Source organism: Corvus cornix, chromosome Z (genome assembly GCF_000738735.6).
Source record: "Corvus cornix cornix isolate S_Up_H32 chromosome Z, ASM73873v5, whole genome shotgun sequence".
NCBI classification, from domain to species: Eukaryota; Metazoa; Chordata; class Aves; order Passeriformes; family Corvidae; genus Corvus; species Corvus cornix.
In genome coordinates this window covers 63215418-63355517 of record NC_046357.1, presented here as the reverse complement: position 1 = coordinate 63355517, position 140100 = coordinate 63215418, and the positions used below count along the sequence as shown (strand labels likewise).

Here is a 140100-nt window from a genome sequence, read left to right as displayed (position 1 = left end):
AGTAGAATCCTAGTTCACAATTTGATGTTATTCTAGTGTGTGTAGGTGACTAAAAAAGCTGAGGCTTAGACACAGACCATGCTAAAGCTCCAAATCCTGTGATAAAATTTTTGAGAACAAAATGGGAATACAATGATTGTTTAGTTCCGCTTAGAAAGGATGCCAAGGGGACTGAGCATTTTCAAGCTCTTGAAATAGCCCAGAAGGTCAGATCATATGCCTATAACTCATTTTTGAATTGCATAGCCAATAATTCTGAATGCTTTTCTCAACTTCACTCTTCAGATCTTTGGCTATCTAAGTTAACATATTTCCTCAAACTTGCTGAACATCTTCTAAATTAGTATTCACCCACTCATTCATTTCAATGTGCTACCAAGACATTTGGGATCCAAAATAAATTTGTCATTTGCTATCATTATCTTCGATCAAGAAAACGTTCTGCTTCATTATGTCTTCATTAAAATAAATCTCCAAATGGCGTGTGGGTGAACAGTGCCCTTCAGTTTCATTTATGTCATTTGTGAAGAGTGGTAAAGAGCCACTGTCTGCAAGAATCAATAATTTTATAATTACATACTTATTAGTGTGGCTACTTGTATGATATATCACATAATGAGGCATCCTGAGGAGTTGCTGGAGCAGCAGTAGAATGTTATCCTATAATTTTTGCTTTGTTCACCACCACCTTGTATTAATACATATGCACTTTGTGCAGAATGGAGGTTAACCAATGTTACTCCAACATGGCAAGAAAATACTATCATCTTCATTTGGAGAACAAATTATTACTATTATGCTAATAAAATGGTACTAGTTTAACATATTTTTACCTCTTAATTTTTCCAAGATGATAAGACATGATTGCCAGTACAGTGAGGATCCAGTCTTTTCACATAGTCCTAGAGGTCAGATGCTGGTGTTACTGTGAAGTAACTCTTGCTCTGAGGTGGAATTGCCATGTAGCTATTAGTGCATCAAAGAGCAATATTAAATTCTTTCCTTCCGTGCAACACCCAATATCAAGTCACATCTGGAAACAATAATTCCTGATCCACAGCTCAAAAATCTTGGAAATATACATCAGGTCTAGTTCAAATACCTCTTAGTCATTTGCCTTAAGCAGTGTCCATTTCTGAGTCAGCAGGTGGAAAGATATTACAGAAATCAGAAGTAAAAAAGTAAGCCTCCACTCTGGATTGTATATGTATTTATCTTCTCTATGAGCATTTAAAGATTAGTTACTGAATACAATTTTGCTCATGAAGACATCATCCTTCAACACAAACCTCATCCCTGCTATGCTGATGTTCTCTGACAGACATTTTTAAATGCTTCGCAGAAACTCAGACATTTTTAGTCTTTGTGCAAATTTAATTCATTTTTTATTACGATCAGAACTCCTTCTCATATGAGGCTAAAGAAGGGTGCTGTAAGAAATATATGTTGTTCATACTTATCCTTGACATTTTGTGTAATTAGGAAGGAAAACTGTTAGCAGTCATACTGGTCTAGCTTTTTTCATGGACTCCTAATTGGTTGAATATTCAAGAAAAGGAAGAACCATTTTTAAAATCATTACCACGCCATGCACCTGGATTTATACAGCTGCTGGCTCATGATTGTACTAGTTTGAAAACAAACTAGTGGGAGGCACCAAGTCAGAATAACAATGTAATAGGGAAATCTAAAAAAAATAAAGGCAGAAAACACTGGGTTAAACTGACAGAGTCAGGATACAACCTGACTCCCTGTTAGGCAGGGTGGTGGTAACAGTCCGATAAGATGGTGGCTGCAGTCCTCCTGAAGTGGTGGATGTGGTTCTGTTGGAGCAGTGATCCTGTAGAAAGGGTCTGCTCTTCCTCAGAAGGTCCAGTGGTGGTTATGTAGCTCTTGTCCTCTGGGAATCCAGTGGAAAGGGTGTCTGTGGTGTTCAGAATCTCAGATTATATCCAGGATGGAATGCTTGGTACCTCCTTCTGGGTGGAGCATCTCACAACGGGATGATGAGTCATGAGGCCATGTGTTGATGGGCCCATTAACAGAAAGATAGTCTGGAGGGAGGAGGCAAGGAAACACTGCCCCACCTGGTTTCAACAGCTCATGAGGATGGTAATAGAATACACTGCAACCCAGGACAGTGATCGTTTCACAGACATGCCATCGTACTTTCTAGGCAAATGAGAAATTCTGGAAAAATTTTTTTTAAAATGTATCTGCCTGTGATGATTTTCAGAGCTTGGCTTTCCTTCAGCCTTCTGTGAGTAGTACATAACGACCAGTTAAATCTCAATTTGTGAAACACATTTTCTGCCACCTTCCCACTCTGCTTGCCTACCTTCTTACAACATAAAATATCTGCAGCCAGAAAAATGTGCAATCCTAGTATGAAATATTTACACTACTTAAAACAAGAAAAAATAATCAAATACTTTCTCATTGATAGAAATTCCTCCAAGTAGGATGAGGACACAACATCTTCCAAGGTTCATTAAAATAAGCGACAATATATGCATTATTTTTACTGGGGCCAGGAACACGATTTAGAAAAAAATCTAGAACATAGAGTTCTACATCCAAGGTTTTAAATGCATAAAAGGTAAACTATTATCAAGGATTTCTGATACGTTTTCATAATTATTTTTTTATGTTAATTTGACACAGATGAGTTCTGATATCAACAGTGAAAAATGGCTGATAAAGCAACATTTACTTGAGGTGGAAAAAAACTGGGTTTTGGTAGAAAAAAATGTTATGCAGCATTAGAGGGCTATAAGCTAGGAAACAAAATCCCATCTGCATCTGTTGTCTTCCTCCCAGGTGTGGTCCCACTTACTCCAACAAAGATAAAAATCCCATTGATTTGGCACAGGATTTCATTTCATTAAGAAAAAAACAAACCAAAACAAAACCCCAACAGCCACCGACACCCTCCCAAAACAAACAAACAAAAAAACCAAAACCCAAACAAACAACCCCCCCAAATGTCCTCTCTTTGTTAATTTTAGACCAAATCCAGACCATTTTATCTACAGTTAATGTATTTTAACCCATAATTCAACAATTCTAAAAAGGCTCAGTTGAAGGACACATGGAGAGGAATGACTGATTTGATAAGGTTTAGGATGTCTTTGGTAAGACTGTAGAAAAACCTGGGCAAACAGAAGATAAAGCATCTACTGGCAATATTCTGGGAATTCTAAGTAGTTAAGATGGATCCCTCTGTGCATTCGGAACCAGCTACTGGAATAGAGCTAGATATGACTTTAAAGTTGTAAGAGTGGGTTGGATTAATTAAATATACCAATGAGGATTCTGGTAGTTTAAATCTACACTGGATTAAACAGCATCTCTGAAAGAAAAGACATTAATGCTATTAAACCAGTATCATGGCCCCAGATATAAAATCAGCACCCATCAGCTCTGCCCTTGAGGACAATCAGTGCTTTTGTCAAGTCTGGCTCAGTGGAGGAATTTTTTTGCATATCATATATTTTTTCTTAGCATATATGCTACTTTATATAGCACATATAGAAGTTAAACTTTGAGGTCAGATGTCTGGAGGCACATGTTCCAGGCTATAAGGAAAACTTCTGTGATTTTGGGTGCTTGGTAACAGTAAAGTATTTACAGAAATAAGACACAGCTTTGTGCATTTTCTTCCACATGCTTTGTCACTTCACTGAACTTAGAAAGGCTACAATTTTTATTTGATTATTTTCTCATTAAGACAAGAGATATTAGACTGGAACAGATTAGTTTGTGTTTTCAAACTTTGTATGTACTCATGGCTTTATGTTATTAAAAAACTATTGCAAAGTTTCTGTCTGGTGGACTGGCCTCAAATAAAAAAAAAATTTAAAACCTCAATTATTCTACCTGTATTTTATGTAGATTATTAGCACACATTTTTTGAAATCTTTTTAAAATACTGTTGTTTTATCAAAACATTTAAAAAGTACAATACTCAAAATTTCATTAATTCCCTGTGATGCAGTTTCTTTTCTATGTTCACCATAAACTGTGAGAAAAAAGCACTTCATTAGTTTTCTGTGGATCAAATCAACTGTCACCAAAGCTTATACAAATGATATTAATAAGCTGGCCTAGGCAGAAAAAGATCTAAATAAGTAAAACTGAAGTTAATTTTTCCTCTTTTAACTAGAATCATCGAAGATGTTTTTAAGAAGTAGGAAAGGGCAAGCTTCCACTTGCTACACTGTGCACTGCACTGTACTGTACATGTTCCAGTAGGACTTCTCTGCCTCTCCCATCACTGAAACACTCAAATGCCTCAAAATGTTGAAAATATTCCTAGCCTGGTCTTAAGTAATTCACTTAAAATGTGGTTAAGACAATTCTACAGATTGGAAATTGTTGTTGAGACATGGCTATGTAAGTATCAGGTCATCCTGTGGTAAAAATTTGTCAATAGAATAGTTATTTTTGTATTTATGTACGATCCTAATTCTACAACAAAGTAATCCAAATTATTTTAGCCTTCAGGAAAAAAAAACCAAACGTGATCAATGTATACCATTGTTTCCCAGGATAGTGTTCACATTTTCAAGACTGAGGTGTTCGTATGTTTAATGGACATTAAAAAAAAACTAAACACAAAAAATCAAAGTATTTTTTCATGCATACAATCTTAACCATGATCTTCTCTGAGAACTCTGTAACACTGATCAATATAGCTAAAGAATGTGTTTGTATCATCTTTACAGATAAATTGTATCAACATTTTTTCACAAATACATTCTATTCATTTATTTCATAATGAATCCAGGATGTCTCAAAATCAGACAAAGATAAAAATGTTTTAAATAGAATTTAGATTTATGTTTGCTCAGTAGCTGTGCTTAGTAGGTGTACACGCAGGTAGTCTTTCAAAGTATTATGTCTTTTAGTCCTTTTCTATAGCTGAATTAAGTTTTAGAATAATTTCAGCATTTCAAGAGTGATCCATGGGCTTGGGCTACATTTCTTTTCCATTTTATTAGGATACTCTTTTTATGATGTTGGGGTTTTTTATATACAGCTCCCTGTACAGAAACTGCCAGCTTGACTCTACATCCAGGATCAAAGCCAATGTCCATCATTTTACAATAGGAAAATGAAATTAAAAAGAGCTTGCTCATCAGGATGTTTAAAACATTCCTATTTCACTTGCCTAAATATTTTTTTTAGAACACTTCTTTAATTTTCTATAGGTGTTGTGTTATGAACTTCTTGTTTATTTGTTTGTTGGGTTTTTTTTTTTCTTTTGAGGTCATGGCCATGGAATTACATTTGTTGAAGTTAGAAAAACAAAGACTAATTATTAAGGAAAAAAGCCTAGAACTTTGGCATGCTTTTCTTCCTAAGTATTTTTAGGGACAAAACACTAGCGGAAAAGAACAGTAACATTGTACTGTAACAGAAAGAAAAGGTATATAGAGGTCTTCAATATTATGATATATTTTCTTGGTGTTTCAGGACACAAAAATGAGATCTGTATCCAGCCTTCATAAGTTGTAAAGCATAATTGTATCATGTTTTTTCTAAGGTTGTGCAACTCCTTTAAGGTATTGCAACCTCCAGGAAGAAACATATCAGCTACAATCACATTGTTTTATACCTGCAGAATGGCATTTTTCTCTCCTAAGAGTGCTGCAGATAATTCTAGATCTACCAAGAAAGTACTATGAAATCCTTAAAGTGAAAAAAAAGGATACTTAATACTTTAGTACTAAGAGAAATACTTCATAGAGAAAGAAGTAAACTCTAACCTAATTTTAGCTAGTCTTCAGGAGCCAGTGAATTGGAATTATTTCCCCTAGTTCACCAAAACAGCTCAAAAAAGAAGCAGAGTAAGTTGTAACAAGGAGTACATGAGAAGGTGAATAGAGAGATAATTAAAGGAAGGCCTACATTCTGAAGATGTCTTGCAAATAACTTTGTTCCTACTGTCTAGAGAGGCACCACTTCACCACCTCCTAGGGCAGATCAGACATTTAACTTACTGAAAGCAACATCTGAGACTCCAAGTATGTGAGAGGAAATGAAAAAAAAACAAAACAACACTCTGTGGCAATGGGATCCCGAGTCAGAGCTCTTCTGCACAAGGTATGCCTGACCTTGCCCACCCTGAAGCATGGTGTGCCTTTTTCTTTGTGTATCTCTTTAGTGCCAGTCACACTTTGTGACATTTCCATACCAAAGTCTAGGCATAGTCATGGTATTTCTTACCATTTATTTGCATTAATTATTTTTGCTTTGCTTTGCTGTGGCTTGTAACATGGTAGTATGCCAGCCTTCCTTTTAAGTGGTCTGAAACCTTTTATGACTTAATTAAACTAAGAGGTTACTTACTCATCTGCTTCCTTTCACCACTAGCTTTCCTCTTATTTTTTAAATTAAATTCTCCTGATGGTAACAGATGCAGACAAATTACTGCAGTTGCTCTACACATCTGAAAAATGGACACTTTTTAGGTGTCTCTGTATGAATTTATGCAGCTAGGCCCAGGTTTTAACACTCGATATTGATGACAGCTCTTGATTCTCATCCAGGTGGATTTCAGCGCTCTTCCCTGACTCAGCAAGGTACATATTTATCTCTTTCTCCAAGCTGTCACACAGCACAGCCTGATTCATGCGAACAGCAAAAGTGACAAGGTTTCAATTGCAGTTTTTGCTGATCTCCTCCCGGCCATAGTTACCCAGTTGTTATAGACAGAAGTCAGGCAAACCTCGCTAGTGTACATTTTGAAAGGAAGGATATCAAGTGCAATTAAATAAGAGAAATTAAACTTTCATTCTGCTCTCTCCTTCATGTCATTCAGCAAGATAGTCATTCAATGGCAGATAGTCATTCAATGGCAGATAGTGGTTGGGCTTGGTTGTTTTTTGCATTTACCATTGAGCTACAGATTTCAAAATCAAAATCAACACGTTTATAGACATATTGAAAACCATAGCCCCACAGGGAATTGAGTCAAAATATTATATATAATATGAGCTTAATCAAGCTAATGGTGGGGAGGGAGAAGGAGACCATTTACAGGGAGCTGCACAGAGAAATAGACGCTTCTTCGCTGTTTTGGTATTTAAGCCTACCAGGATCAAAACCAGGGGGGAAATCTTACAAGATATGTAGCTGCTGCCCCTGATATTCTCAGCAGGAGCTGGGGTGTGCTGGGCGGCAGGTGGGCCGGCCGAGCGAGGGGCGGGCGGGGGCCGGGCTCTCCGGTTGCCAGGTGAAGCGCAACGTCTCCGCCTCCCCGCGGTGAGCGCGCAGCCCCGCGGAGCGCACGCAGGCGGCTCGGCTCGGCCCGGCCCGGCCCGACCCTGCCCGGCTCGGCTCGGCTCGGCTCTGCGCGGCGCGCATCGCCCCAGCCTTCGCCATGGCGAAGGCGGTCAAGAAGGGATTGTTCTGCCCGAGCTTCGTGAGGAAGAACTGGCTGCTGCTGAGCACGGTGGTCGCCGTGGTGGCGGGTGAGCGCGGGGACAGGCAGGGAGCGCGGCGCCGCCGCCCCCCGCCCGGCCTTGCCGGCACGGTACGGCCTTGCCGGGCGCAAGGGTGGCGCGGCGCCGGACCGGCGCCCGCGGCGGGGCGAGGGGTGCTGCGGGGCCGGGCCGGGCGGCGCGGGGCGATGCTAGCGACCCACCCGAAAGGCGGGCCAGGGCGCTCTTCCCCGGCATCGCCGCGGCTGCGGAGAGCAGCCCCGCAGTGTCACGGTGCCGCGGCGGCAGGGCGAGAGCGGGGCAGGGCGAGGGGGACACGGCGCTCGCAGCCCCGGGCGGCCGGGTCGGCAGCGGGGGCTCCGGGGCCCTCCTGGCCGGGCCGGCCCCTGCGCGCGTCCCGCCGGCCCGTGTGGCAAAGGTCGGTGATCGGCGGGGTGAGACCGCCGAGTGGAGAAGGAGCGCGGGCGCCGGGAGCTGTGTGCTCTCCGTATTGCGGGTCCCCCGGCGGGCTGTGCCCCGGGCGGCCTCTGCCCCGGGCGGCCTCTGCAGCTCCTGGGGGGAACGCGGCGCCTGCCTACTGCGGGTCTGCCAGTGGCAGCCCCGCCGAGGGAGGCTGCAGGGCCGGGAAGCGGTGGAGGTGGCTTTGTGGAGCTTCTGATGGCCCAAACGAGTGGTGCGGCTGGAAGAGTTTGGCAGTGTCGCCCAGCTTTCGGAGGGGTTTTTATGGGTGAAAAGTCTGGCAGTGCCACCCGGCTTTCAGGGAGATTTTAAGGGCCATCACTGTAAAGATAGGAGGATTTCTCCCCTGTACGTCAACTAGTTTTTGAAGTGGAAACGAGCTGAACACCATCTTACTAAGGACAGCTGGGCAAAGAAAATGCATCAAGTTACTTAGATGAAGAGGCTTTTCCATAGGGCATAATTTTGGCACACCTTATTACATTTTCTCCTGGTTATTATTTGGAGAGCCTCATTCGCATTGTTTCTCCTGTGGAGAAGTGCTGCTATAAATGCTTCATTAACTTGCTGTCTGATGGGTCTCTTTCAGATGACTTTTCTGCTAACTTCAAGTTTGGCTGGACCATGCCTATTTCATTGCAAATTTGTTCAGAAGAGAGTTATTATCTTGGAATTCCACCCAGTTATTTATAAGCTGTGATCAGAACTGTGCTTACATATACATGTGTGTTTTTATCAATGCATGCAGTATTTGAAAGATCTCTGGATTTTTCTCACCTCGTTCAAAACCAAAATATTTTTGTGAGTTTTGCATACCAAGTGCTAAGGGCCTTGCTTTGAAAATCTGACTATACAACTGGAGGAGTGTGTATATCTGTCTGTGTTTTTGTGTGTACAATTGCTTTTTCGCTTTGTCCTGTCAGGTACTCTTCTATGAGTTGACATACTGACTTCAGATTTACAGAAGTGGTTAAGAAATATTCCCCTCTCATTATCTTCAATGACTGTAGTTAGAATTGAAGAAAGAGTGTGATGTGATTCTACAGGTGAAACATTCTGAAATTAAATTTCTCTGAGAGCCACAGAGTATGACAGTGCGGGAGCTGTGGGGACAATTGACCCCAATTCCCCTAATAGGAATTCCCAGTGAGAGAGGGACGGGCTCCCAACACCTCCTGTGTCCTTGGCCTTCTCTGTTTGCTACACTGTAATTAACAGTCCTAAACTCAGGGGAGCTCTATAATATCGTCAGAGAGACTCTTCGTAGTAATTCCAAAAGCCTTGGACCAAATTACATTTTGCGAGTAAGTATGTATCTGCAGTGTTTTCAGTATTTCTCAAAGGTGAAGTAAGGAACAGTGAAACCCTTGTAAAGATGGAGTTGAATGATATATTATTGTTTTACTACAGCTTGAGGAAGGTTTGTAATATACCTAGAGTCCTCAAACCCTTCATAATTAAATTTACATATTTATTCTTTTTTAATATGCCCTGGGAAATTGGTCTGAGGTTTGTTAATCTAGTTTGTTTGGAAGAACAATTTAGCATTTATGAGCAGAACAGTAGCACATCATATTGAAAGAAGAAAATAGGCTTTTCAGAAATGTATGATGAGGGAGGAGTGGAAGTAATAAATGCAGCAAGCTGTGAAAATGTGCTGTGAAAGCTGTCCAGCTGTGCTGCAAAGTACCTGATATTCCTACACTATCATATGGAGTTGTGATTTTTGCTCATCATTATCAGAGTCATATTCAGAATCCAATTGAAATATGCTTATCTTTACTAGTACTCTTACTAAGCTGAAAAGTTTTCCCGATTATTTGTGTGTGTCTCTGACAAGAGACAGAAACAGACAGAAACCCCTCAGAATTCCAAACACTTCTTCTTTCAAGAGTAATTATTTTAGGCTATATTTTAAGCATTCAACCCTTTGCCCGTCCTTTCCATTTTCAAAAATACTGGAATTTCTTTTATAGCAGTGTGTGTGGGGTTATAATTTAAAATCTGTACACAAACCATCTTAAGTGTCATGTCTTTTGGGTGAAAACACCTGAATGTATATTCAAAGAAAACAAAATTTGAGGCTCAAGTAGTTATTTTCCTTGCCTTAGAAGAGAGTTGATCTCAGACCCCCAAGGTGATGTGGAGAGATCTGTAACCAGGAGAGCAGCAGCCTCACGCAAATACCTGCAAAGGAAAGTGTGTCTTGCGTCTTTTTACTCTGCTAGCCTAACAGTTGCCCAAAGCAACTGAGCTAACAAAGGCATTTTAAAAGTCAACTTGCTTCAAGTGCTTCTTCAGCCCTTTATATGGAAGGTTACATTGTTTCCAGATTGTACAATCAAGGCAAAATAAAACAGAAATATCCCTGAAAATTACTCACCCTGAAACAGATGTGCAAAGGGCAATTGCATATGGAGAGTTTAAGTCACACTTCACAGGTTTCTCATAGAGCATTTCTTTTTGGTCATCACTTTGTTTCCAAAAGGTCACTGCTGCAACGCAGACAGACCGGTCATGAAAGTAAAAGGCTGATTATGTGTAAATACTTGCTCATTAGTCTGCATGTTATAGCCTAATAGCTTGTAGTACTGTGCAGTTCTTCAGCAGAACAGCCTTTTTCTTACAGTGGAAATAAAAGTTTAGGTGATTTGTGTACATATGGTCCAAGGCACTGAGTTGCAGTAGCATGCTATACTAGAGCCAAGATTGTTTTACGTTCTCAGAAATTATACACAAATAAGTTGGAATTTTTTTTATACTTGTAATTTTGAAGTCTATTAGCACTTTTTTTTTTTTTTTAGCAGCTTCAGGTCTGGGAGGCATTATTTTGAAAGATTCAGTTCACCTAAATTTGTAGGTTACGAGTACTTTTTTAAATCGCTGAATGAACTCTGTCACTTCCTAAACAGATTCAGAACTTCAGATACCTCTGAGCCTGTCTGTCATTTGAAGGCGGGCTTTTCTCCACAGCACACGTGTGGGACACTGAAATTGTTCAGGTATTCATGAGGAAATGTGAGAAATTCAATATTTAGATTGATACAGAAGGAGGAAGCTAGTGGAGACTGTGAATGGCAGGTGTCCTTTCTTCAGCCCACCACAGATCACGTTCATCAGGGCTGTGCCAGTGCAGTCTCGGTGTGAGGCAGCGATAAACACTTTTGTGCTTGTGCTCTGTCATTACCTTCCTCCATCGTTCTCCTCTTCACATATGTGCGTGGTCCTCACGCTGTACACCTCAGACACCACGAGAAAGGGAGCTTGTTGCCGGCCCGGGAGCCGGGCTGGGCGGCGCAGGGGCGGCGGGAGCTGTCCGAGGTGGCGCAGGGAGAGCCGGGACCAGGCGGCCAGAGAACGTGCAAAAACTCGAGCTGCAGCAAGCGGTGGCGTAAGGCAGGGATGGAGTGACTGAGAGAGGGCGGGGACCACGTATTGATGCTCGAGCACGCTAAATAACTGACTTTTCCACCTCTGAAGTGAATTTATTCAGTCTCTGCAGGATCAGACGCTTTGCTTGTGCAATTCCATTGTTGAAAGATTTGGGCTGGCAGCAGACCTCCTTTTCTCCCCGTATTTGAGAGTGAGATTAAAGTATGCATAGTTCCTGTTGTAACACCAGCAGTGCAGAAACTTTGAGTATTGTGGCTATAATTATTTGTCAGGATTTGATAAGCGCAACAGCCACTGAAGCTTCTGTTTTGTGTTTTATGATATCCTCCTAGCAGTTTATATGCCAAAAATTTGTTATCTTTAATGTTAATGGAAGTTATTATTTTACATTATAATATTAAGTAGTAATATCTCACTATAGGACTATTTCTTTGTTTCTAGACAAGTCAGGTGCATTCACACCTGCTAAATGAAAGGCTATGCTCCCTCTGTAATCAGACACAAGGGGATTCGACAGCTGGTTTTAAGACACAAGGGGATTTGACAGCTGTTTTTAAAAGCAATACCTCTGCATTACTGGAAGTCCACCAGTGCATTCTTACAAGAATGAATGTCTCATAGGGTGAAGACAACAACAGAGCAATTAGTAACCTCTCAGTCTAATGATGGCCTTTCCCTATGCAGAAGGCCACCCTGAATCCAGGGATCTCACCATATTCCAAAAAGTTTCTTTTGCAAATGTAGCCTGCAGCCTCTAAACCGCATAGACCTATAAAGTCTCTCTCACAGTAAGTTCCTTCTGTCTCTGGCAAATGTAATTTAAAAATCAAAAGCCCACTCTTGATACGAAGTAAGGTTTCACCATTTTCCATTTCTCCCTCCTTGTACTCTTATCAAAAAGTGGCCTGTTAGCATAGTTCAGGTTGTCTTCAGTACCATTTCTTGTTCCTTACACAATTCAGTAGTAAGGTTCCAAACAATGAAGCTGATTCATAGTCTCTTGAAATATAGTAGCAAAAACATAGGGAAAGAAGTTAAGGGGAATATAATGAAACAAAAGAATTATTACTTTTTTTCTGACAAGTATAGCTGTAAACCAAGCATTCGATTCCTTTCTTGAATTCTGAAGCATAGCATTTTATTAATTTGGAATTTATAACAAATGAAGGCCAGACACCTTGAATCAACTGTGGTAGCATGGAAATTTAACAGAAGACTCTTTTCTTCCTGGTGTGCCTCAGAAGAGCATAGATGATACTTGTGACGTTTTATGCCTCTCTAGACAGTGATGATTTTTACATCTGTGTTTCTCTGCAACACTTGCCTACAGTTTGATATAGGGTGGGATGTCATCAGAAATATATGAAATATAGCAATTCTGACAAAATGTCTGAATTTAATTTTAAAAATGGGAAGTAAAATGCAGAATGACTAATAATTTAGTCTGAGAGGTTCACATACTACTGAGGATCAAAAATGCTCTGAGCCAGGAAGTCAGCCAGTGAAAGAATGCAAAGGTAATTGAAGTTATTGCATGATGCCTCTTTTGGCCTTGAACTGCTTTGAGGCAAAGAAAATTCATCTTTTACTTCTTCTTCTGGCATGTAAAGTTTTCCTGTTTTATTATTTGTTTTAACACAAACTCTGGGTTTCACTTTATGTGAGTGAAGTGAAACTATCACTAGAGCTGAATTTTTTAATCTTTGGAAAGGGTGAGCCTAATGTCAATTTACACTCTACAAAGTCCCCAAACTACCAAAGTCTACCAGTATTTTTTTACATTTGAACCAAGAACACGAATACTAATACCAGCAAAATATTTACTCTGTCCAATTTCCCAATATTATTTAGGGGAAAATAAAACAATGTAATTACATTTTTTTTCTTTTATATATACATGTTAGGAAATGTCTATATTTTTATTTATATATATTATTTATATATTTTATATATTTATTATTTTTCACTTTAGAAACTTTCATCTCCTATACCCCAACAAAAAAGATAATGTTCAGGTTGAGACTATTCATTAATAACAGTTGCACTGTTCAGAAATCTTTATTTTTTTTTTCCACAAAGGCCTCATAGGATTTGTGCAAGGCATTTGTACTTATAGTCCCACAACATTATCTTGTGCTGTAAGATCACATCTGTATCACAGCTGTATCACATCTGAAGATCAGGGCAGTATTGGAGTTAGCTTTTGAAATTTAGTGGTCCTTTCATGTTTTTGGAATGGCAAACGACCTGGTGTTTCTTAATCTGAGCTAATTTTCTAGGTCATGTATCTGATTTCTCAATGCTTTGATGGCTTCATTAGTTTCAGAATAACAATGTTTCTGCATGTTACTATCTGTCTATCTTTAGTGTCCACTAAATGGCCTGTCCAGCTGCTTATCTCAATTGCAATCGCTCTTCCAACAAGGGGAGAGCTAGAACAGAATGTCCTGTTTACTGTCCTCTTCTCTCATCAAAGAAGCAATAACAAGGGTCAAAATCTGGCAGTTATTTCCAGTTAATAGCCTTTCACCTTTCTTATACCATTGCCAACTATTTAGTTTCTTGTGTGTTTTAGGGGTCTTAAATGAAGATGCATTTTTCCTGATGTGTTCTACTGAGCTAATATCTCTTGAGCTATCCATGTACAAAGGTGCTTATATAGCTTTGGCACAGCAAGCAAATGTGGAAAGAGAACAGAAGACCAGTGGGCTTTTACAAAGACGAGTGAGAAATTCCTAAATTTTTGTGTGTGGCATTGTGATGGTGCCAATGGTGCTGCAGTGTGTTAGGCCACATGAGCAAAACATTAGATGCTACAACCGAGGGACATGAATTTCTGAAATTACTGAGAAAAGGGGTCCAAACAAAAACACTGCTTTATAAAATGTAGTGGATGTGGAGACATGAAGGAAGCAGTAAGACCTATACATGTCTGGATGACTGCATAATTAAAGAAGGCTCACACGTCATAGATGAATGAGATGAAGGAGAAGGGTAATGGTTTTAGAGGTGATATCTGAAAGGGGTCACAAGGAAGGTCTGCAAAAGAAGAAAGACAGGTTACTGTTGTCAGGTTATCTTTCAATTTTACTGTAAAACACAGGAATATGAGATAGAAGGATATCCCCTGGGTTATCAAATCTGGCCTCTGCTGCTTCAGGTTACACCGTTGTAGATAAAATTCTGTTACATATCATATTCCATCTTAAAGCTGGATAGGCTATTTGGTGTTGTATATCCTCCTGGAAAGGTATATTCTTCAATCTGATGGTTGAAAGCCTTACAATTTCCACTATAAATGTATTCAGTTTGGCTATGCATCAGATAATTAAAATATTGCTCCATCGCTAGTATTCAACCATTTTCTGTATTTCTACCACTCTCATCCCTGAACAAACCAAGCTCTTTCATATTCATTCAAAAGGTAGGCTCTTCATTCTTTTAATTACCCTGTGGTCCTCCTTTTTGTGTGTTTGACACTGAATTAGCTTTTCCTGAAACCTTAACACTATTTCCCAACAGAACAGGTGCTTTCACCATGATACATCCAAATTCATGAAGAAATGGAGGTTGCATAGCTGCTGGGAAAGAATTGTCATTTTCCCCAGATTGTTTAATTTATGACATAATCTTGTTTATAAAAGAAATGAATTTGTTATGTTAAGGTTGTAAGCACAGTCCTTCACAAAGATAAGTCAACAAGTTTGTTAAAAAACTGTGAAAGAAACAAATGTATAATCTGGTACAATTTAGCTTATTTTTACAGTGGTAGATTCTGTACAAGAGTTCTAGCTAGATGAAGCACAATTGTAAGGTTTTTCTTCTTCCTTCAGATGTATATTTTTTCTTGGCTTTCTCTGAAAGAAGTTGCATCTGCACATGGAAAATATTTGGAAGATATGTACAGGTGAAACTCATCTACAGTCTGTTTGGATAAATGACAGGAAAGCCAGAGTCCAATAGGAGACATTGTTAAATAGTCAAACTGGTTAGCCCTCTGTATGTTCAGAGGGAGCACTGATTCAGCATTCAGCAGAACTGTGGTCACACAGTCACAGGAGAATAGCCACTATTTTCCCTTTTCCTGTCTGAGTGAGCTAACTGCCCTGGGTTTGATAGGTGTGCCTTGTGCAGGGCTGCGTAGCAAAGAGGCTGCTGTGCTATGCTCTACTGGTGACTGCTACAGGCTACCCGATGTTATTAGCCCTGTTCCAGGCTCCCGCAGCACAAAAAGTAGCAGGAGTTATGTGGGTTTGCTGTTTGCAGTAGCCTTCAAACCTACTGTGAGTAAAGGGAGTACACCCACACTGGAGAAGCTGGTTTTTCCCCCTCTGGCCAGCACTCCACCTTGCCTTCATTCCTGAAGGTCCATCACAGGGAGTCACTGTCTACCTGAACTTTCCTCACACTGCAGTCAGATGACAGTGTATTACTTGTGTGAAGGAATTTACAACCACTGCACCCTCAGCAGGGTAATCAGAGAGCGTCAGGGGGTCTCACCATGGCAGAGCACAAGCGCATCTTCTCTTACAAATTGCTACTAAATATTCTTCCGTAAACCAAGAGTTGATACGGGAACTTCTTTCTGGAAGATTTCTGAGAACTTTTCTTCACATGTCTTTGTAAGCAATCAGGTAGTCTGGCTAACATAAGCAACCAGAAAGTTAAGACCAGTTGCCATGTAATTATACCCCTGAGACTCTATACCTTAGTGGTTGCCTACAGTTTTCTAAGAACCTTCTTTTTTCAATCAACATCAGTATGTTTGTTGGAAGGTACATTGTCAAGTACAGTGTAAAGCAGTAAAATGTGTAACGTTAGAAAGTATTAAAAATAGTTCAATGAAAGCTGAAATAATATGTTTATAAGCATTAGTAATATATTCTTCTACACCCTCTCTTTTAGTGTTTTATAGTTGGCACTGTATTTTCTTGCAGCTGAGAGACAGCCAGTGATAACAAAACCTCTATGGAGAGAGCAGAGACAAAATTGATTTATAAAATATTACTAAAGGACTGAGAATGTATCAGACTGCACAAATCTTGCCTGCCTGTGCTGCAATTTGACATGTTTATATTGAATATTTTGTATTGTGCTTGAAATCAAGTCAGTGAAGTTTGTTTGCTGGCCTTTTCAGTTCCATCAATCATCTGCTGTGAAGTTAATCCAGTTAAGACCCACCAATATGATAGAAGTAATTGTGTTTTAGTCTGTCACGTGTGTGCAGCATATTATGTGAAATTATGAAGAGCTTAATCACTTAGTTAATAACTTAATAGATATTGCTACAGTACAATTAAATAATACCAGGTTTGAACCATGTGACTTTTTTTTCTTCTTTCAGTGCTGTCAAAGCAAAATTCCTGTCATTCCCACACTGTCTATCAGCATCTGCCAGGGTCACTGACTCTGCTTCAGTGAAAAGGAGTTTCCATGCCATGAAATTTTAAGAAAATAGGAAAAATAAATATTTTCTTATTTATTTTTCAGATCACTACATATACTTCAGAACAGATCATTTTACAAAACAGATTATTAATTCTACAAAAATATACGCTGGATTCTTTTTCTCATTGTCTTTATGGTTCATTCCTAAGGATCATTCACATAATGAAATCAGTGGGAGTTGAGGGTGATTTGCTGTTTCTTCAGTGTCATGGCACTGATGGAGAATTCCCTGTTAATTAGTACTGTGCATCCCAAATCAGTGTTCTCATCCATGAGTACAAATAACATTATGGAGTCCTAACTATTAGATGCCAATTTTATCTGGTTTATATTCTCTTTCAGTGAGAAATAGAAGCAGGGATGTCTGTGTGTGTAATTGTATAAAAAAGGGCTTCAGGGTTTAGCTATCACTTCCTGAAAAATTGTAAATGGTCTCCATGTTGAGTTGCTTAGGCGGCTGTGGAATGGCCAGCACATTTTTACAAGTTTACTATAGCTGTAGTACAGTTTGTGACACACCCCATGTGTGCTAGTATAACTGAGCCTAGAGATTATGCAGATTTTTTGAACCGAGTGTGTGGAGGTTATTTTACTCATTTTCAAATTTGTCGTGAACTTCAGCGAGGTACTTGAAGAAAAATGTAGTAGCCCTATAATTGTTTCCATACAAATAATTTACCTTTTTCCTTAGGCAACATTTCAGAAAGAATAGCAATATATAAAGAGACGCTCCAGATCAAGGTCAGATTGCAATAAATTACTGTTCACCAGATACTTAGACACAAAAGTTGTTTTGCAGATAGACAGAAACCTCAACAGAATTGTCTCCCAAGACACATTTTACCTAATTTCTGTGGTGGACTCACTGCACATACATACACAGGCCAGACTGCTTCTGCACCTTATTACACACAGCCATCATCTGCTAGGTCCTGTAAAGCCTCAGGCTTGGCAGATGTGATGGATCTAGTGCTATATACAGTGGAGCCAATTGCGGGTGCTAGCTAACCCCTTGCAGCATTTTTTGCTCCCCTTTCTTTGGGTAACACAACAAGAAATGGCTCCTGTACAGAGAAAACATGTATTCCCTCTAGTTTTTTAAGGTGAGACTCCCTGAAAGATGGGTGCCAATGGATTTCACTTGGTGTGCTTATATTCAATGATTCTCTTCTGCTCTGTTTTTCTTCTCTTGTTCTTCTCATCCTCACCCCTCACTTCACTTCATCTGTATTTATCCCCTTTCTTTGAAGGATTTTCTGTCTGTTACCAAGCTTATTAAAAGCCTTATATGCTACGTGGGAGAACAGTAACAAGGAGTTAGGGCATGTGCTCTTTCATATGGGTTCAGACAAGAGAATTTTCTTTTGGCCTTCATGGTGCATTGCAATCCCAGGGACCCAGACTGCATCTTTCACTTGCTGTGTTGGTGGCTGCTGGGAGAGGAAATGTAGACACCATGCTATACAGCATGTGCTGTACTATGCACAGTTACAAAGATATATTTTACTTAAAAAATTAAAGACATGAGGTTGTACAGTTTATTCCACTATCACTCTTCACATCTGCCCAATATTGCAGAAATCTGGAGGTTAAGCAGTATATGTCATTGAGCGGTAAGTAAAGGATTGCACTTGTGGTAAAAATCATAACCTAACTTAGGCATGTAGACAAGAAGTAAAAGCCAGGAGAAGAGATGGAAAAAAAATAAAACCAGTTTATCATGGCTGAGAAGGAAGGTGGAGTGATTGAAACAGGAAAGATGAAGAGGGCAAGCAGGAAAAGTGATGTTTTGCTCTTCAAAAAGTAGAAGCAAATTATTCCATAAATTAAAAAAAAAATAAAAAAAATAAAAAGAAAGGAGGAATCCTAATATATAGAAGCGGCTTTGCAGACTATAATGTATTTTATGGTTGATGAAAGTAATTGTGCATTTTAATTTCAGAAATAATGGAGTTATCAATAGCATTCATCTAGAAAAATTAAGATTTTTATAAGACTTTCTCTCTTCTTACTTAGGGCTGCTATAATCAATGTGATGTTAAAAGCGGTGGTTACCATGTGAAATATGTTTATGCTGGACCACACTTCTTTCTGTGTGTTATAATTCCCAGAAGAAATTTCCAAGTTGAACTTGGTTATTGAGATGAGGATCAAAAAGCTTCATATATGTCAATTTCCAGTACAAAAGCAAGTTTATTCTGCTAAATTTCTAACCTTCTCTTGTTACTGCTACAAAATACGATTTCTTATATTCCTGTGATATATTCAAGCAACATATGCTAGATGCTAACTGCAGTTAAAAGGTAGCTGCATTATACTGTAATTCAGCATACTACACAAGTTAATATGGATATAATGCTCTATCTGGTAAAGAAATTGCATGAATAAGGAATTGAGAGCAATAATGTAATTTCAGGAGATTGTTAGAATGAGGAACTCTATTCTCAGCTATTGTCATTAGATAAATAATATCCTCACCAAAAAAAAAAAAAATCAAACAAAGTAGGTATAAATATAAAGATGGAAAATCTTAAGGAAACCCTGCTATAATTTTGAGACCATGTGGGAAGTTTTTGTAGTGAAATCTAAAGAAGTGGAAAACAGAACCCTCAAGAATGAAAACAGGGGTGAATCTTTCTACCTGCTAGCAATCCTGCTGAATATACAATGATCAGAATTCCATCTGGTCAAATATGACAATCACCATGTAGAATGAAAGGCAGATGGTTAGAACATGTCCTAGTCATACCTGCTCAACATGAAGTGGCATTACACAACTTGCCAAAACATGCAGTTCAGTGTTGCCACAATTTAAGCAAATGTCTGCTGTAAATTGTGTGAATTGTCTGAAGACATGGAGCTTACCTGTTTGGTTAGATTCAGCTATTTTCTCTTGTGCTTTCAGGATCAAAATTTTAGCAACTAACTTCAATCCATGTAACTATTTTACAAATGGAATTTTATCTTGCTTGGGCTTATCTAAAAGTGCAAAGTATTTTCAACCTGCCTAATTCAGTCACTAGATTAGAAATAGAGATCATTGTGTCTTATCATTCACTAATCAAGGTTATTTGCATAATATTGCAAATATCTTCAAGGCTATTAAGATTCAAGATTGCTCCAAGGAATTTAAACTGTCCATGTTCTCTGGCAGAAATGACACCTTGATCAGAAATCTTAATAGTTGATTAGAGCAGCTCATTTTCTTGGAAGGTTACCTTGTTCATTTTTCATCTCTATTAACAGGAAAGACTTTTAATCTGCCTTAATTTTCGTTTAGCTTGATTTTGATGATTAAGAGTTCTGACTTGTTCTTTCATTGGATCCAGTTAGAAATTGGATTTCTTGATGTTCAGTTTATTCAGGACTGAAGCATTACAAAGCTCCAATGTGAAACAACAGTTCTAGTGCTTTTTAGACACTGATGAACACATTTCCTATAACAGTCATTTTAATTTGAAAATCATATTGGAATGGAAAATAAAGGTAGTGCCTGTCAAACTGAAGAATTTTGTCTTTTGTCCTATGATTTTTTTTCTTTTGGTGGAACTCTTATCCATTGTTTGTCTCAGAAGTGAGAACTATCTGATAATTCATGTAATCCAAAGATAAGAGGACATATAAAAGTGCCTTGCGTTGTGGCTCAATCACTGAATTTATGTCTGGTATTTGTAGGTCAGATATGTGGTGGAATGAGTGTGAAATATGTGGAGTGTATTTTTGTTGATCAGTTTCCTGGAAGTTATTAAATTAATTTAGTGATTACAGTCACGCTCTTTCCTAATTATGTAGAGCAGCAATTACTGAAAGTGTTGCTACTGGGTAGGCTTATTTTCACCAATAGAAATCATCTCAAGTATTTATGTCACCATCTCTCTTTAGTGTTTGGTAGTGTTTATATAGCATATTGATTTTTTAAATGCCAGTTATGGGTCTTCTAGAACTAGTGAAGGCAGGTAAAAAGTCAGTACCAGACTAAACTGATAATCAGAGCACCTAATCAGATTTTCCCAAAGACTTACCTAAAGACATCCTGCAACTTCAGAATTATATGTGTTATTACTTTGCTTATCATCAGAAAAGGAAATATCTTACGTTTGATTTGCTTTACAAGTTCTACCATAGCTGTGTAAATGTGTTTATTGCTTGCTCTATTTGTTCTTCTGCTATTTTTTCACCTTGTCCCACATGTCTCTACTATAAATTACATCTAATTTGTGCCACATTTTTATGTCCCTTTTAGGTATTGGAATTGGAGTTCTGGTACGGGAATATGGAAAACTGTCTAACTTGGATAAGTTCTACTTTTCCTTTCCTGGGGAACTGCTGATGAGAATGCTCAAACTCATCATTCTGCCATTAATCATATCAAGTATGATCACAGGTATGACTGGAAATGTACTGTTAGCTTATGGGATTGTCATTGTGCTTTCTTTCTAAAGGAAATAACCCCTGAAAACAACTTGATGAAACTCTATGAAACTGAGAAATACAGATTTCATACCTTTAGATTAAATTTTTCTTTATATAATGAGAATAGATTTGGAAGGATTAGCACTATTATCTATGACATTATAAAGAGCTATGAGCTAATAACTTTGCAAGTTTATAGATTTTTGTATCTCTCTCTCCCTGTTTCCAGGAGGGGGTTAAGCAGTTGCAAATTGCAGGCCCAAAGCTGCAGCTGCATATTCTGAGGTACAGAGTTAACTGTTGTAAGTAGTCTCATGTTGCCATTTCACAAGCAAGGGAGGGCTGATCTCATAGCCTACTGTCACAAAAAGAGGACATTCCTGACCTACACTTATTTGGTCTGAACAAATTTCCCTGAGGTACCTTGCATGAGCTCTAGTATTCACTGAATCCATCTATGAGTCCATTCAATTCATTGACCTGGCAGAAATAAATTAGGGGAAAATAAATCCACTTGTATTTCCCCAAAACTGAAAACTCCTTTGAACCTAGTGAGTGCGAAGGGAGATTGTGGGCCAGGAAGGGGTAATGGAAACAAAAGCGAAGTTTCATCTTCTGGGAAAAGCAAGCAAGCTGTTGGCTGGAGCCCTGCCATGCCTGCTAGAATTTGCTAACAGCTCACCTAGTGGGAAAACTTTGGAAAGATTTGGTGGAGAAAGCCCAAAGCAAAGAGACAGAACTGAATGTCAAATAGCTTTTCTTTAGTGAACTTCTCTTTATTCTTTAAGTCTTTGCTGACGGTACAAGGATTGTGACTCTTTTCTTTTAGTTTCTTGCAGTGAATCGAGACACACTGGTCAGTATACTGTCCCTTTTCATCTCCACAAAACTGCTGTTTTGACAACATGTTGTGTTTGTCACAACGTGTCCAGGTGTTTGTTGATTGGTTAGAGGTTAATGAAAATGCATCAGATATTTGACTAAAGAAAGGGAGAGAGCATGTTGTTATCAGAAAATGAAAGGGGAATTTTGATCATGTTGCAAAAGTGCTTTCAAGAATAGGATATTAAATACAAACTTCCAAGCTCCCCAAAATTTGTAGCCAAGAATATCACTAATTGCACAGCAGCACACGGCAAAATGAGTCTATAACAAAGTTCTTAAGGGAAGCTGTTAAGGCCTTTTGAGCACATCTGTAATGTAGAGTGAGAGGAACCCAGTGTTAGAATTGAAATGGAGACTGTCAAGAGCTGCAAGATCAAGAATGGAAAGCTGCCAAGGGTGGAGTGAGAAATGAGGACACAAAATAGTAAAGGGTTGGGTCCAAAGGAATGAAGGGAGATTAAACAGTTGGTGTGTAAAGGAGAGGAGAACCTTAGTCCATGACAGGAGATCCAGGAAAAGCTGACGAGATAAGACTCAAGATAAGACATTTCTTTTTTTGAACGAGCTTTTATTTGTGAGCGAAGTTGGGCCTATGTCTTCAGAAATAAATTAGAACATTAGAATAATCATGAAATGAATTATTTATTAAATGTATCCATGTCCATCCATATCCATCCAGCACTTGCAAGGGGAAACAAGAATTAGCCTGTTAAAAAATATTGTGCTTACTTAATGTGTAATTTTCCAATATGAGCAAATAGCATTTGTAACTACTAACACAAGCTTGGACTTTACAGATTGCAGATTACAGCCATATACAGAGATGACTGTATAAATGGATCAGCCAAGGTCAGAATCAGAGCATCTCATGATGAGAATGAGATGCTCTGATTCTGACCTTGGCATATCCAATTTCCATAGAAAATAAGGGTGTACTTTTTCTACACTTTTATATTGGGTTTTTAGGCAAGGAAAAGGAAACAAGATAGATAAACAGAAGCTGCTTGATAGAGTATGATGGCTTTGCAAAGGAACCATGAATGTCTGTGCATGATGGTTTTCACTACTCACTTGCATCTGTCCTCAGGATGTTGATGAGATGACCTCTTTTAAAATAGTTATGTTAACCTTCCAAGCATCAGAAATGCACATTTGAAATGAATAAATAAACCTGTGAATGATCACACAGCATACTAGTCATTTTTCTTCTTTTACACAGTCATATAGAATGACTGAGGTTGGAAGGGATCTCTTGAAACCATCTAGTCCAATGGCCCCGCTCATGCAGGGTCAGCTAGAGCAGTGTCTTCCTGTTCAGATTAAATTTCACCGTTTTTTAAATTTTTTGCTATTGTCTCATGTCTTGTCTCTGGGCACCGCTGCTAAGAGCCTGGCTCTGTAATCTTTCCCACCCATCAGCAATTTATACACATGAATAAGATCCCTCTGAGCATTCTCTTCTCCAGACTGAACAGTCCCTCCTCTCCCAGCTGTCCTCATGTGAGAGATGCTCCAATACCCTCATCAGAGTTGTGGCCCTTCACTGGACTCAGCCCAGTAAGTCCATCCCTTTCTTGTACTGGGGAATCCAGAACTAGACCCAGTACTCTAGGTGTGGCCTCATAGATGTTGTGTTTAGAGAGATCACCTCCCTCCACATGCTGACAGAGCTTGTCACAGTGCTGCCTAGGAGGCTACTGGCCTTTGCTATGAGATCTTACTGTCTCAGGGTCAGCTTGTTGTTTACCAGGACTCTCAGATCCTTCTCTGCAGAGCTGTTCTCCAGCCAGTTAACCTCCAGCATGTACTGTTGCCTTGCATTATTCCTGCCCAGATGTAGAGCTCTGCTTGTTGAACTTCATGAGATTTCTCTCAGACAAATTCTCCAGCCCATCCAGGTGCTGTTGAGTGACTGTATAACCATCTCATACCTCAGCCACTCCTTCCAATTTTGTCTTGGTGGTTCTTGCACAAACTGTCACCTGTAACCAAAATCTAGTATTTTGACATAATATACATTTACAAAAGGCATCAAAACTTCCTAGATGCCTTTGGACTCAGCACCACAATCTGATTACAGTTATGTACCAAGTGAGCCATTGTAATTCTCTCTGGTGCACACACTTAACCTGCAGCAAAGGCACAATAACAGAACAACATTTTTCTGTCATGGTGAGCTAATTGCATCGCCTTAACTTGTAAACTAAAAAGACGTTTACTCTGGACCAGCTGAAGTGTCATTGCTACTTCTACTGCAATAACTTTGTATATATTGCAGCCCCAAGTGTCTGCCACAGAGCATGTGAACACATACACAGGTCTGACAGCTGTGATCATCAGATACAGGCCCTATAGGGGTCTGTTTAATACATATATTCCAAGGAGGTGGACATCCTCAAAACACATCTGGTCCCACCAAAGACAACCAGCCAGTATGCAGATTATGGTGCTTTCCTTGCACATCCTACATTTAATCAATAAAGACGAAGTTTCTTTGGAGGAAAATACTTTTGGGTCTTATTCTAGAAAAGGTACCGCCAAATGCAGAAATATGTGGCTTTGCCACTAACAGTAAGCAAACAGTGAGCTGTCTTGTTTACAATCATAGCTGAAGACACATCCTGGATCTTCCTTGAATTTCCATCCCCTTCTTTGTTTGCTTCTTTACAGTAATTTTTGAAAGTGTGAATTTTGCTTTTGATATGAAAATTAGGAATTACAAAGAGGTCATGTGGTCTAACTTGACTTTAGTAAAATTTTTGACACTGTCTCCCATAACATCGATCCTGTGTTCTATCAGTTCTGTGGGGATAACTGCACAGTGAGACAAACTGAAACCTGTCTGAATGGGCAGACACAAAAGGTTGCAATCACCAGCACAAATCTCGTTGGAGACAAGTCAGTAGTGATGTACCTCAGGGTTCAATTCTGCGGCCAATAGTGTTTAACGTTTTATCCATGACGATGGTGGAGCTGACTGCTCCCTCAGCAAGTTCACAGGCTTGTTCAGTCTGCAGAAGAGAAGGTTACAGGGGGACCTTGTTCCAGCTTTCCAGCGCCTGAAGTGGCGTACAAGAGAGCTGGAGGGGGTCTTTTTACATGGGCACCTAGTGCTAAGACAAGGGGGCATGGCTTTAAACTGAAAAAAAGTAGGTTTATATTAGATAGCGAAAAGAAATTCTTTACTGTGAGGGTTGTGAGGCACTGGAACAGGTTATTCCATGAAGATGTGTTTGCCCTGTCCCCAGAAATGTCCAGAGTCATGTTGGATGGGCTCTGAGCAACCTGTCTGGTGGAAGGTGTCCCTGCCTTTGGCAGATGGGTTGGAACTAGATGATCTTTAAGTTCCCTTCCAACCCAAACCATTCTATGATTCTATGATACAAAATATGTCACCAAGACATTTTTGAAAATGCAGTCTGTAGTTTTCTTTTTTAGGATCAGAATGTTTTAAAAGCTAATGTCACATCCTGAAAAGAATCAGCTTATGCTTTAGAGATGGGAGCTGTGCACAAGTGCATGTCCCATGACCAGATTCCAATCTGTTTGGGCATAATGATGTAAATCAAGCCCACAGCAAAGAGAGTGGAGGTTGCAATAGCTCCTTGAGATTTCAGGATTTTCTGGAAAATTAAAGTCTTAGTAGTTTTAACTTGTTGGAATAAATTCCATATTAGTGAAAAAACTCTCACAGATTTCCTCAATTAAATCAGGAATATGCTTCTTGCTTCTCCTTGGAGCTCTAATTAGAGCAGGAACACCCTTACCTCTGTCTATTTTCAGATTCAGAAGGCAAAATTCTCCCTCTGGTTAAATGGAGGGCTTTGTAGAATATGGTTTTCATTCACAAACCCAGTTCCTCTGAGTGTAAGAGAGGAACAGTATTGTTAACACACTTATGTAGTGTACAAGTTGCAATTTGTGGAATTTTTCCACTAACCTGCCTGGCAGCATAACTGTAGCCTAGTAAAAAACTGACATAAGCACTAAGCATATATTTGTTTTGAAAAAATTGGAAATTTTTGTTAGTAGGACCTTGCTTTAGGTATGGAATAGTCTGTGTAGTACTCTGCCTCAGAGCCAAATTTTAATTGTTCTCTTCTTCTCATAATCATTTTAATGGATTCAGGCGTAAACTTATTTACTCTGACCCAAAAGTCCACCATTGATGATTCAGTTCAAAATATAGAGCTCTTTTGGCTACCCATGAGATTTCTATCCCTCAAATTAGTTAATAGCACACTAATGCATCATTCATGTCAAGAAATGATTTGTATTTTCTGTCACCTGCTGTAGTGTTACTCAAGATCATTGTTATGATATCAGAACTACAGCTGTACTGAGTGTAAGATTCCACACCCCAAATCCACTTATTTTGAAATAATGCTCTAATAGAAGAAATATTAGATAAATACAAAGAAAATGTTTTTTTAGTTGCCCTGTAGGGAAAAGGAATGAGAGGAATCTCTTGTATGCTTCAGAGCAGTTTTGAGACTTAAATCTAATCATTTTGGGAGTACTTAAAACATATAAAATATGTTTGAAAGTCTTGGAAGTTCACAACTCTAATTTCATTCTGAGAATGGAAATTCTCTGGAGTTGTGCAGTTTCATCAAGAATGCATACTGAGCAGACTAGTCCCCTTTAATCACTTAAAGCTTTCTTTTTCATTAAGTGAGATTCACACAGTGTGCAACGGCAGTAAATGTTTGCAAATCTGTTTTCTGTCAGGATCACAGCAGAACTTAGGTTGGAGACAACTGTCAAGTTTCCTGAACTTTTGTTCCCTTGTACTTGGGTACAAGCTGAGGAAACTTACATGCCCAGTCTGAAGATAACTAATCCACATAAAGTGTCTGGCCTTAAGTCCTGCACCTCAGTTCCCTGTTAATAGCTAATATCAGGAGATCTGGTTCTCAACGCAACACCCCCAGACATCCGGACACTATGAGAATACAATGGCTCTGCTTCCCATCTCTCTTCAATCAGTCCTTCTCACATGGGGTTATTTCATGCTGCCTGAATTTTCAAGCTACAAGCCATGGATCTTGACGTGGAGGTCTTTCTTCAGGGCTAGAATGTGTTCTGTCAAAAAATTTATATCACATATCTGATAAATGACCTTTCTTTGATGATGCTTCCAGAGTTACCCATAAATGCCAGAAATGTTAGCTTTGTGTTAAAAGATGTTATATATAGCATAGCAGGTCCATGTCTCAGGTCTCAGTATTAATGGCATTATTTTTTCACCTATTCAATGTCTGTTTCAAGTTCTGTAATAATCTCTCCCTCATGTCTTATATTTCCTCCCTGACAAAATATTAATACAGCTTTTTCTTATGTTTCTGACCTTCCCTGCACTTTCATCCTTCACAGACAACTTCAAAGAAACTAGAACAGATGCATGGGAGTTTCCTGTAGTGTGAATTTGTGCAGGCTCAGCTGTGGGGAACACCAAAATTTCCTAAAGCAATTGATAAGGCATTTGCAGGGACCCACAGCATACTTCAGGAACAGTGGAAAAAAAGACAGTATCAATTACCTCTCTCAGGGCAGCTGTATGTGAGCTATAAATACAATGTGTCCTGAGCTGTGAGTCTGGCAATATCAAGTTTTCATGACTATAGGAATAAACTCTTGCTTTACTCCAGAACTTGCTTTGACTACTGGTCCACTGCAGTCTGAAGCATCATGCCAGGACCATTTTTCCCAATGCCAAATATACCCTCTTACTTGCACTTGTTACCGATAGTACAAAGATAATGATTCCACCACAAATCTGTTCTGACAACTGCTTGAGAGAGAAAAATATCCCAGTGGATTACCTGGGCCATGTGACTTTTCCCATTTGCAGAGTCTCCTGTTTTCCCTGTGTAAAGAGTATGTTAGATTGTGACTGACAAATAGATGTGTTGACTAGGTTATTTGTCCTTTTCAGTTGTTCAAAATTGAAGTGTGAGTTTCCTGCCTTGGGTCTGTGTTGGGTCTGTGTCTGGAAAGCTATTAATTTGTTTTATCACAGTGCCAAAGGATTTGGAGAATGAAAACAAAACATACAAAATGGGATACAAAAGAGCTAGAATGAATGAGAAAAAAAATTGAATTAGAGTATTAATCAGATTATTCCTATTTCTCATGTTTATCTTTGAAAATCAGAACAGTTCAGATTTAAACAACTACTTGTGTTTTTATTTTGCCCACTCTATTTATAATTTAAGTTAGAACACACTAAGACTGTGCTGATGCAATGCTAGTTGCATTTTATATATACATTATATGTACGTATATTTACAGTACTGTAAAGGACTACAGATAAGGTAATGGCAGGAGGACAAATCTGGGGTTTTTTCCTATAATGCAGGACTCCAAATCCATTTTTCTCTGGTATCATCAATCCTGGCATGGCAGCTGCCTCAGCAGTTTCCATTTCTACAAGATCAAGAAGGGCAGCTGTTGGGAGATGCTCCATTACTGAGGCATCCTTAACAGGCCCTGTGCATCATCAGCACAGTCCTTGGGAAAGTACTGGTCTAGCTTAAGATACTCAGGGACTGTCTTCTGAAATACCTGCATGTTCTTTGCATGCTTTGCTGTTTCTTAAGACAAAGGAACTCCCAAGAAAATCAGATCCATTGTATAGTATTAGTAAACTAGTTACCTGGGCTCAGATGGGAGACTCATCTCTTCCCTCTGTATCATTAATTGTGTGAAGGTCAGAAAATGTTACAGCACTGTTAACGAGCTTTGCCTTTGGTTGTACTGAGGGATGCTGGAAGTTCTGTCCCTGCTGTCCATGTGCAGTCATTGAGGCAGGCAGGACAGCAGAGTCATGGGCTATTAATGGACAAGGCTTTGTGCCCATGTTCTTCAGATTACTTCTGTCACAGTCATCTACTCCTTTCCCATCAATATCAGTTGACCTTATACAACTGAGACAGCCCCTAGATTATTTAAAGTTTTAAATTGTAGTAATAAAACTTTGAAGTGCACTTCTGGTTCATGGAGCATGATTACCACCAGCTCTCAAGGGCAAAGAGCCCCAACACAACAGCCATTTTGTGGCGCCAGCTGTCACTGCCTCCTGTCCTAGCTGTATCACTGAGGGCACGGCTGGTGGCACCACTGTGGATGGGTCAAAAGCCAGTTGGTGTCTTCTGCTCTTCTCTTGTGGAGCTCAGGACATAAACAACTGTTCTACTATATAAACCAGATTGCATTCACCTTTTTCACTCCATTTCCCTGTGTGTAGATATCACATAGATTAAAAATGCAATGTCATGTTAAAGGGCTTTTTTAATAGCTTGGAAGCTAAACCTTGTCAACTTTTACATTTTTATACTTACACATTTTGCCGCCAATAATTTTGAGGGAATTCAAGTCCTTTCAATACTACAGGTTTTCTGTATTCACTTCATACATGTTTCACCAGCAACAGTGCATGGGCTATATTTCTGCTCCATCCTTGAACTGAATCTGATTTCTGTAATGAATCTTGTTAGCCTGTCCATCTTGGCAGATTGATGTGTCATCTTCCTTTCTTATAAGTTTTTATTATATTCCAACCAAGGAACATCATCCCTTCTGAAAAGGCATTCACTTCAGATGATATAACCTCTAGGAGCTTTCTAGAGGAAAAATTAAAATGTTCCTAGAAGTTTGGAAATAACATGAATAGAAGGCAGTATTAATACCCTCTTTCTCGGCATGTCTCCAATAAGCTCTGTAGGGAAAGATCATAATAAAATGGTTGTGCCTACTGCCAAGAAGACAACACAATAGTCTCTTAGCAAACTGATATCCAGGGTCAGACATTTTTCTTTAAATCTTACCTGAAATTCCTTCTGGTTTATAATGATTTTAACCTTTTCATTGCCATAAACTGTTAATCTCCCATTCCATTCGTTCTACCTGGCATTTAGAAAGGTTCATTACAACTGTATTTTCAACCACATCCTAAATGATCCAAGACATCTCTCAGTATTTGGACTGTTGTAACTATTGTTGCATTCCATACCTTAGTCTGCTTGTTGGGTTTTTTTCAAATAACCTTTTTCCAATGCCTCTCCAAAGTTAAAAGACCAATATTTGACATGCTAATCCATGATCTAATTGAAGTCTCATTAGATCATGTAAGTAGAAACTGAGAACTTCCTGATTTTAATTTTTTGGCGATATTTAAATAGCATGAACAGATGCTTATGCATTACCTGCATGCATCTATCTCTCTTTCCCACTCTCTCTCTCCCACTGCCCCCCTGCCATGTGCTAGTTTTTTTCATTTCATTTGTAAGACATTCTTCTGTTGCATTTACACAATATACTAGTAGAATAACAATAATTTGTTCCAAAGAAGAGCAATTAATTAAATTTCTATCAAGTCTGTTGAAAAGGTACTTGCTACAAGCTGCCATAGAAATCCTTTTCCTTTACAGTAAGTAGCAATGCCATTTGATTAGAAGGGATAACTGCTGTTATAGAAGAATTGACAGAATAGGAACAGAAGACTTCTAGTAAAAATATTAAAGACCGTACATCATGAAAAATCTCATTTGAGAGACTGCATATCACTGTGTTTGGGGCTTCCATTTGCCATAGCTTTTTCATTATCTGATCTTCTCAGCCGACATCTGACTTGGAACTGTCCTCCTAATAACACTTAGCTATAGAGGTCCTTCAGTTAGCTGGGGAAAGACCAGTTGCAAAAAGTCCTTCTGAGCCCCCTGACACAGTACACCTGAGGAAAAAATAAAATTATGAGATGCATGTCAAGGGAAAGATGTTTGAGAATGATCTACAGGTAATCTGAGTCCTTTGTCTCAGATGAGCAGTGGATTCGTGGATAACATCATGCTGTGTGAAGTCCAGCGTGTGGGTGGTATTTCAGTAGACAGTTGTGAATTACTTATTTGGTCCTGATAATCTTGTTCATACACAAGGAATGTGGTATTGCGTTTCCCAGAGAGTTCCACAGAGCATCAGAGGAAAAAAAAGGAAATATTCACTGTTCAGCTTTTGGAAGAAGCAACAGAAATTGCTGTTGAACCTAGTTTGGAAACTAAAATTTCAGGGAGAATATGAAGAAAATGAGCTTTCAGGAGATTCATGACAGTCAGGGCAAATTTGTACTACAAAATCATGCAAATAAAAGGGCAAAATGGGAGATAAAGGGCTCAGAGTCTGAAATGGGAAGAGGAAAAAATCACAGATGACTCAAAAATGGCTTCAGTAAAACATAGGCTCTGAATTCACCTGTGTTACAGTGCTTCCCCCACCGCAGTTTTTGTCTGAATTGTATACAGAAGGACTTTCCCTTCAAAAGTGAGCACAGACTAAGGACAAAAGGAAATACTGGGCCAAGGACAAAAGGATGGAGGGCAACTGGCTTAGGAATCCTTTCTTTTGAGAAGCCCTGAGAAGAACATTCTTCTGAATTTATGTTAGAACTTAAACCCAAGTTTATAGGACAGCAGAAAGGACCTTTCTCTGTAGTGAAAAAGAAACTCTCTTGTTTGTGTCTACCACCCAACTATTAAATAATGACAAAATTTACATGGAAATATGGTGAAATCTAGTCTTACATGTATGAGATATCTTCCTTTCCTAGCAGTAGCTGATTAGAGTTGGTATAGCTCATGGAACAAGAATGCAATTTTGGATTCTCTTAGATACATAGAGGAATAAGAAAATAAGCAATAAGCTTGCTACACACTGCTTGTGCAAGCAGTAAGCTTGCTCAGCCCTGGAGCTAGAATTTGGTGTTCACTCCTCAGATAAAAAGCATGTCTGTCTTCTGAAGGTACAGGCCAAATACTGATTTAGTATTGGTAGTGTTTCTCATTGCAAGTAGAAGAAAAGTATGGCAACTAATTAAAATTTTTCACTTGTGTCTGAGAAGGATTGTTTTTATAGCCTGACCACCAGCTCTGTGATGACCAGTGGATTAAATGAGAACTCTCAGTACTAGGTAAATGACATTCCAAAACCACTTTGGAACAGAGGTCATACCACAGTCAGATGCAGCTGAAATTTTGATACTGCTCATGTCTTAAATTAGAAAAGATCCCAGCTCCATCTTTTAAAGCCAAGAGACTTCATGCATTTCAGGCAGCTGTCCATTTATCAAAAACACTGTTTCAGTACTGGTTTGGGTTTTTCTTCCCTAGTATTTTTTAAAGAATAAATATTACCTTTTTGCAACGACACATAACATAGTGCATCCCAGCAATAAAGTAACTTTTCTATTTTTATATAAAACATTGTAGTCCCCTTAGAAGGATTGCCTATTGAAATTTTCTATAGGCATGTTAAGAGTCTCCTATGGTATTCTATTTTCATGTGTCTTATGCAACATTCTGTAAAAAAGTTTTGATCTCATGGATGTTCATCAATCATATAATTGCTATGATGTAGTGACTGCATACTTCAGCCAGAAGATCCGAAACGGACATGAAGAAATAAAGCGTGAAAGAAATATCTAGTGACCAGAGAAATTCCTCCATTAAAGCAATACGGTTGCTGGCAGTTCGGAGGAGTTTCAGAACTGCATTTTGCCTTTGAATCAGCATCATGGTCATAGCTGAGAAGGTGTAAAAGCCGTACAGGTCTGCTCTTCAGGAACTTCTGTTGTTATATTTTTGTTACAATAGGAAATTAGATAGGGAATTAGATATCAGAAGCCTGAGAGTACTGTGTACAGTTGATGTGCACCATACTTAAGGTGTTTTTCCTCAGAAATCAATTAGCTTCTAAAACTAACAGAGAAATTCACCATGTGGCTGACAGTAGTGTGAACTTGGAAGAACCTTTAGCCAGACTCATCCTTCTGGCCCTGGGTCACTTAAGGAGAACAACTTGCCGTCAGTGCTAGGAGCTGGCTAAGTGGCATTGAGGAAACTCACATCTTGATCCTCAAGTGTAGATGTGTTGCAAAAGGAGTTAAACAGCCTAGCCTTTTATGGATTATATGTAATGATCAATGTGTCGTGCAGATAAACTGATGATCCTGCCAGCTTCCACCAATCTTCAGAAGTTTGAGAACAGCTAAGAAGTACTGCAGGAGATGCACTTGATGATGACACTGTAATTTGTAGAGCAGCGTTAAAAAATGCCAGGGAGTTGAGGTATGACTGTTGCTGTTGAACGGAGTCAACCACTGCACCAAATTGTAGACGAAATCTCTCATAATGTACTGAAAAAGAGCACCTGGAAACACAAACCTGTGTGCACAGTTGCATGTATTCCACTCTGTAGAATAGTATGACAAATTCTAAGGATGTAGGTGTTATCCCCTAGGGAACTAACAAGATGATAAGCACTGGAAGTTAGAAGACCCCTGTGATTGTTTCCAGTCCTTCATGGAACACTTTTCACTCCCAGATCTCACAGGACCACAGGACTGGTCTCACAAGAGCATAGTGAGCAACTCTGAAATTACAGTGTTATACCTTCAGCCAGCGCCATTTGGCCGTTTGTACATATGCATCCTTACAGGCCTCTAAAGTGAACACATTTTATGTTCAGTGGCTACTGGTAAAAAATTCTGTAACACCATATTTCATATTTAAGCTTAGTTTTGTTTAAATCAGACTATTTCCTTAGGTAAAGTAGCTTTATACAGTAGTACTTCAGGGAAGTAGTTTTAAATATGTACAATAAAAAAAAAAATTGCTGCAGTGCAGTATTACACTTTATAGGGTTTTGAGGTCCTTGTATGAGAAAGAGTAGAAGAGTTGATTTCTCTGATTGTTTGGATTTTATTATTTTTCCAAGTGTATGTGATGCAAAATGGAGAAAACTGGGCAAAAAAAGAGAGGAGTACTAAGTCCTTCAAGCTGGAGACTGTAACACAGAAAACATGGAAGGTGAATTGCAGAAGACTAGATAATTGATTCCAAAATTTTACTTCAGTTATTAAAACCTTAACTCTGTTCTTCTAGAATGATATGGGCAGAGAGGTAGATAGATTAACGGATTTTAATATCAGTTGGTGTTTTTTGTGATGATCTCACATAAGCCTTTTTGTATCATAGCCACAGAATTGCAGTCTATGCTTCAGTGGCTATAGCTGAATTAGGCAATATTTTTTAGGAAAATTTAAGGGACTAATCAGAAATACTGTAGTTTTGAAACACCCAGGGATGGAAGCAAATCCATCATTGTGTCTGTTCAAACTCTGCACAGTAATTATATTACCAGTTTATCTGTTCAAACATGTTTAAACTTAGAGATTGAGGGAAGAAAGAACAATTAAGTTAGTTGTAAAAGTTTAATGGTAATCCAAATTAGATAACCAAACTTAATTACACTGCTTTTGTGATCTAAATTTGAATGACACTACAGGCTTTCCTTTTGGAACAGTGTATGTGCCATCTTTCTTTGAGAAATAAGTTTACTTCGGAACTGAAATTACTGAAAGTTAGTACTACTAACTTTGTAGTTAGTAGTTGTATTAGTGCTTTGTTCAACACATCTTCCATTAACTCTTTTAGTTACGTCCAAAAAAATTGTAAAGCCATGGTGTAACTACAAAGGGAATCTTAATTTTCAGTTGTCTTGAGAAAAAGTCTAGTAGCTATCAATTATGTTATCAATTGCTCAGTCATGACAATAGGATATGTCTGGACGTAAGTCTATTATTATATATGATATTTTCCTATGTGTAACAAGCTTACATAAAAAAAAAAAAGGGGCTTAACAGCATACATCACCCAGTGCAAACCTGTGTCTGTGGCACTTGTGGTGAATGCTACTTCAGTCTCTAAATAGAAGCATCATTCTGAATAGAGGTCTCAGAGTACAGCAGCTTTCAAAAAGATGCAAACCCCACACCCATCATCCTTAGACATATTTTTACTTATTCCGCCATGTCTGCCTGAATTGTTTGTGTGTTTTTGTGGTTACCAGCAAAGCAGCACCAACGTGACAATGGAAGGACTGGCTGGATCCTAGCACAGCTTGCTCACTAACAGGATCATTATCCAGTTTAAAAAGGCCAGAGCAAAGTTTACCCTTTATACCTCTATAACTCTACTGCACATAACAGTTTGCAAAGGGACTTCATTTGGGGCCAGAAGAATGCCTGTCACAGGAATCTCATTTCATATTAACTGTAGGATCTTTTTAACTGACTACTCCATGGAAATAACCTTGCATGATTATTAGGCTCTTAACTAAGTCAACAAGACTGTCAGGCAAAAAAAAAAAGCTACCAACAAATATGAAGGCCCAAGTTTTAGAATAAAATTCCATTATTTCCAGGTTTTATGAACTTTTCCTTAGAAGATATGGAATGGTGGCAATACCTGTTTGCTCTGTTTTAAAAACATGATGTGAATTCTTCCAAGTTAATTTATCGGATGCAGAAGTTTCAACATTGACAGCCTTTGAAAACAGGGCTGTCCACAGAAAGCATTATTTATTACTATCAGTGTGAATTGACACAATCAGGTAACCAAGAGAATGGCCAAGTGACAGCTGAAATGCAAAGAGTAGATTTATTTTGTTACCTCACCAACCGTGCCAGGTGGCAGAGGCATGTGGGGACAGAGGCTCCCTTAGGCTCAGCTCACCCCAGCAGCCAGCTCAGGGGAGAGCTCTCAGCCTGCTTTGCTATAACAGAAGGCTTCCTGCCTCTCTGTGAGAGCATGTTATCTCTCCACAGGAATTCCACTTCTCAAAACAGCCACAGGATGAACCACACTAGGCATAATAAATTGAGTTTTCCCACACTGACATTTTTAGCATTCCCAGCTGCAAGGTCACTTTGGTCTAAACTATGCCCTTCTCCTTGCCAAATCTTCCAGTTTTAGCCCTTCCCTCCCAAAACTATCCATTCTCAGGAGTTCTTGCTGCCATGATTTCCACAGCTGAGCCCACAGCAATGGAAAAGTCCTTTTTTCTTCCTTTTTTTTTCCATAGTTCCGAAGGTGAGAAATAGAAATCTTGGCCCAGATTCTGTGTCCATTCTGTTATTCATGCCTCAAAAAATATCCTTATTGCTGACAGCTTCCTGTAATAGCTGTGGCATTGTTTTTCTGTGCATTGATCTGTATTCCTCTGCCATATGAATAGTTCATTAATCATCCTTATTTGCTCTACAAGTGGGAGAATCTTTACATCATGATTTCAGTATATATGTGTAGTTCTTCTGTACTCCATCTGATGATACACTCTCCCATGGAAGATCCAAGATAATCAGATTCTGAAATAAAATAACCTTCATTCTCCCCTCCGAGTATTGTTTGCATTTTGAATAACAATTAACAGAACTAGTAAGACATTATATGAGTACTCTAGGCACAAGGTGTCAGTGCTGTTAATATACCTTCTGAAAGAGACATCAACACATGGTTAAACTGTGCTTGCTAAGATCCTTTTTGAGCTCAAAGATCAGTAAGTTACATGTATGTCAGATCTCTTGATTTTTCTTCCTTCACTTTTGAAACTATTCTTTTCCTACAAAATCACGCTTCTCTGAGGCTAAATATCCTCCTGGTTGCTTTTGTATACAAAGGAACCTAGCCAGTCTTTGATAAACTAACTCAATAAACATACAAATATAAAGGGATCACAAATGTATAATAAAGAGATAGCAGTGAATTATTAACTAATGTTGTTATAAACAGACAAGTTTTGGAGTCACAATGCTCATTTTGCCCTGATTACTGAGTTGTATGTGTACACATATAACTTTTATAAATCTTTTAAACAATTAAAAAATACTTCACAAGAAGCGTCATTGAATATTGTTGCCAGAAGTTAAGTTGACCTCAGTATAACATCTGTCTCAGCACTTTCCCTACCTTCATTAGTAAATCTACCATTGTTCTTGAGAATGACATATACAGGTGGAGAAGTGTGAACACCCAAGCTTCAGAAAAAGCTTTAGTCAAAGATTTTAAGAAAGTAAACCTGTTAATGAAGACAAACTGACCAGAAATGATCCTTACTTGTCTGATGTGCCTTTGAGCAACCTGGAGTAACAGACCTGAGCAACTCCCTTCACATGGCTTTTAGCTTTAAAGCCAAAATGTTACAGAGCTGGAAAAAGTGAAGCTATTCTTTAAGTGAAGAAGGAAATAAATAATGACATACTCTTATAAACCAAAGAACTCTAATTGATCACAAACATCAGGGAATCAAGAAAGCTCAATTGTCTTTGTCCTACAAAAATCCAGGGAGAACAGATTTTTGCAAAGAAGCAGAAGCAAATATGTTGGTCAGCTACAGATATTTTTCAGAAGTGCAGATGTCAATTAGGTATTTAGAAACATCTTGAATAAGGAAAAATTTCCTGCATAGAAATAAGAGACAATAATTACTTCTCTCTACAAAAGGAACAACATTCTTGTAAGACTGATTTTTATTGTTTTGTTTCTGTGGCTGTTTTTTGCAGGTGTTGCTGCTTTGGATTCCAGTGTATCTGGGAAGATTGGTTTGCGAGCAGTTGTATATTATCTCTGCACTACAATCATTGCTGTAATACTAGGTACTCTGTGATTCTGTAACTTTATAAATCATCAGCATTGCCTAATTACAAATATACTGCCCTGTGACATTACTAATTTCCCAACACAGGATGTGGAGACAAAACAGGGAATCATACCAGACAACCTGACATTACTTGTAGCCAGATAGAGAGAGAAGTTAGTCCTGCTGTCCACGGCTGGGCTCTGTTCCTATCCAGTGTGAAGCCACAGGCAATTTCATCATATATCTCAGCTCAGGAAGATTAGGAGCCATCTGCTGAGGTAAACAGTGACCGGCAGTGAGAAAGCTGAATGAACATTAAAGGCTAACCTTAACTACAAAGTGAATTTCCTGAATAGCAAAGTGGTAGCTTGTTCCTGATTCTCAGATGTGAAAATATGTAGTGTGTTACACCTGCAAGAATGACAGAAAATACTGGTTCCCTTGTCATCTTTTTTCCTTCCTTAAAGGTTTTTTCCCCCTCTGTCACTGCCAGGCTCCAATCTTACCCCTCTGAAATCTACATCTCCTCTTACAGGAAGTTAATTCCTGACAAGCATCATTGACATGTTCCATATTTGCTTAAAGAAACATCTTCAGCCAGCCTTCTTAAGTAAGAAACAAAATAAAATAGTCTATCTCATATGCTTGCGAAATTTCTGTGAATATATAAGGAGGAATATTATTAAAGACTAACATTATCTAACTTTGAAATTGTCCCAACTCAGGGTGAGGTGTTAATCCAGACAATCTCCCAAGGTCCTTGCTATTCTAAGTTGTTCCATGGTGTTATGATATTACTTGTTTCATAATGCAGAGCTATGCAAATGTGGTACTGCTTTTATTCACAGATGTCATTAGGAAGACTTATTCCTGCCTGGTTGAAGGGTCATCCAAACACTTCTTTCTCCCTTCACTGAAATTTTGTAGTTTTATCTGTTTTGGATTTCTTCGGACTTTTTTAAGGGAAGGAAAAAAGAAAAGAATATGCATTTGGAAAATAGTAATAGTAAAAATTCCTAAAATTAAGCCACTAAAGTAAATTAAAAATTTGTCATTGATTTCAGTATTTACAAGGTCAAATCTAGTATTTCTTAACCCACAATTTTTAATTTCTGTCTTTTTCTGAAGCCCTTCTCTTACATAACCCTATTGCTACCTAACTTAAGTAAAACACCCTGTGACTTTGGGGTCACAGTACAGCGCACACTTGTATTCATATCTGAAAGCTAGTAACAAGAAGAGCTACATAAAGGAAAAGGTAATATCAATTAAATATATTCACTCTGTAAAAGTTGCACTACACTCATCTGAAGCCCAGCTAAAATAATTTACCCTCCTGGTGAGCAGTAGTGATGTGGTACAATACACACAAAAACAAAGCTAAAGTGATGAAGTCTAAGGGCAAGTAGCAAGTAGCTCCTGTGGTAGGGGAACCCACACATTTAAGGACACCAGCTGCAGACTTTTCTTTTCTGAACATACCAGCATGAGCACCCAGGGAAAGTGTGTGTTGAGTTGAGCTCACAAAGAGTTTGGCTTCACAGGATACACTGAGGAAGAATACACCAATGCCTCCGCTTGCATTGTGAGCTCTCTGCTTCTCCTTCTGCAGGGATTGTCCTAGTTGTGACCATTAAACCTGGAGTGACTCAAAGAGCAAGTGAGATTGACAGAGTGGGCAGTACCCCAGAAGTCAGTACTGTTGATGCCATGCTGGATCTGATCAGGTGAGGTTTTCATTTTTAGTTTCCATATCCCCTTTGCAGAAGTCCAAACAAACACAAATGAAGTTGTGAGATGTAATACAATAAAATGCTTTCTGATACTGTTTGGATTAATAAGGGGAGAACAACTTGTATTTCAACAGATTAGACATTTTAAAATACGCTCAAAGCAGTCTGTTTAAAAAAATTCTCTTTACACCATAGACTTTGGTTAATAAACCAGTGATGAAAAATCCCTCCTTCACAGAAATTGACATGCAAGATTTATCTATTATGAGGAAAAGATCCATAAAGGATTGGTGGATTACTGACTGGCAGGTTCTGTGTCATCCAGCATAGACAACCACCTGAAATTTCAGTGCCATGGTTCTGCTCCTCAAGGCAGGATGCAGAGTAACAGATGCAGTATCTAAAGATTTCCAAGGGTTCCACAGTCAAGAAGTTTGCTGCATCACCAGTATCTAAGGCAACCTTATACTGTGTCTTTCCTCATTAGCATCATGGACAATGATGGATACTTTAAAGTGGTTAGAAGAAGGAAGCCCCTAGAAAAGGCTGCAGAAGATATGTGCAGGTTTTCAGAGCTACTGTGTTTAAAGAATTCTAAGAAAAATAACACAAAAAAGGCTGCATTTCCAATAAAGGTTAGGTCATTCCTTCAAAAATATTCTGTTGATTTATTTTTTCTTCTGGTGTATTTAGTCTCTATTCTGGGTCACTATTCCTGCCCACCATTTTGTTTTTGTAGAATTTTTACTTAATCTATCATGTACAAATGAACTGCCACATATCTAGTAGTTTGGGGGTTTGCTATAGATTATAGCTCAACATCTTGCAAACAAGATTAAGACTGTAAATTAGGAGTTAAAAGATCTGAAATTCTTTTTTGAAGGAATTAGAATTAATTTTCCTACATATTTGTATTCAAAAATAGAGATAAAAATAATGGATTTAAGATTCAGATCCAGACAGTCTTATAAAGATGAAGGAAAAACCCACACTTATACAAATTAGTATTGCTTTTGAATAGATTTTGCTTTAAAAACTTGAAAACTAAAGGGAGGAGTTTGTGTCAGATCTGCAAGGGAGATAAAAAATTTCTGCTTCAGTATATAAAATGCATTTTTCTGCCCTGGATTGGATATTTACCAAATACCTAATTAATGCTTTTGCAATTGTTTGAATCTGAAATTGTCATTTGGAAAGGAGTCACACAACTGTGTTGCACTAAATCTCCTAATTTTTCGGTGTGTGAAAATGGTCCTTGACACCGGAATAACACAGGAGCATTTATCATTAGCCAAGATTAATTTCTGAATTCAAAACCTATAATAGAGCACACCAAATATCTGATTCTTACAGCACAGCCTGTGTAAGAGGTTTTTTATTTTTCTCATCTGCCTAAATTTGACACATCCTGTAAAGGCAGTGTGTCCTGCATTCCTTTTGCAAGTCATGGAGATAATGTAACCGGGAAAAAAAATATACTGGGTTTAGTAGCTTACCAATAGAAATGTCAAATACTAAAAAATAAGCCCAAAAGTTCAACAAGTTCAAATAGGGAAACAGTCATTGGGACTCTTAAACCCTTAATTTCTTTGGACTCTGTATCTGCTGATGCTAAATATACTCCTTTCTGCTAAAAGAAACACAATATGATCTGGTTTTTAAGCATCAAATTTTATCATTTTGTTTATAGCAAACAACTTTTTCTTAGTATGCTGTAATATTGAAATGCTTCTATGCTTGTTAACAGGAATATGTTCCCAGAGAACCTTGTTCAAGCCTGTTTTCAACAGGTAAGTTTGAACATTCCTCTTTACTTCTGTAGTTTTCATTGTTAGCCACAAATTATTTCTTACGTCACAAAAAACTTGTCAGGCAAGACTTATTTCTGAGAAGTCCAGGAATATCTTAATCTTGTATAAAAACGTGGGGGTTTAAGACATCTTGGTTTCATTTCCATTATGATAAACCCTCTGATATCAACTATTAAGTCCCAAAAAGACACTATTTAAGAGCTGGATGCAGAAACCAAGTAATGTATAAGACAAGATTTTCCCTTTTGTGACAACAAGAGTTAGAAGAACCATTTTATGAGGATCTGTTTCCTTGTTCTTAAGGTCCCTCAGTGTCTGATTAAGTCTGTGTAAGTTAGCCCTCACCCGAAAGTGTCTCACATCTAATGTCCATTGCCAGAACAAATCCTTTGAAGGAAAAGGCTGATAACTAGTAGTCTATTTGAGGCATCTTTCAGTAAAAGTCAGTGTTGGAAGATGAAAGAGGAAACTGCTGTCTATACATTAGACTTACCAGTTAACCTTTCTCAGAAATTTATATCCAATATGCTGCTGTGCACAACTCACTTTATAAAACTTCTCCATGCAGTTTTTCTCATCATTACTGGTCACCCAACACTAAGGGGACAGTCAGGCTCTTTTAGGGATCCTTGACAGAATGATGGTGGCACTAAACTGTAGTTACTATTAAAGTTTTATTTGCTTAATGGAATATTATGATTAGTATAGCACAGAACTTACAATCAGAATAGCACAGGATTTCTATGAGCAGAATCAGTGTAGTACAATTTTATAATAGCACCATTTAACTTACACTTTCTAATCATCTGGAACCACTGCAGATTTGGTCAAATCTTACTACTTGGTTTGCTGTATCAACGTAACAATCATACTCTAGGCTTGAAAGACATATGAAAGAGTGCAGGTTGGTCACTCAGTCCTCAGAGGAAGCAGACAATGATGGAGGCATCCCTGACCACCAGGTCTCACTGTCCTGCAGCAGCTTTGGTCCGAGTACTCATTAGGACTTGTATCTGCTTGGTTTTATGGACAGTGTACTTGATGCTGTTACATTTCCCTGTTCTGCCACTGCATCATCAACACCACTTGTCTGGCTGGGTGCCTGGAACATTTAAGACAAATAAACAGAGGAGTAGTGAGCCTAGTGCCCAGGAATCTGGAGGCCAGTAGGGAGAGGAAGGGTAAGTCTGTTTGGTTTGTCTGCTTGGTGCACAGGACCTTGAAGACCTGGCAATGAGGGGAAAGGGAAATATGTAACTCATTTGACCACAAAGAATGGCTGTTTGCCTTACATAATGGCATTAGTTATGCTGACCACGTCACCAAGGGCCTGGTTGTATCAGGTGCATCTGCTTTACAGACCTCTCCTGGCATGGCTGTCAGCAATTCTCTCCAGACTGTTTGTTCCAGCAAAAAATTCTTGCCATAATCAGGGCTCTAGCTCATGCCCCATGAGACTGCAGCATGTCCACAGGGTATCCAAGAGCCTGGGGAGCAGAATTCATAGCATATTATTTGTGAATCTTTTGTTTGATCTACAGCTTCTGAGGTACAGAGCCCTGATGGCTCACATGAATTGGGAAATAAAGTCTTTGTCTATGTTTGCTACCTTCAAGTCAGATTGGTTAATTTATCTCTTCTTTTTACTGGGCAAAGACTATTCTTTGTCTGTTCTTCAGTTTTCTCATGTTTCTAAATAAGTTCTTCTGGTTTCTTTTTTAACTTTTCCAGTATAAAACTAGACGTGAAAAAGTTGAAGCTACAACTGCTGTGAATAAAAATAGCTCCATATTTCCAGAAGAGCTCACTACAACTGCTACGACAGCAAAGCCCTCAGAGGTGCGACCTTTATCCTTGTATTTCTTCATAATATATGAAGGAGGGAGAAAGAACATAGACTAAATTTGGTTTAGTTCATGTGGTTAGTGATGAAGAAATGAAAGGAAATAGCACATAGACGGATTTTAGCAAGAGCACAAAAGTTAATAAGTAAATGCTTAGAGGTCATTGCAAGTATCTTCCAGTAAGTTCATGAACATCAGAGGAGCCCACGGGTAACTGACCAGTCCAAAGATAATAGATGAAGATTGATTAAATTTATCTGCTTTATGAATTGTCAATTTTCTGAGAAATTAAACAGTCACTGTGGAAAGACTAGATGTACATCACCATGAAATGTTTGAGTAGCAACTACTGTAACTGTAAGCACTAGAGAAGAAAATTAGTTGAAAATAATAAATCTTTTTAAATGGAAAACAAAACAATATAAAGCATTTGTTAATTAATAGTTTGTTACTCTGAAAAAAAATGTACAGAAACAAAAGTGAAGAAGAGATTTAACAAGCTTTTCATTAGAGGTGTAGAAAGTTTATGGGCCTTAATGGTGTATAAAGCCTAGACTTACTCTGGAGGAGAGGGAGAAAGGAATTCAAGAGAATGTGAACACAGAACGACAGACAGTACCAAATCAATATACATTTTATTATACTCCTTCCAAATTTCATCTCAAAGTAACAATAGCATGAGCTATATTAAGAGACATTAATACAGGATTGCAGTGAAGAATTGCACCCTTTCCTTCATGTGTTCATTCGGCACAGAAGAATGCATGAATACCTCTTTAGTAAGATTATAATGTTATGTGCATACAATTCTCCTATAAACTATGCAATTTCACTGATGTCCCAGTTGTTATGCAGTGGTGAATTTATCTCAAATCCAGATACAAACCCTTGAGTTGCTCAGAAACAAACACAAGGATTCTACATCTGTGTTTTGTTCTCCACAGTGGGGAGTAAATCTTGAGTGTAGGGGAGTAAATCTTGAAAGCATGACTGTGGATACCTAGACCTTGCCATACCTCATGTCAGAAGTCTATGGAAAGGATAACACAAATTAAGGGGTGCTTTACTCCCTGCTAGGGTTTGGTCAGATCCTTGCATAGCTTTAAAATGCAAAGTGTTCAAGTTCAGTTTTGTGCATTCCTGAACTTGCCCACTTGGCACTTTCAGAAAGCCAGCAGAGTGGCTGGGAAAGAGCTTCATGTCTTTCAAACAAAATCTAAATGTATTTTTATTTTAGAACTCTAAAGTAAATTCATTGTTTTCAGATAGTACTTTTTTTCTCTTGATTCCGATCTATAGAACAAAACCCAAGAATATAAAATCGTGGGCATGTATTCCAACGGCATCAATGCGCTGGGGTTGATTGTCTTTTGTCTTGTTTTTGGAATGGTGATTGGGAAAATGGGAGAGAAGGGACAAGTGCTGTTGGATTTCTTCAATGCGCTGAATGAAGCTACAATGAGAATAGTTCAGATAATTATGTGGTAAGTCCAAGGATATACTGGCATTTCCTAACAACTTCTTTAAGTGGATTTTGTCACTGAAGAGATAGGAGTGGACTCAGACTTCATGTTTGCTTTTGCGTAGTGCTTTACAGAAATCAAGTTTCAAAGAAAGGTTGGTAAAAATTTTCCTTTCTACAGAATTTGATTCTTTTGAGGAAACTGGAGACAGGGCGTCCACTTAATATATACTAAAGAAACAGTCCTATTGGTGTACAAGAAACTTGAGTTTTTTAGACATTCTTGCCAGATGTTTATAAAAACTAGTGCACTAGTGACTTGAGGACTCTTTTGGGGATAAGTATTACCACCCATATGCCCTTCTGAGTCTTGAACATTATTCCCTGACAGACATTATGTTCACAGAATAGCTGTCCTTGGATCTAAGTTCCTTTAGAAATATGAATTAGTATGTAAGCCACAGCACAGAGCAAAATTCAAAATGGTATGCAAAATACAATTTAGCATCATTTACCTCCTGCTAATAGGTTTTGTGAGACTACATTCTCATAATATTCTCAGACAAGAAAAACAAATTTAAAATACAGAAACTCATCTGATAGTGTTTGGTGTGACTTCACAGCTATTCACAGATCTTTTGTCTGTGCAAATCACAATTACAGGATCAGGACTATTAAGTGCACATACTTCCTTCCAGAGTTTGATCCTACATGTGGAGTGCCTTGTGCCGTTTACTACAGTACTCTACTCATATGCACGTTTCACACCAGTACCTTGTCAGATCTGACCCTTCCGTGGATTTTTCTTACATCCCAGCACACTGAGATGTCTGTTAAACTGTAAACCTGTCCAGGGTTTAGCTGTACTTCTTGCTTCCTTAAAGAAAGGTAAATTAATTTCTGCAACTGGTCCTATGCTAAGCAGCTAATTTAGTCCCAGGCTAAGTTAAAGCCTCGCTGCAGAAAATTACCAACAGCAAAACCCCAGACTTAGCACATGCCATACAAGAATTTACTTATAAATTGATTATCTATTTTCTTGCATGTGCCAGAAGCTGTGGCTACAGGCTCCCTGAGTTTCTACAGATGTAGAAACTGTTGTTTGAAACAAGATAGAGCTTTTTGCCAAAAGGATGAGGAATTAATTCTGTTTTCATCAAATTCAGTGCTTAGAGGAACTAGGTATGCCTGCTTTCTACAGGGATAAGGTACTATTTTGTTTATGAGATAGCACACATACATTTTATAAATTTATAATTTCTATTTTAAAATGGATATATTTTATACATTCAATTTCTAGATTAATTTATATTGCTCAAAGCTCTGAAGTAGTAACTTGTCTCTGTGACAGCCTGCTCTCTGGAACCAAAAAGAATGCAGTGGAGCTGATGCTAATATAATTCCTGATCTTTCCCTTGAATTTTCTATAGGCAGTAGCCTATGCAGCTGTTCAGGTCCATAAGGCATGGCCTTATGCAGGTTACCTTCTTCTGTGCAGGTGACACAGATATAGCCCCCAGTGCTGCAGGGCAGCTCCTGTAGCTCCAGGAGACTTTTCCCATCTATGTGGGATTGCAGAATACACAGATACTGGTCTCAACACTGCCAACTCCCACCCCCAGGGAAGCCTGTGGCTATACATAAACACTGGCGGTGACAGGGTATATGCCCATACCCCTTCCCAAATTCTGTGTATTCTGTGACACCAAGTTGTACAATACTAGCTAGACTACATGTAGAGTTACATTTACTTTGATTTTCCAGTCTTTATTCATCACCTCTGTTGTAACCTTGCTGCAAATTAATAAAGTCCATTGTATAACATAATATTAAAAAAAATCTGTTGTTGTGAAATAGGATATCAAAACATATTTTCTATCTGTTTTAAAAAATTACTCTGGGAGAGAAATTACTTCATGGTGAGCATGCAATATTTCTGAGAATAAATTTTTTATAGCTTTATTTTTGCTTTCTAGGTATATGCCAATTGGTATCGTGTTTTTAATTGCTGGGAAGATAATAGAAGTTGAGGACTGGGAAATCTTTCGTAAATTGGGTCTTTATATGGCTACAGTAATAAGTGGGTATGTAATTTCTTAAAGATGGAATTGTATGTATGCAGTTTTGGAGATCAGTTGGTTACCACTCAATTATCCACCACATCCAGTCTTTAGGTCAGAGACAAAAATTCTCATCAGTGAAAATTATGTGAGGATGTGTGAGGGTGGTTTGAATCCACATTTTGCTGGATGCATGTTTTGTTTTAAAAAGTCACTGCCTTGCATTCTAAAAAAAAACAAAATGCAAATGCAAATGCTTTTCTTGTATTCATTGTTTCATCTTCACAGCCTGTGCTGAAGCAGAAAATATTGTTGTATAAAGGGCAAGGTTATGAATTATGTCTTCCTGGGGCTTGCCAGCCTATCAAACATACACAAATACATGGATTATGCTGGGAACCTCTACGGCATTTTTGAGCCCAAGGTGCAGCAGCATAGACCAAACTTTCCCTGATGAATACAAATGCATAGTAAGAGCAGTGCACAATAAATGATGCCAAAGAGACTGATCCCTTGCCTACCCAGTACTGAGCAGACAGCTGACATCAAGAGAAGCCCTGGGGATTGCACGATTTGTTAATTCCTCCTTCAAGGTTAGGTGAGGGTGAGGCTGCAAAAGGAGAAGTTGCAATCTGAATAACAGCCAAGCATCAGAACTTTCTTCTATTCTTTTTCTTAGCCGTTGTCTATGTAGAATAGTCTGGGTGGAGGAGGTTACATCTGCACAACGTGGAGCTTTCAGCATAGGAACTTTAGAATAGCTAAACTGCTCCAAATGATAGGTTATTATAACAGATTATTATATATCTCTGAAGACTATCCTACAAAGGACCCTTTTGTCAGATAAATGGATATTACAGTCTCAATAAGTTAAATGCCTTTAAATTTCTATTTCCAATTCAGTGAAGCATAGCCTTCTAGGCTGTCTTGGTCCATTACACTAGCATCCAGTCCTATAATTCCTTCAATATACTAAGGATTTATATATGTTTTGTCTAGAGGCTAGATCCAAAGTTGTTCAAGAGCTTTTCCCCACACTTTCTGCATTTGCATGCTGTTCTTCAATCATTATTCACACACTTTCTGACAGCCAAGCAAAGAGAATGGTAATATATTAGTCTTAAATGCAAACTACTTTATGAATAGTCAAGAAGGATCTCTGGGGTTTTTGCATTAATCTGTGCTAGATAAGCACATTTACTTCAAGGTTGTTTTGTTTTATTCATAAGCTAGTATGTTTGGACTAGCTGTTTGAAAATCAGAGATAAAATTTCTTTCTAAATAAGAATTACCGCTCCAGAAATAGCACTGATGCATGACTTTTCCAAAATGCTACAGAGATGAGTGCAAGTTATGTTCATCTAATGCATTATTCAGTTTTTTGTGAGTATTTGTTTGCACTCGGAAAATAAGTCAGATTTTTAAAGGTTTCAAAAGTTGATATTTACCAAGAGATGGTAAATCAAGACTCTAATATTTTCTATACTAATTAAAAATGACACCCCAACCACAAGCTAGATAGAAGTCATTGACAGAATGACAGTATCACTCCTGCAGGTATTCTGTTATTAACTCCAATTAACTCAGAGGAGGAGTATGTTGGATGGATTTCTACAGGCTTTTGACTTCAATTTTACATCAGATAGCAAGTTTTACAGTTTTAGATGTGATAGCAAGTTTTATGACTATTTACCTATCAGTTACTGGTTACAGGTTACTGTTTGTACTGTGACAAGGCAAGTCTTCCTTATGATGTCTGTGAAGACACAGTGCCTTCTCCAAAGTACTTTGCAAAGTAAACTGCCATTACATAGTCTCCTGTTTAGCTGATAACCATGGGTTTGACAGGTGCAACAATTTTAAGTAGATTCCCAGGTGCCATCAAAAACATTATATGTAGTGAGCACCTTTGCATCCTTGGAGAGAAGAAGTCTCTGTTCTGCCAAACATGACACCATTTTCCTTGATGGGTGCTCAGGTAGATCCCTGCAGCATTTCTGCCTCCTGCAGAGTAGCCTCCTGTGGGTGCTGCTCAAGGCGTTGTGGGTCAGGGCCAACAGCAGCACATTCTCTGCAAAACTGACCATCAGGGAGAGCGTGTTGTAATCAGATCACAGGAGCAGATATGGACATGTACATGCAAGGCTTTAGGCTGCAGGGAAAAGGTGGTTGTTGTGCATTTTTCAGGCTGCAAGAATACCATTTTTCCTTACCTCTCAGGAAAAAGGAGAAAAGTTGCTCTTTGTTTAGGTTTCTTTAAAACTGCTGTTCCCACCATCACTTTGGTTTTCATTCTTATGTGTTTAACTTTGTCTGTTTGCAGTGTATTCTGTTCACTGGCGTCTTCTGTAACAGCTTATCATCCTCTCTTTCAGCTTGAACCTGAAAATAGCAGGTTATCTTAAACATTTCTTGTATTCCTTATCAAGATAATTGTGCAAGAGCATGAGTACTGGTGTATCTTTATCCTCTGCTTTCTTTCCTTTAACTTCCCTATCCAGCTCACCTTCTTCCCAGCTTTATTATTCATGATCTTTCACAGCCTCAGCCCTACCAGCACTCATCCACCATTGTCTGCAGATCATCTCAGTCTCTATGTTTCATTCCGGTCACCATGAGGGAGGAGACTTCCCCCAGTGTTTTTGGTCCAATTTTCCACTAAGTATCTCAAGATATCTCTCACCATTAATGGTTGCAGAGTCTGGATGAGGACATATTAGAAGTTACAGCAGAGGAAAGTAAGTGGAGACATAATTTAAGTGCCAGAGGGAACTCAGGCTGAAGTGGGGGGAAAAAAAAGGAAGCTGCAGCAAGTAGACTCTCCTTGCCTGTGCCTTTGTCTCTTCTGAAAGCAGCAAGGCAGCTGCATCCCTGTGAGGGATATTCCTATAAGGAATGTCAGCTTGGGATTCTGAGGGACAAGATTCTTCCTGACTTAAAAATTAATGCTATTAGAATTTCTATTTTCAGTTACTGATTATGATTTTCAGTATAAAAATTTCTGCTGCTTGCTGAGAATTACATTTTATGAACAAAAATAAATATTACTTCAAATTTGTTCCATGAAAATCAGTAGCAAAGCAGATACACACAAATACTTTATTTTGAATAATGTCATGTTTGTGCTGCTACTAAAAAGGTGCAGATCTAAATTTTTCAATAATTAAGTCAGTATCCTTTTAGACTTAGACATACTTGAAATGCTTACTCTCATTAACATTTCATTAAGAAAGCAAATGACATGCATACCACTTTCTTTTTTCCCTATATATTGTGCAGAATTCAGTTCTCAGGCATGTCACGAATCTAGCAATTTATACAATGGTGCCTTGTGGTGGTGCATGTATAAATTGCTAGGTTTCTTTCTAGAGTTATTTACAAAATTTTATCAAGATATGTTGCATGCTATTATTTACATTCCACGAAATATGTCATATGTTCCCATACAGAATGAAAAGTTTTAAATACTTTTAAAAAGCTAATTTTTCCAAGGAAACAAATATGTAGGTTTTGTGGGTGATTTTTGATGCTGTTGTGGATTTCTGTACTGTGACTACTGCTAACTTAATTGTCTATTTTTGGCAGAACAAATGGTACCATGATTTATTGCTATCTTTATCAACTGCTCTGAAACCATAAAGCACTATTACAACACAGAAATGTGCACGTGAATGTATTGTGAGGACAGAATAAAAATTCCAAGGTCATATGTGACAACAGTTTTGGGGTTTATGTTTCCAGGCAATGTAATGATTTCTTTTCACAAAAAGTTGATGTTGCTATAATTGCAATCTTCGAACATAGGGAATATTTCACAGACTCTTCAAATACGTTTCATTTCAAAGGTACTTACAGCAGTCAGTTTACCTCTAATCTTAATGCCCACAAGCTCTGCATTCATGTGCATGCAGGATTACTGCACAGTGTTCAAAATTATAAATTATATGCATAAGCTGAAAGATAAATTTGTCCCTGAGACCTATACAAATATCCAGGCAAATACATCTGAGCTGCTAAAGTCAAGAGGGCAAGTTGATCTCCTATGAGTCAATCCACTTAATTTTAAAAATTAATAGTTTAAAAATATGGTATTTCAGCATCTTACAACATTAAAAAACACTTAGACTACATATATGTCATTTAAACACTCCAAAATATCTCACTACATTTTAATTGTAGACCCAAGGTTACACAGTTTTCCCCAGAGCAGGTGTGGATTTTTCTAAACGTCCATATTTGAAGTTTCTGCAGAAAGATGTGCATTTCAGCCAAACCTGACTGGAAAGCATATCTACCTTTATTTCCAAAACATGTTCTGTAGTAAGGGCAGACAAACTGAGAATAATAATTTGTTTGGTTTTCTGATTTGTCTCTGGTTTGCATTGTAAGGATTTGGCAGAAGAGTGAAGTGTTGTAGTGTTATTTCAAATCACCCTCTGCATATCAGTTTAAATAGTATGTATTAGTTTAGGCTTCTCATTTTCATCAGTTTAAAATTATTTCCAAGTCAATTCTTATTCAGCTTAGGAAGGAGAGATAATTCATATATAGTCTCTCTTTCCTTTCCAAAAGGAAGCATAGAACAGCATTGGTCTGCTTTTTATTAACGTGGCATTCTCTCTAAATTTTGCACATAGGTGTCACTAAAGTCACCTTTAGTGTTTCATAGGTGTACTTGAGGACAGAGCTGGGTACCTATGATCACCATTTTAGTAAAGCAAGACAATGAGATGGATCTATTTGTTTGACTAGTTGATTTTATTTTGCAGACTTGCAATCCATTCCAGTATAATTCTGCCACTGATCTACTTAATAATAGTAAGGAAAAATCCTTTTCGGTTTGCCATGGGGATGGCTCAGGCACTTCTGACAGCCCTCATGATCTCTTCCAGGTAAACAAAAGAAACATCTTTTCTGTAATGTACCTAGTAGTAATTGCATTGTTTGTGGTCTGATTTTATTGCTACTTTGTTACAAGCCCTCGTATCAGCTGGACAGTTCTCAGTCCCCTGGAAGCTGAAATACTGCTTTCACCATTATTTCAGTCATACCCAAAGGGCACTACAGAGTGCATTAGCCTTACTCTCCCAGGAGGAGGCAGTTCTTTGCCATTCAGTTTATTAGTCACAGACTTGACAGAGTGCAAGCTGTTGCATAATTTTTGTGACTACATAGACCATGGCAATTTTACCACCTAATTTTGAGAAAAACTAACTTATCTATTTCTTCCAATAATTAGAAGGTATAATAAAAATTGCTTTGCTTTCTCATGGTGCAGCCTTCCTTCCTGCCTTAGATCTCTGTTTGAATCATAAAGCAGATCATGCTCTGAGGAAAAGGAAATATAATGGAAATGGTGTGTTGTTGCCTGCACTTACTTTATGTGTTTCATTATGTGCCAGTTCAGCAACTTTGCCTGTCACCTTCCGCTGTGCAGAAGAAAAAAACTTGATTGACAAAAGAATCACAAGGTTTGTTCTTCCAGTTGGAGCTACCATCAACATGGATGGCACAGCTCTTTATGAAGCAGTAGCAGCTGTATTTATTGCACAGCTGAACGACTTAGAACTGGATATTGGCCAAATAGTTACCATTAGGTAAGACTAAAGCCATCACATGCATTTTGTGGAAAGTGAGCTTTTTTTGTGAATGGTACATTAACTTTGGATACCCCTTGGGAAAGTGTATCATTCACAGCACAGGGAATAACAAACATTCTCTCTTCTTGATCCAAGGCCTACCCAGTGCAAACTGATGAGGAGGTAGGATGAGCCAGGATATGCAGCTGGTATACAGCACTGTTCTGGAAATTGCCATTATTCTTCCCTGCAAACACTCACAAACCTAACTCAGCCTCTACCTTTGATCTGTCCAGTTTGCTTGTTAGACATGTGTTCCCTGTTATTATGCAGTGTAACTATAACAGTACATCAGTACATGGGTTGCCCTATAAGCATGACACTGACTTTGAGTAAGTGCTATTCAAGAGTAAAATTGAAACATTTAGGCTTCTTTCTTGCAGTGAAATAAAACTATCTGTGCTAGGAAACAGTTTCTGTGACCAACATGTATTCTGAATGCCTTCTCTGGGCTTTATTTGGGATTTAGTGTTATAGCTACGGCAGCCAGCATCGGGGCTGCAGGCGTGCCCCAAGCCGGACTTGTCACCATGGTGATTGTGCTGAGCGCTGTTGGCCTGCCTGCTGAGGATGTTACTCTGATCATTGCAGTTGACTGGCTTCTGTAAGTTTAAGGCACTTCATATTTAATTACTTTTCCTTTTTCTTTTTTCTTCTTTTTTTTTTTCTTTTTTTTTTTTGGATGTTTGCATAAGTTGCGTGGAAATGTGTGGGTCTGAGAAAGAAAGCAATAAAATAATTCAGGACTGTTGCAGAAAATGGACAAAGATTATTCTTATAGCCAGGCTTGTTCAGAGTTGAATGTAGTAATGGCTTTAATTGTGAGAGAATTCCTACTGCATGGGATGGCAGTGAATAACCTCACATTCAGAGATGCTTTCAGCCTTAAAGTAGTGGTCACAGCACTAATAAATCATGAGCACTTTCCTCAAGACAGACAAATTTGACAGTACCAACAAATGTCTCTAGAGTGTCAGAGATGTCACCACGTTATGCTAAACACATACATCATTCATAAAAATCAAATGTAGCCACAAGCTGCAAAGACATAATATCCATACACTGGCCGTGGAGCTCAATATGAGCAAAGCAAAACTGGCCCTGGACTCCACATGCACACATATGGCAGGCTGTACTCGGGTCTGTGCTGCCAGCACTACTTTGTTAGGGCTCTGCTTCACCGAGAGCACTGGCCCAGCCCTTGATCAACAAGCACACATGTAAATTCAGAAAGTGTTCCTTATATCTAATCCCAACCACCTCAGAGCACTTCCAAACCTCTCAGTCCCATTCATCAGCTCTTTCTGGAGAGAAGCCTTTTTGCCAGAAATCTCTTCTGTTCAAGTTATACCAGTGTGTATCTCTGCTGAAAGATACACACTTGCTGTTTGCAAAAGCCCAAAGAATCACAGAGTATATTCTAGAGGTCAAAAGGACATCAATACTCAGTTTTGTCCCATGATACATAGGGCAAGAGGATTCATGAGTTAAGTAGTATAATTTTAGTTCTTTTGCTTCCTAAACTGTGTGAGCTTTAGTGCTCAGCCCAAGGTCTTGTTCACCTGCAGTAACTTAGCATGGATAACATTTCACTGGTATCAATCCAGCGATCTCAATAATTTCATAATATTTGCATTTCTTCTTCCTGTTTATTTACACTCAAGATGAATGCCTTACTGTTCCTCCTCCACTCTTTCCAATCATTTTCTTGAAGGATTTCTGGCAGCAACCTATGTATTTCACAGATATATTTAATTTATTTGATTATATAACTCTATTTTGCAATCAGGGCTGTTGGATGGATCGAAGAATCAATTCAACTTATGTATAAGCATAATTTCTCCAAAGAATCCAGTTCCATCCACAAGTACATTCTCCCAATTAGCTGTCTGCAACAGGGCTCCACAATCATTTTGTTTTCTCCAGTTCTCTTCTATTCCTAATGGGCATTTAACATTTTTAAGGATCAGTACAAACCACTGGCTCAGACCACGCATCTAAAGAGTCTAAGAACAGAACAAATGTATATTGGTTCTTTGTCCAAAGTATTCAACCAGCCTCCTGCAAATTGCAGCTCACAGAATTCCTGGGTTAGAGGTGGTTTTTGTCTTCTTCTTCCATGAATGCCTCATTGCTTTGGGACCCATGTTTCCCCAAGTCCTGTGGAGATGAATTCCACATCCTAATGATGTGTTGTGCAGAGACATAATAGAATTTTGTTTGTTTTCATCTACATCCTAATAATTTCATTTGATGCCCTCATCTTATGGGATTGAGGGAGAAAGAGAACGGTAATTCCTTATTTCTCATGGCAATCATGACTTTATGGATCTGATCTTTACTCCACTTTAGAAGTCCACAGTTTTTGTGGGTTTTAGGCACAATATTAGTACATGGAAGGTACTTGTTCCACCATGAAGCATACAAATAATTCAAGATGTGTCTAATTGAGGCATTTTTCAGACTAAGATGTGTTTTGCTGTGTAAAGTAAATTAAATATTAATATACCAGGGATCATTGCTAGTGCATTTTGTACCTCAGGAAATGGAATGCACATTTTGATGCCATGTAGACTATTAACACTTTCACATTTTGTACTTATTGCCTAAAATGTATAATTTTGCAAACTATTTGCTAGTAGTGGCTCATTAACAACCCACTAGTTAATTCTGAACTTACCAAGGTTATATTACATAGGCTTGAGGACTACTTCCACATGTTAAATGAAGGATAGAAAAATTAATAGAATAGTACTATTATAATAGATGAGTCTCCAGTGCTGTTTATTTCCTCACTTGTCACACTAATCTTACTAGAATCTTACTTTACTGTTCTTTCTTCCTTTGCCTACCATATATTTTCATTGAACATGGAAAACTTTTTAAGCACTGGAATTCAGTAGCGGTAGAAGTACTGTGAAATATTGTGAATATATCCACCTCAATGTCTCTGCATGGAAAGAGAAACTTGTTCTGCCACAGAGCCTTTTCTTTTACTCTGCAGAAAAAGAAAAATGGGGAAGTATGGCCTTCCACTGTCCATACCATACTTCCATGCCAATTTTTAAACTTTGTTATATTGAAAGGGTTTGTTTTTCCTCTGCCTAGTAGCAGCAGGTTTTTAAGGCCTGCATATCACATACCTGTCTGGAGAAAAATCAATAGTGCAGGAGTATCATAGTTCTTTAAGTGACTTGTTTAGTACAAGTTTGTACTTCCGCCCTTTAACAAGGAGAAGCTAGCAGAAGACAGGCCTGCCCTTTTTTCAGGGTTTGGGCCAGAATACTGAAGGTACTGGGCTAGGTGCTCCTCTGGCTGAGGACATGACTGTTAGAATGACAAAAGGCATGATGCAGACTCTGATGCTGCAGCCCACAGCTGTGTGTCATCACAAAGGGAACCAGCTGTGCAGCATACTTCAGGAGCCTGAGAGGCGATCCTTCCAACATTTTGTAAGACTGTGCCACAGCAGTGGAATTACTGCTCTAACACACAAGTGATATTGATGCCATGATGATTTTTTGCCTCTTCTTTTATACCCCTTTTATATACCTTTTTATAGCTTCTGTATTCTTAGTGGTTTTTAGCCTACATTCTTAGACTTGTTTTTCAAGCTAGGAGACTAAACATCTTAGAAGCCTCATAGTTAGGGATCAGTGTGCCCCAGACCCCAAGGTCCTCTCCAGAACACATTCTATAAACTAAGATAGAACCATCCAGGGGAAGGTTCCTTGGGGAGGGGGGCTCACTCAAGCCTCTCATTGGGGAATCTTTGATAGATATGCTAATTAGTAAAGACCTATAATGATATACCAGGTCTTTTGGGGGTGTGCATTGCAGCAGGCATTTCGGCGCATTCCACCTGAATGTAGTGCACCTAAGGATCCTTAAAATAAATACAAAAGTAAAATCCCTTTATCCCTTCTAACCGTGTTTGATTCTTGCTTTTAAGACGAAGAAAAGGCATCAATATGACTTGCCATTTTGCATGTCCTGTACAGAGTCATTTCTCATGAAAATTACTCCAGGCTTCTTCAAATACACATGGGTAAAATTCTGTTTCTTGTTTTACAAAACTATTTTACTTTAATTGAAGAATTACCCAAATCTGCAATGGGAAGAAAACACCACTGCATGAGCTTACTTTTACTAAAAGGATTTTCTGAACAACTGAATGGTTTGTCTCACAACATTTTTGTTCCATAGGGATCGATTCAGAACAATGGTGAATGTCTTGGGAGATGCCTTTGGTACAGGAGTAGTGGAGAAGCTCTCAAAAAAGGAGCTGGAGCAGATGGACGTCACCTCTGAAGTCAATATAGTCAATCCTTTTGCCCTGGAAACAGGAATACTTGATAATGATGAAACAGAGGCTAAGAAATCTTATGTCAATGGAGGCTTTTCTGTAGATAAATCTGACACCATATCCTTCACACAGACATCCCAGTTCTAAAGCCAGTAGCTTTCAGATAAAACAGGAGCACTAAGGGACATGGCCATATGCAACATCTCAAAAAGCTTAAAGGATAATTGAGAATGAATTACATCTCACATTTGATTTACTACACAGACTGATTCTCCTTACCAGTTCTGCCCCTTCTTATCATCTCCCTCAACACTTTGAACTCACCATTGTTAGTCCTTACTGACAGTTTGAAGAAAAAGACAGTTGTAAAATACTTTTTTTTTTTTTTTTTTTTTTTTTAGAATATACACTATTGCTGAGGCTGTGAAATGCCTCTCTGGAATCAGCATGCTCATAAATGGGTCATTACCTGGGACAGCCAAATGTGTTTTACTCAGGAGTAGCACAGCATTTCACACATTACCACAAAGCACCTATATGAAATCCCTTTTTACATCCTTGCCTTGTAAACAGGTTGCACTGTACTTGACAACTCCTGTAACTTGATCATTTGCCAAAATGCTAATTTCTGCAGCTGAGGGGATACTACTTGCGTGATTCAGGAAAAAACAGACCAGAAGGGCCTTGTGATAAATACATTTTACTGTGAATAGGGTTTAGTTTTTCTTCAATTGTGAAATAATTAGTCACGGAAAGATTTCCAGTATTTATGTAGCTAAGTTTTTCCATGCCTTTCATGTGAATGCCAGCTGCTGGTATGGGCCTTCATATGTGGAATAAATTGCTCTGAGCTTGCTCTTCTGGCATTTGAAGAGCTTTTGTAAAATGCTACTTTACCTATTTAGGTCAGCTTTGATGGCCTCCTCATACATTTCCATCAGAAACAGAAATAAGTCCGTTTTCTGTTGTCCACCTTTGATTTTAACAAAATGTTAGTCAGCCCTAGAGTAGGCAGAGGTCATGAAGACAAAAGTGCAGAGCGCAAATTCTAAATGTTTCTTCCTTGCAATAAAAGCAGATATATAGATAGATAGATAGATACCAAGAATATAGGAATGAGACCTTTCTCATAGAAAGAAGCCATTCTCACTAAACTTCTTACACAGACTGGTTGTTTTTCTGGCTCCTTGGTTTAGTTTGTCAGTTGAACATGCAAGTTTATAGCTGCAACAGTGCTACAGTGCCAACCTGTCAGCTAAACTGTATCTTATGAACCATTTCTGGACCTAGAAAATCATGGCCTCAGGTGGCTTGCTATAAGATAAGAAGCACCAAGAACTTCCTCATTAAAAATCTCCATTTTCTATAACATTTTATACAAGATTTCCATGGTGCAAAAATCACTCTCTCAAGGGAGGAGTTGATATAACAATTTTTTTCTGCCTTGCACATTGAAGTAGTTAGCCATTTTATATATAAACTGAAATTCATATACAGTTATTTGTTTGTGAATAAGCTTGTGGTAAGCATAAAATCACACTCATATGGTAACAAAAAAAACCTTCAAGTACCTGCAGTGTTATTACTCAATTCAATCCTACACTTTTGTATTTAAACAAACCAGAAGTGTGCCAAAGAGAACTGATTAAGAAGAAAATATTTACTGTAGGTTTTGATAAATTGCACCTTAAATTAATGAGACATAATAGTGTATTTAAACTTAACATCGTAAACTATACGAAAAAGTTAATCTAAGTATCGGTAAATTTATACAATATAAAGAAAATGTACAGATTGAGTAAATCAATCTTTTACCTTTGCAGAAACAGTATGAGACAGTCTTTACTTGTGCAGCTTTGCTTATGGGAGGAAAAAGCCTACCAGTTTCCATGACTAGCCTATAATCTATGCCTTGTCTTTAACTAGCTTTTTAAGTCACCCTTTTATGATCACCTTATTATGTAGTCACCCTGTTAATGATGTACTGTGAACAGTGTTCCTAATGTGTTATGAATAAATAATTTCTCTCTTTACTCTTGTTTTAGCCTACTATCCTCTCCATACTGTAGAGTATAGAGTTCCTTTAGCTATAACAAGAAAACCAAACCCCATCAAATTCAGGATTTATGTTATCATCTCTAGTGATTTAGCTGTAGTTTTGGCAAGAGTTACGCTTTTCTTCCAATGAAATAAATGCTTAAGAGCAGAGTACTGAAATTGCAAGAAACCTCTCTAACTACAGATGATCTGGATTGGGAGTATACCATTATTAAACACAAGGTAAGCAGGGGATTGTTTACCTATTATTTATTTATCTGGATCATATTCATCTGAGCAGGGGTTGATGGTATTATTTTGCCATCTGCTCACAACCAAGAGACCAAACCATATACTGAAGATCCTCTTACGTCCAAGGACGCTTTTCTTGGTACAGTATTGCAGGTATGTACCTTCTATATATGTGGAAACACCCTCCTTGAGCAATGTGTCCTCCATAGTCTCCTGGTCTGGAAGATTTGGAGAGTCCCTGTTAGAAAGGCACCTGCAGATTCTGGCCCTTTACACCATGTTGTTATGTTCTTGTAGGGGTTTTAGGGCTGCAGAAGCTATCACAGGAGTGGACTCTGCATTTTGAATAGTGTTTGTGGCTTCAATCTAATTTAACCTGGAGGACCAGGTTACACATGCACCCATCCCTGCTGAAATACTCAGGGACTTTTAGTTGACTCTGAACAAAGAAAGCACTTGCACATAAACATACACAGGTCTGTCAACATGCCCATGTCAGCTATATCCACAAGATCTTAAATTGCATAAAAACCATCATAACACGTGTAGTTCACTTGTTTTTTAACATTCCCTGATACGAACAGAAACTGCCCAGTGGTGCATGGGCAGGGAGGAGGCAGTCAGTGGACCCCCATTCTGGGACACCATGGGGTCCATGCCCTCATTCTGTCACCACCACCCAAACTCCTTCTGCACCACTTGCCCTTCACAGGGTCAAGGTCCTCAAGGTGCCCAATGACCCATGTCACCTGCCCCAGACCCATGGGGACCCTTACCCTCATCTCAGGGTGCTGCTCCTAGCTGGAGACCTCCAGTGGAGGTGGGGACTTCATGGGGACAAGGACCTCTGAGTGCTGGCATAGGATCCTGTGAGGTCAGGGACCTTCAGACTCTCAGGGGACATGCCATTGAGGGTCGTGAGTGGGTGACATCCTCATACTGAGGTGGCCCTCTTCCCAGCTCCATGACCCTCTACTCCCCCAAATGCTGCTACTTTGTCAGGGTCAGGGTAACGGTCTTAAAATCACTCACAGGTTTCTCACCAGAGGAGAGGTGTCTTATTTAAAATTTGAGCTATAAATCCTGGTTACATCAGAACAGATCTTAGGCACAGCTACCTTCCCACTGCATGTCACCAGTGGCACAGGGACTACTGGGAGCACTGGGACTGAATGTACTGGAAGTACTAGGACGGGGGAGCTGGCTGGGCTCTGCTTGGTGTAAGGCAGCTTGGGAGGGCATTCTCATTGCATGCTGTCAGTGGCCGCTGGTAGCCCTGAGATGGGCTATACTGGGAGTCCTAGTGTAAGAGTACTGCGAGCACTGGCTGAGGGTACTGGGACCACTGGGCCTTACTGGGATGGGAGGCACTGGGGGCAATAGGAGCAGTGTGTTTTGGGGGCTGGTTTGGGGACTGGATGTGCTAGGGAGAGCATTTTGCAGGAGTATTTGGGGTTGATGGTGGATGTTTGTGAGCCATGGACTGGTTTTGCGGACTATTTGCAGGGCTTAAGGGTCATGGGACAAAGGCTGTCTCACAGAGTGGCTGCCCCCCACCATGTCTGAGCAGTGGAGTTGAAGGAGGTTTGGGAGTCCAACATGCTGCTGGAGTGGGAGCCCCCTCAGGATGACAGCAACTCCAAGGGCACCAGCTACACAGTGCAGAAGGTGATGGCGAAACCCCCACCCACTGCCCTCCAGCTGTCCCCCATCAGAACCCCCAGCTGATGCCTGGGTCCTCCCCTGGTGTGAGGGGCAGCCTAAGTGCCAGTGTTCCACTTCTGGCCTTGGGAAGAACCCCAGACATGTGGGTCTCCTGCCGGTTGTGGTGAGCCACCCAGATACCTGTGTCCCATCCTGATCCTAGGGGTACCATCTAGGCATCTGGGTCCCATCCGGAGGCCATCTGGATATCTGGGCCCTCTCAAGACTTGTGGAGAGCACGCCAAAATCTGGATCTCTTTGGGGAGCTGCCCAAATACATGTCCCTTCCTGGTTGTGGTGGGCACCCCAAACACCTGTCCCTTCCTGGTTGTGGTGGGCACCCCAAACACCTGTCCTCTGTCTCTAGAGCCCAAAGAAGGGGTCCAGGGGGGCCCTAACTCAGGCCATGTGTCTGTGTGTGCGTACCGAGGCCTGCCACTGAAGCCACTCGAGTTCCAGCAGGACACATTGTCGCATTCCACCGTGGGGAACTGCGAGTTCTTTTAAAAATAGATGGTCATGAACAAAATTAAGTCAAACGAGACAAACGTTGTACCTGAGAACCGTTTATTGGTAACAAAAAAACAAAAGGAAAATGAGTTACCCTACTAAAAAGGGTTAGAACAGACACAGCAAGACTAAGGAAAATGGGAAAGGAATGGGGGGGGGGGGAGCAGAGAGGGTGAGAGAGAGACAGGAAGAAAGGAGAAAAGGGAGACAAGGAGAGAGAAGGAGAGTGGGAGGAAGAGGGAGACGGAGGGAGAGGGAGAGAGAGAGAGGGAGAGGGAGGAAGCGAGAGGGAAAGGAGACATAGAGAAGAAGCGGGCATTACCACCACAGAGTCGGGGAGTGCCGTCGACATCCGCGAGGCGGGCAGGGTGCACACCGCCTGCCAGGAGCCTGCGCAGTTCTCGGAGAGGCGCGGCCCCACACGCACAGCTGCCGCGGCGACGGCCGGCCAGATACGAGGTGAGAGGGGATCGGGGAGGAGGTGTGGGACACTGGACAGGGTCACGGCGAGGATCGCGGTGGTAGGCAAGTTTGGATGCAGGTGGCTCAGGCAGGGACGAAGAGACGAAGCACGCAGGGCATTGGTGAGGGACACAGGGAGGCAGGATAGACACGAGGGAGAGCAAGAGCCAGCGAGGGCAGGAGAGCTAAAAGGCAGGCTGGGGCCACGGCAAAAAGCTAAGATTCAAAAGCAGGTTTCGAAAAGTAAGTCTCAAAAAGCTCCTCGAATCACCAAGCCACAAACGCAAAAACACAGTCTCAAAAAAGGCGCAAGCCAAAATCCCACCCTGAAAAAGCAAGTTCAGAAAGCCCCTGGGGCTTGGGACGCAGTTACTTTTTATTCCCCTGGCTCCTCCCAAAGCCAGCCTGCTGACAGGACACCATTGGCCCTGTGCAATGTCCCACTGCAGTCCATTGGTAGAGACCTTTTGCCATCCAGTTGGAGAGCCTCTCTGGGGTGCAGTGTCTTCGGTGTTTCCCTGCTGACTGCCTGTCCCATGTGAGATGCGAAGTGGTTGCCGGTTTAAGTCCCCCCAGACAAAAGGCTTTCCTCCATCTTCTCCTAGGTGCCTCCTGGACATGGCACGTGTGCACCCCCTCCTCCACATGCCTCTGAAAACCATTGCTGAGGCAAATAAAAACTGAATTGGCTCCTCACACCCCTGCTCAGCCCCGTGGCTCAAGCACCATGGCAGCTGCGTCACTGCCCTCAGCTGTGCTGTACCGGGGCAGCCCAAGGGGGGGCGACACTTGAGGGGGTGGAGGGGGCTGGGGTACCTCTAATGCTCCCCCCCCACCCCAAGGTAGAATGTGGATGAAGATCAAGGGGAGCAAGGGAATTTTGGGGTCCGTAGCCAGATGTCGCCACAATCCAAAGTTGGGTGGCTGAAGAACAAGGGGGCCATCAGGGGGGACCCCGACAGCCAGGGGTCCCTGGCCCACCACAGCTGCAAACCCGGGACTCGATGGTCTGTAAAAAGTCCCTTCCAGTCCGGCCTCCTCCATTCCTCCGGGACAATCGGCTGCCAGGGCCAGGGGTTACCTGGCAACAAGAGACACCACAAACACAGGCACATGCGGCTGGGGCTCAGGAAGGCAGAGGAAGAGGAGGAAGGAGGCTGCTGGCTGCCCACATTTCCATCTGCAGCTTTCCTCCCAGCACGAAGGCTCCCATCCCCCAGGACAGGTGCTGTGTTTTCGGGCAGGGCAGCAGCCATGGCCTCAGTCAGCCTGTTAGAGCTGCTGGATGAGGCCATCGGGACGCCCGAGGTCAATGTCAACTTGGAGGCGCTCCGCAAACTGCTGAGGGTCATACTGGAGCACCTGAGCCTGCTGGGCCTGCAGGATGTGATCCCCCAGGGGGCTGTGCCCGGCCCACAGGAGGAGGGGGGGCGGGTCCAGCACGGAGGCTGGGGCTCGGGGCACAGGACAGCCACCCAGGGGGCAGCTGCCTGGGAAGGACAAGCTGCAGGGGACCAGGAGTGGCCCTCCTGTCACCTCCGTGGCTGCCGACATGGGACAGATGGAGAAGACTGAAGCCAAAGAGAGTGGCATCTCCAAGGTAGAAGCTTTTCCCACCCCCCTCGGTGCTCCCCCCAAGATCCCCCCTCCTCTGGGGTCTGTGCCCTTATATCAAGGTTTGGTTGAAGCCCAAGCTCCAAGCAGCATGCTGAGTTTCATTGTGGGAAAGGGAGGGAGATTCAGAGAGAAAATCCGGGGCTGGAACACTGCTCCAAGTGCTTTGGGTCCTTCCCATGTTGGGTCTTTTCCTGCTGACCCAGGGTGTGCCGTAGGCTCCCCAGGACAGGGGTGGGAGCCTCTGGGGAGCTGCTTGCCTGGGGCTTGCCCCCTCCACCTGTCTCTCCTAGGCCACAGCTCTCTCCCAGGAGCCCCACAAGGAGATGGCTGGGACTGAGGCCGTGCAGTCCAACATGGGAGAGGAAATCCAGAGGATCAAGGAGGCACTTGGCCAGGTGAGCTGCCTCCATCAGCATGTTGCAGATCTGAGACAGCAGCCTGTGACCTCTCTGGATGCCAGAGGTTCAGCTGCATCTGGCTGTGCCAGATGAATGGAGAGTGCTGCCCACAGTGCCCAGCTATCTGGCTGGGCCAGACCCTGCACTGTACCCCACAGACCATGGTGCAGGCAAAGGTCCTGCAGGTCCCCAGGGACCCTCCCCTGAGGTTCATCCCCTCCACCCGCCTCTCCTAGACCACAGATCTCTGCAAGGATCTCCGTAAGGAAGTCAATGAGATGAAGGCCGCAGAGTCCCGCATGGGAGAAGGCATCCGGATGATCCAGGAAGCCCTTGGCCAGGTGAGCTGCTGTTTTTGGGAGTGAGTTGGGCCCTCCCCCACCCAGCCTCTCAAGACTTTGCCCTGCCACCCCTGCCCTGGGACCCTGGGTGTCACCCAGCATGAAGGGCACTTGGAGGGAAGAGTGGGAAGGGGGTCCCGTGAGGGAAGCATGGGAACTCAGCCTTGCCTACTAGGCACCCCCCACCTCTGCCTGCAGATCAACCTGGTAGTAGAGGTCACTGCCTGCCTCAGCCAAAGGGATGCTGAGGCACTTGGAACTAAATGGCCCCAAAAAAAGGGAACATGGGTGCTGGGAAGGAAAGAAGGTAAAGATCCACCAGTGCTTGGCAGCCACAGCCTGCTCAGAGTCTCTCTGGCTTGGGCCCAAGCTCAGTTGTGGATGCTGTCCCTCTTCTCATCCCACTCCAGGATGCTGCTGCCCAGCCACTGGTCCCCCACCACCAGTCTGCCCTTGCCAAGCCCCACACTTCAGACATGGACAAGCTGGGGCAGAGCCCTGGGGCACAGCCTGGATCCCAAGCAGGCCATCCAGCAATGGAGAGCATCATCAGAAACCTGTCTGAGCTCCAGGGCCAGATGTCTTCCCTGCAGAGCCTGGCCAGAGACCTGCAGGGTGAGAAGGAGAAGGTAAGCCCATAGCAGTCCCTAAGGGGGCTGCAAGGATGCCAGGGGGAGTTGTCAGAGAGAGGGCAGGCGAGGGAGAGCATGGGGTCCATGCCCTGACTCTGCCACCACCATCCTTCCCAGATAAGACAGCTGGAGGATGCTGTTGGAAAACTGGGTGTGACTGTAGCCAAGTGCGAAGTGGATGGCACCAATCAGATCCCCCTACAGCTGGAGTAAGAGGATGGGGAGAAGATTTTGTATTCCACGGGGCTGCAGGGGAACCGGGAGGTGTGGGGGGTGGCAGTCCAGGAGCATCAGGTTTGGGGAGCAAAGCTCACCTCCCGAGTGGCCTTGTGGAGGCTCAGTCTGCCTGTGCCCTCATCTTGCTGGCCAGGTCTGCACTGCAGGAGATTAATCAGGAGCAGAAGGAGCTGAGAGAAGAGCAGAAGATTACCAAGGCCACACTGAAGCAGCTGGTCACAGCTGACCAGCTTCAGGAGCGGGTGAGGTTTGGGGGGGCACTCCAGTTGTTGTCCTGAATGGCAGGGTGCTCCTTGTGGTGTTCCTGGCCACATTCCCTGCCTGGTCAGGGCCATCTGGCCCCCATGGCACCCGGGTCTGCTGGCTGCATCCATCCTATCTCAAAATCGATTCGTTCTCCCTTTTCTGCAGCTGAATGAGCTGAGGGCAATGATGGGGAGTGTGGGGCAGGAGCAGGGAGAGTCACAGACAGTGTGCCCTGACCGCAGCTCTGAGTCCAAGCTTGTGAGGAAGCTCCTACACCGCTGTGAGAAGCTCCAGGAGCAGGTGGACTCCCTAGTACCACAGCAGGTGCAGAGGTCACTGCCACAGAAGACCCAGGTAGGCAGCTGGCAGCATGGGGGGGCTTGGGAGGCTGTGTCAGGACCTCTTGTCTGGTTGTGCTCACTGCAGTGTAGAGCAGCCCCTTGCTACCCCCGAGTTTGGTTTCGACAGGTTGGTAGTATGGCAGGAAATTAAAGCCTTGATACAAATGTCCTGCTGGCACTGAGGGCTCATGGCTGATGGCTCAGTAACCCAGATCTGCCCCTGAGGGGCAGCCACACACCCCTTGCGTGACCCCATCTTGTGGTCTTCCTCCCTGGAGCAGGATGAGGAGCTGCTGAAGAGCATCCAGGCCACAGTCATGCGGGTGGAAGGGGACTGCGAGCAGCTCAGCTACATCACAGGGAGCCTTCGGGATGACCATCGCCAGCATCAGAAACATATCGAGGTTGGTGGCCAAGCCCCCCACAGGGTCAGAGTATCCCCCAGGCACACTGAGGCTGGAGACTGCCAGAGGTCTGATCCCCTGCCCACCTGCTCGCAGCCTTCTTGCTTCAAAGGGCCATTCCCAAAGAGCAGGGAGCATTGACTGGCCAGAACACAGCTCTGACCCTGCTGTGGTGTCATGAGATGCTTTCTGTATTGGAAGGCTCTGTTCCGGTCCCTGGAGGGTCTCGAGAAGAAAGCAGACAAGGAGGACCTGCTGCTGCTGGTATGGTTTTGAGGAGTCCATCTTCAGCCAAAGGGATTTTGGGGATCTTGGGCAGGGTGACAAATGTCCTTTGTCCTTTTGGGTGCTCAGTGGCAAAAGTGGCCTGGGTGTGGCAGAGGGAGGGTGTGAGTACTTCCAGACTGGCTGCAGATCCCTTGCCAGGTCCCTCTGTCTCCTTCTTTAAGTCCCTTTTGACCCCATGGGTGTGATGGGGTAAGCAGGCCACACAGCCCTGAAAAAAAAATGGCTCAGCAGAAACGTTTCTACCTCTGTCCCCAACATGTGCTGGCCCTGCCTGTTGTACCTCTGCCGTGTCCCCACTGCTCTCCTGCCTTTCCTCCCTGCTAGAAAGTGGACAAAGCTGCCCTGGGCAACAAAGTCAGTTGTGCCCATTTTGATGCGAGCATGGAGCGTCTGGAGGAGAGGTTGCGGGAGTTGCTGAGACGGGTGTCAGGCCAGGAGCAGCGCTGGAAGGAGGCCCAGCAGCAGTTCAGTGATGCCCTGGACTCCAAGGTGAGGGGTGCTTATCCTCACGGCACAGAACTGTCTCTTTTGTAGCCTTAGGCAGCATCCCGCTGAGGTTTCCCCCTCCGCTGGCTTTTCCCTGGGAACTACCGTGGTTCATCCTGGAGCAGCTGGTTGAGGGTGTATATCTGTCCATAGCTGGATCGCCTGGAGCTGGGGCCTTTCCAGAAGCAGCTGGAGGATACCTGGGCAAGGACCATCAAGGATCTCAGGGACGAGCTGTCGGTAGAACTTGACAACGCTGCTGGAATTAAGCAGTGAGTGAAATAGGATGGTGTTGGCTTTGGCAGCTGCACTGGCCTTTTTCCCTCCTGTATGGTACCCTGGCATCAGACCAATGCAGCTAACAAACTGCAGGGATGCTGACAAAGCAGCTACACCTTCTTCACCTATCAGTATCAGGTTCCCCACATCAAGGGAGGCACAGGAACGGACGTCTGCAGAACAGAGCTGTCCAAACCAAAACTGGGGTGTGGGTGCAAAGGTGCAAGGATGGAGGACAGAGGGTTGTTCCCCTGGGCAGGGGTGCAACGTGGTGCCACAGGCCTCAGTCATGACCTGCCCACCTTGGCAAGGTGTAGGGGAATTGTGAGCACTGACAAGGTATTGACACCAAGGCAAGGGCTGATTTGGATGGTACTGTGAGTGCCTGGCTCCTTCCCCTCATATCCCTGCGTACTGGGATATGGCCACAGTTCAGCAGTGCCAAGGCAAGCTTGTCTCCTTGTCCCCTTGGCTTGGGGGGAAACCAGGCTCAACATACCACAGTTCCCCCTGCAAACTTTGAGACTCCCTGCAGCAATGTGCCTGGCACATGTTAGTGCCTGTGAGCTGCTGGCTGTGTGCACTGCAGCCCTGTCAGGAGCTCATCCAGCCCTTTCTTCCTTAGGCAGCTGCTGGTCCCTTACAACTGCCTGTCCTGCGACCGGCACCTCAACATACAGGTGCCTGGCCCGTGAGTAGCACCCAGCACCGGTGTATTGGGGGGCTACTTGGGTGGGGTGGGGTGGGGTGGGGGCTTGGGTGCTGGTGATGCCCTGCTGTCTCAGGCACGGGGGTTGGAGTGTCTCCCTGGGAGGGTCTGACTGCTGAGCCCCCCCCGAAGCCATGTCTGTCAGATGTGGAGTGGGAACCCCTTCTGGGAACACCTCCCTGAGGGCAGCAGGCAGAGATGCTGTGGGGTACAAGCCTATGGGTTTTGGTGCTCTGCCCCAAGCTGGGGTGGCTTGTTTGTCCCCTATCACCCACCCACAGCTCCTGCCCTCCCCAGGCACATTGACACGCTGCCACTCTTCCCACTGCTGCCTAGCAGCCACGCTACACGCCTCTCTACCGTCACCACAGAGGAGCAAGCACAGCAGCACAGTCACAGGTAGGGGACATGGGGACCCATCACTGGCCTCTGGGGTGCCCGATAGTCCTGCCTTGGCAAGGGAGATCTTTTCCCTGAGTGGGGACGGAGGGGACCGGGGGGCCTGGGGAGGGCGGGGGAGCAGAGGGGGCCACAGAATGCCAGCTGTTCTTGCCCCAGGTCTCTGGGCTTTTAAAGTCTCTGCTGCACTGCTCCATCAAGCCCTGGCCTCAGTGGCACTGAAGCCACAGGTCTCAGCCTGACCTCAGGCTTGGTGGGGATTCAGCACAGTGGGATAGGTGTGGGTTTCCTGCAGCAGCTGTCAGGTAGTCAGCAGGGACGTCCCTCAGTGGGGAGCACCCTCTGCCCACCTCCCTGGTACAGTGGGATGAAGTCCAGGGCACCACAGTGCTGGATGATGAGCATCCCCATGCCCCATCCCTCAGGAAGCTGGTCAGTAGCAAGTTCGTGAAGTCGCAGAGCTGCAGGCGTCAGGACATGTCCAACACACCACCCAAGGATGTCCTATGGCTCTCCAAAAAGGTAGGGATGGTGATGAGGAATGTCAGGGAGGAACAAGGCTGGGAGAGAGATGCTGAGCATCTGGAGGGAATCCACCCTCTGTTTCCTTGAGGAGAGATGGGTGGGGAGGGTTGCTTGGGGATGCTGAATTGGGCCCCACATGGCAGCCAGCCACTCTCCTTCCCAGCTTGGCGTGACTGAGCTGCTGGGCACAGATGACCGTGTGGATCGGGGCAAGGAGCACCTCGGGTCTGAGGTGGCAAAGAGGGCACAGGATGAGCTGGGTATGGCCTATCAGCTGTTTGCTGGTGATGGGTGAGCAGGGCTCTGTCTGCATGCCTGGGTAGGTGCAGGGAGGGTCTGGGGTCTGGGGCAGGCTGAGGAGGGGTGGAAGCAGGATGGATGGGGGTGACTGGCAGATGGGACAACTGGTCCTTGGGTCCTTGGTGTTCAAGATGGAGTGCAGTGTGGAGATGGCCCTGGCCAGTGTGGGACAACAGCCCATATATTGGAGGGCAGGTGCCACTACCCTGTCCCTGCGGGTCTCTGGCTGTACAGATGCCCATGGGCTTCATGGGGCTTACCTCTGTCCTTCACCCCCAGGCACCACCACCTTACTAGAGCACCAGCCAGCCTCAGACCTCAACCACTGACTCCGAGCACTGTGGCATTTGCTGCAGATCCAGTCCCTGCCCATGGAATCAGCAGTCAGGCAGCTGGCTGGGACTAGGTGCTCAGAGCCCGTCATGAAGAAAAGACCAGGACAGCTGCCCCAAGTTAATAAAAAAATGGTAATCTGCTGTGTTTGGGATATTCTAAGCAAGATTGATTTCAAAAGTAACCCCCCGCTTCAGAGCTGCCATCCTAAAGCTGGACAAGTGCCACAGGGAAGGGCAGAGTCGTGGTGGGGACAGGAGCAGGAGAGCTTGGAGTAAGCCCCCAGACTGGGTCATGTGGGTGTGCGGGGGGTATGCCCAAGCCAGGTGGAGGGGCTGGGGTTGCCCCCAACCCATGGGCTGTGGAGGTGCAAGAGGTATAGTCCCTGGATTGCCCCCCACCCATGATGCTGGTGGCCCTGAGCTGAACTGCTCTTTGGTGAGGCTGCAGCAGCACCATGCATCTTGGGGGAACTCGAGGTGAGCCCGAGCAGCACTGCTCTCTCTCCCGCATCAGGCTCAGGGCAGAATTCAACATCATTGGCATCGGGCCGTGGGAATGTAGCAAATCTCTGGGACCCTTGCAGGGGATGCTCAGCTCCCTGTGGAAAGTGCAGTGGTGATGCTACTGTCACTGCTGTCCTCACCATCCATGCCATCTACTGTCCCTGGTGTCCATTAGGTGACAGTGGTGTCCTCTAGGTCCTTGGTGTCCCATAAATTACGGTGACCTTGCAGCCGGTGCAGTTTCCACACCACCTGTCTCTCCCAAAGTTGAGGCCCTCAGGGTGTCCAGTGACATCATCTTCACCTGCTTCACATTCCACAGCCCTGTGGGGAGGCCCCAACCTCACTCTGGGGTGCTGCTCCCAGGTGGAACCCTCCAGGGGGATAGGGACTGCCAGAGGTGGGGACATTAAGGGTGATATGTGGTGCTGTATTTCCCCACTCTTACTAAATTGTCTGCCTTCCGCATTGTCCCCTCCTTCCCCTGGCCCTAGTCCTGGCCACACCCTCAGGTTCTCCCTATTGGTTCCAGTACCCCAGTTCTGCCCATGTACCGCCCCTGTGCCATGAGATCGTTTGTCCACGTGCTCTCTCCGCCCCCCTCATCCCCACATAAGACCCCAAGCTCCCTGACCACCTGGTCTCTCTGCCTCTGGGAACTGGCTGGTCATCATGTGAAATAAAGTTCCCTCTTAGGTCGCTATGCAGGGGACCCTTCTCGCCTCCTTTACCATCACCGTGTTGCGGAGCCCAGCTAGCTGGAGTAGGAGTGTGGGGCCACCGAAAAGGGCTATGGGAGAGCAGAACATCATCCTAAGCAGCCCCGCAGCACTTTACAGGAAGGTTGCAGCTTGCTAAACCAAACCAAGCAATGCAACAGTGATAGATCTGTGAGGATAGGGATATCAGGGGCATTGGGAATCTTAGAAGACTGGGGACAACCATAAGGACACTCATAAATGAGTCTCCATAAGAGACTCAACTTATGGAGACAGAGACCTCTGCATCTGGTTTAAGAGTCTGGGAAACACCAGGGCATCAGGGGACATGCAGGAATAGAGGTCAGAGTGAGTGTTTGGGTACACAGGACCGTGACTGTCACACCAAGCCCATGGTGCTCAGCACCCAGCAGGCTTAGCTGTGGGCACCCACAGGGGACAGGGGCCATGCCTCTCTTCTCACCGCCCTACATGCTGGTGACCACCCACAGCCTTGTGAGGACTGGGTGATGGTGGATGGGTGAGGGGTTCTCAGGAACCAAAAGGTGCCCCACAGGGCATCTTCTTCCATGTGGTGCTGGTCAGGGGTCCCTGGGCTTTGATCCAGGCAGTCACCATTGTGGGCACCATCCACCCCAACATCATTGGGATAGCTTGCTGGGGGGCCATGGTGAAGAGTGGCAGGATGAGGGGTGCTGGGTGCTGAAGGTGCTGGAGAAGGTTGGGGACATCTCACCCTGGCTGCAGGGAGTTGGGATGTTGAGGGATGAGGATAGCTTGGGATTTGAGGTTCCTGAGAGCCCACAGCTGGATGCCTGGTCCCAGGTGCTGGGGCTGGGTCCAAGACAGCCTGGCAGGTCCAGACTTGTTTTTGGAAGACAGTGGATATTTACTCCACAGAACTTTTATCTCGTCACTGCTGGGACACTGGCAGGCAGCAGCATTTCCAGCACTGTTCGATTCTTTTTCTGTCTGGCTCCTCTTGTATCAGATGCAGCTGGCTTTGCAGCAATGTTATTTTTCCCCAATTTCATTTAAACTCACTGCCTCCAGAACTACTCTGAAATTTCATTAACATTTACTGAATTTTCATCAGCCAAAATGTTAGTCATCAAAACCTCTTCCCCTCCACACTTAACAGTTCTCCTTTCCATGGATGAGCCCTGAGGAGCCAGGGGCTCTACATGGGATGACATGCCCTCTCCCTGTAGTGCTGGCTACAGGGCACCTCCAGGAGGGAGGACAGACTTACCAGCACTCATCCACTAGCTCTGTCCTTTGTGAAGGCTACTGCAGTATCTGTAAGCATGGGGACATGGGGGCAGGCTCCCTGGCCTCCGCTGGGGGCCCTGGCAGGATCATCCTGGCTTCTCTAGATCCCTAGGAGGGTTGCACTGGTGGATGTGAGGCTGGCTGGAATCCTGTTAGCAGAGAGCTGTGAGGGGCCACAACAGGAACTGGAGATGTGGGAGCAGGGTAAGGCATGGTGCTGTGGCCCCCATGGGATCCATGATTTCCACTCTGGGTGAGGAGTGATCTGGAGCACCTCCTGGTGGCCTGGGAGCCAGAGAAGAGCTCCTTCCTGACCTCTTCTCCCAGGACATTACATTTGCAGCATGAATCTGGTTTTCACAGTGAGCTTGGACCTGCTTTAAACTGTCAGTGTCCTCCTGCTTCTTGGTACCATGATTTTGTGGCCAGTCACATCAAACATTGCTGGTCACACATAGGTGCCAGTATAAAGAAGTTCATTCTTCCCCTGGGCTGGCTGTTGAGGACAGAGACACGCGGGTGGTGAACCCTGGCCCTGACGCAGCAAATGTGTGCGGCGGGAACAGAGGGTCATGGAGCTAGGGACAGGCCCATCTCAACATGGGCACGTCACCCACCCCTGACCCGAAACACTGCAAGTCATCTGCGTGCCTTAGAGGTCCCTGACCCAGGGACCCAACTGACTCCCAACCAGCCCCAGAGGTCCCTGTCCCCGTAAGTCCTCAACCTCCCATCCTAGATGTCTTTGTTCTCACAGATAATTTCTCCCTAAATATCCTCACTTCTGGCTGTCCCCATCCCCCAGAGGGTCCCACCTGGGGCAGCACTGCAGTGTGGCTCAAAACCACCTTGTTGAAGACACCAGTCCCAGGTTATGAGTGACCAATAAATGGCTGAGCTCAACCAGTTTATTTAAAGAGAAAGTTCAGTCTATCACAATTTCACCCTTTTTCATCATTTTTTTGGAGTTTAGTGAGTTTTCATGTGGAGGATTTGGGTGAGCAGCAAAGCACACCTGGCTCACCACAACTCTAAGGGGAAATTCCTCCATGTGGGAAATTCAGGTCTAAAGCATGGGTCCATGCAAGTGACTATTTTACAGAATAAAAGGCAAAAACTAAAAATCACCCAAAATTCAGACCTCTTTTGCTCAACCCAGCTACCAGCTCTATTCATGCCGCTGAGGCCCTGTACTGCACTATAGAGTTTCATTCCCTATATTCAGCCATTAAAAAGAGCCCCTTCTAGCTTAATCCTCAGATCTGGCTTTTTGGAGGGGGTTTTGGGCAATGAAGGGGCTTGGAGGGAGAAACGTCCTGCTTGGCTTCATTCTGGGGAGAAAAAGTGTCTTCTCAGAGGAGGGAAAGTTACAAAATGGAAAAAAATTAAATGAAATTTTGAAATTTTATCCCAATAAACTGAGTAAGAAGAGGGGGGAAAGGCCCGTGAGGAGGGGAACTGGGCAAACTAGTGATACCTGAAAAACTTATGCCCCCCCCTCACAAGCAGGATTTGGGTTAATTCTGCAAGAGTTGGGGATATTTTTGGAGCTGTTTCCTCCCCATGTCCACTGCTAGTGCTGAAAACAACAAATCTTATTTTCACTTAAAAGGGGATGGTCTTCTCCAAAACAAAGGGGTTGGGGTTTATCAGCACGTTATCCTCAAGGCAGAAGTGCAGAGGCCACCATTTAACAAGTTTGTCTCTGTTTTGGGGATTTCTTCGCTGTGGGCACTGTTCTGAGGTGGAAAATCCCCATTTCGCACTGTGCTTGCTGCTCCCTTGTGGAGAAGACCCAAAATGGAGCAAACCTCCCCAAAACCAGAGGATTAAAACCACTGACACCTCCCTGGTTTGCACTGGAGCTGTATTTTCTGTCTTCTAGATGTAACAAGATGCTTTTTTAAAAAGTGCCTTTTAAGCTCCATTTTTATAAGCACCCAACAAATTATTAACCTGAATAGTTGTAAACACATCCCCAAAATCCACTTTTTCACTTCCCCAATGAGGAGCGGAGGAGGTGCAACATCTCCACCATCGTGGAGTCTTCATTCAGGTTTGCCCCTCCATGCCTGCTGCACTTCCCTTGGATGCACAGCTCCCACTCAGTCTGATCCTGAGGTATTAGTGGGAGAGGAGCATGGGGAGAAGCAGGAGGCAATGGCAAAATTCCCTCTGGAAATGCTCATCCTCAAGCCTCAAACCCCCAAAAAATGCACCCTGGGCTCCAGCTTTGTGGAAAAAATTTTGTCTCTTGTGGAAAAAAGACCTCTTCAGCTGCTCCCCACAGCCTTTCATGCACTGGTATGAGGTGTGCCTGTCACTCAGGAGGGTTTTGGGGTCCACAGGCCCCTGTGGGAAGGCTGCGAGGTGCATCTGCTAGCTCTGCTCAAGGAGTGGGGGCACCCTCCACACCCAACCATCTGCCCTCCCAGCTGCTGATGCGATGCTTTTGAGCTGCCCTTGAGCAAAAAGAGGCTGATTTCCTCCTCACTCCAATGCTAGAGAGCCAGCTGTGGGGCTGTTGAGTTACACAAGAAGGCAGAATTTTTTATTTTTTTATGGACTTTCAAATTAAATATCCGTAAAGCTTTTCAGATGAAAAGTGGATGGAGTGTTGGAAGCTCATCTGTTGGAGAAGGGTGCCGCAGAGAAGTGCTTTTATTTACACACTGCTGGACCTTGTCTTTCAAGGAAAGACCAACCTCACCATAAGCCAAACAGGGAAACAACTAATTATACAACTGAGCAGGGCTGTAATTTGGGCTTAGCTGTGACCTGTGTTTTGTCAGGACCCTTGTTTAAAATTAGGGCCGCAAAGATAAAAGTTGCTACCTTTCCTGGTAGTTTCTCCTCTTCCTCAGACCAATGTGAAGAGTACGTGTGGATGGGGGGGGAACCAAGCCTGGCAGCGAAGGCGGAGTGACTGGGGCTGCAAGAGGCAAAGACCTGCCCAGTCCTGCCTGTGCTTGCTGATAACAGCACTTTATTACATGGTTGAACCCTAAGAACAACCTTCTACTGCTTCAAGATACTGGTTCATTCAGTTTTTTTCCCTTCTATTCACTTGTAGGCAGTGAAATGGGGTATGAAATCCTGTCTGTGGCCTCTCTCCCTACTTATCCTGGCAGTGAATGCAAAACTCTGAAAAGGCCCCAGCCTGAGTGATCTTGGGAGACATGAAACATGGTTGTAGCCCACTTTCCCTAAATTCTCTAGAAGTCCTAAGCAGGAAAGTTTCCACTTGAAAAACCTTATTATGAGGCATCCAGCAGTAGCAAAGCTCACCTTCTTCCTCTAGATGAGTTCTTAAAAATCTTTTAGGAAGGTCCTCCCTGTTTCTCTGGTCCATGCTTCCTCTGACAAACAGCTGAGGAACTAAAAATATACCTGTTCTCCCACTGAGGAGCAAAAGGGTGAAATGTGATTAATACTGTTAAATTAGGTGTTATAAGGATAATGAAACGGGACTACGGGGTAGTGCGGCTGTTTGTTGTTGAGTGTTTGTTGGGGTGGAAGTGTCTGCACTTGGGAGGTTCATAGTGGATTTTTGGGGGCCTCAGGGATAGAGTGTGAGCAGAGCTGGCCCCTCACCCAGCCAGAGCAGTGGCCAGAGTCGTTCACCTGCGAAAGTGGCTGGGGGAAAGGAAAAGATTTCTGTCTGGCTATCAGTATCACAGAAAGCCACCCACCCACCAGCACAATCCAGAGCCACTTCGATGTGTCTGAGTGTGTGGTTGTGGGGCAGAGATACGGAGCTGGGCCAAGTGAGAGCCTGCAGCTGCCCCAACCACTGCCCCATGGCCCAAACCCCACGTTCGGGGCTGAGACCGAAGCAGCCCTTGTGGGACACAAGTTCGCGAGCCACCAACAGTGCCCAGTCAGGACCAGCACGAACCTCCACAGCCCAGCAATGCTGGCCCCCCACAAAACCCTGCCAACCCAAAACACAGTAGAGAGACTCAAAACGTTCCATTCCTGAGGGCAGAGGAGCTGGGGGTGATTCCCGGCGGCCTGCGGTCAGCCATCTGCTGACACCAGGATTTGCAGGTGAGCTGTGGCTGGATCCAGGGTCATGGTTGCTGGCAGGGAGAGGGATGTTCATGGGGCTCTATGCATTGGAGTATCAGCTCCAAAAATTGCACCAGAGCATCAGCTCCAGGTGTTGCAGCTGAACCCCAGCTCTGGATGCTGAATCTGAAAAACAGCCCCAGGCCCTGAACCCACATGTGGATTCGGTAAGTCCCTGAAGCCGGACTCACGTCTCCAAGAAGGTGCTTCTCCAAAGAGCACTCCAAGAAGTCTGGAAATAGAAGATGATCCCAGAGATTTTTACCTCCAGATCTGGCCCTGCGCCTGCCCCGTATCCACCCAATCCCTGTTGCACAGAGAAGGTGGGAGACACAACCCCCTTCTGGGATCTGGGACATCACCTCCCTCCACACATAATTAGTGTCCTAATTTGGATGCTAACTAACCACCAACAGCCTTCTGCAGCTCCCACCTTCAGTTTCCATCCCTTAAGGCTAATCAGGAATAAATCCCTGATTTTCTTTTAATTAAATAAGCATTTGTGATGCTTTCACTTTCCGGCCAAATTTACCAACCCTGGGGTTCTGTGCCCTCCCAGAACCGTCCCAGTTTCCCATTTCTGCTTAATAAATTCCCTTTTTTTGCCAATTTTTACTCTCCAAGCACCTTTAAATTGTGTCACTGCCTCTGCCAGCATGTTGGTTTTTCAGACAAAATCCTCAAGCTCTGTTTCCACCTCTGACATCAACAGCAGTGACAGCTACACCTTCCTCTCTGCGCACCTCAAGGGGAGCAAATTGGGGTGTTTAATGCCAAGAAATTCCCTAATTTCCTTTCCTCATTGCTAGAAAACCACAGGGACTTTACTTCCCTAGGCAAGGCTCCCACTCCTGCAAGATATGATGGAAGATTCCCCCATCATCACCAAGTTTTGGATTAACCATCAACCCCTCCAGCTCCAAAGCAAAAATCCCAGAGGAAAAAGAATGCAGGGTGAGAAGAAGATCCTAAAAATGGAGGATTTGGGGCCAAAACTGGTGTTCTTGGTGATGCTTTTTGTCTCCGATACCTCCTCAAGGTGGTTTGGGGGTCCTGGAGAGGAAGGGAGAAAGATGCTTAGGGCTGCTTTCCTGTGAATAAAAGCCAAAAGGGGGGAAACAGGGATTTTGGGTGAAAGTTTTGGCTCACCCGTAGCAGGTCACCATCCAGTTGCTGGCACTTGGCCTGGAGCTCTGCACAGCATTGCCGGATCCACGTCATTTCATCAGCTTCACCACGTTGCTGTTCTTCCAACCTCCAGCACAGGCGATGGAGCCAGGAAAGGAACCGTGATTCCTGGTCACTCAGCACCCGGTGGAGTCCTTTCAGCATCGCCTGCAGCTTCTGCTTCTCAGCACTGACTCGAGTCTGAGGGGTGAAGGACAAGGAGGAGGATGCTGGCAGGGGAATGAAGCAGTTTGGCCCCCACAGTGCACCCAGATGACAGCAGCACCCACCAGCATCTCCTGTCTTGTCTCCTTTGCTGCCTCAGTCAGCCCAGGATGTCGCTTGTCCTCCTCTTGAAAGGTTTTTAGGGAAGCTTCAAACTGTTTCTGCAAGGAAAAGGGGTTTATACTCCTGAAGAAGGGGAGAAAAGCAGGGTAGTGGGCTGGGACCCCTAAAGCACCAGGGATATGGCCAGTGCAGGTGGCCCCATCCTCATTCTCCTCTGCAGCTGCACTGAAGCAGATGTGTACATGCATACCCATGTTACAATTAACTTTATAATTATGCTGTGTGCACACCCTCACCTTATCCGTACACATATATAACCACACAGTGTAAGTCGGCACTACAGGTCTCACAGACAGGCGGGGATATCCCATCTCTCCAAGGTCCCCTGTAAAAAAGCTGCCACCAGACCTTAAAAAGTTCCCACCACCCTTCAGTTTCCATCCCCTTTCCCCCACTCCTTGCACCCCCAGCCAGGTCCAACCCCCCTTTGGGGACCCCCGTTTTCCCCCCTCACCCGGAAGCGGAATAGGAACCCTTCACAGCGCAGGCGCAGGGTGACAGCAGGCGTTTGAAATCTCCAGTATTTAGTTTTGGTCCCAAAACTACCACCCGCTATAATGTTTCATACTCAGCCCTCACCGAATTGCAGCATTTCAGCTCAGTTTTGGCTTTTAGATGCTTGGCTTGCTTTTCTTCCCCTGGAAAGACGGGGGAAAGCTTTCTCTCTGATCAAAAATACATATTTTGGGGGCTGAGTTTTAACGGAATTAGCGTCGCTCAGGCAGGGGGAGAGTGTCTGAGACGGGGATCCACGCACCCTGTACCAGCGAGCAGCCTCTTCGAGCGGCACGGCGGGGTCGGCGCGATGCTCGACGCAGGCGGTGCAGACGAGGACTCCATCGCGGTGACAGAGGAGAGTGAGGGGTCGCTGGTGCGTGTGGTACAGCTCCTGCCCCGGCGGCGGGGCCAGCTCCTGCACGGCCCCCCCCACGTCGGCCAGCTGCCGGATGGGGCACTGCCCGCCGGCAGAAATTGTGCCCGAGGCTCAGGATCATGACAGGATCCTGGAAGAAACCCAAGCAAACAGCGCAGGTGGTTTCCTCCTGGAGTTACCTTGATAGCGTTCCCGCGGCCATAGTTGTTTACAAGACGCACTCGGAGAAGCGCGCACTGAACGGGGCCCGGCCGGGGTATGCCCGGAAGTGGCGGCGGGGCGGGACGCTGGTGTGGCCAGCCGGAACCTCCCAGGCAAAGGCAACCCCGAGCGGGTCCGGCATCCCACCGCCCCAGCCATGAAACAGCCCCCCGGGACAACGCCAGCGGGGGATTAAAGAGGGAATGGAACGCAGGCAGCGGCAGCTGGGGGTTAGGAAGGACCAGTTGTTTACAAGGCGAATTCTTACCCCTCCGGCTGCACCGGAGGAAGCAAAGTGGAGCCAGAAGGGGGCTCCAGGAGACAAGGATTAAAGCAGGAATGAGGCAAGTGAGCAGAGTTCCATGGAGTTCATGTGGATACAAGCTTGGAGCGGCAGGGTTAAAGTGAAATAAAAACCCACCGTTGTCCGTCAGCACTCAAAATGGGGGGGGGGGGGGGGGGAGGCGGTGGAGGGGGCGGAAACATAAGAAGCAAAGAGGAAAATAAAAAAAAGGACTAGCAGATGTAGGATCTATGATGGGAGGTGGTGTTAGAGCAGAAATTCCAGAAGGGAATAATGTTAATGAAGTTTTGTGATAAACTTAATTCATGAAACTGAATCAAACGAGGGTCTTGCATCAGGACGTTTCACTTTCATAGAGTAATAGAAGTATGTTAAACATATATAATATAGCATAATATATAAATATAATTTTAATGTAGTCAGTGTATTTTAACTATAATAACGTTAACTATGTTTCAATATATTTCATTTTAATATAAAACATATACGTGTTTAAATATAATTGCAAATTTTATTATAGAGCTATAAAAATAATAAAACACACATAAAATATTTTTAAATACTAATCAGGAATTATAAGTTTGATAAAACAGTAAAAGAAGTTCAATATTCCCAAACGCCTGTACAATCCACTGATCCACTGAGCCCCAAAACTGATCAGCTTTGGCTTTTTCACGGGGGGAAAAAAAAAATAGGGAGAAATGATGGGGAAAAAACCGCATTGGGCTTTTGTAACTCCCCCCAGAACGCCGTTTATAGCCACAGATTTGCCCCTGCCCGGGGGGATGGGGGTGGGGGCGGATGGAAAAGCTCCCTTCTCATTGTCTGATCGCGGGCAGCGGCGCTGTGCCGTCCCCCCACTGACTCCTCGAGGTGCGGAGTGGGACAGGGGATCGGGACAGGGCGGGACCGCGAAACCGAGCCCAAGTAAATCCAAAGTTTGATGTCGGGGGGGAAAAAAAAAAAAAAAAAAAAAAAGAAGGGAAAAGAAAAAGAGAAAAAGAAAAAAACCCACCGGAACCCCCTTTTCTCTCTCTCTCTTCTTCTTTTTTTTTTTTTTTTTAATGCTTTCTTCTGAGAAACGCCCGGAAAATTACTTTAGTTAACAGCAGACCAAATTAATGCTCAATTAATTCTTAATTATGTCAGGCACTTATTGTTCTTTTCGAAGAAGGATCTCAGCCTACATAAGGCTTCTGCAGTAGCAGGAAAAGTCAGGGATGTGCTAGGTATAAATATTTTCCCAGAAATTTTCTCCCCGGAATTAGGTGGCGGTGAAGCGACTACACGAAGTGGGCTGGCGAGGCGAGGCGGAGGAAACAGAGCTGCCCCGCGGGGTGGCCGCTGCCCCGCGGCTCAGAGAGGCGATACAAGAGCCGAACTGAGCCGCGGCCGGTGCCGGAGTCACCAGAAAAGCTGCCCCGAGGGCGAGACCGCGCTAGCAGAGCCGCACCGACGCGGTGGTGCGGTGCGAGCCGCTCTGGCCGCTGCCCAGACTCTGAAAACTGCACCGCGGGGCGGGCGGGGCGGCGGCAGAGGGGCTGCACCGAGGGCTCGCCCTCGCCGCGAGAAGCCGCGCCCGCTGTCGCCTCTGACAGGTGTCGCCAAAAGGGCTGCACCGAGAGGAGGGCGAAATGTGACTAGAACGTATAGAGCAGAATAAAATAAATAGAAATGAAGCGCCGCAATGGGGATGGCCACTGAGACGGCCACCGGGGGCCGCGGACGGGACAGGCGCGGTCCCGTGGGGAGTCGCCGCTAATCGCGCTGCTTGTCTTGTGGGGTTAGGGGGTAGCCGAGGGACGACAGCCAGAGCCGGGGCAGCCGCTTCCAGCGGCGGGGAGGAGCGGGGCGTGCTGTTCTCGATCAAGGCCGCATCGTTTAGGCCCCGGGACAGGTCCGCCACACCGTACCCAGGGACCCGGACGCGTGTATCCCGCTGCCCCCTCGCTCACCTGCTGCCTCCTTCCTGTCCCCGCGGAACCAAGAAATACCTTAAAATCTAGCCTATGCATACACACACGTGCGCAAAAGGAAAGTCGGGGGTGGTTTTGCTATTTTTTTTAATTAATTACCTACATGGTGAGCAGCAGCACAAGATTGGTCACTAAGTAAAGCAGCCGGGAGGGGAGCTGGATATAAAACTGTTTGTGTCCTAGGAATATGGGCAGCACCTAAGGCTCTGTTTGAGGATGCACAGGTGGCATTTTGCAGAGTCCAGCTACTGTGTCCATGTCCTGCATCTCCTGGCAATGACCCCCTGCTAGCAGCCAGCCAGCTCCTGGCCTCAACGGGGCTCTCTGACCTCATCCTGCTCCTCCTCCTCATTCCACCGCACACTTTTTCTCTCTGCCAAAAGTTGTGGGAGAGTAGTGCCAGTCTCCAGAGTCTTCTTCTCTATGTGGAGGCCCATGAGGGGATCCATGTCTGGGAGGAAGGAAGAAGGTGGGGAGTGAGTGGGTGCAGAGCCTGCTGCTGCTTTTCCAGTGGACAAGCTCTTCTGCCTCCTGAAATTCTTCTGACTTTTCCCCAGATAACTGAATTAGCCCAAAATGCAACTGAGTTCCTCCCAAAATAACTCTGAATTCCTTCCCCCAATATATCTGAATTATCCCAAATACCTCTGCATTCCTCCCCAAAGCCTCCAAATTCTCCTAAAACACCTCTGAATTCTCCTAAAATGTCAGAATTCTACCTGAATACCTCTGAACCTCTCCAGGGCCTCCCACAGAGCATCACTTTGGCAGCAGCAGGAGCTCAGGCTCCTCTCCAGGTCCTTGGGGAGCCCCGAGGGGAGGTGGAGCCTCATTTCACTCCAACTGGGAAAAGAAACGACAGGGACAGATGTTATGCGACAGGTATATCAGCCAAGCCCCTCTCCGCAGTTGAGGTGACAGGGACATGAAGCAACCAGTTGCCACATACCTGTTTAGGATGTTCCCAGCATCCTAAAAGGAAAAAGGAAGAAAAAAGGGAGTTCAAGACCCCATAGGCAGCACTTTGAGAGAACTTTTGGGTAAGGAGGGCACTCACTGGGGGCAAGCACCTGGCCTCCAGCAGCCCAATGAGTCTGTAGAGTTGTGCAATCCCCTCGGCCACCTGCAATGATTTTTTGGCATGGGTAGCTGTGAGGCTGTCACCCAGCTCAGCCAGCCACCCCAGCACTGTGTGCTCCTGCTCCGCCAGCAGCTGGCACAGCCACTCGAACTCAGCCTCAGTGATGAAGAACCGAGGGGACCCCCTGTACCAGATAGTCCTGGTGTCTCTTCTCTTTTCTTCACTCTCCAGTCCAGAAACTCTGCCAACACCTTCCTTAGAGATTGCAGGTGAGACTGGATTTTCTCCTGAATACACCCAAAAAAAAAAAAAAAAAACAAAGCCAAAAAAAACCAACAAAACCCCCCCCCAAAAAAAAAAAATTGAAGTGATCAGCCCAGACTGTTGATATAATCCTGCCTTCAAAATCTTAAATTGTTTGAGGGAGGAAAGCAAATAACCCTCCTAAAAAGTCCCCTCGCTGCCTTCCCTGGAAGGCAGGGATCAACTTGCTTTATGTTTCTCCCACAACTAGGAGCAGGCACTGGAGCTTTGCTTTCCCACAAAGAAATTTAAATATTTTCCCTTTGCACCTTTTTTTCAGCGGGAGGGAAAGGAGAAAGGCCTGATGGGTCATAGGAAGCTGATCTCACCTCACAGGTCTCGTCTGGTCCTCCAAAAATCTTCATGACCACAGCCCGTAGTGGCTCACCCATTGCCTCCTGAGGGGTTTTTGCCTCTTCAATACCAAGAGATGAAGCTCTGGCCGGAGCCAGCACAGGGGTTCTGTGCTGCTGCTGCGGCCATACTGCCCTCCTGGTGGGGAGGAAGGGGTGCTGGAGGTTGGCAGTGGCGCAGGGTGAAGCTGCCTGCCCTTGAACCACCTCTGGGTTTTTCATGCTCTCAGTTCCTGGCACAACCTGGCCCAGCTGGAAAAGCAAATTTCATCACCCACAAGTAGTCCTTAAAGATATTTTATCTCCACAAGGTTGTCTTATTTCCAGGCGTTGCTGTCACATTCCTCACCTGGAAGCTGCTCCCAGCTTTGCCTTGTTCAGCTTCATCACGTGTAAGGGGCCAGAGGCAGATTTGGGGAACTAGGGGGGCAAAATTTAACCAATTCCTCCCTTGTGGTGCCATGCAATAATTTTTTTTTTTTTGGCGTGCCTTAATTTTCCTCCCTTCCCTCCCCAGTGCCTGTGTTGAGAAAATAAATGGCCCTGAAAGGGGGGGAAAAGGGCAATCAGATGGTGCAATGGGTGTCCAAGCACGTCATGGCCCCATCTGCAGGCGAGAGATTGGAAGGCTCCTCCCTTTTTGGCTGATAAAGGCTGGCAAAGGGTGAGACAGGACTGAGCTTTGGCTGAGCCTGTGCCAGAGAGAGGAAGAAAAAAATCCCAAGAGGAAAAAAACCCAGTGGAGAAGCAGCCAGTGGAAGGAAACCATCTGGAGGGACCCCAAAACGGCACCAGCAACAGCAAGGAAAGCTCCAAGAAGGTTTGAGTGAGGGGGAAAATCCCAGTGCTCATAGGGGGGTTACATCACCCTGATGTCTGTAGGGGGGAAAAGGGGATTTTGAACCCCCTCCCCATCCCATGAACTCAAGAAGGGAAGTGGATTTACCCTTGCTTTGGTCTCAGGATCTTTGTTTCAGATTTAAAGGTGTTTTTGCCGTGGAGAGTCATGGTGATTAGTTGCTTCTCATCTACTTGTAACAATCCAGCTGGGGAATTTGGGTGAGAAACAGCATGGCTCCTGCTTTTATCTCCTTTTGGGTGATTTTCTCACCTTTTTCCCACTTCTACTCATCACCTTGCTGCTTTAATCTCCTTATCTGCAGATTCACTGAGGAAAACGCATGGAAAAGAAGCAACCTGTTTATTTTCAACTGTCACAGCATGCTTTATTCAATCGTTTTGGGGCATTATTACTCATTTCCAGGGTCCTTTAGCACAGGCAACCCCTTGTTTGCATGCAAAACCCCACACAGAGTTCCAGAGGATGAATTTGAAGACATTTGGTGACAGCTCTTATATCCCTCACACACATTTTCTCCAAGGTCAACAGCAAATTTCTTCACAGGATTTCTCTGGACATGAGAGGTGAATGTGGCTTATCTCAATTTAGGGACTTTCCTCACTCAAATAAACTTTGTCAGATTTAATTGATGAATGGTGGAGACAGAGATGGATTTAAGCTGGATAGATTCAGCCTTCAGCCAGCATGAGGAATGGAGATTTGGGGATATAATAATATCTACAATGGAGATGGGTTCATCCCAATGTGCTCCTCATGTTCCCTTCATAGTCATCAGGGAATTAATTGATTTAATCCATCTCCAAGGGTTTCCCATAAATGAACCAAGCTCTGTTGCAACTGTTGAAGAAAAAAAATGCTATTTTCTTGAAGTATTTTAATTAAATGTGGTGATTAAACCCATTTTTTGACATAGAAAGGAGCAGAAGCTGAGATGTGACTGTTTGAAGGATAATAATTAGATTTTATTCTTTCTTTCCTTTTCCTGTGCCTCCAGCCAAGAGGAGAGGACACTGTGGGTGCAATGGCTTTCTTCCTCAAACCACGGCCATGCACATGGGACCTTGCCCTGGACTACCACACCGCCAAACAGTTTGAAGGTAATCAGAGGTGGCCAGAGAGGAGCAAAGTACCAGTTCCTGGTGTTTTCTGGGCTGAGATGTTCAATGGAGTTGGAAATTCTCCAGCTCCACCTTCTGTCTCCCCAGGGCCTCCATCTCCAACCTCCATCTCTTTGCTCTCCCATGTCCATCCTCAACTGGATATCCTCCATCTCCAACTTCCACCTCTTCACTCTTACATCTTCAGCCTCACCCTTCCTCTCCCTTTCTCCTTGAAAAGTCATCAGGGAAGGCATTTTGGGGGTGTGTGTTTTCTAGGCTTAAATTCGGCTTCTGATTTGTTCTCTGGTTTGCTTTTCAGTGGATGTAACCCTGGACCCAGCCACAGTGGGTCCAGAGGTGATCCTCTCTGAGGACCTCAAAGAAGCTACATGGGGTAGACCTCAATGCCAGTGGCCTGAGGGTCCAGGCCGATTCGACACAGATCCGTGCATGCTGGGCAGCAAGGGCTTCACCTCGGGCCGTCACTACTGGGAGGTGGAGGCCAATGGGCGCTTCTGGACTGTGGGGGTGGCCTGTGAGTCAGTTCAGAGGAAAGGCCGGGTCCTCTTCAAGCCTAACACTGAGATCTGGGGCTTGCAGAAGTATGATGAGCTCTGCGTTGCCCTCACAGCTCCATCCAACACCTCTGTCCCACTCCTCGATGGGGAGATTGGGGTGTACCTGGACTACGAGGTGGGACAGGTCTCTTTCTATGCTGTCAGCAGCCACCAACGCATCTTCACTGTCCAGGCCTCCTTCAGTGGGGAGAGGGTCTTCCCCTACTTTTGTGTGCTTCTCTCAACCATTAAACTGTCCCCCAAGGGCTGATGCCCTGGAAGGACAAAAGCTGATTGCATCATGGTGATTGAAAATGCTCAGGTGCTCCTCAACTCTTTTTTTTCAAAATCTTGGAGTCACTTCTGGTCCTAACTCCATCCTAGATGTCTCTGTTTTGGGTTATGTCCAGGGGGTTTTGGGTCTGAGCTCAGCACGGCTCACATCAAGTTGTTAAGTTTGTCCAAAGTTCATTAACAGAAGCTGGGCTTCCCTGTGCTTGTTTTGAGCTGAAAACTTTGCTTTTGCTCCCAATTTCAGCCTCCTTTGAAGGTTTCTTTTTCTGAGCTCAGTGCCTATGATTGGGTGGGTTTCCAGCACAAATTAAAAATCTTAATTTTTGCAGGCTTTGCATTAATACCAGCCACCACCTCATTTTAAAACTGATTTTGTCATCACAAGGATGTGCTCACACCCACTTCTCCCACTCTTTTCCTCTGCTGTTCCCCTCGCTTGAGATTTATTTCCAAGTACTTAGCATGTAAATATACTCAGAATATAATAAATCTTTTCTTCTCTAAGAAGCAGAAGGCATCTTCATTTGACCCATCACCAAGTTGCCCCAAACCCAAAAAGAGCCCCCAAGGCTGCCCTGGCTCCCCCCTGCATTCCCAAGAACTATCCCACATGGGTCCCCAAAGGCTGTCTTGTCCCACCAACACCTTGTTGGTCCCCTGGAAATCCCAATAACCCCTTGCCCAGGGGGTTCAAAACCTCTTTGAGGTTTTCTTTCATGTCCCTAGGGTGCAGCAGATATCTGGGTGTGAGAAGGCCTCCCTGCAGCACCCAAGGAGCTGACACAGAGGTTTGGAGGCCGTCTCATCCTGTTGCCCTTGCCTGAGCTCTGCAGCTCATGTTTATTACAAATCCAGCTCCTCTCATTGCTGCAGTGGGAGGAGCTGAGCCCATTGTCATCCAGGTAAGCACAGAGCCCACCACCACGGATTTGAAACCTGGAAGGACAGAGGAGATAACCCCCCTCAGATGGGGCAGCAGGGAAAAGGAGAAAACTCATACATAGGCTTTCCTCAGCTTCAGTTCTCAGGCATCCTCATGGGTACCAACATGCCAAAATATCTCTATATATTTCTTTTATAGGAATAGAACTAATTCAACATCAATATGCCAAGACTGACACTGATTTATTTCTATTTCTAATATGAGACCCAAGGCTTTGCAAGAAAAAAACAAACAAAATAAAAAAATCTAAACTTAGGATTTTCTCACCAAATGCACCACTCCCACCTTTTAGGTCAAAGGAGAAAACAAAGATCAGTTCCATGCAAAGTTGCCCTTCCCAAACATTGTCCCATTGCTACCTCTAGATGTACCTCAAGTACAAGAAGAAATGCACAATTTGTGGCTGAGGAAACACCAACCAACAACATAATAATGAAAAACGTGGACTCACAGCTGAGATAGAAGTGAGTGGTTCACCCATTGCCACGGCTGCTCCTCATCCTCCCGCAAAAGACCAATCCAATGCTCTGAGATGCCTTTGTATCTCATGACAAAGCTCTGAAAAAGAGAAAAAGGAAAGATTTTTACCTTCTTCCAACTAAAAATCTCAATTTTATGAGTTGCTCATGCTGCTTTAGGGCTTCTTTGGAGCTTGAACATTTCAATCTGCTACCAAAAAGTGTCATCTAGAAACAAGGATTTATTCCTACAGTTCTTTCAGCAGCTGGCTTTGGTGAGGAATTTAAACAGACCTATGATGACACACCCCCAAGGGCTTTTCCACAGCTTCTCACCCCAGATCTTCCCCAGAAAGATCCTGGAAGTACAGTCAAAGAAACCGAAAGATTTCAAATACATTGGTTTGGGGTTTTTTTCCCCATGCTGAGCATGTCCTCTTGTCTCCTTACCAAGTCCTCCATGCTGTCCAGAATGGCCAAGGAAGCACCTAGGGCTGAGCAGTTGTCCTGGCTGGATGTCCAGTTCCCCTCAACCTCCGAAAAATAGTAGCATTTTCCTCTGTACCTGATCCAGTCGAAGGGACACTGGAAGCAGGGCTGGGCATGAGGCTGAAAAGCCTGCACTGTCATTAAAAATAGAAGAGCGTTAATGAGCATCACCTTCCCCTTGCCTCTCTGGGATGGGGAGATCATTCTCTACCCCATGGCTTCCAAAATTCTTGCATCTGCCTCAGCTGTGGGCAAAGAGAAAAATTAAGATACCAGGAGAAATCCTGTGAGAAAACAAGCTCAAAATCATGGCCCAGCTTGTGATGTTGGACAAGAAACATGGGTGCTGCACCTTCAAAGAAAGAAACAGGGTGTTAGACTTCAAAAAACCACATTTTAAAGAGAAATTTCAGAGTAGCCCTATCCCTAAACATGTCCTTGGGTGTTGCTCTCTGTGATTAATGCCAAAGTAGTGAAAATGACAGAAAAAAATTCTCTTATTCCTGCAGACTTCTTGACTTGGTGGGACTCATGCCAACACCTCCAGGCCCCTTCTTCTTTGAAAACAATACTTTTGTGTGACTGTACTCCTGAAATGGCTCTTCCTGTTGATTTTCTAAGGGTTTCTAGATAACATCAGCTCCTACACCAAGGGGATGGGTTTGATCTGCTGTAGAAAGGATGGTCTGAAACATCCGTCTCCCAGAGAGAACAAATTCTGGGGTGGGTTTTGTCTTCCCTGGGAACATGGACATAGATCTGTCACAAATGCAACGACCCAAAATATCTCAGAGACATTCCCTGTGAGACTAAAACCTTGACATTCACCTGCAAAAGTGATGGCTGTGATGAACAGAGCCGTGAAAAGCACTGCCAGCATCACCTGGCAGGCAACACGTGCCTCCGGCTTCATCTCCATGCTGTGACCTGCAGAAGAACAGACCTTCAGTGCCTCTGTGAGGGCTCCCAGGGCAGCAACATGCTACAGGTCATGCCAAGATGATGAAAGGTTGGTGTCATCCCAAAGCCAGTGGCCTTGGTGTCATTTTGGGTGAGAAATACCAAAAATTCTTCTCCATGTGGAATAAAATTTTTTTTTTTTTATTGATGGGAACTCTTTGGGGAGCAGGTTCCTCCCCAGCCCCAGATGCAAACTCCTGCAATGCACCATAATTTAAAATTTGCTTTAATTTCTGGGGTTTCCTCATTATTAAAGTTCAGTGGAGTTTTTTCCACCAAAACTAAGACACTTTGGGTCATGGTGCTTCCATCTCTGGATCCTCTGATCCAGAATATGCACTTTCCCCTTATCATGAGCAAAGAAAATTATGTTTCCTAAGGGTTTTACCTAAAAATCTTAGTGTTTTCATCCAGTGGGACTTGCCACATTTTTTGTTTAAGGTTTTCCCTTTTTGTCCCCATCACATGAACCAAATTTCATGGGAAAAACCCTCTTCTCCCCTTTTCTCCCTGGAAAAATATTAGAAAGTAAGTCAGAAGCCAAATATGCTGAATATTAAGAAAAAAGTTATATTAAAAAAATTTTAAACTCAACAAATGAAAAATCAACAAATAAATTTAAATTTGTTTTTTAAAAATCCATTTTAAAAAAGCCACAAATGTGCTAAACAAAAAAAAAAAAAAAACAAACCACATTCCTCAAAAACCTTAGTCCCCTGGTTGGGTAGAATAAGATGATGGAAAAGGCCCTAAAAGTCCCTTTTTTACCTTATTGTGTGCCAAGGGGATGATAGAGATGGGAGCAAAATCAGGAGAGCTGAAGCAGGGCAAAAGGGAAAGCTGATTTCTCCAGGGAAAGAAGACAATAATAAATACTTTCTGATCTCTCCAAATGAGATTTAAACACCAAATTTATTTCTAGGGCCTTTTACAGTTCAATTCTTAAAAAAATTTCTTTATTCTAATCCAGAATAAATCAGAAAATTGGAATATTCGTAGAGGGGAAAATACCTAAAAGAATCAGTTACTCAAGTGCCTCTGGAAGGGTTAATACTAAATTACAATAACCCATCATGTCTGAAATTAACCTGTTCAGAGCAAAAATTCTATCTGCTGAGTGACAAAAATTTTCCCTCAAGGGAAGTGTCAGAAAAAGCTTTTCCCCCCCGCCCAACGTTACTTCAGCTGGGTTTTATTCTCAAATTACAGAAGTATCAAAAAACCTCCAAACCCAGTGATTCTACAGTTCATTGCCCTGCAGTTACCTGTCCTCTTGCTCCTTTCCATGCCCAAAAATCCAGAATAAACCCTCATTTCCTCCATTTTTGGGGTTCCTCCAAAACAGGTGCTCTCGCCTCACCTGCCAAGCAAAGTTCCATCTCTCAGAGGTGTCATGAAGGCTGTCAGTCCCCAGTTAAAATTTTCTCACCATTTAAAATTTTCTCCCTGCACCATATTTAAACTTTGCTCCCCAGCTGAAGTTCTCTCACACAATTCAAATCTTGTCCCTGCAATTAGAATTTTCTTTCCCCCCAATTAGTTTTATCTCCCTAATGATACCTTTCTCCCCTCAGTTAAAATTTTCTCCCTGCAAGTTTTCTCCCTGCAACCAAACTTCCACCCCAAATTAGTTTTCTCCACCAATCAAAATCTTCCCCTATTAAAATCTCCTCAGTTAACATTTTCTCCCTGCAATTAAAATTTTCTGCCATAATTAAAGTTTCCTTCCTGCAAACCTTTCTCCCCATGAAAGTTTTTTCCCCCGTTGATATCTCCTCACCTCAATTAATATTTTCTCCTCAAATAGTATCTTCTCTCCAAAATTAAGGTTTTCTTGCCTAAATTAAAGTTTTGGGGGGTTTTTTGGTTTGTTTTTTTTTTCTCCTCCCACTTAAAATAATCTCCCCCTATTAAAATCTCCTCAATTAAAATCTTCTCCTGCAATTAAAAACTTCTCCCTGCAATTGAAATTCTCTCCTCCAGCCAAACCTTAAGACCACCTCCCCTTAGCCTTCAAGCTCATCCCAAACCCCATCACCTGTATCTGCTCTGTGGGAACAAGCCTGATGCCGAAGCACAACCTTCTCCTGTGAAGAGAAACAAAGTATTTTTTTTTAATTGTTTTGGTTTATTTTATACTTTTCTGAGGGATTTTCCTGTGCCTCCTCAAGGGCAATGCAGAAAGGGCTGCCTGCCGAGGGCCACCTGCCCACCCACTGAACCAGGGGTTCCCCTCCAGCTCCACCTGGCATCACTTCACCCTCTTTTCCAGTATTTCCGGATTTTTTTTCCTCAGCTAGGGAGATGGATTCTCCAAAAATGCTTTTTTTAGTGTGCAGCTGGGGAAAACACTGCTGGGGATTGCTCTGTTCCAGGAAGTAAGGGCACACCAGAACAGCCGTCAGGGATTCTACAAGGATGAAGTATAGTTCCCTTCAGCCCATTTTTTTACTATAAAAATATAAAAAAGTAAGTGTTCTTGGAATTAAGCTACCCAGCTGCAGGGGTTTACCCTAAAACCTAATTTATTTTGTGCATTTTGAGGGTTTTTTGTAATCCCTGGTCACACACCACTGGTGCAGCTGCTTTTGCAGAGGGCAGGAAGGCTGGCTGATAGCAGTTCACCACAAAAACCTTCTGTGACAAGGAAAAAAGGCTGCGGGTGGAAAACAAACTAAAAATAAACATGAGATATTAAAAATATAAAAATAAAAATTAAATAAACTCAAATTTAAAACTAATTTTTTTTAATTAATTAAAAATTTAAAAATAACTTTAAAATAAAATAATTCTGTGCTTTATTACTGGAACCTTTGGATCTTTGGGTTTATCCTCTTATTTACCTTATCTGGCTGCTAAGTATTGGGGCAAATTTCTGCTTTATTCCTTGCTTTTTTTTTGGGTGTCTGAGGAAAAAAACATCATTTTTACCTATATAAGAAGGTGTTGCTTTGGGACATTATGTTACTGGCTAAAACCTGGGATTAACGTCAAAAATAGCCTAAGAAAAGGGAGGGGAAATGGTTATCGTAGTCTGGAAATTGGTGGTCACTCCATGCAGTTGCCAATGAGTCCCAAACCTGAAGTAAACACAGGTCTAGATGATGTAAAAAGACACATCAGGAGTGGGAGGAAAAACAAAATAAAGTAACAAAATAAGCTAAAATTCATTAGCAGCCTGAAGGTAATCCAGATTCTCACATTTTCCTGGGCAGGAGCTGGGCAACCCCTGACCACATTGGATCTCTCTGCCCCAGGATAAAATAGAGGCCAAATATTGTGTCAAAACCAGCAGAATAAGTCATATGGAACAAAAGACATTTCAAGTCACTCCCAGCCCATATTTTGGGGAAGAAACACCAAATGTCACCTGTCTCCTCCTCACCTGATTACCTGCCTGTGGTCACACTGATCCAACTCCTGACATGCTTCAGCCTCACACTCGAAAACCTTATTTAAAAGATTTTTGAAATTATTATTTTTTAATCTTGTTTTCACAGATGTTTAGCACAGCCACAAACCCACAGATGTTTCTACACCTCCAGGTGTGCCACCTCTTCCTGGCTGCAGGACACCCCTTCCCTCACCACCTCTGATTCACAAAGGAAGGCTGTAGAATACATATATTTATATACATATATATTTGCACAAACAAAAAAGCAGATAAAAGCCCCAGCCAACACCATTTCCTGGAGCCGGATGCAGACATGAGTGCATAGCTCACAAGGCAAGCGGTTGTCCACGGATGGTGTCACTTTTGGGCTGCTCCTGGGACCTTCTGAGTGACCATGGCTGGGGAAATTGTTTATGCTGATTTAAAGCATCTTGGCGATGTTTCTTCTGCTGAGAAGCATCGTGGTAAGTCCTATTTTGGGGGGGAAACGCTTGTTCCAAGTTTTGGGAAGATTTTCAGATGTTTACTTTTGGGTTTTCTTGCTTCTTCACCTCTGTGTTGAGGTTCCCATGACCATGGAGAACATCTTTGTGGGTTAAATGTCTTCTAAGGTGGAATCCTGGCTTGAAAAGAGGAGGAAAAAGAGAAAGGAAGGGAAGAGAGAGGGTGACAGACATCTGTTTTGCTTCCAAGATTCTTCACCTGGGGGGGCAAAATGGGTGCCAAGAAGCCCAACATGAGCCAACACAGCTGGATGGGAAGGAAAGCTCCTGAGATAGTGGCTAGAATCCTTGTGGAGATGAGGGCTGGAGAAACCTTTGTCTCACCAACACCCAGCTCTACCAGGAGCTCTAAATTAAGCCAATTTCAGAAGGTTTCCAATCCTTATTGGATCCCCATGGGCTCCATCACTGGGTGCCCAAGGGTGCTCCTGAGCCTCCTGCAGCCCATCCACCACCTGAGAAATACTGTAGACCTCATCAGTGGTGATTTACATTTTTGGAGGAAGCAAAGAAGCTGTAAACTTCTGCTCAAACTCACCAGTTTGACAGAGAGGCTTTTTTTTCCACCTCTAAACCCCCAGCTTTTTCATCTTTCATTTTTTTAAAGCAAATGTGGCCTCTTTCAGCACCTGCCTTGTGTCCATGGTGGCACGGGCTCCTCCTCATAGCCGGTGGGCTGGGGCAACTCATCCTGCTGGTCCTGGTGGTGCTGCTGAATGTGCGGGGTGAGTAGCCAGCTCTTATCTACATCTCACACCCCAGTGAGCAGCGGAGGAGGGGAAACTGGGATTCGTTTCAGCATTTTCAGCCTTTGGAGGGGACAAGGGGGTCCTGTGCAGATGCAACATCACCCACCATGAATAAACCCCTTCTGAGTAAACTTAGATTATACTCACAGCTATCATACAAGGGTGGAGGATACAAGCCATGTTTTTCAGGCTGGCTTAAGCAACTGTATGAGAAAATGAAACCCAGTTTTGTGGGCTTTGTGGTTTTTATCCCTAAATGGCTGCAGCGTCTCACTCTGGATTACTGCTCCAAGTTTTTCAGTGCTCCCTGCAGCCAGCAGTGACAAGCGTTCCACAGCTAGGCAGTGAGATCCAGGGAAGGAACCAGATGGAGCAGTGCATGTTTTCATCCCTGGTGCAGTATTTCTGCAAGCCCCGAGGTGACAGCCCCACAGGTAATCCCCCTTCCCACCTGTCTCTGCTGGGAGATGCTCAGGTGAGACTTTTGTGGGGGTCTTCTACTGCAAGGACAGAGACCCTTAGACCCTTGGGGTTGGCAAAGAGGAATGTTGCAAGGAAGAATCCTCTTTTCCATGCAATTTTTGCTGATCCCTCCCCCATGGAGCAGTGTCAGCCCTAGGGAGGAGGTTCCTCACCACTCTTCCTCCACCTCCACCGGCCAATAACATCCTTGAGGTCACTCAACCTCAGTAACCCTCCTTCTCTCCGGTGGCTGTAAAAACCGCATCAATGTAAAAAATTCAACAATGGGGAAAGAGCTGGGGTGCGGGATGGGGAATCCCTCAGTACCTTCAGCTGGTGGATGGGGAATAACCTGACAACCCTTCAGAGCCTCTCATGGCTTTCTCTCCTCTTCAGCCTATGCTGGCTGCAAGCTGTGTCCCCAGGACTGGCAGCTCCACGGGGAGAGATGCTACTGGCTTTCTGAGGAATTGGGAAACTGGACTCGAGGCATGAAAAGCTGTGAAAATCAGGACTCCCAGCTGGTGGTGCTCCAGGACAAGAAAGAGAAGGTAAATAGGGAGAAGAAGGCTTGAAAAGGACATCAAAGTCCTGATTTTCAGGTGGGCAGGGAAGAAAAAAGTGCCTAGCAACAAGAGGGTTTGGGGAAGCATTGAACATATGGGGGACATTCATGTCTCATCAATTTGGGAGTCAGATTTACCCCATGAATTTGCTTGCCATGAAACCCTCCACAGAGAGATTTCGGGAGAAACTGGTCACCTCTATTTTCCAGGAGCACATCAAGACTATTGCAGGCAAAAGCCCACCACCGGTGTGGATTGGACTAAGGTCACATCAGAAGGCATGGAGATGGGTGGACAACACACCTTTCAACCCCAAAATGTGAGTGTACCCACAGTCTGTTGGTGTAAACAGCAGCTTTGCTCCATTTCAGACCCAGTTCATGCCCTGACCCATCTCTCCAAGATGTTGGAGTTTATGCAATGGTCTCATATTCCCCCCAACAAAGCTCTATAGACCAAAAGTTGGGGAATTGTACCAGAGCACAGTAACCCCACAGCTCCCACCAGCCCCGTGGAATAACATGGCTTTTCTTGCTCCACACATGCTCCTCACAGATCTTACTGCAGGCACAGCAACTCTCCTCAAATCTGGTCACCCTCCAGCAAGAATCAATGCATGCACAGTCAGATGGTGCAGTAAAAGGGCAGGGAAACTCACCCCCACTTCTTCTTTTCTGCAAGACTTGGAGTCTCCTCTTCTTCAGCAATACAATTTTTGTTCTACAGGCTTGGCACCTCTCTGCAGGAGATGGGTGAAGGGTGCGGGACACTGAGAGCCAAGGACTTCGAAGTTTATAGATGTGATGCTGAACACAAGTGGGTTTGCAAAAAAAACCCTTTCCTACTCTGCTCTGTTACAGCAGGAGATGAGGAGAAAAGCAATGCCTCCATCTGACAAGCACCCACCGCAAAACGCCCATCCCACAAGACACTTGCTGCCATTATTTGGGGTGAAATAGCCCCATCCTCACTGTTACAGCTTTGTGGGAGATTAAAGGGTTTGCAAATCCTCTTTCCATGAGGATCAAGACCAGTTTTGGGGGCACAGATGAGCCCCTGAGCTGGAGAATCAGAAAGGTCTGTGCCTCAGGCACAGTGTTGATAGAGCTGTGGCATCAATAAAAGCTTATCAAACTGGTTTGCTTCAATTCATTGAAATAACATAGGCAAGAGCACAGATGGCACACCATGCAAAGTTCATATATAAACATTGCAAATTTCAACTCAAAACAGCTTTTGTGAGTGACAGATGTTACCCATATGCATCTCTCCAGGTACAGCTGAGAGTGTCAGCACACTGATGCAGGCAGCTGGGTTTTGCCCAAGTTTTGAGGATTTGGAGGGGTTTGTTTTTCTTCTGAGTTGTTTTGTTGTTGTTGTTTTGGGCTTATTTGTTGCACTTGTTTTAGAGAGGGTTTTTTTGTTGTTTTTGTTTGTTTGCTCATTTTTGAAGTTTTTTGGATGGCAGGTTGGGGTTTTATTTGGTGGGTTTTGTTTTTTTACCAAATTCCCTCCCCACCCGTTTTATTGATCTCTTTCAAATGGTAGAGGAAGAGGGAGAGGGAGAGGGAGAGGGAGAGGAGAGAAGGTTCTGTGAGATTTGGTTGATACTCAAGGATCACCTTCTACAAGATCAAAAAGCTCCATCACAACAAGTAGGAAATGAAAGGCAGCTGGAGACTGGCACAAGTATGTTGCTCCTAATTGAACTCAAAAGGGAACACACAGGAGTGAAAGCTGGGACAGGTGATGCAGGAGGAGTACAGAGTTGCTGTGATAGCACCAGGAAAGCCAGGAGTTGAATCTAGCAACATTTCTGCATGTGAAGGGGAACAAAAGAGGATTCCATGTGTAGTTGAAGAAAATAGCAAAAGGAACAAAAGGACAACTAGGGAATATGTAAACTCTTCCTGAATGGGGTAGGGGTGCTGATAACAAAGCACATGGAAAAGTCTGAGTGTCTTGGGGTGACTTTATGATGTGTATCCCATATCGCTGCCTATGCCCAGAAATTCATTCCTGCGCCTTTCTATGCCTCTAAACTGAGCCTGAGAGGGGGAAGGAAAAAACTGAGCAAAACTTTTGCAAAGCAGTTTGCAGCTTGTTCAAGGTCACACACAGATAGCAATTGGTTTTCCCCACTGCGGCAGGGGAGGGAGGAAGCACCCGGCTTGCTGCGCCCAGGACAGTTTTTTTGGCCAGTGGTTCAGCTGCTTTGTGCTCTGGAGAGAGACTGCGAGTTGAATTTTCCTTCTCTGGAATTTCGGATGTTCTCCCTTTTCTACTGGACTGCTTGATTGCTGTAACATCAGAACACATCGGGAGGACTTTCCACCGGGCACAGAGGGCCTGGCCCCGGCCCAAGCCCCAGCTCCGAGGAGACCAAAGGGAGGACTCTGACACTTTCCCAGGTTTTTTCTCCACAGCGAGAGATTTTATTATTTAGCATTATTTTCCTTTCCCGTGTGTTTGTTAAATAAATAGTTTTATCTCCTTCACTTTCCTTCGAGGAAAATCTATCTTTTCCCGAACCTGGTGGGGGAGGGGTGGTTGTGCCTTCTCTCAGAGGATATATTTCTAAATTTGGTCAAACCGGAACACTGAGATACTCAATACTTCCTTTGTCTCCATGTTTCCTAGTATAATTGTCCTTTAGGAATCCCAAGCCCAGAAAACAGAGGGAAAGTTTGGAACATGCCTGAACCTCCATGGGAGGTAAATCAGATTAAAGAGATCTTAAACAAACTGTACATACATAAGCTCATGGAGCATAAGATGTTGGACCCACAAGTGCTGAGGAATGCCACTGCAAGTCCACTCTTTATTATCTTTGAAATGCCATGGCAAGTGGGAAAGATTCCTGAAGACTGGAGGAAAAAAAATTGTTACTCCTATCTTCAAGAATGGCAGCATGGAAGATCCAGGGTACTATAGGCAGGCCAGCTTCACCACTATCTCTGGGAAGATAGAGGAACAAGTAATCCTGGAAGCCGTTTTTCCAAACAGGTGAAGCACAGTATGGTAGTCAGGAATAGTCAACATAGATTTACAAGGAGGAAGCCATGCTTAACTCACCTGATAACTTTCCACAATGCAGATGATGTAACTGTTTTGGTGGATGATGGGAGAACAGTGGAAGTTGTTTACCTCAACTTTAGTAAGAATTGTGCCACTGGCTCCCCTAACAGCCTCACAGAACAGCTGGCAAAATACAGGTTAAATAAGCATACTGTGAGGTGGACTAAAACAGCCTACCTGCCAGGCCCAGAGTGTTGTGGTCACTGGTTTAGAGGCAAGCCATTAGTGATGCATCCAAGGGGTCAGTGCTGGGGCCAGCATCTTCACCAACGACCTTGAGTACAGCTTCAGCATGTACACAGTACACAGCTAGGAGGACTAGCTGATCTATAAGATGATTGTAAGATCAGAGATAAGATAAGATTCAGAGGATCTTGGACAAACAGAAAAAGGATGTTTGAGAGAAATCTCTTAAAGGTCAACAAGGATGATTGCAGAGGTTGCATCTGAGGAGGAATAACACGTGGCACTGTAACATGCTGTGGCCTGACTGACTAAAGAACAGCCCCATAGAGAAGGGCTTGAGAGTCTTGGTGAACAACAAGGTCACCATGAGACAGTGATGCAAGCAGATGGCAAAGGCAGCCAACAGCCTCCTAGACCACATTAGGAAGGGAATTGAAAGCATGTGGAGGGCTGTAGTCTTTTGTCTCTACTCAGCACTGGTAAAGCCACATATGGAGCACTGTGTCCAGCTACAGGTTCCCCAATACAAGAAAGAAAAGGACTTACTGGACCAAGTCCAGTGAAGAACCACAAAGATGACTAGGGGACTGGAGCATTTTCCGTATGAGGAAAGCCTGAAAGAGCTAAGACTGCTCAGCCTGGAAAAGAGAGCCTCGGTGATGTCTTACCCATGTGTTTAAATACCTGATGGGTTGGAATGAAGAGTACAGTGCCAAGCTCTTTTCAGTGGTGCTCAGAGACAAGAGTCAATGGGCACAAGACAAAAACCGTGACATTCCATCTGAACACAAGAAAACAGTGTTCTACAGTGAGGTTGGTCAAACACATTGCCCAGAAAGGTTAAGACGTTCAATGAGCAACTGGGCATGATCCTGAGGAAACAGTTCCAGCTGACCCTGTGTGAGCAAGGGGGTTGGATTAGATAGTTTCATGAAGTGTTTTCCAACAGAAACAATTCTGTTATTCTGAGATTGGGTGGTTGTCTATGACTATCTAATATGAGGATATAGGGAAGACTAAGCCAGGCTTTTTTTCAGAGATACTTAGTGGAAGGGTAAGAATAAACGGTGTAACCTTTAATTAGATGGAGGGGAAACTTTTTTTACCATGGTGGTGGTCAGTCCAGAGTGGCTATGAATTCTTTGTCCTTGGAAATATTCAAAACTCAACCACACAAGGTCTCAAGCAGTTTAATCTGACTGGACCTGCTTTAAGCGGGGGTTTGGACAAGGTGGCCTCCAGAGGTCCATCTCAAGCTGAATGACTTCATGATTCTCCATGGCTGGATTTAAAGACTGTAACTCATAACAGCTTAACATATTTGTGGTAACACTTAAAATACACATGACTCTTAAATACAGGGTTGGTAAAACATGCACACAAAACCAGGACCTAGGCAAAGCCAAGTTACTCTAGCTAGCTATCATTTTAGATTGGAAGTACTGATCACCTGAGATATCTGTCTCTCTATATATAGATCAGGTAAATAGTCAGAAGAACACTGTCCTGGTAATTTTTAGTGCTTTGAAACATTCAGACAGAACACCCCACTGGCTCAACTCAAAGGCTTACCGATGAAACCCCAGAAACACTTTCTGCTAACTTCAATGACTAAAAAAAGCATTTGGTTGATCTAAGTAGAACCAGGGGGACTGATAAACACTGCCATACCACCAGGTACCTCAGCCTAATTGGCCTGTCAGTAAGTACAAACAGCCCCAGAGATTTCGGAAGGAAGCAGAAGGCCTAGCTCAAAAATATTAAAAAAACTTGCCCATTAAATCCTTACTAAATATTGAAATGTACAGATTGGTTGATGTCCAAAATAAAAGGAAAGGGTTAAAAAGAAATTTATTTTTGTGTCTAAATGTGTCTTTTGAATTTGATATTCAGGAATATCTTTTCCTTTCCTGAATATTCCTAACTCACTAACCTGATTTCCACCAGAAATTTGCCTAAGATACCTAGATACAAATGCAATACTAAAAGTAGACTCAAACAGACTCAGTCAAAGCTTGTAAAAATTGCAACCAGATCTGCATCCTTACCATAAATGCTTACCTAATTTTTTCTTTTGTACTGAAGTGGAAGATCTCTAATAGTTGTCTTTGTGCAGAACTCTATTTTTGGTGCTAATCCCTTGATAATAACAGTTAATCGCTGCATATACATCACTCTTATGATCAGAACACTTCAAGTCCCCCATTGAAACTGCAAAATCAGAAGTGACTAAAGGGGGCACTTCAGCTAAAGAAGACTTGCAGGAAACTCACCAACAAATAACAGTGGCAAAGGAGTTTTCCTATGAAAAGCAGCACTCTGATTTTAGTCTGCTCTCTTAATTGGTATAAACTGTCCCAGAAGGGGAACATGATGCACAGGGCCAGCATGTTCCAAACGTATGCTTGAGGCAGTGACCTAGACACTTGGTACTGACTTTGACACTTCCTCATAAAGCCAGTATTGTGAAGAAAGGTGAGAAGAAACCCTTGATCTACAAAGAAAATATACAGATCTTTACTGTTTAATTAGCAGCTCCTTCTGCACAGTGGTGGACCAGGCTAGCCCAAAGGACACTTTTCTAAAATGATGTGAAAAAGAAATTCAAGTTTGCCTTTCAAGGCAGGTAATGCCATGAAAAATACTGTAAAGACACTAATGATGCCTGACGACGACAACAGCAGCAGTATCTGTTCACTTATCTTAGACTTTGAATTGTGCATTTCTAGCAGTTCCTCTCTTTCTTCTACATGAGTGACAGAGAAATCACAGTGCAGTACTTTCAAACTACATTTGCCCCTACCCTGATGCAAAGAGGATAAAATATAAGCAGTAGTGATAAAGAAGGAAAGAAATAAGGTACATCTGGAAGGAAATATAATGATGCCATATTAGTGATTTGAGTGCAGCATCTGGCTGGCCCAGATGCAGCTACAGAAATGAGGTGGTGCTGCCATTTCTCTGTCTGGATCCAAGCTAGTCTGAGGGTACCCACAAATCACCTGTTCCTTTACCAATATGTCACCACCTTGTCTTCATCGGGTTCTTAAGGACCAAGTTAAAGAACAGTACAATGTTACACTTAGTTAACCCAAGCATATATTTCTAAATTTCTATTCCAAATGTATAGAAAGTATTCCTGTATTAGGCAGAACTTTCTAACAGATTTTAAGTCTAGTATTTCTATACTTGCAATTTATACATAATACCCGATTTTTTCATGTGAATAATGACATTACTAGTTTGTAGAGTAAGCACAAGAACCTTCTGAATGAATCAGTGCAAAAGTGAATCTACAGGAAAGATGACCCTCTCCATTCATAGCTATTGTATGCTCATATTAATTAAACTGAAGTGAGTTTTATTGCTTCTTTAGCATAATCTAATCCATAATGCAGTGAGAGGGGTGAAAATATAATCATTCTAGGCTGCTTTTGCTCCTTCAGGAAACAATGAACCCTAGAAAGAATAGGCAGTGGGAGGCTTTACAAAAATATGAAAATAAAATAACTTCCAAGAGAAGAGAGAGAACAGGCAGAGTGAAAAAAACAAGGTGTGTACGTGAGATAAAGAAAATTGACAGAAATCTGGCATCCCCAAAGGCCACTGGTACAAAGAATCTTGAAAATCTTTTAAGTGACTGGAGTTTTCACACCATCTGTGGATGAAGGTATATAGCTGAACATACGGTTTTGTTATTAGAGCTTCTACCTGCCTACAGTCTCTGACTAACGAATTTACTTGTTAGGATAGCCCTACATTTTGTACATTCTCTGAGAACTTCTATATTCAAAAGAGCACAGGAGCATCCCTCTCTGCTCAAGAGGATCAAACTGATAGTCGAACTCCAGTCCTCACAAAATTGCCACTAAGTCGTCGAATTCCTTCCTTCTTCAGACAGGTATGATAAGCACCAGTTACTTACTGGAAAATGAGAAATTGTCACCACTAATTCTCTATCCATCCCACAACAGGCAGGAGTCAGCTTGCATTCTGGGAACAGAAAGTCTCCTGTACTCTCTTCATAAAATGCAGTCATCCCCTACTGAAAGAAGAAAGAGACGCCCACAAAAAATAGCTGTCAGGGTTGTTACACGAAATTGTCATTGCTGTGCAATGAAAACTTTGTAATTTTACAAATGTGAATAAATGAGTGAATGTTCTTGATAGAATGCTGCTTGGCTCATGCATAGGGATGCTTTTAGTAGCAGCTGGTAGTTGGAACATTAGTGGGCCTAGAAAGCATGGTACAGGAATGGCACATATTCAACATGATTTAGAATTATTTGATGTTGGAAATGTTTAAGACAGAAGCTACTTTTAATATACTGTCCTTCTCTGTTGTCAGAGAACATTTCAGTTTGCATTCCTGAGGGCCACAGCAAACAAAACCACAGAAATACACCAAACCCAAACCATTTGGCCCTGTATTTGTATATAGGAAAGAACATAACAACATCAGGGGGTTTTTTTGCCTGCTTGACTAAAAGAATAACTGTTTTTCCAGAAAATGGCTTATTCACTATATCCCCTGTGCTCTTACTTTGCTTCACCTTATTACTTTGTTTTCTGAACAGGAAATGAAGAGGATGAAAGGTTGGGAAACCATTTATGTTTGCACTGGTTTTGGAAGATTAGGTTTAGCAAACCAGTCCAGGAGTTTGATGTTGTCATTAACTTTCCAAGCATCACAAATGAGTTGCAGTATGTTGGGGATGGACACAACTGCAAGACTTGAAGGCAGACTACTTATTTATGTTGTAGAGAATGTCCAGAGCTGTGATAGAGGATGTCATGCTAGTGCATATTTTATAAAATATGTATAATGCACGTGTTTGTACAGATGGCTAGATCTTGATCAAGTTGATTTCTCAGTGTTTTCAGCACAATCAGGAGTTGCCTCATACAGGGAAAAGAACTAAATATTCTAATCAGCATCCTGCAGGAATAAAATTAAAAATTTTATACTAAATTACAACATTCCAATGTTTGTTCAGCAGATGTGTCATCATAAAGTAGTGTTGAAAGACAATCACCATAATTTTTGAAATGCATATCCACCAGAGAGCCAGCATGTAATAAATGAACATTGTGTAACTTGGCCAACAAATCATACAGCATGCAAGCAGTGTCCTACAAACTGAGGGTGTAAGTATCCGTGTATTACAAGCAAAAAGGTGATGCCAGTCTCTCAGGGACAAGACACAACACTCAGCAGCTGAAAGGTTCATCCTTGACTAAAGCATGGCATTACCAGTATACCAACCCTCACCAAATGGGGAGACCAGTGGAACTGCTTGGGAATACAGGTCAAAAGATAGCACTGCAGGGGTGAATAATAAAAATTGCACTGATTAACTGGCTTGTATTACATATATGTGCAAAGTCCTGTTTTGTTCACTAGTGATCTCACTGCTTTTGTCTGAATTCCAAGACTGGCAGCTGGCAATCACACTGGCACCTGTGTAAAGTTCAGTGCAGATGATGGAGGAAGCAAGCTACTCTGGGTTACTTTCACAAGATCAAACGTGCTTGGGACTCTACATATGTAGATGGGAAGAAGTAAGGTACTCCAGGTTACCATGACAAGATATGATGTGCTTGGGGCTGTACGTACTTGGATGAGGGAGATGAACTATCCTAGGTTACCATACCAAAGTCCTGTCAAGCCCTACATCATGCTTGTCTTTAGTTCTTTTCTTCCTTCAAAAGCCCATTAACTGTGTTCTGAGTAAAGGAGGCCAGCGCTGCTCCGTACAGGTGGCACAGCCAGAGTGAGAAGATACTGTCATGAGCTCCCAGCACAGGAGGCAAGCTCTATGGCACACTGTCAAGTATCTGGCTTAGACACTATAGCAGCGGTTTTGCTGTCCTGAGGTGAGACATTAAGATGACCACAATGGATACACTGCTATAAAAGCTGCTGCTGCCTTCACTTGGACAGGTTCTGTGTCTTTACAGAAGCAGGGACATGTTCACTTCTAATCAGATGAAAAACAAACCCTGCAAACCATGCTACAAGGTTGTCAATTTCAGAAGTTGTTCATAATGAGACTACCATGTTTGATCATATTCAAAGTTTCATCTTTTTTAGTCACACTGCTTTTCTGCCTCTCTAATGGATCCCAACTTTGCAGCAACCAAGAAAAACTTTTGTGAGCTTTTGACACTACGAAATGAAAGCAGCAGTCAATTTTGCCATATGAGGTCTGATTTCTGATGTAGCAAGGACATAGGTAGGCACTGGTTCCTCTTGTGAGGAATATACTTTGCTTTTCTCAATAAATTTTAAATTCAGAAAGTTGAAAGAAGATAGTATACCCCACAATACAATAAGTAAGCCAAATCTCTAAGCTGCGTATTTTTGCGGTGCCCAACAAAAACAAGAAGGAAAACAGCTGAAGTTTGAGGGATGAAGGATATGTAGGTACTGTGCAGAATAAAGAATGGATATTCTATAGGGCCAGAATATGCTGATGAGATTATTAAATCCTTTGGCATTACTTAAAACCCTCTCACCCCTTTTAGAGTTGTTACTGAACAGTTTTTCTGTCCTGACACACAGAAAAAATCTGCTATGCCCAGGGGACAAACAAGACTTATATACTACACCTAGTTACCTGACAGCACGATACCCACAAAGCTCGCATGAAAGTAATCATACAAGAAAATGAGCACTCTGTACTAACCCAGATCACCTTTTTTTTTTGCCTTGTTTAGGCTTTTATGTAGAGATAATAATAGATTCTCTCAATTTAGTCTTTGCATCCTCCTTTTCCAATACCACTGATGCTTTTGAACCAGGAATGATATCACAAATTATGCTTTAGTATATCAGCAACCCTTAAAAGCACAAAGCAAAGAAGCAAGGGAAAGATGACTATCTGGCGCAAAGTACCTTGAAAAATAAATACCAAATGTACAAGAAATATTTGTTACACAGGGAACATAGAGTATACTTTTAATTTGCCATAACAGAATAATAACCAATTTTAGAAAATTGCCTGCAGTTTTAGAACATACATGAATGCTCCATAATCAGTGACCTCAACAACAGCACTCATCTGCCACCCAGTGTCCATTTGCCTTTTTCCCATAAGAACACTCAATATGAAGCCTGAAGATGATTATCTAACAAGATGAACTCTACATTATTATTTGTCTTCTAGTTGAATGTAACCATCAAACTAGACTGCTATCAGAAACAAGAAAATTAGGGTGAAGAAACTAAAGCATCATGACTGATTCTAACAAATTATTCAATGAGTGTAATCAGAAAATATTTTTTTTTCTACTCAAGTGTGTACCCACAATATACCAGAAACGATGGAGTAGAAAGAAATAGCAGTGGAGGAGGTCCTTAAATTTATGAGGGAGAGAAACCTGGGGGGCATGACGTAAAACTAACACATACTAATATCCTTTACAGGGTCAAATCAATTAGCATATGGAAAAATATTGACTTGCCTTGAAGACACAGGATGACTTAATTCAAACTTTATTACATTAACTGGGAGACAAAACCCAAACTATAGCAGAGTGGCTAAATAATTAGAATAGATTTACTGTTTACACCTGGGACAGTAATCAAAAGCTACCTTTACAGAAAGGAATGGAAGAAGGACAGGCAAAGAAATCAGAAGAGTGGACAAATGATAGATGAGAAAGGAGATAGATGCAAAGCTACTTTCTACTTTGGTTCCTTGAGTATTTGTTCTAATATTATTATTCTCAGAACAGAAACACACATGAGAGAAATATCAGGACAATCAGTCTCTGTGATTGACACCTGATGATTTACAATCCGTCAGGACAATGGGACAGTAAGTGGCTTCTGCTTTACCTTCTGCTGATTTTACAGGAATGGCTTGCTCCAGAAGGACAAAAACCTGAAACCCAGCTAAGACAAAGGAATTCCAAGTGAATTAAAGCTAAGGGATGAAAATATTTTAACAAAACACATGCTTCTGTAGGTACAACTGAAGAAGTCTGGCCAAAGCTTATGAGCAATGACAAAACAGAATGTAGACAGGCCATTGTTATAAATAATTTTTTTTCTCTCCCCCATTCCCCAAAAAGATTTTGGCTTTTAAAAGACTGACTAATCATTAAATGTGACATGACTTGTCACAGACTTCAAAATACAGAATTGCTAATAGAAGAATAAAAAGCACAGTGTCAGGTTAGCCTAGAGAATACAGCCTGTCCTATGAATGGAAAAATCATGTAATTGATTTGAGGGGAGCTTGCTTATAAAGGCAGACATTCAAATGGCTCAAATTAGAGCAACATAAAGGGGGACCAGCATGTACCAGGTCATGTACTTTGGAAAGCCAGTCAGAGAAACAGACTCACTATGTGAATACATGGACCTACTTTTTCAGTATTAGTTATTCACCTATTCAAATGTTTTAAAACTCATACTTACTTTCTATATTTTGCTTTCTGCAGCAGATCTATGCCACTTTCAAACACCTTTGGTAAAACAGTAAAAAGTAAATAAATTCATTATAACAGTAATTAAACAAACTAGTATTCACAGGAACCCTTTAATATCTATTCAAAATAATTCCCATATTTTTTGCCAAGCTGCCACTGAGCAAAATCACTTAGCTAATATTATATATTACTGTGTGCTTTAGGATGTGATTTACATTTTTAAAGTTATGCAATGTTTTGGAAAAAAAAAAGCTGAAATTTCATATTCATTCATATCTACATCAACTTCAGAACAGCCTGTACTTTGTGGGGAAAAAAGTATCAGGTTTACAGTACAACGGTAAACTGTAAACCAGCAGAACCACAAGTACAATTAGGAAATATATGTTTGAAAAACACTTGAATTCTTGGACAATCCTATAGGACACATCCCAAAATAAAAGATTAAAAGCTGTAACTCTAAACACCTTAAAGGACAGTAATTTTCCACAGATATTATGGGCAAATGAGAAAATGTAAGGAAGTTTCCTTTATGTTACTGTGTATTATGTAAATGATACCACAATGAATTACATCTTATTCAAATACTCTTTGCACACCTTGGAGTGAAATTCTGATCCCTTTGAAGTAAATGGGAACTTTACCACCGATTTTATTTGGGCATTAATGCCAGGCATTCTACCTATTTAGAGAAGCTGCACTCAGCTGCATTCCACTTGTTTTATTAATATTTACTGTTTGGTTGTTTTTTTTTTTTTAATGCATCTATATCCTTCTTAAAACGACAGCAGTGTTTTCAGACAATATTTTAGGAATAGTGTTTTTTTAAGAGGGCTGATCTAAGCCATTTTTCTCTAAGAAAATGTGCTGCTTCACTGTTTGTCAACACCTGCTAATGAAGGTCACAGGCACAAAAAAACCCTAATGTGTGGTAAGACAAAAGATGAACTTATCTAACAACATCTACTTCATGTTGATTACTTTAGTCTTAGGGTAAGTAAACAGATGAGAAACTTCTGTTCTGTGGAAGTGGGTTGTATTTCCCACTTCTGGTCATAACATGGCTGTGGGGTTTTATTGCATAGACATCGAAGAGTCACGTGTTCAGAGTTGCATTTGCCTTGAGACAGGGAAAAGGCCTTAATGAGAGCTATACTTCATAGCTTCCATGTGTAGTTTTCCACTTGAGTCAAGGACAACCACAGGGGAAAGGAAAAGCCATCATGCTATTCAAAGAAAGGCCTCTTGCAAGCCAGATGTAAACAATTTTAGAGAAACACACAGGTAGTGAGAGTAATTTGAAAAACAATCAAGAAGACTTTGGAGCAAATAGATAAGAAATATCCTGTTCCTCTGAACCTCTTGCTTTCCTATTTTGCAATGGCTTCAGGATGGGCTTGCTTGTCAGTAGACATGGCCATTCTCTTACACCATTTTTTAAAAAACAATCTTCAAACACAAAATAACATGCATTAACATACAGTAAGATACAGGAAAAACACTAAAGACTCCTGTTCTCATCTGTTTCAGGTGTTAGAGTGACATGTAAAATGGCAGTAAAACCACTTGTCTATCATTTATTTAGATCTTCATTTACATCATGTCTTCTATACAGACAAAAATCTTAACAGATGATAGCCATATTATAATTAGGCTGTCATATTGATCCCAGATCAATCATATCTGAATCAAAATAACTTCAATTACCCTAACATAAACTGTTGCTGTTACTGAGATTAGGTAAAAACTGTCCATGTGGGAGATGATCTCTCATAACCACTTCTGTCAAAGCTCCAGATCATAAAATCTTAAAGAAATGTGAAGTTCTGTTTGAGAAATGGCCCTAATAATGCATCTTACTATGTTGAGATACATGTGAAACAAGAGTAACTTACCACTTGTAAAGAAAAATAAGATTACACCCGAATTACATCTTGTACAAGACTTGAGACATCAGTTTCTAGCCGAAGGCATGCAACAAACCAAAGTCACCTTTACAAAGCACACCTTATGAGACAAGATAGGAAAAACAGGAGGAAGGCATTAATTCTGCCTTTTTGTGTTGATCCAAGATGCACAAACTGAGAAATATGTTGCTTTCTCAGACAGAAACACACCAGGAAACACAACCTTAGGAAAGAAAAGGGTACGTTCACATGAGACTCCTTAATCCAGTCTAGGCACATGCATCAGTCCAAGTCTGCAGGACCCTATCTCAGACGGGACTCAGTGGCCCTTGGCTTTAATACTGATAACCTCAAAAGGGTGCCAGGTTAAGATCTATAATTGGGAGTTCTTTCGTTTAGTATTTTTGGCTTTTATCATCCCATATAACAGGGACTGATTTCATAGACCTTAGCATAACACAGAAACATTTGATTACTACAAGAAAATGACTGAGTGATGAGAACTGTTGTCAGCAACCTATTAGTACTATCCCTTTGGCCACAGCAAGCCCCCTACCTTCCCATTCAACCTAAAATTTTCTTGGCATATTTTTCTAACAGACTTTACACCTGCGACCCCCAAAGAACCAGTCAGTGCCTCCTGTTTGGAGGAAGAGCTAAATAACCAATCCATGGGTAAAAAATTAGGACTACATCGAGGGCACGTTTTAATCTTTACGGGGGTATTACCACAAAGGTATGGCCTCATTTTATGCTAACTTCCATTCCCAGATGAGAGCCAAGCCATTCAAACACCCCAGGACAGCACCCCAGGAGCTCTTAGGACTGAAGGCTCGTACATACATGCATGCACACACACGCGAGGCTTGCCAGCGCCGCGCTGCAGCCTGCAGGAAGGGGACCAGAGGCACGGAAAAGGCAGGGGCAGGGAAAGGCACAGGGGCAGGGAAAGGCACAGGGGCAGGGACAGTGGCGCGGGCAGGGACAGGAGCAGCCACAGGACCAGACGCACGGAGACACAGAGCAGCAAGGAAAAGTGCAGGCGCAGGCACAGAGTAAGGGCAGGGGCGGGGCAGGGACGGAGGAGGAGCGGGGCAGAGGCGGAGCCGCGGCAGTGCCCGCCCCCACCCGCAGCTGCCTTCATTACCGCCCCTGAGGCGCGCCCGGCACTCGCTCCTCCCGACGCGCCGGGGGCGGGTGCTGCCGGCCGCGCTCCGATCGGCGGAAGTGCCGCTGCCCCAGTTCCGGCGAGCGGGTCGTGCCGCCGGGACGGCACCGGGCATGGCGCTGTGGCTGCCGCGCTCCCACGACGGCGGCGCCCCGGAGGAGGAGGACGACGAGCGGGCGCAGGCTGCCGCCTTCCGGCAGCGCTTGCCGGAGGTGCAGGTACGCCCGTGCCCCCGGCCCCGCTGCCGCGGCCCCTCGCACCGCGTCTCGCCCCGGGGGGCGCGGTGTGAGTCGGCGCTGGGGCGGCGCGGCCCGCGGAGGGGCGGCGGGAGGGCGGGCGCCGTGGCGGGACGGGGGCGTGCGGGGGAGCCCGCCGGGGCTCTGAGGGCCGGCGGGGACAGGTGGGGTCTGGCGCCGGCAGCCCTGGGTAGAGCTCCGCCGCGGGCAGGCGGTGCGGAAGGAGCTGGGTTGGAGTTATCCCAGCGTCCCCGTGCCTGAGGAGCAGATAGGTAGGCGGTGTGTTTTTCTGGTGGCCAGGGCGAGGCGGCGATTTATAAACGCCTTGTAAGGAATTCTGTGTGTTCTCGCAAGAAGCTGCCATTACGTTACTTTTCTAACGTAGTTTTCTAACGGTGGAATTTTCTTCTTGTCAGTGCCGGAATAAAAATGCTGTAATTCCCAAACAAAGTTGGGACAATAAGTTTGATTTACCTGCGTTAAAGTTTCCTTCAGACAATCTTTCACAAATTGTCCTTCGTGTGCCCCGCCAGAGATTATCAGCACTGCAGATTTCACAACGTGGCAGTGGAAGGCTGAGGAACTAATGCATATGGATGCTTTTTTTCTTCACTCTTGGTGGGAAACACATGACAAGTGTTATAGAGGATAATTTCTTGAATTACTGAGTGTGAATTCTGACCACACACCTGGAAGTAATATAAACAGAGTTGCTTACAATGTCCCTTTTCTCTCCCAGCTATGAGTGGTGACATCTTCAACAGATTTGAGCAAAAGGAGCACATGTTTGTGCTGGGCCTTGGCTGCTTTATAACTTATATGCCACTTCTAGTGTGGGTTTAAGGGAAGATGTTGGCCATCTGTTTAGGTACTAATACTGAAATGCAGCCAGCAGCAGTTACTTTACTGTTGTGATCTGACATCTCAAAACCAGTAATTTCTTATCAGAAGTGTATATTCAGAGTATTCTCACACTTGGCTGCTGCTAATGTTCCAGCCCTAAGATAACCAGAGGGGTTTCAGCTGTGTCAAAAGTATTTTTACAGTCTGGAGACTATTACTGATAGCAGCACATGATCCATGATTTTGCAAGTACACTTAAAGTTAAGGTGGCTTGAATGGGAAATCTCTTTCTGGAAGACATAGTTGTATGTTGCCATGCTTCATCACTCCTGCTGTTATAATCCTGCATATCTAAGGTGCCTTCCAGGTGCATTATTATTATCTTTGGGATTCAGGCTAGTCTGCTTCTATAGAAACTGTAAACCAACAATTTTCTCTCCATAAATAGCATGTCTGATTTTCCTCACAGACATACAGCCAAGGGATTGAATTAGCCTGCCAAAAAGAAAGAGAGTTTGTGAAGCACTCTGTAGAATGCACATGGAACCTAGCAGAAGCCCAGCAAAAATTTGGTAGTTTAGCACTGCATAATTCAGAATCCTGTGATCAGGAATCTGCTCAAGCAAGGACAGAAGCTGCTGAGTTGAGATGGCGAGAGGAAGAATGGAGAAGAAAAGAAGAAGCACTAAACCAGAGGGAAAGACAGAATCTATGGAACTCAGATCCTGTTAGCAAAGAAGTTTTTAATAAGGTATGACCTACATCAGTGTGCATGGAAACAAGTGCTAACCTCTTTGGTTCATTCCAGTTCTTACTAGTCTCTGCGTGTCTTCTGTGTCTTGTACAGCACAAAACCATGAGGTGTCCCTCATCTCTGTGCCTGGGAAGATCACTGGAAGATCCTCCCAGAAGCTGTGCTAAGGCACACGTAGGACAGGGCGGTGGTTCGGGACAGCCAGCACAGCTGCACCATGGGCAGGTCTTGCCTGACCAATTCAGTGCCCTTCTACAATGGGGTGACTGCATTAGTGGGCAAGAGAAGGGTTACAGATGTCATTTATCTGGACTTCTGTAAAGCCTTTGACATGGTCTCCTACAGCATCCTTCTCCCTTAAAATGGAGAGAGATGGATTTCATGGGTGGACTCTTAGATGGATAAGAAAGTGATTGGTTGGTGGCATATGGCTCAGAGTCCCAATGGACATCAGGGACAAGTGGTGTCGCTCAAGGGTCTGCACTGGGACCAGTGTTACTTAATATCTTCATTAGAGTTAAACAGAGGGATCAAGTGCACTCTCAGCAAGTTTGCAGATGACACACCAACCTGAGTGGTGCAGTTATCAGACCTGAAGAAAGCCTTCCAGAGGCACCTGGAAAAGCTTGAGAAGTGGGTCTGTGGTGATCTCATGTGTTTTAACAAGGCCATGTGCAAGGTGCTGCACCTGGGTCGGGGCAGTCCCCAGTGCCAGCACAGGCTGAGGATGAACAGATCAGAGCAGCCCTGCCCAGAAGGACTTGGGGGTGCTGGTGGGTGAGAGGCTGGACATGACCCAGCCATGGGCACTCACAGCCCAGAAAGCCAAACGTGTCCTGGGCTGCATCCAAAGCAGCGTGGGCAGCAGGGCCAGGGAGGGGATTCTGCCCCCTCTCCTGAGACTCGTCCCGCAAAGTGCTGCACCCAGTTCTCAGGTCCCCAGTACAAGAAAGACTCCTGTTGGAGTGGCTCCAGAGGAGGGCCACAGAAATTATCAGAGGGCTGGAGCACCTTTCCTATGAGGAAAAGCTGGGAGAGCTTAGGTTGTTCAGCTTGAAGAAGAGAAAGCTCTGGGAAGCTCTTACTTACCTTAGTGTGGCCTTTCAGTACATAAAGGGGCCTTACAAGAAAGATAGAGAGAAACATTTTTTATCACAGCCTGTAGTGACAGGACGAGGGGGAGTGGCTTTAAACTGAAAGATGGTAGGTTTAGACTGGCTATAAGGAAGACTTTTTTTTTTTTTATTGTTAGGGTGTCAAGACACTGGAACAGGTTTCCCAGGTGGCCTCATCCTTAAAGTACCAGAGGTCAGATTGGATTGGTCTTGAAGCAACCTAATTCAGTGGAAGATGTTCTTGCCTGGGCAGGGAGGGTTGAAATTCCATGATCTTTAAATGTCCCATCCAACCTAGAATATGAAACTTAGTTTGCCTCTAATACTGTCTACTGTAATACAAATAATTTAGCATGAACTTTTTTCTCATCTTTGTTTTCACAATTTAATTTCAGCTGATATTGCTGCCTTTTTCTGAGCCTTAAAATCACAAACCAGACACAGTCAGATGATAAATGCAGTTAAAGCTTTTATGAAAGGTCCCTTCATAAAAATGAAAGGACACACCAAAATACACACAGAAAATGCACTGAAGGTGGCTACGTGACATAGAGCAAGTACAGTTTTATAAATTTAGCAACTTGACAAGACTCCCCAACTGGGAACACAGATGTTGAAGTAATTCCTCCTCTTGGTTCGACTCTCTGCTGAAGCCCCCTTCCTCACTAGTTGTTTATGGAAGAGTATCTTGTCCTTGGTCTCAGAAGAACCAAGATTAGCACTGGGCCTTTAGGAATGTGTCTTTCTTGCTAACCAAGTAGGTAAAATGCTAGCTGTGGATCTCTACAGTTTGCAGTAATAGGCTACAGAGCTACAAATATACATGAAGAATATGTAAAACCAAAAATTAGTTTGACATCACTATCACATCTCCTAATTTCATTGATTTGTCTGATCCAGGCTGCAATGTACATGATTCTCATGACTAACAGATCAGTAAGTTCCTATCTGAAAACAGAAGTTTTTCATACACTATGATGGGACTTTGAAATTCTGTTACTAGGTAATGTACTTTCTAAAAGAAAACCTTCTCAAATATGAGATGACTCTAAAATTAGAACATAGCTCTTTAAATAGTAGCATATTAAAATATGTTACTCCTTTATATCACTGAACAGTATGTGTGGCATTTATGTGATAGTACAATCTTTCTCTTCCTCAGAGTTTTATTAATCAAAAAAGAAAAGAAATTGAAGATGAAGCTGTGTCTGAACCACTTATGCAAAAACATGAACAAAAGATTAGATACTTTGGTGAGTCTGTTTTTCCAACATCTTGCAGTGCCTACAGAATTTGTGTTGGTTTTCTCCTTCTTGTACAAAATGAATGCTAATAAATGAAAGACCTAGATGACAGACTGTTCAGTTTTATTTTATCAGGACAGAGGGATATTCCACACCAGTGGGAAAAGGCAAGGACGTTCCTGGAAATATAAGTCATGTATATAAAAGTGCATGGGTTGTCCATGACGCCCTGCTTTTATTAAAGGAGATTAAACATTTTATTAAATGGGTTTTGGTCACCTGTTAATCTGTAAGGGTAATGGCTGATTAAATGGACATGTTTGTAAACACCTGCACTGAGAGTATGGGTGCTCAGAATTGTGTGTTTAAAACTATACTTAATTATCCACTAGGTGTCACTTTAGCTCTGTCATAATTGTTAAACTTGATTGAGCACAAAGCTAATCTTGTAATGTAATCTGAAATTTTGATGGTTCTCTGAAGTGCTTGCCATTCAGGCTGGTTTCACACAATAGTACAGTGTAGCCGTATTTAGAATTCTGGAACAATCAAGAGTAAGACTAGATTGGCAAAATTCAGTTGTTCTTACAAACTTGTCTTTAATAAGCTATTTGGCTTCTGAGGGTCTTAAAGCTGTTTTAAAGAAAGGGCTTTGAGCCCTGTTAGCCTTAGCAAGCCTTGCAAGTATCAAGTTGAGGTACAATGATGTCAGAGTATGTAAACAGCAGTAATAGGTACAGGTTCTCTCAAGTACCTTAACTGCTCAGTGTAATGATACTGGAATTAGAAAATATCCCCCTGCTGTGCATTTCAGCAGGTAAAAAAAGAAGAGGCTGTCTTGTAGGCTTCCTAGCTGAGAGTTGGACAGAATTACTCTTTGTCTAAATTAAAATTAAACTGTTACAGAAGCAACCTTATTAGAGAAGCTAATTTTTTTTGTACTTTGTAAGTTCAAAGCCATGTTACTATTCTAATTTGAAATACATAAGTCCACTGTAGAAAACTACAGTACATTAATGCTTTCTGAAGTCACTTGTTCCATGCTAGCTGTGGACTTTGCTATATTGCATGAGTCCTGTTTCTGGATCCTGCTCTGACTTCAATAAAGAACTTACACAGAATAACTCGAAAACAGTCAAAAGAAATATAAACTGTTGCTTTCTCTTTCACCATTGTTTGCTAGAATTCAGATTATCTTAGGTCATTACCACTGAATTATCTCTAGCCCAGTTATAATTGTGCTGATAGATGGGTGAAACTCTACATCTGGTACCTGTTGCCAATAATGACTGTCAGTGATACTTGGAGGGCAGTTTTGAGAAATGCTGTGAGTATTGAGTTCTGATTTTAAATTCAGCTTACTACATTAAGGTAGTGCCATGATACCACAATTCAAAGTTCTGATTAACTTTCCGATACTGGTGTAGCTTGTTTTTTGAGATCAAGCTGTTTGTATAATTAATTTGAATTTTTCTAAAAATATAGCAAATTATGTGTTAGAAGCACTTTAATTTTTGACAGAATACAGGTTCTGTTCTTTGCATTTTTATTTGCGAACATTTAGAGGATTTGTGTTTGTCAGAGCCACTTAGTGTAAATCTCTATCCATAAACTTTTTAAGCCAATTGATACTGTAACTAATAGATACCTACACCACTTTGTGTATGAGGACTGATTAAAAATAACTTATTAGCATTGCTAGAAATGCATAACTGTTATAATCTACTTTTAGTATTTTCAAAGTCTAATTATGTCTTCTGGTAATGCTCTTTCAGCATTGCTTAGATGTATAAATAAACCCCCCAAATTTAGCTGCATGCTGTCATTTTGAGGTTGGTAAATTGCCAAGTTGTTATATACTGGGTATCAGTGCAAGTAATTTCCTTGCTGCATCAAATCATTTATCCATTTAGAATATCTTAACTGTGTTTCTCTTATTAGGCATGCTGAGCAGATGGGATGATAGTCAAAGGTTTTTGTCTGATCACCCATACCTTGTATGTGAAGAAACATCTAGGTATCTCATGTTGTGGTGTTTTCATCTAGAAGCTGAACAGGTATGAAGATGTTTAAATCTTTGGAAGCACACATTTTCCCACTTGCACAGTAGAATGGTGACCAACTTCGTTAGCTGTTGAACTGTTCTTCCAATCACTTTATTGATAGTGCATTGTCACATTTATGTTTAGTTATAGCTATTTATGAGTCCTCTTGGTTCTGTAAGCATCAGTTCTCATCTGTTTAGGAACTGCAGCAAAAGGAAATTCTGCTGAATTTTAGAAATATAATCACAGGAACTTCTTTAAATCAGAACTTCAACTCTTTTTTTTTGCTCCTTTTTTCAGAAAAGAGCTCTGATGGAGCAAGTAGCACACCAAGCAGTTGTAATGCAGTTTATTATAGAAATTGCCAGAAGTTGCAATGTGGATCCAAGAGGATGTTTTCGTCTCTTTTTCCAAAAAGCCAAAGTAAGTCAACTTGGGTAATGATGTGAGAAACTCTTGATGCTTTACAGGAGACCAGTGTTCTAGAGAGGGTCTCTTCCTACGAGGCTAAATAATGTGTTGACTGATTTAGGCTTATGGGAAAGTGCTTTGTTAGCAATTATTTTCTAGACAGAGTACTTTGTTATAATTCCAGTTCTGAAAATGAAAGTGTCTCAGTTTTGGAGACAAGTTTCAGGAGAAAAATGCCCTGGAATGAGTGTTTCCTCTCCACACTGGAGAGAGAGAGAGAGAGATTGAATAGAGCCTGTGCCTGGGGTTCTCAGGCTCCAGCCCCATCCCCTGGTTCATCTTAGAGATACCAGAGACATTTTCTAGGCATAAAGCAGATGATCAGGGAATAAAGTAGCATCATAGAATCACCCCAAGCCCTTATTCCATACCGTCAGCTTAATGCCCAAATTAATACATTCCAATTCTAAGCACACACATCTATACATATATACATGTAACTATATACAAGTAGTGGCAGTCACATTCAGCAAACAGTGGTACATAGGTATTCCAACATTACAAGGGGTTCTCACCCAAAAGCAAATCTCCCTGAGGTACACAACGTGTTTCCCCATCCTTCTGCATTACCCACCATGTGCACCCAGGTCCCTGAGCAAAGACAGCCCCACTAATGGGTTTGTCTGTACTCGAGGCAGAATTGACCCAAGCACTTTTGCCCAAAAGTCCCCTGACATGCTCTACTGGAACTTTGTCTCCATGTACTTCTCACAGGGGCTCAGATTGGGCAGGGCCTGCTTGGTTGGTGGAGCCTTGGGTGTTAACAAACCAGATGGCCTTTGCTAAATGCACCTCCCAGTTTTTGAAAGTTCCCCTGCCCAGTGCCTTCAAGGTGGTTTTGAGCAGGCTGTTGCACCGCTCTACTTTCCCAGCTGCTGGTGCATAGTAAGGGATGTGGTACACCCACTCAATGCCATGTTCCCTAGCCCAGGTGTTTGTAAGGCTGTTCTTGAAATGAGTCCCATTGTCAGATTCAATTCTCTCAGGGGTGCCATGCCTCCAAAGGACTTGCTTTTCCAGGCCCAGGATGGTGTTCCGGGCAGTAGCGTGAGGCACAGGGTAGGTCTCCAGCCACCCAGTGGTGCCTTCTACCATTGTGAGCACATAGCGCTTGCCTTGGCGGGTTTGAGGCAATGTGATGTAATCAATCTGCCAGGCCTCCCCATACCTGTATTTGGACCATTGCCCACCATATCACAGGGGCTTCACCTGCTTGGCCTGCTTGATCGCAGCGCATGTCTCACAGTCATGGATCACCTGGGAGATACTGTCCATGGGTAGATCCACCCCTTGGTCTTGTGCCCACTTATAGGTGGCATCTCTGCCCTGATGACCTGAGGCATCACAGGCCCATCGAGCTAGGAATAACTCTCCTTTGTGTTTCCAATCTATCTGTGACACTTCTGTCTTCGCAGTCTGATCTACCTGCTCATTGTTTTGGTGTTCCCATCAGCCCTACTCTTGGGGACATGGTCATCTACATGGCAGACTTTCACAACTAGCTTTCCTACTCGGGCAGTGATGTCTTTCCACTCCTCAGCAGCCCAGATTGGTTTTCCCCTATGCTACCTGTTGGCCTTTTTCCACCTTTCCAGCCATTCCCACAGAGCATTGGCTACCATCCATGAATCAATGTAGAGGTAGAACTTTGGCCACTTCTCTCTCTCAGCAATGTCCAGGGCCAACTGAATGAGTTCAGCAAGTTGGCTTGATCTACCTTCTCCTTCGGTAGCTTCGGCAACCCATTGTGTAGGACTCCATACGGCTGCTTTCCACTTCTGGTTCATCCCTACGATGTGACAAGAACAGTCAGTGAAAAGAGCGTAGCGTGTGTCTTCTGATGGCAGTTGGTTGTACGGTGGAGCTTCTTCAGCGCGTGTCACTTGTTCCTGCTCCTCGTCATCAGTAAGACCAAAGCTTTCACCTTCAGGCCAATTTGTGATTATTTCCAAAATCCCAGAGTGATTCAGGTTTCCAATTCAGGCGTTCTGTGTCATAAGAGAAATCCATTTGCTCCATGTGGCATTGGTGGCATGGTGGGTAGAGGGAACCTTTCCTTTAAACATCTACCCCAGCACCGTAGTCGGGGTGCCAGGAGGAGTTGTGCCTCTGTGCTGATTACTTCTGAGGCAGCTTAGATTCCTTCATGGGCTGCCAGGATTTCCTTCTCTGTGGGAGTGTAGTTGGCTTTGGACCCTCTGTAGCTTCAGCTCCCAGAATCCCAGACCCCGAGTCTCCCCAGTCTCCTTCTGCCAGAGGCTCCAGGACAGACCATTGTTCCCAGCTGCAAAGTAGAACACGGTCTTTACCTCTGATCCTGTCCTGACTGGGCCAAGGGCTACAGCATGAGCAATTTCCTGCTTGATCTTGGCAAAGGCTTGCTGCTGTTCAGGGCCCCAGTGGAAATCATTCTTTTTGTAGGTGACCAGGTAGAGAGGGCTCACGATCTGGCTGTACTCAGGAATGTACATTCTCCAGAAACCTATGGCGCCTAGGAAAGCTTGTGTTTCCTTCTTGTTGGTCGATGGAGACATTGCTGTGATCTTATTGGTGACCTCAATGGGAATCTGACGTCATCCATTGTAGGTACAAAAATGCTGTTAGCAAGGACTTCTTGTTATTTTCTAAGTCCGTGAGAGATTTTTCTCTCTCACAGAAGAGGTAGCAGGGAATGTAAACAACCAAGCCACCTGCAACCTTGAAAAGTTTATGGTATAGTAGAAAATATTTTGATAATGGATGTTTTAGGATTTTGGCCAATCACCCCCAAGGGGTGGCTGGTCCTTTGTCCAATTAGACTATTAGAAAAAAGTCTATAAAAGTGTTTGTAAAATAATTAAATAAATCAATCTTGCTGCACAATTCCTGCCTGCTGGATCTTCTCCTCCTCCTCCTCCCTATGGCTGCGGGACACGGTGATATACCGTAGGAACCAGGCCTGCGGTAGTAGTCCATCTTGCCACTTTACTCCCAGGAACTGGATCTCTCAGGCAGGTCCCTTGACTTTGCTCCTTTTGATGGTGAAACCAGCTTCCAGGAGAATTTGGATTATTCTCTCTCCTTTCTCAAATACCTGCAATGCTGTGTTCCCCCACACAATGATGTCATCAATGTACTGCAGATGTTCTGGAGCCTCACCCTTTTCCAGTGCAGCCTGGATCAGTCCATGGCAGATGGTGGGACTGTGCTTCCACCCCTGGGACAGTCAATTCCAGGTGTACTCCACACCCCTCCAGGTGAAGGCAAACTGAGGCCTGCACTCTGCTGCCAGAGGAATGGAGAAAAATGCATTGGCAATGTCAATAGTGGCGTACCACTTCACTGCTTTGGACTCCAGCTTGTACTGGAGCTCCAGCATGTCCAGCACGGCAGCGCTCAATGGTGCAGTCACTTCATTCAAGGCACAATAGTCCACAGTCAATCTCCATTCCCTGTCAGACTTGCACACAGGCCAGATGGGGCTGTTGAAGGGTGAGTGGGTCTTGCTGACCACCCCTTGGCTCTCCAGCTCGCGGATCATCTTGTGGATGGGGATCACAGCATCTCGATTTGTCCAATACTGCCGGCGGTGCACTGTTGAGGTGGCAATTGGCACTCGCTGCTCTTCTCCCTTCAGAAGCCCAACTGCAGAAGGATTCTCGGTCAGCCCAGACAAGGTGTTCAATTGCCTAATGCCCTCTGCCTCCACAGCAGCTGTTCCCAAGGCCCACCTGAGTCCCTTCGGGTCTTTGAAATATCTGCTTTGGAGGAAGTCTATGCCCAGAATACACGGGGCCTCTGGGCCAGTCACAATCTGATGTTTCTTCCACTCATTTCCAGTCAGGCTCACCAACAGGGTTAACTGCTGCAATCCCCCTGTCACCCCAGCAATAGAGACAGGTTCTGCCCCCACATGTCCCTATGGGATCAAGGTGCAGTGTGCACCAGTGTCGACCAAGGCCTCGTATTTTTGTGGTGCTGATGTGCCAGGCCAATGAATCCACACAGTCCAAAAGACCTGATTCTCCCATGCCTCTACCTGGCTAGAGGCAGGGCCCCTCTAGCCTTGGATATTTTTCAAAACTAGAGATACTTTCCTTCTGGTGGAACTCCCTCTCTGGTTATTGCCATCCTTCGCTTCACACTCCCATGCTGCCAGGGCAGAAGTGGGTTTTCCATCCCACCTTTTTATATATTCCCCATGGTCACAAAAGAAATACCACAGCTCAGCTTGTGGGGGTGTATCCTCTCTCCCTAGCTGGGGGATGTCTGTTTCTGATAGCAGGGCCTCTGGTCTGATGAGATATGAAGAAGGCCCTCTTTAATCTTGTCTCTGAGTTTCTTATGGGTCTCCTCAGTCTGGTTTTCCATTTTCCATATGCGATCTGACAGACTCTTTTCCACAGCTGCAATTCTTGCTTGTGTTGGGCCATGCACAGTGTCTGCATACGCCTGGAGCCTCCTCACCATAGGACTCACTGTCTCATCCCTGTCATTCCATATCATCATTGCCAAAGCAGGGACATATTCTGGTGGTGCGTGTTGTGCAAGTTTCAGCCACATCACTGGTGTGCATTTTACCATGTCAGGGCTCCTAATTGCTTGGTCATCTGAGAATATGATCTCTCTCACTGCCAGTTCTCTCAGGCATTGAATCCCTTGTTCCATGGCCTTCCAGGGGTTTAGCTGCAGCTGGAGATCTACTTGGTACAGGTATCTTTCCTTCACGCTTCTTAAGAGCCGTGTCCAGAGACTGAGAGCTTCAGGGCCCCTTGTCATCCCTTGGTCAATACTTAAATCACATGACAGGGACCCCAAATGCCTCGCTTCAGTGCCATCCAGAACTGTACCATCGCCTGCAGCATCCCAGATTCGGACCATCCAACTTAATACTGTTTCATAAGGCTTTTCTTGGGGTGCAAAGGCTTTCTGTGGACAGACACTCAGTAATGATTTCTGGTTCAGATTCCTCTGGTGGCTGTGAAGGTCCTGGCTGCCCATCATCATCCACTGGGTGAATGGATTTGGCTTTGTGTTTCCTTTTCTGGACAGGAGCAATTGCTATTGGCTTAGGCTACCTGTCTGGTTTAGCTGCAGCCAGAGTGACTGGGGTGTCTTCTGATTCATCCTCCTTCCCCTCTGGCTGTATCTGCTGCCCTATGGTGTGCGGTAAGTGTTAGCCAGGACCTAGCACCTTGCAGTGAGTTTCTTCTCACTAGAGTTGCTATTGCAGTTCTCTCTCAGATATTTCCCCAACTCAGCTGGATTCTGAATTTGTTCAGGAGGGAAGTTTGGGTCAGAGAATTCCTTCAGGGTTTGGCCTGTGTCCTCCTACATCCCACACCACTCAGACTTTTCCACAACTGGGGTAGGTATCTGTACAACTCTGAAAAATCTCAGCCCTCATTTTAGACAAGCCAGAGACCATACAGAGGAAACCTACAAGATAATGCAACAGGAGGGTGGTATCTTCAACATCCAGGGGAAACTGAACATTCTCAAAAGGTTACGTGCCACATCTGAGGGGAAAAAGGAGACGAAGTGCTGGGAAATATTGTCCCCCACTTTTCCCCTAAAAGACTGGGTGTAATTACTAAAAAACCCCAAAAGAAGGTTCCTGAGGCCAGGACGGAAAGACAATGGTTCTCAGTGGTTCCCATTATTTCTGTTAAACTTGTGTAAATCACTAGCAGCAGGCATATTAACATGACAATCCTAATTTGTGTTCCTGATTTGTAAAAGGTATATGGCAGGGACCCAATTCCCCATCTCTGCAGACAGGTACACATGCCTAGGTTCCAGAGAAACATTATTAAATCACGCAGCGTGGTGACCACTGACTGCTGTACCCTAATACAAAGTGTTTCAAACCAGAATGTATTTTATTTTTTCACTTTCTCTTGCCCTACATTGGGTGCCAAATTTGTCTCTGTTTTGGAGACAAATTTCAGGAGAAAATGCCCTGGAATGAGCCTCTAGAGAGAAAGGACTGCAATAACTCCCTTTTCTTCTGCCCGTGAGAGAAATGGATACCAGGGGATGAAAGTGAAAAAAAAGGTAAAACTGTTTATTAGCAAAGCAAGATACCCACAAAGCACAGGAAAAAAAAAACAAAAATTGAACCTTACACCCCACCTCCACCTCACCATGTGGCCGAGCAGCACAGCTGGCTGCTGCCCTTCTTTGTCTCTTGGAAGTGGAGAGAAAACAGTTCACGCAGCAGCTGGGAACCTGTTGGATTTCTGGCATGGGTGTTCTTGCAGCAGGTGAAGTTGGTGGAGTTTAATGTCCCTTCTTTCACTGACTTGGTCTTCCTGGGGTTTGGACTGGCTGGGGGTGAACCCATAGGCTCCCTGGGCCAGAGAGAGGAAAAAAAAAAAAAAAATTTTGCTGAAAGGATTTGCCAGTGAAAAGCCACCAGGCCAGGGTGAGGAGGCAGGGGGGGAAAGGAGAAAAAACCCAGAAGCTTCTTGCCTAAGTTGTCAAAATTAATTCACTAAAAGGCAATGTAGCCACTGACCACACTGGAGAGAGAGATCGAATAGAGCCCGCACCTGGGGTTCTCAGGCTCTGGCCCCGTCCCCTGGTTCATCTTAAAGGTACCAGAGACATTTTCTGGGCATAAGGCAGATGATTAGGGAATAAAGTAGCATCATAAAATCACCCCAAAACAGAAGGCTTAGTGGATTTTGCTTGTTGCAGCAGGGGGACAGCAGGTGTGTTACAGACAACAGCAAACACAGACTGGGCTTAAACTGCTCTGACTTTTGACTAATTGCATGTGTTTTCAAAGTGTAGTTACGTATTGTCACAGTTTTTCCATTTCATCTGCACTTTACAGTGGAGTGGATATATAAATAGTGTCCCTTTCTCATTAATGAAATAGGGCAATCCAGAGCTGTGCAGGAAAAAGGTGGGAAAACTGAAACTGTGATTTGCTGTAGGCTGTGTTCAGTTGTTCAAGAGTTTAAGGGATCTTAATAGTGCTTAAATGATTGTAGTTAAAATGTGAGTCAGTTTGTGCTTTACTTTTGACCAAAGGACTTCAAAAAGCACCTGTTGTAAGGATACCTTCTGAGTCGGAATAAATGAAAGGCTAAAATTAGATTTAGTTTTACATGTCCTTAGATAAATCAGTTACTTTACTTATACATATAAATGCTACAGGTTGTCTTAAAAAGAAATCTACCTGAAATATAATTTTAAATTGACTGACATTATTCCTGAGTTGTTCGCAGTTGTTATTCCCCAAAATTCCATGTCATTACTGCATGGATTTTTTTCAGCACTGTGTATGCTCACAATTCAAAAGTAAATCTGGATGAAGAACAAATATTTCATTTTTCTCTTTGCAGACAGGAGAAGGCTACTTTGAGGCCTTTAAAAATGAACTTGAGGCATTTAAGACAAGAGTGAGAATCTGGTCACAATCGCATGGCTTTCAAACTATGTTACTCCATGATCTCAATGTTAATCCTGGTTGCATGGGAGAGTGGACATCTTTCTTACAGGTAGGTTTATTATTTCTAAAGTTTAATTTAACTAAAGCAGGATTAGGTCCTGCCTAGAGAAGCTGTACCTTTCTGAGATGTAAAGAGGAGTATTTCTTGAATTGCTAGTACTTGGGATATATCATGCAGTATTATTAATACACAAGGCATATATGGGCTTTCTTTTTCCTTGCTGGAATTCACACAGCATCAGCATAAGATCAAAAGCATCTATTTGTTCAGTGCCTTTACGTTTTCATGCCTGAAATAAACACTGCATGACAGAACGGATCAGATCCTAGAACTGTATTCCCAGTCATCACCACGAGCATGGGATCAGTCAAGTAAGTCACAGAATCATAGAATGGTTTGAGTTGGAGGGGCCTTTAAAGATCGTCTAATTCCAAACCCCCTGCCATGGCAGGGACGCCTTTCATAGACCAGACTGCTCACAGCCCTATCCACCCTGGCCTTGAACACTGCCTGGCACACCACAACTTCTCTGGGCAAGAGAAGTCAAGCCTAAGGAAAGTCTCCCTTCATGATGAAAGGAAACTGAACATACTTAGGTGTTTTTTACAGTTCCAGTTATGGCCACATTCTGGAATGAAGAAACAACTTAAAAGATTGTCAAAAAATATGTGTTAGGAAAGGAATCACAATTGAAAGTACTTGTTTGAAATAATTTGATTAAAGTACCTCTCAGAGGTAAGATCAAACAGCTGAATTTTGTGTAAATGTGCAGTTAGGTACTAGAAATATTAGGACCAAATACAAGCTATGCTAGCAAATCTTAAAAATTCTTGAAACAGTGATGTAATACTGGTTGATGATGTTTTCAGACCTTATTTCCTTTCTCTTGCGAATTTGTCTCATCATAAGATGGACAATGCAAACAGTCTTCTCTGTTTCTCTCTCACTCTTGTTTCTCCCTCCACGTGTACAGTTACGGAGCATTAAACTGTCGATTTTTCATCTGTTGCAGAACACAGGAGATCTACAAGGTTCCATAAACACGGATGTCTGCAGTTTTAACTCTGTGATACAAAGAGATGAAGAAGAATCCAAAATGATGGACACATTATAGTACTTTTAAGCCTGAGGCCAAGTACTCTTTTATTTCCCCTTTGGTTTTTTTTCCCAAAGAAACAAACATGGCTATTTTCTTGACACTTATTTTTCTGGGTACTGCACTTTATTTTTTTGTGTCAGATTTTTGTTGTTTTTATTTCGTTTTGGGGGGGAGGGACTTTGAAGGGTGAGTAATTAAGAAAAACTTGTAATATTGTTTGAAATGTGCTGCTAGGTTTTTAGTTGTCCTTGAAGAGCAGGGTTCTTACATTGCCGAATGTGAAACTGGATGTGTTTTCTGCTACTAACCTTGCCTTTCATGATTTTGGAAATTAAACATCTGCACAAATACAATGTTTACAAGAAGCAGCAGATTCTTGTTAGAATCTGCTATTGTCTTACTACAGATGTGGATATGTTTTACTCTGAATATTGGAGATTGCAACTGTATTCATGCTACCTTGCTGACAGTATAAGCTCTCAAATTTGGTTATCACTAATAGCAATAAATCAGTATCTGGTATCAGTATTTCTGATCTGAATGGATTAGATTAAAACACTGGCTTTCTACCTCTACTAAGGGGATTTAAATGTTATATTGTACTTTCATTAAACATAACTTGGTTTAATCCTAAGACATAAGCAACACTTGTTTACAAATGAGTGCTGGGTTGTATGATTTCTGAGAGTCAGACTCTCTTCTTGCTCATCTGGCTGACTTCAGATTCTTCTTTTAAAACCAAATCTTGTGGTAGAAGTAATTGATGAAGGGAACTTGAGGTACAAGGGTTAAACAAAAAGTTTAACAGTTTAAACAAAAAGCTTTGTCACAGGTCATATAGGGTGAGGTGTCATGCAGTGTTTGAAAGGTACTTCATGTGCTACTAAACCAAAGTGGGGTTTTGACATGGTCAACTCAAGCAAAGTGGAAAACCATTAAAAGCTTCTTGTTTGAGAAGCTGGAAATCCAAATACTTTTTCTAGACAAGGCCTTCCACAGAACCTTGCACTCCAAAACTCTATTGTGCTTTTCTATCTTGCTGCTGTTACAGCAGGTCTGTCTATAAAAATGTATACTGCAATGGGAAGAGTAGTGAAGACAGCTTATGCCTCAGATAATGGTATCAGTAAACACTCTCCAGCCTTTACTGAAATGTTCTGATTTTACCTAAGGTCTAGAAGGCATACTGATTTCAAAAGTTCAGTGATGACAGCCTACTCCAGTTTTTAGTTCAGGCAAAACAACCCCAGGCAGTGCCACAGGCTGGGGCAGAGTGGCTGCAAAGCTGCCCACAGGAAAAGGACCTGGGGGTGCTGGTGCCAGCAGCTGAACATGAGCCAGGGTGTGCCCAGGTGGCCAAGAAGGCCAATGGCATCCTGGCCTGGATCAGCAACAGTGTGGCCAGCAGGACCAGGGCAGGGATTGTCCCCCTGTACTCAGCACTGGTGAGGCCACAACTCTAATCCTGTGTTCAGTTCTGGGCCTTTTACTCCAAGAAGGACATGGAGGTGCTGGAGGAGCATGTCTAAGAAGGGCAGTGGAGCTGGGAAAGGGTCTGGAGCACAAGTCCTGTGAGGAGTGACTGGGGGAGCTGGGGTTGTTTAGCTTGGAGAAAAAGAGGCTCAGGGGGACCTTATCACTCTCTACAGCTGTCTGAAAGGAAGGTGGAGCCAGGTGGGGGTTGGCCTCTTCTCCCAGACAACAAGTGACAGGACAAGAGGAAATGGCCTCATGCTGTGCCAGGGGAGGTTCAGGTTGGACATCAGGAGGTCTTTCTTCACTGAAAGGATTGTCAGGCTTTGGAAATGGGCTGCCCATGGAGGTGGTGGAGTAACCATCCCTGGAAGTGTTTAAGAAATGACTGGACATGGCACCTAGTGCTGTGGGTTATTTGACAGGGTGGTGATGGTCAGAGTTTGAACTCAATGATTTTGGAAGTTTTTTCCAACCGTAATGATTCTATGATTCTGTGAAATAGAATCCAGTAATTTTCAGCTTTGCCTACAGCCAAGATATGGAAAAGTCTAAGTCTGGAGAATGTACCAGAGTATTAGTACCAACACAATAGCAGATCCACTCAGAAGTAGTTTTTCACATGACTTCTGCTCTCTAGCCGCCTTTTGCAGACAGACTGAAGAGAGCAAGGAGCACTTCTGTCCCACAAGCAAAGTGGAGATAAAAATCACAAATTTCTACTGAATCTGGTTAAGTTTGACAAATACTCCAGAAAGGATAAGTAAACACTGCCTTCTCTTTAATAGTTAACTATTAAGGGAAACTTAAAGGAAAACTAGTAACTTCAGGTTGTTTTTTAACTGAATGTTGTATGCAAGGGTATTTAGGGAAATGTAGTACAGTGACTTGCAACTGCTACCCTTAGCGGTAGAGCCATTGATCTAGCAACTGTTATACAGTAGAAGTTATTTTTTAAGTTTCTAAGGGGATAAAACTGGATGGTGCAGGTGTGAAATAATGAGATTCCCTCCCCCTGCTCCTTCTGGCTCACTGAAATTTATGTATGCTGGCAAAAAAAAAATAATTTCACTGTTTTTTATTGAAATCAAAATGCAAAAATACAAGCAGCAAGTCAGGGTTTCTCACTGTAATATATAAACATTTCCTCAAGAGGACAGTAGAAGTGGCCAGCCTTCTTGGCAAGGTTTCTTTAGATGAAAGGAAGACCGGCTGTAGTGATAGCTGCTGCTCATATTGTTCATTTATAGCAATGGGAAAACTTTACAGTAAATTCTCCAGAGACCATCTCTTTTTTAGACTCAAATGTGTCTCAGTATTCATAATGCTAAAACTGGGTGTGCACATGCAGTCCAAGGTGTGTCAACACCCCAGCTCTGTAGCTGTTGACAGTCACTGCTAAAGAAGATTGAAATCTGCATTACTAGGACACAGCTACTTCAGACATTATCTAGACGTAGTTGTTTGTTCCTCAGGTTTTGCTGACTCTTAAAATTCCCAATCTGATGAACATTAAAAAAAGGCTGGGTGAATTCACTGAAAAATAGCAATGGCTGCAGTACCTGGGCTGTTAAAAAGTGTGGACTGTGGAAGTTTGTCTTTCCAGTTATCTAATGAATAAACACAAGAGCTGGTCAAAGACAAGAATCTCATGAAAAACAGTCCAATTGCTACAATAAAAATTGCTACAGGAATATGCCAATGTTAATATTTTGACCACTGGAAGTCCTGGCACTGGCATCAGTGAGCACTTGTTTTCAAAGATAGTAGAGAAGACACATTCGCTGGTCAAGATCATCTAGCTACAGGTTTACTAGATTACACTTAATCTGTTATCTGCTGTCTTTTTCCTGATAAAGTCTTTCAGGGTCACACAAAGACAGAGGCTTTACCAAACATGTTACACATCATTGAAACTCTGTTTCCATGCCTGCAAGATAGTTGCTCTGAGGGCAAAGTATAAACATACTTGTTTAGGTAATTTTCCCTGGTACTAAGTGTAATTTAAGGTGAGCAAAATCAACTCACATCTGTGCAAGCAAACATATAAGAAGGTAACTCTTCCATAAGGTCAATTTCCATACACACCAGCTCTGGTCTGAAATGGCTTTTTGCAGACCAGTGGTCATGGTTCTTCACAGCTTCTGGCTAGCTCCAGCTTAGGCACATGTTCAAGAAATGTGCTTTCATGTCCTTACCATTGCTTAATTTACTGACTGAGGAAATAGTCTATGTGCTTTCTAATTAAGCTGTATTCTGAAATGTGTTTCCTTCACCAGTCAATATTTGCAAATGTATTTTCCAAATAAGAGACACAAGAGTACCTGGTTTTGTTAAAGACAGTTATTGTATTTTTAAAATTAGGTATATTTAATATAAAAAAATACAGCATTAAAGTGATAACCACAGGCAACAAAATTTTACCATAATGTAAGTTAAGGACAACATTGGACTTTAATTATTGATGAGTCTGGTAACTACGTGGGCAAATTCTTGATTGCTGAGTCTCATGTAATCAGTAGTGAGCTATGACAGGTGAGCAGAAGTTTGACCTATTTTCACCTGGGAATGGCAGCATCTTTCTGGCTCACATCTGGCAACCTGGTTTGAAGGAAAGCATAGATATGTGGCCAGATCTTATTGGTTTCTGTTCCAGAAAAGGATTTCAATAACCCTTTTTTCCTAAGGAAGAAAAAGAAGAAAATATTACAGTTGTCAAATTGTTTGATTGTTCCTCCACCTCACTTGAAGATTACCCTGGCAGGAGTGTGAAAATATGCATGTGGTGTAACATCAAGAACGGCTGTGGCATTGGAAATGCAGGCTGGACATTCATTACTCTGTTACTCAAACAGCTGGCTCTTGGCCACATCAGAACATAAAACTGATGTCTGTCTGCAGAGCACTTAATCACAAGTAGGGTAAAGATAAGTAGCAATGTTATCACATAGCACGTGGTGTACAGCTGTCATCCAGATGACTGTGACTAACCCAGGTGTTGTAAAGTTGCACCTCATGGATCAAGGAATGTGCATCAGGACAAGCAAGATAACCAGGCACATGTAAGTTATTCTGAATTAGTTGTAGGAGCTTGTTTTTTCTGTCAAGTATGTTATTATCAGTAATAACAGCAGCTTAGGCCTCTATCTTGCTGTGGTGCTCTGAGGCATTTTCACCTCAGAAATCTAACAAAATTAAGAATATTGTTGTCAATCTAGAAAAACTTCTTTAAAACCTGACCACACCAAAGATGGAGCTTCTAGTTTTCTGCTCAACAGTCCTGGAAGAATACAATGAAGAGTGGTGAATATGGAAATACAGAAAGGGTGGTCACTTCATTGATTGTCAGAGTCTGATTTCTTTGTCTAGGCAAGGTAAAATTAAAGCTCTACATGGTGACCTACTAATATCTGTATATTAGCAGTGTGATACTTGCAGCTTTGCCTTAAGAGAACCATGGTGTATAATTTTGAGTCTTAAAAAAACTAGTAATTTGTTGTCACTCCACAATGCAAATGATAATTCTGAATTAGCTGCTTATTCCTGAAGAGTCTTGCTAGCTGGGTCCAATCACAGTCCTGTTCTTAGAACAGCCACATTTAAATCCTCATTTACAGCTTCTCCATTTGTGTATCACTTCTTGACCCCTTGCACTTGTTAGTAGGGCTTCTACTTACACATCCAGAAAACAAAATACTGTAAATTCTTGCCAAAAAAAAGGAACTGTCTCTGTTACCTTCCCACCAGAGCTGTTGTTGGTCAGAACAGTGCTATGATGTATTGAACAATGCATAGCATTTTTTATAAAGCTAAATATGGCTGGCTGCAGTAACAGGCTATTTTACCACACAGGGTCCAGAAGGTCTCGTAATGGTGGAAAACCATACTCATTCTACTGAGCTGATTTCTTACTGAGTTAATGAAAGCTACACAGCTACTCACACCATGCTCACTGTTGTGGTATAATATATTCTGTAACTGGAGAGATCTGTTCCTCACTGTGCTAATGCACAGTAATATTTTAGAATGTGGAAGAACAGATTTTACTACTTACCGATAATATTCTAGAACAGGTTTTGTTTGTGCATCATAAGCCTGCAGCCTCTTGCTGACAGTCTCTGGCTTGTCATCATCGCGCTGAACAAGTGGCTCCCCAGTAATGTCATCAATGCCCTAATCATGGTTAAAAACAAACACTGGAGTGTATTTCTTACTTCTGTTTAAGCATGTTTTGTGTGATTTTCTATTTAAATTATGATCAATTTCCACTTAATCAGGGTGTAGATTTCTGCTTATAAAGAGATAGGCTCCTACCTGTGTTCTTATCTTGAATGTAAGTTCTTGACTTTCCGGTAAAACAGTCTGTAGTTAAAAATATTTTCTCAATATTGCCAATGACCATTAGATCATAAGTAATGTGACTAATTTGTCCTCTGGAGCATTTGTAGAATATGGGGAATATGTAGAAAAAACCCTCATGTACAAGGGAAAACAATATTGTTGGCAACACATTCCTGTGTAACAGGCGATAAGAGACCAACTGGACCTTCATTTGACAATACTAAAATGGGCAAAGGAGTTAATGGCCTTTGATTTTAAGTTGCGAAATGGAAGAGTTATCATTTAGCAACAGCTGTACAAAAAAATTGCGTAAGAGTCAGCTTGAGCTTTCCCTACAGAGGTAGGGACCTAATGTGTGAACTTTTGTTCCTACTAAGTAAATATTTTGCAGGTCTATTAAGACAAAAGAGACAACCATATTTCACCTGTTTAGCTCTATTTCATGTTTTCACTTAAATATTGCAGTCCACTGTGTTGTGGTAAGCCTGCTAATTAGTGAAAGATAAAGCAGTTCCCAGTAGCAAAGCTCTGGCAGCTGAAGCCTACTCTTTGATAAGTCTGATAATTCTTCGTTCCATCTTGCCTGTGCTCTTCCACAATTGAAAATAACCATGTTTTAAAACACTTTGTTTTAAACAAAACAAAGACAATTTTTCAGTTGCGCACTTCGAGTGCTTACCTGGTATTTCAATATTCGCCTCTTTTCCTGCAACACTGAAATCCAAAAACTACAGGGCCTGCTGTGCTTCTAATGTTACTTAATAGAGCTTCCAGGTGAAATGCGATGCCACAACCGCTAAGTTATTTGGACTTAAAGATGAAATCCAGTTTAAGCTGAGTTGCACTAAAGCAAGTTCTTGTTCTTAAAAAAAATTAAGGTAACAATGTACAGTCTTTATCTTCAAATTCCTCTTTAGGAGATCTCAAGCCATAAGCTGTTAAATCTGTTGAAAACCTTCCCTGACTTGAAGGTTTCTACATCAAGTTTTGCAGTACAGCAGCTCTTCCCTTGAAACTATCCATCCTGGTTAAATATAAACACAGGAAAAGCATTCAGTGGATTCCTCTGACTGATGATTTGGTGTTTCCTATATATAAAGCATGACTCCTCTAGAGGAGGGAAAAAAAAGCTACAATTTGGACTGTACAGGCTGCAAACAGGCTTAGACCATACCCAGATCCTGTGCCAGTGTGCAATGCAGACAGTATTCCAGATGAGTGAACAGCTTTAACAAGAGCTTACAAAACACCATGGCATTCTGCTCTGCAGGGGACAAATATGTTGTCCACCAGCTTGAGGTTCTACCAGGTCACTACCCTCTTACCAGCAGCATGTTATCAGAAAGATTCTGTGCTCCCAAGAAACAAAATGAGCCTTTTCCTTCTGAGCTGCTGAAACAGTATTTTACTGCAGCTAGCAAAAGCAAAGCAGCACTTTTTTAGTGCCAACACCAATGCATATTGCTTACCTGCACTTTGGGAGGACTGAATTCAAGATTGTAGACTCTGCCACTGGCAGGGTGGATCCAGCGTGCTGTGAGCCGACACTTTATGGTCTCAAATGGCACATCTAGGTCAATCACAGTATCTATGTGACATTCTTTGTCAAGGGCTTCTGCCTGAGCAACTGTTCTGGGGAAACCTTTTTAAAAGAAACAACTTCATAAAATTCCAAAAGGAGAGTTATAGCAAAAATTACTTGGTTGAGTCATTAGAGAAAATAATTGTTAGAAAAAAAACCCCCAGAATCATTGTCATATTGTATAAAGACTGAAGAGACATCAGATTTTCCAATATTTTTCAGTGTGTCATGGCATTTAAAGTTGTTAAATGTCTCCCAGCTTTCATTTCTTCATTTCAGTTAATCATCTTCACAAAAGTGCAACAATAATTGCAGAAAGACCCCATATTCATATGTACCATATGAATATGCATAAAAGCGCTGTGTACACATTTAGAATAATAAAGGCTCCAGTGAAAAGTTTCACTCAGAAGTCTGAACAACCTAGAAACATTTGTGACGTCTCTTACTTTCATAGCTGTGTGGGTCTGGGTTAAGGTGGTGGCCATTACAAACCCCTTCTATTCAGTCACAGTAAACAAAATGTATTTACCAGAGGCAGTCCAGGACTTAGAAGGGTTCTAAAAGTTTTAGTATATCAAACTGTTCTCAGATATGATGACTGTGAGAATACTCAGGCTGATTAGGAACCTGTCTCTTCACTTTAAAGATGCTGCATTTTGCCCCATGAACTCTGTGGCTCCCTACTCTATGGCTTGAACTTAGGAGGGGTGTAGTGGGAACAAAACAAGAAAGCCAAAGTCTCCACAAAGAATTTAAAATGAAAAATTGAGCACAAGACCTTCAGCGGTCAAAGCTCCTGCAGAACATGCTATTGCATCCTATATTCACTGGAGCAATGCCTCTCCTCAGAAAGCTCTAGCATAGTTTCAATGTTCTTCAGTAGCTTGTAATTTGCATCATGCTGTACAAGTAAACTTCTGCATAAAGGCAAGTACCAATATGTACAAACTTAAAAAACACTTGCATAACATTGGTTGATCTGTCCATTGCATGAGTAAGGAAAAGTGTTAAAAAAAGACAGTTAATAAACTCAGACCAAGTGCTTGCTTGTGCGTTAAGTCTCTTGCACCTGGTTTGCATCACAGTCATGAGCTGCCCTCATCCTATTTCTCACACATTCACATTATCTCATGGAAGTGCTTCTAAATGTTAAGAGCAGAGGAGGAGGCAGGTCTTCAACACTGCTTTTGAACACTGTTACTATTAGCAAGCCACCACGCTTGCTATTCAAGAACTGCAATTCTTTCTTACTATTAGCAGCCACCACACTTCTAAGTTATGCAGCTGCAAAATGAGTTTGCTTTGGGACTGAATAATGAGAAAATTCCTCAACGAATTGAAGTGTCTTTACAAAAGCATTTCATTGAAATTGAACCAGCATTTTCTACATACAGTGTTTTCTCAATACAGAAAAAGATCTGCAAGATGTGTTGAATTATGAAAATTCCAGGAACACAGAGAAAAGTGCCCTAAATTATACAGCACATAAATCTAAATAGATTATACCCACAGACACATACAGCTAAGACTGCTATGTCTGCTATGACTCTAGAAGCCACCAACCTATCTTAAGGCAGTAAACAGGTATTTGGCTAAGTGAACATACAAGCAGTTCAGAATTGAGCTAGCTGACCCCATCTATTTGTTCTGCATTGCAGTTACCAAACAAAAGATTTCAGGTTAACATATTTCAACAGAACAGTGTTGTTCCTGCAAAGTCCATTATGCCAGAGCTATCCCCAGTGCAATTCACTGCGTCTCATTACAAATGCTGATGCAGACAAAATTTCTGCTCCAAAAGTTTAAAGGCAGGAGCATGTTAACATGCAACAGAAATTGATCTATTCTCGTATGGTCTCAACACAATCATCCTGCTGAGAGGTGCCAGTGGGCACAGCTGTACTGCTGCACATCCAGATCCATAAGACTGGAACTATGTGTAAGTTGGACCTGGAACTAAAGAAAAAAAACCCAGTATCTGCAGTTTGTTGCTTTATTGTTTAGGTTTCATTGTGCTGTTCACTGTGGGAATGAAGCCTTTATCTCAGGGAGGGACCCAACTGTGACGAAAGCCACCAGAACAGATCACTCTATGTAGGAGCAACTATAATAAAGCACTAAGGGACAGAGATCACTGTGGACTTTTCACTCCCTCTAAATAAAAATGCCTCACCAATAACTTTCTAGTTTTAACTACTGAGACAGGTTGGGACTAGAGTCTGATGAAACACGCATCCAGCCTAGACGCTATTTCTGTGGTATGCATCCAACTGTAGTCCCATGGGCTGGAATAACAAGAGCCATCCAGTTCAAGAAGACAGCAGCAAATGGCATTTTCTCTCTAACTGTGAATGCTGAAACAATGATCTTACACTGCAGAACTGTGAAACAGTTCACTCTGGAGAACAGAATCAAACAGCAAATGAAGGACACCTTTTAGGGCATTTGAGCAATGGTTTTTATTACACTCCACACTGCTACAGTACTTTTCCATACTTACCCTGTTACTGCATCACATGCCTACCTTCCTATTTAAATAATTCCAAAGCCCCATCCTTCAAAAATTTTCCGTTTCCTAAGGACTTTAATAAGAAAAGTCTTTAAAAAAGAAACTTCTCAATGCATATTTCAAAGGGGAAATACCATATAAATTATCATAAAAAATACCAGAATTGCCAGAAATTTTACTGAGGTGTTGAACTATCCTTTTCAACATGAGTTAAATATCCCTGTAATGTTCTGAAGGCAGGATGCACCCAAAGTATATTTCAGCCAAAGAAACTGGGGCAGACTATCTGCTGAAAGTTTTACAACAAGCTGGCAGCAAGCAACCAAAGCAGTTCGTCTTCCAGAGCAGATTTTCTCTCCACATGTAGTGACATCCAGCATGCTAACTTACCATCCAATAACCAGTTGTACCGGTCTAGACCTTTTAGCTCATTCAGCATTAGTTGTGTCATGATGTCATCTGGAATAAGCTGCCCTTGATCAATGTAGGACTTGGCAAGGATTCCAACTTCTGCGAAAGTAAGAGAAGTTGCATTACACTATCTCTGACCCCCAGCAAGTGAAAAAAATCCCACAAGCCTGCAAAAAAGTTGTTTTGATCAGGATGACACAGAGAAGTTGTAAAGAAGACAGACAGCGTGCTTGCCTGTCTTAAAAAAATGGACAATCAGCTAGGATCTGACCATGCAAATATTTATCAGATTAATTTGATCCATCTATAGTTTCACAGACCGTAACAGGACAAACCACACCTCTATCCTCACATCCTCTGAGTAAGTTTACTAGTATGTATTCATAATATTAAGTTCCAAAAACTAAAATGAGGAGAGGCCATTAGGCACGAATCTTCAAAATAGGAAATATAGAGAATAGAAATTGATTAAGATATCAGCCCTCAGACTTCTGAAAAGAAAGTTATTTTCTCAGCTTAGTGGCTAGTTTCTAACTTATGCTTAGGCTTCATTACAAAGATAAATGCCTTTGGCATTTAAGAAAGCAGTCTGCAGTGGGGCATACTTGCCAGATATGTATTTTTATGATTACTAGAGTTACAAGAGGATGTTTATAGATATTGTACACTATTTATGGGAACACACAGACACTAGTATTTTCCCATTGAACTGCCTAACCTTTCGTACCAGTCCTTTATCCGACTGGCTCAGAAAAATTCCATCTATGCATCATAGTTCCAGATATCACGCAACACTACTATATGGCAGGCAGTAGCGTGCTGTAGTTCACCCAAATCATGGGTATAGCCCGGAAGAAATTCAGTTGCCTGGGTTATGTCCTAGGAACAAAGTTTCCGTATCTTCCATTTATAAAACAATTACCCAGTTATGTTAAGTCACCCAGAAGAGCAGCTAGACTGGTTTCGTTGTGAATCTGCAGAAGCCTTTACTTGCAGTCAGTTCAGATCTAGTTACAGAAAACTAAACAGAAGAGAAAATGGGGTGGGCTGGCACATCCACACAAGATATGACCACTTTCAGCAGAAAGCAATGACAAATGTCAGTCCCATCACTCAGTGCACTGAATGTGCAACAGGACAGAGGCCCTTCCTCAGATGAGGCAACTGAAAAGCAATACTCGTCCTCAAACAATAGCTTTGGTGATGAGGAAAAAAAAAAGCACTAAAGGAGCAATTTCCCCTTGCTGCCTGTTCACGTCTGTAGTCAGGCTTTGAAAAGTACAAAGACCATTTAGAAATAGGCACTATGCACCTTGGCCAGACTTCAAATAATGCTCACTATGTGGAAAAGAGTCAGTCAGTGGTGTCTGAGTCCTCCAGCACATCACAAACTGGAAAGAAGGTGACCATCTGCCTGGTTACAAGGTGTCTCTTCTTCTCGCTACCTCTCTTCTTCATACCTCTTCTATTATTCAACTGTGCTTTGAACCATGTACCCTGCAAAAGTAGGTTGGGAGGAGGAATAAATCACATCTAGATAGTTTAATGTGTACTTGATGCTTGGCTCTGCTACTGATTTATGTTGCTCTAGCCACAATGATCTAAAAACCTGCACCAGGCAAGGTTCACAGGGAACGATTCTAACTTTCTTTGGAAAGATTCATGGGTTTCTGGGCTCAGAGAGGTTTAGAACATGGCAAACTATTTTTAGACCAGCAGAGCTTGAAAAATGCTGACTTTTGGCCCTCTCTGCAGAACTCAGGTCAGTTAGAAAGTCACAATTGCAGAAGGAAAAAAATAGGCACAACTGTACCCAAATAGTCATATATAAGGACAAAAGGCTGGTATACTAGACCATAACTTTTTTTCACCCCTGCTGTTGGGAGTGGGATTTCATGGGGTTTTGTGTAGGTTTTATTTAGTTCTGGATTTTTTCAGGTTGGGTCTGAAACCACCACGGGCATGGTAGTCTTCAGAATTACAGGTAATACAGATTTCTTTCCTTTCCAGGTGATGACAGGTATCCATGTTCTATGGTTTTACTGAAGATTGGCACATTCTAACCATATTACAGCAAATAAGCTCTAGCCATAATCAGACAATAATTACCTTAGCATTAGAGAGGTGGTCACAGACTCTCCACTCTCCCGTAGAACATGATAATAACTGCAAATTTTCAACAGGACTTTTCAACATTTTCACAAGACAGCAAATGCAAAATTTGCACTGTATAACTACTATTAACCATATCTAATTTTCCAAGGGCTTTAACTGCCCATCTTAGTGTAACACATTTCCCAAAGACTTGGAAATTGCAGGACACTTCTATTGTGATCAAAACTCGTGAATCTTTGCCTTGACTGAACTTATCAAGGCTCTCTGAGTTTCCTCTCAGTTGTTCTCCTGTTTCCAGTGTACTACCTCGTCCTGCTACCTCATACATCATCTCAACCCTCTGGAAAACATTTCTGCAACTAGTGACTGATTTTCAATGAAATTGCAATAGTTTCATCTGGGTTTACTTGAGCAAGAAACTCTATAGGAGATTCTGGTAAATTCTGCTCTAGCTAATTTAGAGCAAACTTCACCTCTAAACCATCCACTGACTTCTTTCCTCATAGTCTGCATTTTAATGTGGCTGCTAAACTTCCATTTCACACCTTTGCTCTCCTTCACAGTCTTTCATCTATCCAACCCACCTAGAATTCTTTGTGTAATCACTTCTCTCTCCATCACTTCAGGCTCCTTTCTCAATTCAAGCAGTATGATATTTCCACTTGCAATTTCCTCTTCTCACACAACCTTCAGCTTGGTTCTGGTGCTCTATGGTCTTGCACAAAACCTAAAGTATTTAGCAAACATTGAAAACCTCAAAGCACTTGGTAAAATAACATATTTCCTTCATTTTTTGGAATGGCTGTCCACTAGGTCCTACACTGAAAGTTCATAACGGAAGTTTTGTGACCCCCTGCAAATAAAAACTTATGATTGTGCAACCAAATAGAAATAGCATGAATATGATCAGATATGTCTGTGCAGGTGTGCTCGTAGCAAATTCTTAACTTATGGATATCAACTACAGTAAAGTCAGTCACTGTACCAAAGTCATTATCCTTACTGAGTAAACAGAATTTCTGTGAAGACAGATGCAAATCATGTAACAATTGATTTCAAAATAGAGATAAATTTTCACCTTCAAATATGCTTATGAGTATTCCAAAACTAAGACTGCCAGTTACCTAAGCATAATACTACCGTGATACAAGTGAATGTAGAACTTTACAGCTTGAAGTTGCTGGAAATAATAACACTCTCACTTCATCACGTGCAGCCTGAGATGGCTCTTACAAGGTTTTTCACCCCAGCACATAGAAAAGCAGATGTGGAAGTCAGAAGGGAACCTTCCATCATTGCAAAAATCCACCAGAGAGAGGGACTGTGGCATCTCATCTGAGGCTAGAGGACAAGCTAGGACTATACAGCAAAAATAATTAATATCTTTACCTAGTATAAGCACCACTGTATGTAAGCACAGACCACGCTGAAACCTAAGCATGATATGAACTGGTAAGACAATAATAATTTTTTAAGCTATGCAGTTTAAAAATTTTCCCCATTGTTTTTTTTGAAAGCACCACTATGTTATGCCTACCAGCTCAGGACTAGGCCTAATTTTGGAATTAACAATTAACAATTCTAAGTGCCTCTACTTCTAGCCATCAAATGAATACCTGAAAAGATCTGATTGTCCAAAACCCCTTCTCTTGCCCTGCCTGTTAAAAAATATGAGTATTTTTCCCTTTTAAGATGCTTCCAGCTGGAAAAACCATAAGAAACGATCAGAGCTACTAGAAACACCTACAAAAACCACTGGGTGCTTACAAAAAGCACCAAGACAAGGAAAAAATTAGGTGTAACAAAACACGAATAACGGGATAACTCCAGATAACCCCGTTCACCTTTTTCCTGAAGAGGCTGGCAAGTGACAGCTCGTGGAGGATCCACGGCTGCAGATATGAGGCCCACTTCAGTGGCCTCTGGACTCCAGAAGAGCTCTCTGAAGATATCCAACCTCTGTCTGCGTGGGAGGGGCACACAGAGGTGGGACTGGGAAGCAGCAACCCCCCTCAAAGAAGCGCCCTCTCTTCTTGGAGGGCGAAGGGAGGGAAGGAGGGGTTGGGGGCAGGAGCGTGTGTCCCTTCCCCGGAGCGGGGCTGTGTCCCGCGGGAGCTCCCGCCGGGCTGCGTGGGGACCGTTCTCGCGGGGCGGGGACGGGAACAGGGGTCGTCGTCGCCACGCACACATCCGCACCCCCGTCCCCATTCCCACCTGTCTTCTTCTGCATGTTGTCCCTCAGCAGGTCGCCGCTGGAGAGGTGCTTCATGCCGAAGTGCTTGATAATCCGAGCGGAGACGGTGCCTTTCCCGGAGCCCGGCGGCCCCATGATGACGGCGCGCAGCAGCGGCGGCACCACCATGCTGCTCCCGCTGCTCCTGCCCCTCCTGCCGCGGGAGGAGCGCCGCCTTCCCGGGGAGCGCCGCCTCGCACCGGCGGGGAGCCCCGGCCGGTCCTCCCAGGGAAAGGCAGTGGCAGCTTCTCCGGCTGTCAATCAGAGGCAGGAAGGAAAGATCCTTTACGTAAATGCACGGGAGGAGGGAGGGATAAATGAATAATGATAATAAAAAGATAACTAGAGCAAATTGCATCTCAGAACGTCGCATCAGACCGCGTTCAGGCATCACTGTTCAAACCGGCCCTGACCAGCTGCCCCACACCCCTCTGCCCAGGAGGCCCGTTTTGGCTGCTCCCCGAGCCGTCAGCCCCTGCCGCCCCCTCAGTCACAGAATCGCTTAGTTTGAAAAAGACCTTGAGCGTCACCGAGCCCAATACGTAATCCAACTTTGCCAGTACACCCCTAAATCATGCCACAAATTGATACAAGTCCACCTTTTAAATATCCCCAGGAATGGTGACTCCACCACCTCCCTGAACTATCACAACTATTTCCCAAACCGAGCTGGGACATGGCTCCTTACCTGGCTGTCACCTGATGACGGCTTGACTACTGACACGTCCCATTGCTGCCACTGCCCTGCCCAGGTGCCCTGAGGCTGTGGCTGACTTTGCTGAGCTCATCCACCCCCATGCAGCAGCCCTGCTCTTGCTGATCTCTCACAAACAAGCTCTCACTGCCTGGCAGCAGGCAGCTGCTTTCGTAACGAGCTGTGCCTGAGTTTTGTTTAAGATACTTGAATGCGAACGGCTGCAGGTTGTCCTTGTTCTGAGTACTGTTCTTCCAAACACCCAGAGGTCCTTTCCCACAGATACGATTCAGTGATTCTCAGCTACAGCAGAACACAATGTTTTGGCCGAAATAGAAGATTGTCCCATTTTCTGAGTGTTCACTGTCGTGTCCACAGAAGGAGAAGTGAGCCTTCCTCCTAAAGGTTCTGGAGACGCTGATGCATCTCAACCACTGTACCAGAAGGGCCACAGAGAAAAAGTGAGCAGAAAGTAGAGCTACAGCCAAAACATTAATGAAATTTAGATTCCTGTTTTTAAACCCCGTTTCATTTCAATAGTTTTACATTGGGACAAGTAAAGCCACTAGAAAATATTCAAATGGTTGTTTGGTACTTTGGAACAGTAAGGAAATGGGAATATAGCCCCAAAACTCCCCAGTCAACAAAATAAATTACCTTAACCATTAAGTATGAAGGCACTGGCTTAGCACATAGAGTTCTATGAGCATAAAGTTCACTACATTGAGAAATGTGAACCTTCATAAATGAACCTAGTAATACCTCTATTCCAGATTGTAGTAGTCAGAAACAGTGAAACATTCAGGGCTCCAGCAGTGTTCCCAGGCAACAACTCAGTCTGCCAAAGCACCACAGTCTTAAACAAAATTTGGCAACAAAAGGCATTTGGATGTTGGAAGCTACACCATTTGTTTTAAGCTCCACAGTTCAGAGATTTCTGAATGGCAGAAGTTCACAAAAAGTGATGATAAATCTTCCTAAAGCAAATACATGGGAAAATGGACAGTATTATATGAAATACATATCCAGCAAATATGACTTTTCAGAGAGATAATTAATCTCCAATGCCACCATGTAAAAAAAGCAGCAATGATTTATCTGCCTGTTTAAAGAGAAGCCTAAGGTTCAGCCTCTCGACAGGCACTATTGAGCAGCTCAGAATTCCAGACAGGAATACTAAGACAATTCCTTTGTTAAAGACTGTTTAGAAACCTCTCTGAACTTCATAACAGATTCTTGAAGAAGGGGTGGAAATGGATAGAAAGGCACTTCTCATGCATACAGAGGCTCTTACTAGGATACGGCTTTTGTAGAACAGAAGTGGGTAC

At 42.8% G+C, this 140100-nt stretch overlaps 9 protein-coding genes across 26 annotated transcripts; 5 read left to right on the top strand and 4 right to left on the bottom strand.

Moving 5' to 3' along the window:
• Positions 1-7314: 7314 nt before the first annotated feature.
• Positions 7315-58405, top strand: SLC1A1 (solute carrier family 1 member 1). The gene is made up of 12 exons (XM_039567503.1): positions 7315-7478; positions 20992-21132; positions 37441-37533; positions 39130-39244; positions 40998-41040; positions 42793-42900; positions 44205-44389; positions 46344-46451; positions 51197-51319; positions 51830-52024; positions 52536-52670; positions 56273-58405. The coding sequence occupies exons 1-12, from the start codon at positions 7388-7390 to the stop codon at positions 56517-56519; spliced, it is 1584 nt and encodes a 527-aa protein (XP_039423437.1). The 5' UTR covers positions 7315-7387; the 3' UTR covers positions 56520-58405.
• A 4448-nt stretch (positions 58406-62853) lies between these two features.
• On the top strand, positions 62854-69034 carry LOC104685163 (glutamine-rich protein 2-like). 5 transcript variants are annotated; one of them, XM_039567245.1, is made up of 16 exons: positions 62854-62937; positions 63245-63349; positions 63589-63693; positions 64104-64322; positions 64443-64534; positions 64696-64804; positions 64974-65162; positions 65431-65553; positions 65755-65817; positions 66166-66330; positions 66481-66599; positions 67232-67297; positions 67613-67714; positions 68140-68236; positions 68403-68499; positions 68819-69034. In XM_039567245.1, the coding sequence occupies exons 1-16, from the start codon at positions 62890-62892 to the stop codon at positions 68866-68868; spliced, it is 1749 nt and encodes a 582-aa protein (XP_039423179.1). In that variant the 5' UTR covers positions 62854-62889; the 3' UTR covers positions 68869-69034. The 5 variants fall into 5 exon arrangements, with proteins under 5 accessions (XP_039423179.1, XP_039423178.1, XP_039423180.1 ...); XM_039567244.1 differs by having other exon boundaries at positions 65428-65553; XM_039567246.1 differs by lacking the exon at positions 68403-68499 and having other exon boundaries at positions 65428-65553.
• A 7140-nt stretch (positions 69035-76174) lies between these two features.
• On the bottom strand, positions 76175-78189 carry LOC104685165 (tripartite motif-containing protein 6-like). Its single transcript, XM_039567582.1, has 5 exons — positions 78051-78189; positions 77713-77939; positions 76898-76993; positions 76590-76808; positions 76175-76493 (listed from the first exon to the last, which is right to left on the bottom strand). Exons 1-5 carry the CDS (start codon positions 78187-78189, stop codon positions 76338-76340), a joined length of 837 nt encoding a protein of 278 aa, XP_039423516.1. The 3' UTR covers positions 76175-76337.
• Positions 78190-80380: 2191 nt separating this feature from the next.
• LOC104685169 lies at positions 80381-83072 on the bottom strand. Of its 4 annotated transcripts, XM_019281868.3 has the most exons (7): positions 82994-83072; positions 82397-82467; positions 82024-82299; positions 81368-81433; positions 81260-81282; positions 81038-81153; positions 80381-80761 (listed from the first exon to the last, which is right to left on the bottom strand). In XM_019281868.3, exons 3-7 carry the CDS (start codon positions 82267-82269, stop codon positions 80622-80624), a joined length of 591 nt encoding a protein of 196 aa, XP_019137413.3. In that variant the 5' UTR covers positions 82270-82299; positions 82397-82467; positions 82994-83072; the 3' UTR covers positions 80381-80621. The 4 variants fall into 4 exon arrangements, with proteins under 4 accessions (XP_019137413.3, XP_010391149.3, XP_019137412.3 ...); XM_010392847.4 differs by lacking the exon at positions 82994-83072 and having other exon boundaries at positions 82397-82538; XM_019281867.3 differs by lacking the exon at positions 82994-83072 and having other exon boundaries at positions 80671-80761; positions 81030-81153; positions 82397-82538.
• LOC104685168 (E3 ubiquitin-protein ligase TRIM58-like) lies at positions 82786-84860 on the top strand. Of its 3 annotated transcripts, none has more exons than XM_010392846.3 (3): positions 82786-82867; positions 83904-84006; positions 84329-84860. In XM_010392846.3, the coding sequence occupies exons 2-3, from the start codon at positions 83931-83933 to the stop codon at positions 84835-84837; spliced, it is 585 nt and encodes a 194-aa protein (XP_010391148.1). In that variant the 5' UTR covers positions 82786-82867; positions 83904-83930; the 3' UTR covers positions 84838-84860. The 3 variants fall into 3 exon arrangements, with proteins under 3 accessions (XP_010391148.1, XP_039423186.1, XP_039423185.1); XM_039567252.1 differs by lacking the exon at positions 82786-82867 and adding an exon at positions 83027-83106; XM_039567251.1 differs by lacking the exon at positions 82786-82867 and adding an exon at positions 83155-83472.
• Positions 84861-84966: 106 nt separating this feature from the next.
• LOC104685166 (C-type lectin domain family 2 member B-like) lies at positions 84967-91160 on the bottom strand. 3 transcript variants are annotated; one of them, XM_019281869.2, is made up of 7 exons: positions 91096-91160; positions 89749-89797; positions 88976-89070; positions 87579-87677; positions 86712-86884; positions 86255-86361; positions 84967-85796 (listed from the first exon to the last, which is right to left on the bottom strand). In XM_019281869.2, exons 3-7 carry the CDS (start codon positions 89031-89033, stop codon positions 85583-85585), a joined length of 651 nt encoding a protein of 216 aa, XP_019137414.1. In that variant the 5' UTR covers positions 89034-89070; positions 89749-89797; positions 91096-91160; the 3' UTR covers positions 84967-85582. The 3 variants fall into 3 exon arrangements, with proteins under 3 accessions (XP_019137414.1, XP_019137417.1, XP_019137415.1); XM_019281872.2 differs by lacking the exon at positions 87579-87677 and having other exon boundaries at positions 91096-91159; XM_019281870.2 differs by lacking the exons at positions 88976-89070; positions 89749-89797; positions 91096-91160 and adding an exon at positions 88099-88297.
• A 912-nt stretch (positions 91161-92072) lies between these two features.
• LOC104685269 (killer cell lectin-like receptor subfamily G member 1) lies at positions 92073-94727 on the top strand. The gene is made up of 5 exons (XM_019281864.2): positions 92073-92332; positions 92650-92790; positions 93215-93369; positions 93594-93703; positions 94111-94727. The coding sequence occupies exons 1-5, from the start codon at positions 92218-92220 to the stop codon at positions 94277-94279; spliced, it is 690 nt and encodes a 229-aa protein (XP_019137409.2). The 5' UTR covers positions 92073-92217; the 3' UTR covers positions 94280-94727.
• Positions 94728-108185: 13458 nt separating this feature from the next.
• Positions 108186-124045, top strand: CDC37L1 (cell division cycle 37 like 1). The gene is made up of 7 exons (XM_039566829.1): positions 108186-108380; positions 109711-109992; positions 112273-112363; positions 114296-114411; positions 114700-114822; positions 122205-122360; positions 123325-124045. The coding sequence occupies exons 1-7, from the start codon at positions 108276-108278 to the stop codon at positions 123424-123426; spliced, it is 975 nt and encodes a 324-aa protein (XP_039422763.1). The 5' UTR covers positions 108186-108275; the 3' UTR covers positions 123427-124045.
• AK3 (adenylate kinase 3) lies at positions 120890-139676 on the bottom strand. 7 transcript variants are annotated; one of them, XM_039566828.1, is made up of 6 exons: positions 139535-139676; positions 138060-138332; positions 133710-133829; positions 130695-130867; positions 128939-129057; positions 120890-121202 (listed from the first exon to the last, which is right to left on the bottom strand). In XM_039566828.1, the coding sequence occupies exons 2-6, from the start codon at positions 138205-138207 to the stop codon at positions 120992-120994; spliced, it is 771 nt and encodes a 256-aa protein (XP_039422762.1). In that variant the 5' UTR covers positions 138208-138332; positions 139535-139676; the 3' UTR covers positions 120890-120991. The 7 variants fall into 7 exon arrangements, with proteins under 7 accessions (XP_039422762.1, XP_039422758.1, XP_039422759.1 ...); XM_039566824.1 differs by lacking the exon at positions 139535-139676 and adding an exon at positions 138767-138960; XM_039566825.1 differs by lacking the exon at positions 139535-139676 and adding an exon at positions 138678-138753.
• Between the last annotated feature and the right edge of the window lie 424 nt (positions 139677-140100).

Bases quoted from the DNA above. Each gene is read 5' to 3' on its own strand.
- SLC1A1 (XM_039567503.1), top strand. From the start codon at position 7,388: ATGGCGAAGGCGGTCAAGAAGGGATTGTTCTGCCCGAGCTTCGTGAGG. The intron at 42,901-44,204 runs GTGCGACCTTTA...TCCGATCTATAG, and splicing joins CGACAGCAAAGCCCTCAGAG to AACAAAACCCAAGAATATAA. The intron at 51,320-51,829 runs GTAAACAAAAGA...ATTATGTGCCAG, and splicing joins GCCCTCATGATCTCTTCCAG to TTCAGCAACTTTGCCTGTCA.
- CDC37L1 (XM_039566829.1), top strand. From the start codon at position 108,276: ATGGCGCTGTGGCTGCCGCGCTCCCACGACGGCGGCGCCCCGGAGGAG. The intron at 108,381-109,710 runs GTACGCCCGTGC...TTTTCCTCACAG, and splicing joins AGCGCTTGCCGGAGGTGCAG to ACATACAGCCAAGGGATTGA. The intron at 114,823-122,204 runs GTAAGTCAACTT...TTCTCTTTGCAG, and splicing joins TCTTTTTCCAAAAAGCCAAA to ACAGGAGAAGGCTACTTTGA.
- AK3 (XM_039566828.1), bottom strand. From the start codon at position 138,207: ATGGTGGTGCCGCCGCTGCTGCGCGCCGTCATCATGGGGCCGCCGGGC. The intron at 130,868-133,709 runs GTAAGTTAGCAT...TCTTTTAAAAAG, and splicing joins GTACAACTGGTTATTGGATG to GTTTCCCCAGAACAGTTGCT. The intron at 129,058-130,694 runs GTAAGCAATATG...AACCATGATTAG, and splicing joins TCAGTCCTCCCAAAGTGCAG to GGCATTGATGACATTACTGG.
- LOC104685166 (XM_019281869.2), bottom strand. From the start codon at position 89,033: ATGGAGGAAATGAGGGTTTATTCTGGATTTTTGGGCATGGAAAGGAGC. The intron at 86,885-87,578 runs GTGAATGTCAAG...TTTTAATGACAG, and splicing joins CACAGCCATCACTTTTGCAG to TGCAGGCTTTTCAGCCTCAT. The intron at 86,362-86,711 runs GTAAGGAGACAA...TCTCTTTTTCAG, and splicing joins TGGACAGCATGGAGGACTTG to AGCTTTGTCATGAGATACAA.
- LOC104685169 (XM_010392847.4), bottom strand. From the start codon at position 82,510: ATGGCACCACAAGGGAGGAATTGGTTAAATTTTGCCCCCCTAGTTCCC. The intron at 82,300-82,396 runs GTGAGGAATGTG...TTGCTTTTCCAG, and splicing joins AAGCTGGGAGCAGCTTCCAG to CTGGGCCAGGTTGTGCCAGG. The intron at 80,762-81,037 runs GTATTCAGGTAG...CCTTCCTCCCAG, and splicing joins GGCCCTGGAGAGGTTCAGAG to ACATGGATCCCCTCATGGGC.
- LOC104685269 (XM_019281864.2), top strand. From the start codon at position 92,218: ATGTGGCCTCTTTCAGCACCTGCCTTGTGTCCATGGTGGCACGGGCTC. The intron at 92,791-93,214 runs GTAATCCCCCTT...TCTCCTCTTCAG, and splicing joins CCGAGGTGACAGCCCCACAG to CCTATGCTGGCTGCAAGCTG. The intron at 93,370-93,593 runs GTAAATAGGGAG...TCTATTTTCCAG, and splicing joins TCCAGGACAAGAAAGAGAAG to GAGCACATCAAGACTATTGC.
- LOC104685163 (XM_039567244.1), top strand. From the start codon at position 62,890: ATGGGACAGATGGAGAAGACTGAAGCCAAAGAGAGTGGCATCTCCAAG. The intron at 68,237-68,402 runs GTAGGGATGGTG...TCTCCTTCCCAG, and splicing joins TCCTATGGCTCTCCAAAAAG to CTTGGCGTGACTGAGCTGCT. The intron at 68,500-68,818 runs GTATGGCCTATC...CTTCACCCCCAG, and splicing joins GAGGGCACAGGATGAGCTGG to GCACCACCACCTTACTAGAG.
- LOC104685168 (XM_010392846.3), top strand. From the start codon at position 83,931: ATGGCTTTCTTCCTCAAACCACGGCCATGCACATGGGACCTTGCCCTG. The intron at 84,007-84,328 runs GTAATCAGAGGT...TTTGCTTTTCAG, and splicing joins CACCGCCAAACAGTTTGAAG to TGGATGTAACCCTGGACCCA.
- LOC104685165 (XM_039567582.1), bottom strand. From the start codon at position 78,189: ATGGCTGGGGCGGTGGGATGCCGGACCCGCTCGGGGTTGCCTTTGCCT. The intron at 76,994-77,712 runs GTGCGTGGATCC...TTTTCCTTGCAG, and splicing joins AGGCTGCTCGCTGGTACAGG to AAACAGTTTGAAGCTTCCCT. The intron at 76,809-76,897 runs GTGGGTGCTGCT...TTCACCCCTCAG, and splicing joins AGACAAGACAGGAGATGCTG to ACTCGAGTCAGTGCTGAGAA.